The sequence below is a fragment of the Poecilia reticulata genome, chromosome 3, assembly GCF_904066995.2.
Source record: "Poecilia reticulata chromosome 3, P_reticulata-male-v2, whole genome shotgun sequence".
NCBI lineage: Eukaryota > Metazoa > Chordata > Actinopteri > Cyprinodontiformes > Poeciliidae > Poecilia > Poecilia reticulata.
The window spans coordinates 18516021-18653842 of record NC_088832.1 but is presented as its reverse complement, the minus strand read 5'-3'; the positions used below and the strand labels follow the sequence as shown (position 1 = coordinate 18653842).

Here is a 137822-nt window from a genome sequence, read left to right as displayed (position 1 = left end):
ATTCTCTCTATCATTACAGGGCAACCTTCTCCGGAAAGCTGTGGTAAAAAGGTGACTGCTGACACTGTCATCCACAAGGACTATTTCAAAAATGTCAGCCAAACGTAGCTGAGATTTGTCTCATTAAAGTTGGTGGAGTCCATTATATCCGTCCCCTCCTCCACCTGCCACACTCAATCAAGAAAAACTCAAAAGAGAACCGAAGGGGTCGAGGGCGCACTCATAATGCGCTTATTTGCATGAGGGTTACGGCGGACAGATGATCACTGACCAACAAGAAAGGAGCGAAGCGGTGGGATTCAGCCGAGAGAAAAACAGAAGTTAGTTACCGAGCTCTTATTTGTCTTCCCTTCTGGATCCATGCCAGTTGGAAAGGCAGGTTTTAGCAGATGCTTCTTAGCGCAACTGTGATAAAGACGGCCGAGCACCATGCAAGCTTTTGTTCCAACAGTCTTGTGACCTGGAGATTTTACATACAGCTTCGGCAAAACCCAGAAACGAGATGCGTCTTCACAGTGGAGGCGCCGCGAAGCACAAGGGATCACGTTGGTAGACGTGTTGCGTGATCTGAGAGAGGGGAGGACAGATGTGGGTTTCTTTTTTCCTTTCCTCTGATTTTCCTTCACCCCTGCTAAAAACTGTGGAAACAAACGCAGTGGGAATTTTATTACAACCATTAATATTGTGGAGCTGTGTTTTTGTGTTCCCTTCGCTTTGCAAAAACAAGACCTTACTGAGATGAAGGTTGTTGAGAGAACAAGTTCCAGAGCGCAATAAAGTTTTGAAAGTTGGTTCACTGAAAGGTTTTTTGTTTTTTTGTCAAGAATTAGATGAAAGAAGTACCTAGAGGGCTATATAAAATAATTTACCGTTTTTCTAAAGCATAATTTGTTATGGCAAAAACCAATTAATTTTAATCCACATAACTTCCCAATTGATCATTATCCACAATTATTTGTTGAAGCCTTATTTTCTCTCCTGCCTAATTAAAGGTTGTGGCAGAAGAAAATAATTCAGTCGTTGGCATGCTGGCATGTGCACAGCTGAGAACTTGTAAATTAATCACCCACCGTTGTTTGCTCTTGCTTGTGCATCTGTAAATATAAATCACTGAACCTGCAAGTAGGCAATTTATGGGCTAAATTTGCATCGCTTTCACTTACGAAGTTATCATTTGTGCCACCGCAAAGCCAACCTAAATGTGCGCACGTTAATCAAATATCACTAAAAGAAAAAAAAAAAAAGACCTTTGAGAACCTAAAATATTAAATCAGATTGTCTAAGATTACAAAAAAATAGGTCATGTTTATTTTCTTCCATTTACATCAATTGTTAAAAGAAGCATGAGATAGAAGAACAAAGACAATGGTTACAATTTATCCACAGCTGCTTTATATTTCAGCTAGGGACGCGCCAATCAACTGGGCACAGTTCAGAATCAGATGTTCTTTCTTGACCGTCTGCTTTTTCCTCTATTCCTTAAATGCAACAAAATAACTCCCCCCATTTTCAGTCTTTAAACACACCAACAACCGACATGTACTTTTTTTTTTTTAGACAAATAAAAGCCAGATAAAGGTAACACATGCAAGCTAAATGTTTTTTGTTTTTTTTAGCGTTTGCATTTTCTGTTGCTACTTTTATCAAAGAATCTGCACCACGTCTCGTCTTGCAACGCTTTATCAATTAAGAGGAGAAAAAAATTGGCATCATCCAGGAAAATCCTGATCGGTGCATTTTTAATCTCAGCCACCTGAGAGAGCAGGGAAATGAGTCCATCAAAATGATTCTGTTGAAAACTATTTTTCTTCAGCACAAATTACAAAGCAAAAGGTTTGTTTGTGTTTGTGTGTGTTTTTTTTTTAAAACAAGATCCATGAAACTGTAACAGTTAACATGAAGCAGTAGCAATGCTGCGGCGCTCTTCTTTGCTGGAGCGAGTTCAACACCAAGAGGGAAAAAAAGGTCAACCATCAAAGCCTGCATGACAGTTGTGTGCGTTGCGATCCAGCTGTGTGGGACAGTACAGTTCGAATGACGCTTTCAGTCTGTGGAGAAGAACAAACACTGCTCCACCCACCACACAAGAACTACTACATAAACACAAAAGAAGCAACGCTGAATTTGTTTTTTTTTTTAGTCTCTGACAACAGAATTAAAAAAAAGGTTTTAATACAACATCTAGTGTAAAATAACTTTTTGTCAAGCAGGCAAATGTCGATGTTGAGCATATAAAAAGAGAAAGAATATAAAATCAGTGGGTCTTGTGTTCCTTTAGTATCATGTGGCTGCTGAAGGTGGAGGGAGGCTCAGCGTTGTTTAGGACTCATACAAGCCTTATGCAAGTTCTCACTCTTGTGGCCTACACATGAACTGCAGAAGAGACGGGAGGGAGATGGAAAATGAAATGCTTTTTTTTTGTTTTTGTTTTTTTTTTTTGTTGCGCTAGTGTGGTCCAGATTTGAATGGCAGCGTCTTCTAAGAAGTCAAGGTGAGTTTTTACAGTCCAAAGCGGGCCGGGGTGCGTCTGGGAGTCATGGGTGCCTCCTCTTTTCTCCCTGGTGTGCAGATTTTCACTGCCCTAAATCAAGAAAGAGGGAGAAGAAAATAGCGCATGAGACATTTATTTACTGAAATAAAGTCATATTTGTCTGCCTGCTTCGTTCTTCAATCCAAATGTTTCTTGCATTAAAGACCAGACCGGAGATTCAGAAAATAAGTGAGGAGGAAGAGGAGGAGGCTGTTTTTGTGCAGCAGGATGGGAACATTTGAGCAGCAGGACAGGAGAGTGAAAAGGCAAGAGTGGCGTCTCAGTGGAAAGTGTTGGGACATGGACTCTGATGTCTCTGACAAAACAATCCATCATCTTTAATTACGTGACAATGACACTGCCCACACTCTCCCTCGTCTCTCCCTCTTGCCTTCATACATGTAGCAATTACACCATCAGGGCTTAACCTCCTTTCTGCCACTGGGGGCTTTTTCCACCAAAGCTATTCTTGTGATATTCTGGGACCCCCTTAATAACTTGGCAGCCGTTCTCTCTGAGCTTCACCATTAATAACAGGCTGAATTAGCCGAACAGCAGCAAATGTGTCTCATCGTCCAGCGTTTTGTTTTAAAACCTGATTTCTGTGAGTTTAAGTCAAATTTCAGGCGTTTTAAAATCTGTTATGACCTAAATAAAGACCTAATAGATTATAAAACCTACGTCTAACTTAATGCATCAATTCAACTTTCTGTTTTTCTGTACATGTCTAAAGTGACTGCACAGTGCGACAACTGATACCTTTCTACAGTCTATTGCTTCTCTACATCGTGGGGCTTGTAGTGTAAGAGCCAACTTCCGCAGTAGGAACTACAAACGTTCAAAGGTTGGGATAGACAAACATCTCTCTTACACTACAAGCACTACTGGGAGCGATTAATGAACAAATACTAATCAGCAAATGACATTAAAACATCTGCAGAGGTTTCCTGAGGCGTCCTGGGTCAGGAGCTCTACACTCAGAAACCAACTGTTCAATCCAAATCCATTCATAAAAAGTTTAAAAGAAGGAAAAAGTGCACCAGTTTTCATCGTCTGTAAAGCGTAATCATCAAAAGGCGCAGAAATAAAGGTGTTTAAATAATCTATGCAATAAATAAGTTTCACTTTTTGAAAAGATTGAAATTGTTTATGATATTGGATTTCTAATCACATTTTATCGATTTTCCAAGTGCCAAAATATTCCCACCCTTTGTCGCTCCTGGTTACTTTGGGAGATTGTTGTGGATCCCTCAATAGAAAAAAAATACTCCACAACTGAGCACACATCTCCCTCCTTAAGCGTTGCAACACCGGGTAGGAATGTATCCAATACTGTCACAGAAATGCCTAATTTGCCTTTTCAAAATCAATTCACATCCATTTAAGATTTTACTGTACCCCTCTTGACATTGATAAATAAATTAAATTCAATTTCAATGAATTCAACTGAATTAAATGAAAAAAATGTATATTTCTACTTGTGCAAACATTGTTGGTACAATTAGTGATTACAAGTTGAATCACATTTAAAAGAATCTCCCTTTAAATCTGGTCCAAAACTACAAAGGCCTCATTTCCCTTTCGTCACACAGAATGGTTCTGTATTTGAGCCCAGCTCTAGTCACTGGGCTGTTTACCAACTGATAGCAGGAAGAATGATGATGATGATGAGCAGCTGCCGGATCAAGGGAAACCAGATCAAATATTCCATCCTGGTAACATTGAGCTCAAACAGAGAGACCTGCAGGAGGACAAAGGAACCAACACACACCCGAGAGAGCTTTCAACTTTATTACCAACTTCCCCCGCTTAAATCTAATTTTTAATCCTAAGACTCCAGTGTGATTATTTCCAACGTATCCGTCACACTAAACTCGGAGCAGATAAACCAGCTGATTAATTAACAGTAAAAGTTCTTTTTAAATCAGTCTTTATAGCCCCATTTCTCTGTGTGAGGCTCGCAGATGGGTGTGAAATTAATTTTTTGGTTTAATTTGAAAACGAACGTTCCCCTCTCCTTTTCTCTGTTCTGCTGTGGCACAATTTAAATTGCTGCAGTAATGGGGGTCAGCCCGGAGTCAATATTATTTCTTTTTGTCTCGTCTGGAGGGACCAGAGGTGAGACAAGCTCATCACGAAGAGTGAGGAAGGTGGAGTCGAGAGAGTGGGAGAGGAGGAAGGCGACGCCGGGGGTGGAGACGTGGGGAGGCAGAGAGGAAGGTAAATTAAACCGTTCTAATCTCGACAGTGCGTGGCAAATGAGAGGCCGAGAGAGAGGAACGCCGGCTGGCTCACGGCCGTGCGGCGAAGACGCTTCGCTTACCTCACGCTGCAGGTGTTGCTCTTCTTCTCCTGCTCCTCTCGACGCGCCCTCAGCTGCTCCTGAGCCAGGACCATCTCCTGCTCCATGTTGCTCAGCTCCTCCTTGGCCCGCCGACGGTTCTCCTGCAGGAGAACAGGACGGGCGGAGGAGCACAGGAAGTGTTATTGTGTCAGCGGGCGGAGGAGCAAAACGCTCCGCTGTGAAACCAGCGTTTCGGCACTTATGTAAGGGTTACTTTGAGAGAGTCCTCCCAACAAGACATTTGACACTATTCTCAGACCCGTTCTTCACCCTGTAGGGCAACAGCAAGGCTTCACTGCAACTGCGTCTCCTTAACATGGTGGATGTTGACCCTTGAATTACTCTACAGCTGTTATAATATCCTCCAAATTTCCCAGATACAATTTTTTGGGACCACCAGTGCAAAGCAAGACCAACTAAAAAACACTCTATAGAATCAAAACGATGAACTGTTGACCCCGCAGCCCATCCTATGTAATCAGTTCTCTGTTTGGTTACAGATGTTTGATGGTAAAATAGAGACCGACTCGGTATGAAAGTAATGTTTGGGAGTTTAGACTAAATGTAAAGCAGGACTGCCCAGTAACAGGAAAACATGGGATACGGGATAATGCTTGATGAACTGTTGTTAGAGAAGTGGCAAGAAAAACACGTCAGATTTCGATCAACTGGTTTATTTATTGAATTTCAAGCTTCAATGAAATTCAATAATGTGATATATTGTGAAGCCCTACTGTAGAGGATATTAAGAGAAGTGAAAGATGCACATATTAAATCTTTATGCAACTATTTGAACGTCCTTTTCCAAATCCATAGTTTCCAACGACCACTGTGATTCCACGACATCCTGATTGCAGGAATTCATAAAATATTTCATGTAAGAGGAAAGAGCTCCCATTCCTCTACATCCAACTTCACCATGTCTGTATAGATTTACTTTCTTGGGCAATGATCTTCTCATGTTGAGAGAAGATAGGATAGTAAGCCTCTCCTAACCCTAAACCCTAATATACCTTTGTAATTAAGAGGATTTATATTTTTGTCAAAACTGATCACAACCCTTACACATATGTAGGAATTTGCTCCACAAGGGACGTGTGAAAGTTTCCTGTTTATAAATGATATACCGATGAAGTCACAAATAAACAGTCCTGCCATCATTTGGGAGACAGAATATCCTTACACACCTTCACCGATAGAAAAATATCTACAAACACTTTTACTTCTGTATTGCACCTTATGCCAAATTTGGAAGCACATGAGCATCGACCTTTCCCAAACGTACCTGTCTGCTCTTTCCTGCGTGTTTGATGCTGTAAAACATGGGTCCCAGCTCCGCCAGCCACTCTCCGTCCACAGCAGTAACACACTGCATGTACTCCTGCGAAACACAGCGCACGATTCAACGTCAACGACGTCTACAACTGATGTCTGTAACTTTACTGCTCTTTTGCTTTTCGCATGTGTTTTTACCTTTGTGGTCATCACGAGCTCATGGTAGATGATGTAGTCGGGGGTGTAGCCCATACCGAACAGGGAGCTGGTGGGGTGGAGGTGGCATGGCATGCCTGTCCTCACGTTCACATATTCACCGATGCCCTGTGAACAAATATATGCATGAATAACAAACTGCAATACAAGAGTCTGTGCTGGAGTTTAAATGTGCCTGCATCATCTGAGGGTGCAACCGTGAGGTCAAAGCAGAGCAGGTCATGCGGGCTAATTTGCTGCTCAACTCGGCTTCGACAGCAGAAGAAGAAGAAAAGAAAAAGAAAAAAATCTAAAGTATATCCAAGTTTAATATGATTGCTTGGTTTGGCTGGCTACTCGTAAGTCAAACTGAAAACCGTGATTATATAGTCATGACTTTAAATCCCCTTTCAGATTTTAGCGTTGTATTAATGTGAGGCCAGGGGGGATATTTCACCACTCTGTAATTATGCTGCTATAAATCTGCCACAACTGGCCGCCGCTGGGCAGAACATATTAACTGAGGAGAACCCGGAGCGCAGAGAGTACCTTGAGCTTGGCTGCCTGGTGGAAGTAAGCAGCACAGATACACTTTCTGATGATGTCCCAGTCCGAGCCACAGGACATGAGGTTCATCTTCTGCTGAACCATGATGTCCTTTAACTGGGAACGCACCTCGCGCACCTGAACAAAAAATAAATAAAAATACAATAAATAAAGGAAACGCATTGTGAGTGGAAGTAAAAGAAATTCAAATGGCTAACAACAGATAAAAATCTACACTGGCTATATGGTGTTATAAAAGCACTACATGTGAAAGTCACATGAAATGGGCTGGAAATGGAAGTATTCACAAATTAATCTGTACAATTCACACATAAAAATATTGTTCAGTGGGAATTTAACAAGTCTGGATGAATAACACGCAAATCTGACCTTGCGCATGGCCTTGGTGTGGATGAAGTGATCATTGCACCAGATGCTGGAATAATTGTTGTTCTTCCACTGCATGTAGACGTTCAGGTATGTGAGGTGGTCGCTCTCGGGGACTGAGAACTTCTCCCTCACCTGGTCGCTTTCCTCCTCGCGACCCTGGAGAGGCAAAAACGTTTTTAGTGGTAGAACTAGGACGGGGCGATGATGCCTCAGACGTACCAGACGTATCATCCGTTGTTCCAGTTGAGCTGGAACTTTTAGCCATCTATATGAAACTCACTCAGATTTAATTTTATTATTATTATTATTGTTTTGTTTTTTTGTTTTTTATTCTAGTCGGCTTACTTACAATAATTTGGAAACAAAATTTGGATAGTCTTAATTTTTTCTCTCAATCATTCTAATCTTCACTAAAGTTAAGTGAAATAAATTGTGTGATTCTAAAGTTGCTCTTTGCCCAGAGTCTCAATTATGTATTTACAGTCTGGTTACCAAAAAAAAAAAAAAAAAGCTACTAAACCATTTTTCTCCTCTTCACAAGATTAAAACCTCTCATACTTTTTACTCCATACACATATCAACCACCGGGCATTTTTTTACTTGAATAAAACTTAGATCAGCATTTCAGATGTCATTTTGTTATTCCTTCGGGGGGGGGGGGGGGGGGGGGGGGGTTGTTCAGCTATACTTGTGTTGTAGTCCTTGGAAAATGAATTGGTCAAAATTAGATGAACAGTAACAGCCTTATCTGTGCATCTCTAAAAACATGTGTTCGTTTTGGACGTGAGTCACAAAAGCACATTTGTGTGAGTAAGAATTGAAACACTTTTCTGTTGCGACATCTTGAAACATATCACAAATATACTTAAAGCTCTGATAAACGCCTAAGAGTGGTCGTAATTTTTGCAGCCCTATATAAAACTATCCAAGGCTTCACTTTTCAAGCTGTCTGAATCTGAATTTTATCAGACAAAAAAAAGGTCAAAATAGATCTGAATCTGAGGAGGGAATAAAAACAGCCACACAAATAAAATTCAAAAGCACACGCAGATTTGTTGCTATTCTGCACTAAAGGTGAACAGATTAACAGATTTAGTGAACAATGTGTGACAATCACTTGTGCATTCATCGCTAAAATTACCTCCCCTAAGTAGTCACACACACACAAAAGACACACTTAATCTGCATTACTGCAAATTCATCCTCAAATGTATGCCTGTTGGGTCATAACACACAATATATGACGAAATGTGTTCCTCTGGTTGTTTTCTTTTGTCTGAGTCTCACTTTTAGTTCAAACAAATAGAAAGCTACTAAACACCAGCTAGCAAAGCACAAACCTTAGGTCTGTAAAAGATGGCTGGCACAGACAACATGGAGACGATGATGAGGATGTCTGCACTGCAGCCCATGTCACAGGACACAATGAGCATCTTTGAGAGGGCGGGGTCGAGTGGAAACTCCACCATCAGACGCCCGGTTGGGGTCAGAGCACCTGAAGAAGAAAATAAAAACAGGTACAACATTACAAGTGTGAAAAGGAATGTGGAAAAATGCTGGAGAGACAAACATTAAGAAGACTGACAAGCTTCTTTTCGATCTAAAATCTGCTGGCATAAAGGAAGCATCACCATTACGTGACATTGAGCTATCGGAACGACAGGAGAGAAGGAACTGCTGACGGCTTAAAATACTTTTGGCAATAAAAAAAACCCCACGAGATTAAAAACTTTACCGTTTCTGATTCAAATGATTAAACGAAAGAGTCTAAGAAGCTTATGATGAGGAAAAGCAAAGTAGCAGAGCAGCCAGTTTAGGGCAGGTAAGCCTTAATCAGAGATAATCTGCTGTTAACACACCATACAGAGAATCATCAAAAGTCTCCTCTTATTCTCAAATCCCTAAATCCCCAGGAATCTGGCTAAGGATGAGATAGAACTGAGACCCAACCAGTCAAATAAAACACGGGATCAGAAAACTAGGCAATTACTCCACTGGCTGAACTTCACGACTAACTCCTGCAGGAACCGTCTGTGGAGTCAGCATCATAGCCGCAGCATCATTACCAGTCTGTGGAAACCCAAAGTGCCACTCAGAGGAGGAAATAAACCCTAAACATCTCAAACTTTATATCATCATCATTAGTAGCATTTCCCCTGCTTACTGTATATTTACAGCCAACTACAAGGATGAATATGTTCATGCTAAAAATGTTTAATTACAATAATCATACTGCTACCAAACTATCATTAGTAAATTTAAATTGAAAGATTACAGAAATGTTAATTAGCAAAGTTAACAGACACTATTAATACAGGAAGAGGCAAATCTATTCCCTCCTGGGCATTTAAGTTTCAGTGTTTTTTTTGTTGAATGTTGTCATACGTTTAGTCTCACAAAAAAGATCAAATGTTTGCGAAAGACGGCCAAATCCTCCTGGTCTGGACATGAAGAGAACAAGATAAGTGCAGTATCACTGACAGCCACTAGAGGTCATCTGCAAGCCATCTTTTCTCAAATAAAATGCCACGTGAATAAATTGCTCCCATGATTCAGCTTATAGTTCAGCTGAATCATCGTGTTAGTGGTCACTTTCCAGTCCACTAAATGAAAATTAGATCATAAGATGATTTATAATTTTTTTTTGTCAAATCACTTCAACTACCACTTTCCAGTTCAAAACTTTTACCCAAACAGGATTTATGTTCTGCAAAAATATTTAAATAGCGAAAAACACAGTTTCAAATAACATGTGTAACATTGTAGTGACAGAATAAGGTATTTATTAGAGGTTTATTGTTGTATTGGTCTGTAATTTCTCTGCAGTCATACTGGAAAAATGAAGTTCCTATTTCTATTTCTTGGTCTGAACCAGTGGAAGACGTGTCTTAAAAACAAAAGCTGAAAGAAGCAACTGATTCGGTTCAGTTTTTCCAAGCGAAGCCAGCGGTGACCCACCTGTGTTGTCCAGAGCTCCCAGGATCCAGAGCTGGTACATGGAGTTGAGCATGTTGTCCTCAGGCGGTGGGTCCATGAAGTGGAACAGGAGCAGGTCCTGGACCCCCAGAGACTTCAGCAGCAGCACCACATTGGCCAGGTTGGTTCTCTGGATCTCTGGGATGGTGGTGGTCAGCATCTCATTCTTATAGGCGCTCTGAGTGTAAAGCCTGTGTGGAGAAGAAACCACCAAATAAACTTTACCACGGCGGAGGACCTCGTACTGTTACGTATAAACCTGCATCGTGATCATTATACCAGAGCAACAGATATCAAATTAGATCTAATGCAACGTCAGATTCATAAAGCTGCAATTTATTAAAAGTCACACAATAACCTGTTTACATCTCTGCTATTCTTTTCACCGATTTGTTTTTACTTTTTGTTTTTAGCAAATAATGTCTTTTTGTACAAATATACAACACAGTTGGTTAGTTTTTCTATTATATAACTTGTACAGTTTGAAAAATCTGCATCTACAGCTGTTTCATAACTGTAAAGTTTTCGTACATTGTATTCTGTATATTCTATTTTTGTTTTGATAATCATTACCAAATTTAAGGCATATCTGTGTACTTTCTCTTTGGTGATTATACACTGGATTTCCCCACCAATGTTCTATTCTAATGATATGTTATAAGGTCTGAATGTTTCATGTGTGAATCCCCACCCACCCAGAATGTGTGTGACGCCTCACAGCGTCACACGCTTTCACAGCAACTCAAACACATCAGATGTGCTTAGGTTGTTAGCTTTCTGGAAGGGCAAGGGGGTGAGATTTATTATAAAATATGAACTTTCAAATGCAAAATACATGATATCAGTGTCACTTAGTCTTTTCTGTAGGCAAAAGAGATAAGACCCCTGTGACATATTTGCGCAGTTTAACTAGATAAAAATCCTCAGGGAATCAATGCCCTCTCTCTTCTCTGCATTTACATCAAACAATCATATAGGGAACCAAATAGTTACATTTGATTCACACGTCTTAGTAAGAAAGAAATCGCAATTAAACCCCATTCCCTACATTATTTACAAGTCATTTCGCTCTACAAGATTAGAACAAATAACATTTACATTTATATGCTTGAAACGCTTCAACAAGTTCTACTAGGAAAAGAAAGTGGCAACTTTAAAAAACAAGAATTAAAAAGCTAAGCAGCAATTTCAGCTCAATGGCTACATGAGTTGCAGGTCCCCTTTAAGAGCTGGCGAAACGTTAGTCACCTGTAACACTGTCCGGGTCCGGTACGTCCGGCTCGGCCGGAGCGCTGGTTGGCATTAGCCTGACTGATGGGGTAAACCTGGAGAGCGTCCATACCGATCCGAGGGTTGAAAACCTGTCAGATTTAAAAAGATTTCATAAAGAGGCGAGTGAGTCATTCATGCTGAATATTGTCTCTATTAACACTGTACACAAAAGGAGCAAAAAAATGGCATCCAGGCTGTATGTACCTTAAGTTTGCAATAGCCTGAATCCACAACGAACATGATCCCATCCACAGTGAGCGACGTCTCTGCGATGTTTGTGGCAACAATGCATTTTCTAACACCATCTGGAGCCTTACGGCGCAAGAGCAAAATAAAGTCAATACAAAGAAAAAGCGGCACACAATAAAACTAATCGGCTGTGGTGACTGATGCGAACCTTCTGGAAGATCTTCGCTTGCAGATCAGAAGGAAGTTGTGAGTAAATGGGCAGCACAGCCAGAGGGGGAGCGTTCTCCAAGTCTTCCAGGCGTTCCACGATCTGATCCGATGTCACCTGCAGGGACGACGAGATCACACGCAAGCTGCAGATACGACTACAACAAAATGTACGTGTAAAACAGCCGCTTTAAAGTCAGAGTTTGAAGAAGTTAAATTGTGTTTCACCAATGGAAGAAATGTGTTTGAAACCTCTTAACTTGTCAGTAACAAAAAGGGTGTAATTAATAAATAATAGCATCTGATGCATCACAGCTGCCAGATAATTTACCTCGATATCTTCCTGTCCAGGCATAAAGATCAAGATGTCTCCCACCATCCCACTGAGGTGGATCTGCAGAGCCTGCTTCACTGCAGCCTCGACATAGTCCTCCTGTGGGGTCTACACAACGCCAAATAAAGTCAAAATAAATCATAAAAACAAATGACGTTAAGAGCCAACTCGAACATTCTTCTAATTCACACCCTAACAAAAGGTAATTTTCTAAATTGAAATATTTTCCACTTTTCACCAAAGAAAAGATGAAGATGAATCAGGCATGCCGACCAATGCGATACATTTCAAATTGAAGAACAATGTATTCTGTGCTAAAGTTAGAAGTTCCAACTTTTTTTCTTTTAAGAAAATTACAAATGAACAGGAATTTCTGCTCTTGATTACAGTCGGTAAAAATGCGTTGTGTGAAAATTTGAGATTTTAACATACCTTGCTGAACAATATGTCAACTGGAAATGTTCTCCCTGGAATATGGAAAATAGGCACATTGCCAAAAAACGCTGCAAATTTGTCTGAGTCCATAGTAGCAGAGGTCACGATGAGCTTCAAGTCGGTTCGTCGAGATACAACCTGGCGTGAAACAGCGAACATGACTGGAATTAGAGCTGAACATTTCAAAAGAAAGTTTTTTTTTAAAAATCTGCACATTATATGTTTTTTTGTGACGTTAACAGTACTGACCTCCCGCAGCAGGCCAAACAGCACATCTGTATTGAGGGAGCGTTCGTGAGCCTCGTCCATAATAACTGCACTGTAGTGGTCCAGGTCCGACTCCCGCAGAGACTCCCTGAGCAGAATCCCGTCAGTCATGTACTTTATCATCGTTTTCTCCGAAGTGCAGTCCTCAAAGCGGATTGCGTATCCGACCTATAAGGAAGGAGTATTCAAGATGTTTTCTTCCTTCACCAAATCAGATGATTCCACAAGGTAAGTAGTGAAAATTGTGTGATGTTTGTATTTAAATAAGAAGAATAACAATCTATTTCCATGTTTCCCATCATTCCATCATTTTTCTTACTATGATCTTCATTCTGTTCACACGCCAAAGCACCACAAAATGTAGTTTCCTTTTCCACCACTAGATGGCAGTATCGCATTACAATAACTACTTAAAAAAGTATATGGCTCAAATTTATGAGACAAATTATAAAATTAACATTTTTTGAGAAGCTTAATTGTTGCTATGCAATGCAAATATCTATGAATGGCTGCCGCTTTCATTTCTAATAGAATATATCACAATTATTGAACACAGATTGAGGACTTTTGAGTTCTGACAAACTTAAAAAAAATTAAACATCAGATTGAGACATGACTAAAAAGAAATAATAAAGCAGTTTCCAGGGACAATGTCTAACTTCATAATACTAGATATTATTCTTTAAATATTTTTACTTATTATAAAAAAAGGTTAATTGAGAAAGCTGTGTAGCCATCTAAAACATAAATGGAAGCAGGCATTAAGTGCAGCTTCCGTAGAAGCGTAAACTCTCCAAATTCTGATGATATCCTGAACCTAGACTCTTTTAGCTGCTTATTTTTTCTTTCTTTCTTCATCAGTAGAAATGCTGGTACTTTCATCTGAAGGCCCGACAGAAACAACCTGCATTCAAGTCTAAACCTGGAAAAAAAAATTGGTTCCTGGATATTTAAACCAGCTTTCTGTTCCCACGACAAGCCCAACCCACTCTGCATCCTGTGAGAAAGCAGCATGAGGGAAACGTCAGTGCGATGACGTAGAGCCAGGTTCTGTCTCACCTCCTCTCCAAGGTTGGTGCCGATCTCCTCGCTGACTCTCTTGGCCACACTCATGGCGGCCACTCGTCGGGGCTGAGTGCAACCCACCATCCCGTAGCGAGTGTAGCCGTCTTCATGCAGGTACTGAGTCAGCTGGGTGGTCTTACCGCTACCCGTTTCCCCGACAACAATGACGATGCTGTTGTCCCTGTAGGTTGCAGTTCATGTAAGGGTGAAACGGTCGCAATAACAGAAAAGATCTGATTTAAGACAACTTTTCATAAATACCGTGGATGAAACATGACTTAAGGAGAGCAACAACAAGATTATATCCTTGAGTATCGATACCTTATGATGTTGAGAAGTTGCTGCCTGACGGCAAAGATAGGCAGGTACTGCCTCTGCTCCAGAATGCTCTTCTTCTTAGCAAAGTCACTGCTGGCTTCACTCTTCTCCTTCATGTGCTCAGCAAATTTCTGATCAGCCCTGTGGAATATGAAACAGATCATTTCTTAACATGAGAATTTTAAGAAGGTCACACAAAAATATGTTTGAAAACTAAAACTGACAGTCCATTCACCTGTAGTCTACTTTACCATCCTCTCCCACCACTTTGCCTCCAGGCTCTTCATCCTCTTTCTTCTTGATGCCCATTATATCGCCTAACTTGGTGCCTGCCAATTCCCAGTGTTTGTGCTGTGCCTGGAAAAAGATGGAAGTTTAATAAAATATCAATGGAGCCTCTAATCAAAGAAAGAATTACATTTTCTTAAAAACTCTTGGGACATTTGAAGAGAGCATCAAATGTTAAGAAAAACGTTTAACAAATATGTAGGTCACAAAAAGTGCAACAAATATTATCCAGTAATATCAATTGGTAAGAAAAGACATGAATTTAGCAAACCTTTATTTTGACATAAAAATCAACATGACAGGCAGTTCACCTACAATTAAAGGTAGCAAAAAACAAACAAATAATTTGGGGTTTGTTTCGTTTCTGAACTGCTGCTATGTATGTTGGTACACTCCTAAAAACAATCATTTACAAAATGACGTGTCTTTTCCTCGCTGTACGCCTAGATTACCTTTTTGCGCTCCTTTTGCTCACGATGTTTACGGACAAGCTGGCTTCCCTTTCGAGAGATGATGGCCATGTCAGAGGTGGGATCTTTCACAGGGACGATGGGCTCTGGCTGCATAACAAAGAAAAGAATACAAATCACACATGCATACAAAGAATGAAAAAAAATAAAAGCAATTCAACAAAAACAAAACGCCATGCAGACAACTTTTCTTTTTTAAATAAAAACACATCAGAATATTTTCTAAATTAGGTACATTCAAAAACTTTGCTGTAAATGAGACAACTTTGTTAAGCTTGTAGAGTTTCCTTTTTCCCACAAAAGCAAGTCTGAAATAGATTTTAGAAATCTCTATATGTTGAAATCTATAGAAACTGATCTAATTGTTGGTTACCTGCTTAGTGAAAACTATTCTTCCATCCAGGAAAGGAGGAACCAGATTGTGAACCAGCAGGTGAACTTTAGCAGCGTTGTCTTCCTCAAAGTCTTCATCCACCTCCAGCCTTTGCACAACACCACTGGTCAACATACGGTTCGTCTCCCAGCGTTCGTTATCCTAAAGGAAAAAATGAAGCGAATCTACAAATGAACTCAGAATTCCTGCAAAGTGTTAATGTCAAAACCTAACATATTGTCCAGACTCAGATTTTCAGATTATTCCAGCTTTTTTAGTTGGACTTTATTATCATTACAACTCATGAAACAATATAAAACTGAAGCTGACTTTATATTCAGTTGCAAAGTAAAAGACTGTTTTACTGCTTTACTGCCTTAAATTATCACAGTATAAATACAATCTGTACTAAGTAGACATACACAATCTGGCATGGGTTATCATACTTTGTATACTGATCCCTTGGCTCAAATCTTTAGATCTATTAATCCTTTTAATTTGGTTGTGAAATTTCTTTAAAAAAAAAACAAAAAACAAACAAAAAAAAACAAAACAATGGCATGTCAGTGTTTTTTTAGCATATAAAAAAAAGTTCAAGAAACACAAATTCTAAGAGTGTCTAGAGGGAGAAAGAAAAGAGAATTTTGGATAAGTGTGCTTTTATCTTTGGTCTATTATACAAACTGAATTAGTATGAAAGCATTTTATTTTTTTAAAAAAGGGAAGGAAGCCAGGTTAAACAGGCCCTCTTCCAAATTTGTACTGAAATCAAAGGAAATTAGATGTTTTTTCATTCTCAACTTTGCCATATCTATTCAAACTTGGAAAATTTTCAAATTCAAATTTAGCCCAAGTTTATCTGAAAATGTGTGGTTTTACCTCGTTGATCTGTCGCTTCTGCGCAGATATTCTTTTCTGAGTCTGTTTCTGGAGGATCTGCTCTCTCTTTTTCACATATTCTTCAGAGGTGGAGGTGAAAGGGTTGTGAAACTCATCATAGCCCTCGTCCATCATGTACCAGTCTCGGTCAGCTTGCTTTAATTCAAAACCACAATAATCGATTAAGCTTTATCATTGGCAAACAAGAAATATGCTCTGCAGTATAACTAATTTAACTAGGAAAAACGGTATAAATGTCACCTTTTGGTCCTCCTCCCACTGTTCTTTCTCGTCCTCGTTATCAAAATCTATTCCTCCCTCACCTTTTTTGCCTAAAAGGAAACAAAAATAATATTGTATAATGTTCTATCACCACATATTGCATTGAAATACAAAACAATTGAACTTGGAGAATAATACCTTTCCCTTGTGACAAACGAGGTGTGGAGCCTAAATGCTTCCTATCATTGGCCCACTCGTTGTACTTGTAGGACGGGGTGGGCAGGGGTGTGTCATCAGTGTAACGGCCTCTGACTGATCTGAAAAATCACAGAAGACAAATGTTCCTGAGCAGCTGCAAGGGGCAGGATCGCAATTAATGATCATTTTAACTTTGAAAACTAAGAAAAACTGTGAATCATGAGGAGGAAAAAAACGACAGGACTAAGATTCTCAGTCAACTGAAAAACAACTGGCCAGCGTGAAGTTAAAATAACAGTAAATGCTCAGGGTCATGCAAAATGAAATGAATGACAGTTACCTGTCCCTCCTCTCACTCTCTCGCCCAGAACGGTGGCTTCTTTCAGAGCGATCGGACTCTCTGTGAGACGGGGCAGGAGATGGAGACTCCCACTGGGAATGCCGTGAGCTGCCATAACCGCTATCGTCCTCATCCCAGTTAGATCGGGAAGGTGTGGAGCCATCTACGTAAAGACAAAATGAGTCGAGTCAAACGACTAAACAGAAACGTTTTACATTTTATTTTTGTACGAAGACAAAGAAAACGAACTAACCTCGGGGGCGATTCTGCGGTGTCGCGGGTTCGTCTCTCTTACTCCCTCTGCTGATGCGTTCGGACCAGCCGTCTCGCTGTGAGCGCTCGCTCCTCTCACCGCGTTCCGACCGGCTGCTGCTGTTGCCCCGACTGTGTCTACCGTCTCGATCATCTGTCAGAGAAAAGGGAAATTCAAGGTAAATGCGAGCAAGAAATTAAACTTTTGGATAATGTTGATCATGCAGCATAATCAACAAGTAAACAGCACAAAATGCACAAAGCACACAGATTAAGTTGGCTTTAACCAACAACTGTTTGAACTTGTTCCTCACGTTCCACACTAGACTATAATCAAATGGCTGTTCTCATTAAAAACATAAGTGGCTTTAGGAATCACCTCTTTCACTCCGTCGCTCCCTTCCTTTATCTTTGCTCCTTTCTCTGGTCTTGTCCTCCTTGGAGGAGGCAAAGACTCCCTGCTCACGCCTGTCTTTCTCCCGCTGCTCATGCCGGCGTCTGAACTCTTCGCTGACGCCTCCAGGATTGGAGGGAGTCTCAGAGCCTGTAACACGGTACTTCCTGCAGCCAAAAAAAACGATACATCAAAAGTTGCAGTTACAGTTGCAGTTACTCTGCAATATATGTAAGACTTAATCAAAACAAAACAGACATTCCTCAAAATGCTATATCTTACCTCTCCTTCTTTGTCGCACTACTTGTGTCATCATCCTCCTCATCAGACCCAGAGTCACTTTTACTTTCCTCCCAGTCTTTGTAGGAGGAAACCTTTGACTTCTTCCTGTTTCTTTCATTGCCATTAGACTCTTCTTGCTCTTTAATCTCCCGCTCCTTCCTTTTCTGCGCAGCCAGCAGGTCCAAGCCCAGCAAAGAGGTGCGTGGTGTAGGTGCCCGAAAAACATGTGGCTCTGAAGCAGCGCTCTTCTTCTTAACTATCAGACCTCCAACTTGTGCACCTGACTGAGTCCCTTCCAGCCTATGCATGGACACATCATCGTCATCCATAATCTATGGGAAAATATCAACATACAGATCAGGTGAAAATCTGCCATTCTATTTGACTTTTGGTCGTTAAAATAAAAGTGTTGCAAATTCATTTTGAAACATAAATGTAGTTAATACGCATTAACATTAGGTGTGGAGCGGCTTGAGACTGGCATGACCCAATAAACTTTAGTAATAATACCACAATCTAATGAAATCTCTACACTTACATGAAAACGGAAAACAAGTTAAGTTTCTCGCCATCCAACAGAAAGTGAGACTCTAAAGGTTGGTTCTCCAAGAAACTATGGCTCTGATTTTGTAAGAGTTAAATGTCACATGTATTTTTTTGAATTTATTCTTTTTTATTTTTATTTTTACACAAATAATTAAATCTAGACACCAAAATAAGAACAAGCGCACACACACAAACAAAACTCTCCTTCCCCCCCCAAATAAAATACTAAAGGCTCACATAGCTATATCAAATCACTAGTTAGCTTAGGGTCAGTTATAAAAAAGTCAGAATGAAGCACTGGTTTAATAACTTAGTTGCCCTTCAGTTTTTCTCAAAAACATGACACTTATCAACTTCTTAAACTCAAATACATTACATTTATTCTGCAAATTCAGTTTTTAATTGAGCTTGTAATCACTAAAATTCATTATAGTATTATTATATCACATTACTTTAATTTACCTATTCCTGCTAACCACATCATTTTAAAGTAAAACCATCTGCCTCAATTCAGCCTATTTCTGAGTAATAATGAATACACCAAGGCCACGTCTTAATAAGATGATGTAAATTCCCAGTGTCATACAAAATATAAGCATTTAGATCTACATATTAATGTTTAAAGTATTTGCTATAGCCCAGGATAAATAGCAGATGAATCGATATATCTTACCTTAGTTTGAGAAGCTAATGTTAGCTTGCCACAATAAAAGCAACAACACAGAAATAGCTACGTATTCCCTTGAGCATAAAAATCCAAAACCTCTTAAATAAAAGTCATTACTTCGTAGTACTCTAATGACAAGAACGTACAGTGGAAATACAGAATTAATGGCGTCCTGGAAAATAACTAAATCGCTTTCGTAAACCCAACGCGTATGTTTACAGTCAGGGAAGCAGCCATATTTCTCACTTTTCTTCTGCCGCTGCAGTAAGCAGAAAAGACGCGCTACTGCCACCTAACGGGCATTAGAATAAGTTGTCCAGTTGTGATACATTTGATCAGTGCTTTAAAATTAGTTTTATGGAACTTGTTTTTATAAATGAATTGAATTAATTAGTTCGTGGATATGCCACATCTTTGATAAAATGGGTTAAGACTGCGAAAAAAAAATATGACTTATGAATTTTCTTGTTGGCCCACTTCTGCTATGTATGTCCATTTCTTGTAAACCGCAGGGATCAAAAAAAGTTGTTTCTCGACATTAATAATCAATTATTCACTTCGAACTGATTAACCCTTAACACCCCGCAGATCCGCCTTTTGGAATGCACTGAAAGATACGGGAGACAAGATTCTGCCTTATCTTGTGGTTGCTTATCTGACCTATCACCAGAAGCCACATGGCTTTAACCACAGCCAGAGACTGGAAGCTTCATTTTTGTGTAATTTCATGTAATTCCTGTTGGGTTCTTTGATCAGTAGTTAAAAAGACAAACATGCCAACAAAACCGTTGCATAAGCCTAGAATAAGCCTAAATGTTGCACTTTGATTATATCAACGCACTCAATGAACCTCAAGGAGTCAGTGTACATAATCCTTAGCAGTTAGCCGGTGGTTAAGCCGGTGTGTTACTTATGCTTGTATGAAGAGGACGAACTGGGGAGATTTTAAACGACACGATAAACAGGGGAAACCGGCCCGAGTTTACTCCTTGTCAATATAAATTGACAACCATAAAGCATACCAGACACACACTACGATATAGTTGCTGATTATGTTCAGCATAAAACTTTTTTTGTCAGATTAGAGCAAAAAAAAAAAAAAAAGTCGGATTTGTTTGTATAAATCATGAACTCACATCTGAGTCACTAATATTCTTTTTAAAATGATGTACGTCACCAACCTAACACCGGCGAGCCAATTGCCTAACCGGCTAAAAAATGATGCGCACCCAGAAAAAGTGACATATCATGATCTGAAAAGGCTCAATTTGATTGGCTACAACTGAAAAAGTCACTCCGCTATTGGCCAGTCTTGATGTGTGGGCGTTGGGGTGAAATAACATAAACGTCATTGGTCTGTTTCACATGTCTGCTGATGTACCCGGTGTAAATGTTCGATAATCTTACTAAATACATCGGTCACCCGCTCTAGGTTCGTTTTCGTATCTGTTTTATATCGCTTTTGTTTGTTTATTTATGTTGTTATATCCTTGGACTCTTCTTTTATACCGTTGAACTCTTACCAAAAGGAAGAAAAGGCTCGTCTTGTTGGCTAGCCTAACACCGTGGTGGTAACAGACGGTAACAAGAGATAGAGTCTAGCTGTTTTTTCTACCCAAACATAAGAATGGGAGAGGAAATAAATGAACATACGAGCAGCGGATCTGTTAACACAAACAGTAATGAGAACAACGGAGAAACTGCTGACGGGGGAGCAAAATATTACACGTTAGAGGAGGTCCGAATGCATAATATGAGCAATGACACATGGCTAATCATCCATAATAAGATATACGACATTACAAGTTTCCTAGAGGAGGTAAGAAACACTCTATTTACATACACTAGTTTTATTTATTTTGACATCAATGTTCTATCAGGATATTTTACGCTACTTGTAGGCATGTGACGTTGTGTAAGCTTACTTCCCGAATCTCTCTTTGATAAAGTCCTGCGCTGATGTGTAAAGTTTGCTTCTTGTTCATTAATGCTGTTAACAGACAGAATGCAAAGTACTAAGTCTAACTTTTAAGTTTCCATCGAGTTTAATGAGATTGCTTTAAGCTATCTCTGTAAAATTGACTAGCACCAAGACATTTTAACGGTTAACGCTCAATATAATAGCTTTAAAGAGACAGTACCATAGTAACACGTTTATGTAACTGTCGCTCACAGGTAACTGTGCATATTCTAGCATTGTAAAACTCAATGTTGTCCGTTCAGAAATGAAGCAGATTTCTTAAAACCGTTTGTTTATGAGCGTACCTCCATTGTGTAGAGGTACGCTCCACACAATGGAGTATGTTCTTAATCACCTACCAGAAAGTATGTTTGTACATAATTACCTAGCAGAGGCGCCTTCCTTTATTGTAGTGTTTGGGCAACATTCAAAATGCAACCACTTCACCCAAACAACTTTCTTGGGATTTTGACATTACTGTTCATAATTTACGTTATGAAAGCATAATCTTATAAGGTAATGTTTTTTTTTAGATTGTTATTATTTCTCACGACATTCCCCTGCATGGTTGGGATAATTGGTCCCATCCTGGCCCTCAGGACCCACTGTCCTGCAAGTTTTTGATATGTCACACCACATTTAAACGGTCCTTGTTTGCTGCTCTCTGAATTAGCATCCAGGAGGTGAGGAGGTTTTGCTGGAGCAGGGAGGATCAGATGCCACAGAGAGCTTTGAAGATGTCGGTCATTCTACAGATGCCAGGGAGATGCTCCAGCAGTTCTACATTGGAGAGCTTCACATGGTAAGAAGACGGGTAGTTTCTTACCTTCTTTTTAGCCGTTTTTTGGTTATACCTGTGGAGTTCTATGAGTTTCCTACACAGTCATGAAACGTATGGATGCAATGGATTCAGATTAAATGCCAAACAAAACATTTAAATTGTATTTGGGGAACGAATGGCATTGCTCATCACACTGTGAGTTAAGATCTGAATTTAATCCAGGATATTTGCAGTACATATATTTGTAGTAACAATAGATTTGGAGTGATCAAAATTGATCCGTGAAGAATTGAGTCAGGAAAACTAGGGATTATTAAAATGCATATTTCACAAAAAAGGAGTCTTTTCTAATAGATTATTTTCACAGTATCAAACTACTAGTCAGTAAAAGCAAACAACTGGTCTTTGCATCACCTTCTTAATAAAATGGTAACAATTTGTCATGCGTATAGATTGTGTCATGCCTTATTTCAGGTTTTATAAGCTTTTTAAGTGTTGATTTGTCACACTCCCTCACAAGTGTATCATGTGAGCAGCAGTTTTTTGATCCTGTGAGGGACAGCAAGTTGTTTAGCACGTTTTTGATTTTTGTCTAAGTAAAATGCTAATAAAAATGTAAAAAGACTTTTCTTTTTTACATGTAATCCTATCATTTTGCTTTTAAGGCTCCACATTACATTTCTGAATCTCAAACAAAAACGTTTGTTTTCTTTAAAAAAAATCTTAGTTGGAAATTTAGAACGGTGCGCAGCTTACTGCTGATGTTTAATGAAAGGCTAAAATTGAGTCATCATTGACGAAAGGTATGATTGCACACAAACTGCTCTACCTTAGCTTCAGTTCATTTGGTGACGGTTAACAGCAAATTTATACTCAAGGCACTACAAGAAAAACATGTCTTATACTAATCAGATCAAACCACCACAATCCAAACATATAGAATAATTCAAATTCAATGACTTATATGCAGTAAAAATGTAGTTTTAAACGCAAACAATGTCAAAAAGAGCTGATTGGAGTCATCCATCCCTTCTCTTAAGCAAGTATGTGGCGACAATAGACAGTTGATTGCATTATACAACTTCTCATCCGTACCTAGCATGTAGTTTGAGTGGAAACCTGCAGAACCCAGATTAGTGTAAATGTCTCTTCTGTGATTGGATGGGGCTTGGGAGCACATTCATATGAAAACTGATTAAGTTTAATAAATGCTTACTTGCTCCAGCTACATTTACTTTTATGCTATAAAAATATTTCTTTTGTAAATACCATAGTTTTGTAAAATCTGCATGATCCTAAAAAAGTTAAGACAACATTTGTCATTGTAAATTTAATGCATCACATATCAGTTTGTAGGGGATGCATGACTGAAACTTCAACTTTCTGAATTTACGTGTATATTGAATTATTAAACAAATTATCTTAACTACTCGTTCTTATGTTAACATTATGCTTGTGTGCTGCAACATTAAAAACATTAATAGTGAATTTATGTGTTTATAGGAGGACCGGAAGAAGGAGAACACAAAGGTAGGCACCAGTCCTCTCTGATCATCCAACTTTTACATAATTAAAATTTTAGTTTTTTCAAAGATTTTGTTTGAATTCAAATAATTTCTTTTGCTGTAGGTAGCAGACGCTAAAGATGCTGGAGAATCCAGGTGAGACCGTGTGTTTTATCAGACTTTTTATTTTGAGAAGTTATAAATACTATGATTAGAAATATTTGTAAATATACGACAGATTTAATACTTAGATGTAATTGTTGTGCCTTTTTTTCAGCAGCAGTTCCTGGGCCATGTGGTTGATACCCACAGTAGCTGCAGCTGCTGTTGGCGTCCTGTATCGTTTCTTTATGTTTGAACACAAGTCTTCTTGAGAGCTTTATCTCAATCTTCTTATCTGGAGGCCTTGATTCTTATTTTTTTTTCATGCTGAACCCCCCAACAATTAACTGTTTGCATCTTCTGCTACAAGAAGAGAGAAGGAGCCATTTCATAAATATTTGTCCTTGTTTTGCTACATAGTGTGCATGAAACACAAAGTTAAAAAGATTTATTAAAAAAATATGCCTTATGCTTTTTATGTAATTATGGCATTTTTCATAAATAAATGAAAATGTGGTCCGCAAGTTAAACTTTGAAATTAATACCAACTCATTTTGTACTCAAGCGAGTTTTTTACATGTCCACAGCAAGAGACAACATGACCAGCACTATAGTGTGAAGATAGACAGCTTGACACAAAAGCAAATTAAAAGCAGACACACCTTCATTTTATTCTGCATAACTACCATATTTACTAGTCCTTTTCCATTCAGTGAGAAAAGTTACAGGATTTGATTTAGAAGGATGTGATTTTTGCTGTCTAAGCCATGTCTCATTGCATCTGTCACTTTTCTTGCAAATACAATCTGTCCAAAATATATATGTGAGGTGTTACATTTTGTTTGTTCCCTTTTTTAAATCATGGTGAAGTGTGCTATGTGATTATTTAAGACAGAACCTGCTTTCCCTCATCTCGTTATATAAAATCATTAAGTAATAATATTGCTTTAGTTCCCTTATATATATATTGAATATTAGTTAATACCTGAGATGAATCTTGAAAAAAAAAAAGTTATTTGAGTTTATCCTCCACTATGCTGATTAACTGATGTGTTTCTTTTTTCTTTATCATTCAATTCATTTTCTAAACTGGGTTACAGATAAAAATTTAGTAAAGACAAAATAGTTCACCATTAAGTTTAGCTTGTTTTATGTATTATTTGGAAACTGGGGAACTTCCTCCTCACATCTGAACCATAAATGCGGGTCTTTCAGCCTACAGCTGTTTACCACAGATCATCATAATCATCTGTTTTCAGGTCATATGTTCTGCATAGCATTTAGTTCAAGACGTCTTGAATTTGTTTTGTTTTTTTATTCACAAAAACTTCTTTAAGGATTGTGGTACTACATTTTAGCCTTTCGTTAAACGACAGTAGTAACATTTATCCTCAATTCATACTTGAAGATATCTAATGAACATTTGCTAAGATAATAGGTACATTTGTGTCATTTTGTGCTCTTTGTCATTACTGAACATCTGTTTGAACTGAGTAGAAACTTAATTACTACATTCAAATTTGTAAACAAACAAATGTTGAAATGGTAAGATGTGATTAAAGACATTTTCAAAAAAGGCTTCATCATTGACTAAACTATTATACATTAGTTCTGCCTGTGGAGTTGAGAAACCTTTGTAAAATTTTTACACTTTTTTGCAAAATCAGTTCTTTTGCAGGTCACCTTTTCAAGAAAATAAAATACTATCATAATAGAAAACTACAAAGCTTAGATTAATCACTTGTGGATTTGAATCAGCGACGCCTCGAATGTCTCGTCATCTTCACATGAATTAAACTCCGCTTTAAATATTTCATTAATCAAATTTCACCCTTTTAATTGCTGTGACAATTGTTGACAACCCTGTGGCTGCTCTCTGTGTGGACAAAAGTATTTCCAAAACGGATCATCACATAAGATACATTTTTGTTACTGAATTTACAGGTAGATCAAAATTATTCATATCCCCGTCTTTAAATTATTTTCAGTCAACCAAAAAGTTTGTTTCAGTTTAGAAATAGGACATAAATCTATCAATTGCTGTTAATGTAAAAAGTAGCATGGTGTTAGAAAATAATTATTTCGGTTTTTATTGTTGACCAACATTTTGCTCGAGTTCCAAGCCTTTGAAGTTGAATGGCCTCCTTACCATCACCCTAACCTTTAGATTCCTCCCAAGATTCTCCATACACATCTTAGTTACAAAAAAATTGTTTTGATCTTAAATCTGCTAGGATTTAACTTTGGACTTAATAATATGAAACTGATGTACCTTACCGCGCTGAACTTAGTTTTGTGTGTGTAAGCAATTTCAGCAAACCTCTCCAAGTGTCATTTAACCACCCGTTGCTTCAGTTTCCACTAAGTGATATTCAATATATTTTAGTGCACAGTTTTAAAATAATACTTCCAACATTGCATGCTTTGCCGTTTTCACTCCTTAGTCCCAGACACAGAGGGAAAGATTCAGGTCAGTTACATTCTGGTAGCTTTAGCTGGAAATCCTCAACAGCAGATGTTCAAACATTGATAAACAGACAGAATTAGTTAATGTGAGGCCTTTGTTCTGTCAAAGCTGGTAAACACAAGCGCGTTTGAAGATAAGAGGTGTTAATTCATGAATATGTACATTTATAACACGGCACATTATAAAACTCCCAACTTTGTATATAAGTAAGATGTTAAATGATTCTACAATGAGAATTGTGATAGTTCTATTCTTAGGAATAATAGACAACTATAAACTGATTTAAAAAATTAAGTTGCAACACAGAATTTGATCAACTGTTATTTTGCGCTACAAGCAGAGTTAATCCACACTTTATTTCAAATGTCATTGCTAAAACGTTCTTGTATCCTGCATTGTGTGAAGATTACATTACAACAATATAACCTTTTTATAGTCCAACCCTTCTAAAAGCAAATAACATTGTGTCCTAGATTATGTCTGTCTGCTCCTGTGAGCTACTTTCCTGGCATGTAAGTGGACTAGAGCAGGAAAAACTCATTATTGAAATAAAAGCCTTTCCATCTGCACCCTCAACAAGAGCCCTCACAGGCTGGAGTTGCTATGGCTGATAATATACACAGTAGATGTTCACGCCCAGTGATTCACCCTTTTTGTGGCTTAAAGTCACAAAAAGGGTGACTGCATGTTTTATCATTGATTCTCTGGGATATTGAACACCCAAATACAACAAACACTCATAATACTTGTAATAAAATTAATTCAGTCTTTCGGAAATTCTCTAACAATTCTGACATGTTGAATTTCGCTTGTCTGATTTGCATTATTTCATGTAACCGCAAGATGGCAGTGTAAACCCAGGATGTGTGAATGTTGCTGTTGCTTCCAGGAAAAACTACTGTATTCTCTACGGACATGGCCAATTCCGCCACTGTGCGTTTATCTGCAGGTTTTCAGTGAAAATAATGAATCCGTCATTGTCACACATGGTCTTTAAAACACTTAGTAAGGATTAAAACAGCAACTCACAAAATCGTGACTGGTATGCAACACAGAAAAAGAGCAAACACGACAGAAAAAGCTGGAGTTTTTTTTTTTTTTTTAAACCAGTTTGGGAGTCTACTGTATGAAAAACAAGTAAAATACATTTTAATTTATAAATGTCCTTTTTTGCTACACTATAATATACAACCCATGCATTAGTTTCTTGCTGCCTATAATTCCAGTCTTTCATAAGGCCATTAGGTATTTGATGGCCTTGATGCAACACTAAGATGACAGGCTCAGCAAAGCAGCATGTTGCATCTGCAGGAACATCAGATAAACATTACTCGCCATGACTGAATCGCCTGTCATCTATTAGCAGCAATCCTCAAGGAGAACAGAGGGTGCTAATGGGCAACACTTCACCGTCCTCTTCAGAGACCTGCTTGGCAACAAACACAGGACAGCTAAAAAAAAATACCACATTTGGATTCAACAAGAGCAAAGACTCTGTCTATATTTGATGAAGAGGAAGGCTTGAAATGTCATGTCAACCTTGTTCTTATCCAGTTGAAATTAAACTTTGATAAATTGCTTTTGTCGTCAAATATAGACAGACTTTTAGCAGAGATCAACAGTGTAATATTGCGGTTGCCAGCCTTGGAGTCTGCAGTTTTGTGAGTCTCCTAAAAGCCTTTCAAAAACACTATTTTGTCTGAAGGAGAAGGATGCAGCTGTTGCTGGATTTTTGAGACTAAGTTTTTAAAGTATTTTGCGTCAATCTATTTAGTTCTTACAATTAGTTTAAAATGCACGCACTGGAAAGGAACTGATAAACAGTGCCACAACATTTTGTAACATTTTAGTCATAAACAGCTTGTTTTTCGGGCTTTTAGTGCCTGTTAATATTCCTTTCAATCCTCATACATTGTAAACACCTTCTGCAGTATCATCACCTGCAAGCCAAAGCAAAATATTACAAATAGAATATCTGCTTCAAATTATTTTAGACATGTTTTTACTTAAAACTTGTGGCTTAACCTGTTATCTAACATGTTTCTGGTGGGTGTAAATTAGCATAATTCAATTCAGCGCTCATCATTGTTCAATATGTTATGACACAAAGCACACTATGAATAAAACAAACTAAAATTGTGTTATTTTTTTTCCACATTTAATAATCACAGAAGTGAGTATGCAGTTCTCATGAAGCAACAGTTCGGTGTTCGCTCTGGTTTAGACATTTCTCAGCTTAAGTGGACGTTTCTCAAGTATGGTGGTAGTAGGTTATCGGGGTGTTTGAATCACTCTTTACAAGCCCTCTGTACTTCAGCACATTTGAAGCACGACTGTTGTAAGTTCACATGGTTCTAATGCTGCAGCATGAGAAAGCAATGGACTGATTTGAGGGGGGAAAAAAAGCAAGGTTTTGGACCATCATTGATCGTTACTACCAGATATTTGGTCCGTTATTCTCAGCATTCTACATCTCCAAATATAAAAACATGCTTCCCGAGCAGCAGTGTAACACGTTTCTATCAGAAAAGAAAACATAAAAGGGGTTACTGAAAAAAAAAAGTATTTAGTTATTATAGGACCAAATTAATAGTTAATCAGTAGACATGCAGCCAGAAAATGGGACCTTAAAAAAACCCAAAACACACTCAAAGGTATCACACTTTATTTTGCATATCTTCCTCAAATCAGTCTTTGTCTTTATAAGAGTACAAATTAATGTAGCAACATACATACAAGAGTCGTTAAGTTATTTTTTCCCCAATTTTTCCTCTTTTATAACAAACAGCAATTTAAAAGTCTATAAAAAATGTCAACTCAAAAATCAACCTTTACCATGACAAAACTTTATTTAAAGACAAAAATGCTTGTTGCGATGTTGAATACAAACACACTAAGCTGTTAATTCCTCCTGATTATTTATAGATTCTGAGCCCAAGTTCCTCCAAATACAAGTCGTCTGTTCCCGCCACGGACGTTGTGACCTTTCTGCGGTCCAGGTGCTTAATTACTTTTCTCCTTGCATGCGCTGAAATGCTGCGACTTAAAGGTTAACCTCTCTTCGTTGGTATATGTCAAATAGCTTAAAATGAACAAAGGTTGATAGCCTCAGTAGTTCAAAGTGTTTGAAATCGGGTTGCAGCCTTCACAAAAATCTCACATGAGAGGGAGCCTAAATATCACTTTCTTCTGATGAGCTAAATGACAGATTGTGAACGACTGAAATGTGTTGAGATAAGTTTCAGGTTGACGCATTAAAAAAAAAGGGTGTATGCAGAATAATGACAGGCCTATCCGTAGCACAGCCAAAAGTGATGGCTAGCTGTAAAAAAAAAAATAACTAAAAAGGTGATTTAGGATGCCACCTTGGATTGAAAATTAAATCCCGACAATGGTGCATCTGTTTTCAGTTGGAAATAATAGTTTTAAAAAATTCATACTGACGCTGACTCACCATTACAGTCTCTCAGAATTTTAAACCATTTGCACTGCAAACAAATTGATCGTTTATTTTTGCTCTAGTTTGTTAAAACACCAATAGCTGGGATTTTAAAAGTGTGCAGGTCACTGACCATCTCCTTTACGCTCTTGTTGTTTCTGGGTTCAGAGGCTTTAAGCCAAGCTCAGCAGGGTGCAGGTGGAGGACACGCTGGAGGTACGCTCGTGAACCATGTTGTTGTCAAAGATTCCTGAGACGAACTGCACTGAAGATGTGCTGCTCCACCCAAAGGTGTCTGCCAGTTTAGGACAGATGGCCAGAGCCAGCCTCTGCAGAATAAGATGGAACTTCCTGCGAAAGTTTTTGTTGATCCAGAAGTAAAAGATGCAGTTGAGGAAACCATTGGAGGTTGGGAGCCACACCACAACAAACTCAATCCACTCTGGCACTGTGCTCCCGGAGACTGCTGTGGGACAGAAAATGTTGAATAAATATGAATCAGCCTAATGACAGAAACAACAAGAGTGCACGGCTCTCAAATAAAAATATTGTCGATGGCGGTTTTTGGATATGTGGGAAAAATGCCTCACTGCCGAAGACGTCATTTCTCCGTGGGCAGCGTGAGGGTCATGCACTACAAAGAAATACGGCTAATGCTGCAGGAATCTGATATAAATATTCAGATTCTGCTCTAAATTAAAATTCTCTCTCAGTTTTTTTCCAGCTTCTGGGCTGCACTTTCTTGCCTCTACTTAAAATAATAGCGATAATAAAAATTAAAAAAAAGCGTATTGTATGCATTTTTGGCACTGATACAACCTATAACTAAAGCATAAAAACTTAGTATGTACACAGGTCAAGCGTGGAGAGAGATATTCTGCACTGATTACAAATGCCGGGGTTAGAAGTATGGAAGTGCGTCCCCGCAACATTGTAAACAGCGTGTCTGGACACGGCGCAAACTAACTGCTTAACTGTCAAAGTGCCCTCTTTTAAGGCCTGAAAGGAAATCAGGAAAATTATTTTAAAGGGCTGTTCTGTTTTTATCAGAACTGCCCTGAAAGAAATGCGGCTGTTTCATCAGGATGCATCAACGATCATCTACCAAGTATCTCTTATCTATCATCTCTTTGAGAATAATTTCCAATACCATTTTAGTACTGTGCATGTACATTTTATACTGCACAACAAGCGTGTTGTTGAGCTTCGCTTTTATCTAGAAATACAGTTTTATGCAATATCTGCTTTTATGCAATATCTGCTTAGACCTCTTCTCTCCAATCAGTGGCAACATTTTTATTCGCAGGAACACAAAACAGCCTCATTGTCGAGAAATTTGTCTCTACTAAGGTGAGGGTTTTCTAAACCAACTTTGCAGTCTTACAGCCACGACATTAACCATGCAGGTAAGAAGAAACAACTTGACAAAACAAAGTATCTTTTGGAAAAACACAAGTCAATCTACAAAATTAAATACCCGTGACATTAGTATTGGATACACAAAGGGCTTATTTAAAAAAAAAACATTTTGGATAGGCCTAAATCTCAACGCTCACTAAATCATCAATCAGAAACTGATGAACAAGTGACAAAGTATTATTTACATTTTCAGACAGATTTAAACACCTAGCATGCCTCACCTGTTTCTAGTAACGACACCGACTATGAATAATTTAGAGTTTTACAGTAAATTAGCTCATGATCAAGTAGCTGAGACTTAGTGGAACCAAGCAAAGTGCTTTACTGTTAGGCTTGTGGTCATTTAGACGAGTGCACACTTGCAGTTTAAATTAAGACTCTCAGCTTCACTTCGCAAGGATTTTCATCTGTATCTGATAGATTAGAGGTCTGCTTGAAAAAGAGGGAGAAAAAAAGATCTACACTTCTAAAAATATTCTGCCACAACTCCACTTTCACACTGATTACTCCAAAACCTGCACATGATCAGGGTAAATTAGAAAAAGTCAAAAAAAAAAAAGAAAAAGAAGTCTGAGTCATCGCCAGCCTTAAAAAAAGTACATCATGCCCATGATTACATGAATAACTCTGACAGCTATTCCTCCCACAATCTTGGCAGAAACTGACAGATTGGATGGGGGAAATGATAAGACGTTTAATTTTGAAAGACAGATGTCTGTCTAACTTTGAAGCAACAAAGAATAAAATATTTTCTCATATGAAGTCGATATAATATGCAAAGAGCATATACACATGATCAATATCTGAAATAACTGTGACAGAAATCTGTTCTGCATCGTTCAGTACATGCAGCCAAAAATGACATTGACACATTTGATTCTACATGCTACGAATGTCTCAAGTCGTCACTGTGACACGCAGCACAGCAACTCTGTTGGAGGAGTTAGTGATGCAAGAGCAATAAGTGACATACAGGTGCAACTCAATTCATTAGAATATCAACAAAATGTTATTTCAGTACTTCAATTCAAAATATGAAACTCATCATGTTGATTCGTTTCCAACAGAGCAATATGTTTCAGTTGTTTATTTTTCTGTAGAGTTTTATAACCATTGATTGCAGCTAATGAAAACCCAAATATAGGTTTCTTTGGAGAATAGGCAGTAACAGAATGGGGGATTTTCAACATTTGTTATGGAAATGTTTTGACCTACGAAACCTTAAAGAAGATCACTGACTAGAAAGTAGCCTAGCAGACAGCGGGTGACTCCAACATGAGAAGGGTAGTAAGGCACAATCATGGAAAGTTCAGTTGAAGGTAAGTGTGGTAGAATAAGGGGCACAGGCATCAGAGATTGCCACAGCTTTGAGAGGAACATAAGGTAAAGTTCATTCAAGCAAGTGGGGAAGATTTTCAAGGTCTGAAATGTGGCTCAAGTTGGAGCTTCAAGTGCCATTACACACAGATGCAGCCTTGATGTGGGCTGTTACTGCTGTATTTCTTGTGTTAAACCACACCTTAAACTGTGGTATTATCTGAAATATTTAGTATGTGACAAAAGACAAAAAGATGCAAGGACAGTGCCTAATTTTGCTTAATCTAAAAAAAAATAAAAAAAATCCCAAAGTCTAAGGAGCAAAGAGGCACACAAAATCTAAGCTGCTTTTCCATCAGTAGTGGTGGAATTTAGTAAATACGCAAGACAAAGCTAAAATAGTGAAATAAAATATACAAAAATATGCTTTCTATCAATTTTAGTGAATGAGAGACGTCTAAATAAGAAGCCACTGTGTGGGTAACATGTTTAGAATTAAAGTCTGTTCATATTTCCACATTAAACGCTGTTTAGATGTGATGCTTTGCTTACCGCTGTAGATTATAACCGCCACGCAGGGAGTCCAACACGTGTAGTACGCCGCCATCACAGGTACGAGCACTCTTGCGGCAACATTGTGCCTGTTGCGCAGTGCACAGCCGTATTTGCGCAGTTTCCGCCTCTGTCTCTTGGCCGCGCACCACACCCTCAAGTTTGCATACGTCATGACAATGGAGCAGGGGAAAAATATTAAACAGGTCAAACTGAAGGTGTAGGCAACGTTTGTGGAGTAGGACGGGTTGCAGACCAGCGACGCGGTGGAGAAGTGGACCTCGATGACGCCATCTGGGAATGTGATCGGCCACAGCAGGAAGAGAGGGAAGCACCAGGTGAAGGCGATGAGAAGCAGGGTCCTTTTTCTGGTCATAAGAGTGGAGTACTGCAGGGGGTAAAACACCGCGATGTACCTCTCAAGGCTGATGGTGGCCAGCGTGTACATGCAAGTGGAGTAGACGGTGGCGTTGCAAAACGCAACCACGTGACAAAGAGTGTCGGGGCCCTCACTGTAGTCCTTCAACAGACTCACCCAGAGGTTCAGGGGCATTACCAGCAACCCGAACGCAGAGTCCGCTGCGGTGAGAGACAGCAGGAAATACCGGGAGTTTCTGGACCAGCCTGCCACGGAGGAAGTGATGACCAGGAGAACGGCTATATTTCCCAAAGTGACCATCACCCCCAGAATAATGATGATGCTTATTTTGACGGAGCGGTGGGTCAGTTCCTGCAGTGTCAGAGAGTCTGCATCCGACAGGTTGGAGTAGTTAGAGGTGGAGAAGTTAAATGTTGGGTACATTGTTCCTTATTTAACTGTGAGTAAGTCATACATTGGAAAAATAAAATAAAAAATAAAAGTGTTGACAGGCGAGAAAAGGGAAACAAAACTCTGAGTATAGATTGAGTTACACTGGAGAGAGAAAGAGAAAAAAACCCGGCAGGTTTTCTTTCAGAGGTGGGGCAAAAGATCAGCTGCACACCTGCTGCAATCAGTGACGGGAAGTTAACAGCCACTGCAGCAGCAGCGCAACCTGCAAAGTGCTTCATCTGCAGTGATTCAGTCTGAGAAACGCTGCATGCAGGAGTTGAGCAAGTAAAAATATTTGCTGAATATTTTACTTATTCAGTAATAAGTAAAATATTTAATTTCTGTTCAGGCAGAACAGGAATTTTCCTCTTCAGCCTGAGAAATTCCTCACCCAATGCAGCACATTTATGCAGAACCATAAATTATCATATATCCATATATAAGACTGTCCTCCTTGGCCAGCCAGTATATAAATATATAATATATCAATTTTTCATGGTATAAATTTAAGAAAGGACACAAAGAGAATAGTTTAGTTGGAACATTTATGAATATGACCTGCTTTTCTCCTTTATACTGTGCTCATTTTGAATGTCCATCACTGGCTGACCCATCATCTCACTCTGCTAACAATGACAGTGATCTGCCACCCCAGTAATGAAAGTGGGTCCAATATGGCCACCCATTCGAAAACTTTCTTGAAGCACTACCATACAAAATCCCGGTAAAAGTGTGCTAAATATCTTTTTTTTTAGCTGACACAAATGTGTTTCATTCAACTACCTTAAATGTTAAATAAAGTTCTGACACCTTTTTGTACATAACTACATAAACCTAATTCATCAATACTTTAAGCAGAATCTTGTCCAAATTGTAGAAGGATTACATTGCAGTGTATCTGTCCTCTGGTAAGTAAGCATGGAGATATTTCTGTAGCAAAATACCAGGAAATGGCTTGACGAGAATCATTTACTAATGGTACCGATGGGCGTCTTCATTAGGAGGCATGGAGAATTGGTGTAATTTCCTTGGTAAAAGATTGCATTTTTTTCCACCCATTATTAAAGATTTGTTCTATAATTTATGCAGCAAATATTGTGTTGGTGAGATGGGAGACAAAATTCACACAAATTTTGTTAATTAAAACTAAATATTTATTTGGAAATTTTACAGGAACTAGTCAGAAAGGAAATTTGCTTCAACAAACGACTTTTGTTTCAAAAACAATGAGACACACACACTCACACACACACACACGCACGCACGCATGCACATAGAAAAAAAGAAAAGTCAAGCTCATTAAATGAACTAAAAATCATTCCACTTTGGATGAAATGAGACAGCAGGAGGTTACTGCTTATGTCTGCTGTTAATGTTTTTGTCAGTGAAATATAAAAGAAAAAAGTTGACTTTTAACACAGTTGTGTCTGGACACAAAAAAGACCAGCTGTTTTGCCTTGAAAGTGTGAAGATTTTATCCACTCAGTATTTGTGTTTTCATTCTTTTGTTTTGTGAAACTGAAAGTGCAGTTGATGGCTGACAGAGAACAGCTTTTAACATTGTCAGTTCGGCTTTAAATGGTGCAATCTGTGGTTTGTTGATGTTTGGAATGGTCCTGTGAGGGATATTTGGCATATGTTGTACCAGATAATACAAGTGTAATTCATCAATATTAACGCCTACAGAGATGTGCAAATGTTATGCTATGCAGCGTAACAGATTTCCATCCTCCCATCATCTTTACCCATTTGTCTATTCACGTTCACAGGGAGTGGCTGGTGCTGACCTCCATCTGTCTTTGGGCGAGAAGTGGGGCACACCATGAACAGGTCTATCACACACAAACAGGACAAACAATTACTCACCCACACATTCAGAGAAATCAATTGGCTTAACAGGCCTGTTTTTGGACTAGAAGAACCCCTGTAAGCACTGGGAGTGCATGCAAACACCACAGAGAAAGAGCTCCAGTTAGAATTTCAAACCAGGACAATAAGTCAGAACTACTGAAAATCATGTTTGTCATAGTGTTATAAGTGCAAACTGAAGCCACTTGGAGGAGTTGCTTAGGACTATATTTACGCACCTTTCTTCAAAAGCTCCCACAGAAATTGCAGTCTGATGTCTCACAACCAATCATGCTTCAATTTCTGCAGTCAAACATCATCAGTGGGTTGTGTATTCAGAGCTGAGAGGCAGCTGCTAGTGTGAATCTGTCTAAAAGATTTTATGGCTCCAGGGAACAACAAAAGGTTATTGCTGACCTTGTTCATATCGTAATCTACAAATCTCCAGATATATGGAGATGTGTATTTGTATGTGTGTGTATGTGTGTGTATTTGTATGAATGACATCAGATCAAAGTGTCCTGTCTACATGAATTGTTTAGATTTTTTGAAATTATGCTGTATGAAGTTATCAGTTAATTACCTTGCTTGAAGTAAACAGAAATGAAATCTCCTTGAGTTTGAAGAAAATTAATAGAGTGGCTGATACCAAGCAGCTAATATGTTTGTCATTGCAGCTATTTAAGACAAATCAAACTTAAATATTGAGATTCAATGGTAAAATAGCGAATGCTAATTCTTTTCATTCTCACAACAGTCCACTGTTGTGTTTTCTCACCCTCACAACTTCCATGTTACTCCACTACTTTACATTGGCAGAAGCTGCCAACTGTATGAGTCCACCTGCTCAGCTGATCCTGAGTCCGTTTGCATAATTTCAAAATGACTATAAAACCTGGACGGGGATAAAATGTGCCATCTTTGATGCCATTTCACAAATGACAGCCTGTAGCAACACCCAAACGTTAACTTCGCACATGGCGGCTCTAGGACAGGCGGACAAGTCACAGCTGATAAGGTTGATAAACACGGCTCACAGCTTTAACTGTAGCCACTTTATCAGAGTAACACCAACGTTTTTCTGTTGAGACAACAGGAGCAAACTTGAGGGCAGTCTGTTGTGAAAGTGTAAATTGTTAAGAAAATCATGTTGAATCCAGTGCAGATGAACATTTTCATTTAGATGGTTTATATCTCTGAAATCAAGCTTTCCAGTGCACAGTGGATTTTCTAGCATTTCTATAAATTCAGAGTCATATATTGGTGAGAAAAATGAATCATAACTTTGAACCTTTCTTTAAAAAGAAAACCTTTATGACTGATGGGTATTTGCTGTGATTTAATCTGATAATTACAGGTTCTGGTTTAGGCTTCATGAAACTTTATGCAAAGTCGTAAATTTACCCGTTTTCTTCCCTTTGCATTTCTGCTGAAAAATACATGTTGGATTTATGGGTGACAGTGGTAAGAGTTCATCCTGTAATCGTAGGTTGCCAGTTTGAGAACCCCCGCTCCATCTGCCTCTGTCATTGTGTCGTTGGGCAAGACAGTTCATCCGCCTTGCCTGCTATTGGTGGTCAGATGGCCCGGTTGTGTGAATGTGTGTGAAAGGGTGAATGACTGAATGAAGCGCTTTGGGGTCCTCGGAACTTCATAAAGCTATTAGCACAGTCCATTTATCATAAGATAATTTCTTTCTTCTTACACACTGTGATATTTAATTTATTTTTTTCACATGTGAACAGAGCAGAGAGAAAATGTATTCTTCCTCTTTTAGCAGGAAGAATTGCTCATTCTGTGTCTATAAAGGATCTATAATGTAGAAAGCAAATACAAAATATAGAATGTTTTCTTATAAATCTAATGAAGAAGTGAAAATGGCCTTATTAAAGTTTAAAGTCGTACAGAACAATTTCAATGCATGTTTTTAGTATAGCTATAAAATCCACATTTCCTTTGCTGTTGTTAACCTCATACAGAAGCCCTGGAGGAGAGGACTGACTCATCTTAAATCCTCTTTAATCACTGGCAGTGATAAGATGTTACATAAAGTCAAGCTAAATATCCCAATTCCAATTATAGTCCCTCAATTTATGGTAGAAGTGCCGGTAATTTCAGTCAGTTTATTAGCTTTTAGGAGCAATAATAGACCTTACTTCATTTGTGACCACTGAGAGATTGTAAATTTCAAGAAATCCTTTAGTTTTACCAATGTATTCTATCTCACTGGAGTTAATTTAACATTTTGGAGTGCAACAAAGTCAATAAAGTAAAAGTAGCAACTTGGTTAACACTAAAGCAGATGGGTGAAAACATGTATTAAATAATCAGACATTCATCTCTCCCCACCCTTGTTTCAGCAACTGAATTTCTGTTGTGCATTCAGATGAACATGCACCCAAAGACCCCAAAATTCATGTATCCTACATAACAACACACTTAAAGGTCACATTTCCACATTCCCTGATTCACACTGTAATATGTTAAAGAGGCTTTGCTCATTTTGCATCATCTTGTAAACAAATGTTGACAAAACTGAAGTTTTTACACCTGAAATGTAGATGAGTGGGAGTGCAAAGTCTCACAGGAGAAAATCACTTTTAGTTGTTATCCCTACTCTGTTCATTGTAAATTTAATAATTGAATACACGTTGTGCTTCATAACAATGTTTCTTTCTTCCCACTCACTTGACATTTAATTGATTTTCAAACTGTTAAACCCAAAAGACAGATTGACAGAGAACGTGTGTTCACTTAAACCTTTCCTTCTACATAGCAGAATCTATAAACAGCAATGTTTGAAATGAACTGATTTTCTAAAAAATAAAATAAAATAAAAAATCTCATGGATAGGGATGGAAAAATGGATCTGCATAAGCTAAACTTGGGAGCATATTTTGGAAAGTGGCTATACAAAATCCAAATAAAAAAATGGACAGGGTAGATTACAACAGATTTAGTTTCTCTCTGTGCCATTCATCACAGAGCTCAATGTTTTAAAATGCTAAAATGCTTTGTGTGTTGAATCTTTTGAGGGAAAGAAGTGCACTGCAAACCATTTTCATAGCACTGTTCATTCATAAAACCAAAGACTTCTTAATAAACGCGAGGCAGCACTAATCCTGAGATATTTCATGCGACAGAGGGAGTGTGTTTTAATCTGTTTTTTGTTTCTATGTTGGGTCTGCATGAGTGGGTGCCAAAGCCAAAGCCCCGCTTGCCCAAAGGTGCATGTTTAAATGTAGTTGATCCCGAGCGAACATGAGAGAGATGAAGAGAGAGGATGAATTCATACATGCTTGCAATTGAATATCCTGTGAGTGGGCAGCCTCCTCCTCTGGCCACCTACTGCGCAGCACTTCCTGATGTGGAGGAAGGTAGCCATCGATTTGATCTGTGCATGTGTGCTTGTGTGTGAGAGGGGCTGTGTGGGCAGTAATGCTATCTAATTCTACCAGCGAAAGATGATGCATGATGTTTGGTTGAGATAATGCAGCAGGGAGGGTTTGATGGGTGGGTGATTGCGTAAAAACTTTTAAGTCGGTGTTGACAGTATGCCTAAAAGACAACAACACTGCTGGTGGAGACAAAACTCAACCTGACAGATTCCAAAGTTATGAAGGTGATGTTTGTTTATACAATGCTTTATTATATGGAATCAATACTGAATTCAATTACTTTGGCCTGGTCACAAATCAACCAGAGAGAATCCGAGTGAAGGGGAAAATCTCACTTCCAGTGTGCTGGAAGTGAGATTTTTTTCAAGCATAATTGTACAGGAAGGAAATGGCAATGCTAGGTTAAAAAACCAGACTCTTTTCCATCCATCCATCCATTTTCTTTACACCCTTGTCCGTCAGTGGGGTCGGGAGGGTTGCTGGTGCCTCTCCAGCTAATGTTCCGGGAGAGAGGCGGGGTCACCCTGGACAGGTCGCCAGTCTGTCGCAGGGCATCACAGAGACACACAGGACAAACAACCATGCACACACACACTCACACTTAGGGGCAATTTGGAGAGGCCAATTAACCTGACAGACATGTTTTTGGACCGTGGGAGGAAACGGGAGTACCTGGAGAAAACCCACGCATGCACAGGGAGAACATGCAAACTCCATGCAGAAAGACCCCAGGCTGGGAATCAAACCCAGAACCTTCTTGCTGCAAGGCAACAGCTCTACCAACTGCGCCACTGTGCAGCCCCACCAGACTATTTTAATTTGTTTTATTTATGAAGGTAAAGCTTGTGTGTTTGGGATCTTTGTCATGTTGACGACATGCCTTTTATAGCCTCACATTTGAGTCTAGAATGAAAGCGAAGCGCCCATATATGTTTCTAAAGATATGTCGTGTTTGTCAAGCATGGTGTCCTGCATTATGGACCAACGTTGACTTTATCTGCCCAAAGGACATTGTTCCAGGGCTTGCAATGATAAAGAGAGAGAAAAAAAATCTTTAATTTACTACTGTCCTTTTCATTATTTTAAATTACATACATTACAAATTGTTTTGTTTTATAAAGTCTCCTTTTGTGCAGTTTACTAACATTAAAATATGTTTTTTACCTGCAGATGCTTAAAACATGGAACAATTACTCTCTCTATCAAAAATCTTCAGTCTGATTATGAGTCATCACTGATGGTAACAATCATTAACCCTAATTGTCCCTAATTATGTCAAAAAGGGCTCCAGTAACCTTCCTTATTTTCTGTTATTTCTCACATCACACATCCTGCATCTAGCTCATTTTGTCAATATGCCAGATTTCAGTCAGAAGGTTGGCAGAAGGAGAATAACATCTTTCTGTAAAGTACTTACACCAACCGGTGAGGTATCCCCTAAACAGGAAATGATGGAGAATATGAACTGAGCATGCTTGTCTTTTTCTCGGCTAGATAATCAGTTCCAGGCTAAGCTCACAGAAAACCTGATATTAGTCCACTTTAATCAAAGTGTCCTTTAAGCCCTGTCTGCAGATACGGCTGTGTCTTTTATCAGCTTGCTCCTGATGGATGTGCAGAGAAATGTTTATTGTGTGACGTCACTCATGTGTGCGTCAAACCTTTTGATGCCGAGTGGCCTGCAGTGAATATCAATGAGTCCACTGAGTGAAAACTGTGCCTGAAAAGCCAGACTGTTGCAATTATATCAATAATTTTCTCCTCTGTCTGCCACTTTCACTACCTTGGAAAATACACCAGTCCCTTAACATGCCTGCAGTTAACACCAATATGCAGCTAAACAGTTTTAGGCAATCAGGCGGTCATCACCAAGCATTCATATTTTCAGAATTGCTCTCTTGGATGCCGCGCACCGGGTTTCTCTGTTTCCTTCTGAACCACAGCCTGGAGATACACAGTGAAACTGTTACTCACTCACACCAATGCAATTGATATTTCTATGTAGCGACAGCTAATATTGCAGTCCCTACCAAAATCAAACCTTCTTGGAAGTCAGCTTGTATATATATTTTAAAATTGGTACATGGGGAAAAAAAATAACTTCAGATACAGAAATAATTGGAAAAAGTCATACTCTGTCAACAAGAAATTTGATCCTCCAGTGCCATCAGCTAAATTCTCATCACAAAATAATTGTTGACTTTGGTTACAAATCAGTGCACTGGATTAAAAAATAAAAGGACTTCATATGGACATTTAAAGAAATGACAACCAAATTCAGTTCCTTTGTAAAACTTCCAGCAAAAGGCCATGATTTTTGGCTCAGCAGGAGTATTTTATTTTAAGATATGGTGTAGAAATGTCAGAAATAAACTCCATAGAAATAAACCCTTTGAAGGACCTTTTCTGGGATTTCTAACTTGTTTTCTTCCATGTGCTCTCTCTCTCTCTCTCTCTGTCTCTGTCTCTCTCTCTCTGTGTCTCTCTCTGTCTCTCTCTCTCTCTCTCTCTCTCTCTCTCTCTCTCTCTCTCTCTCTCTCTCTTTCCCTGGATTCAGTTAAATGGTGTTAAAAGAATGAGACAGGTTATGAACCACTGTTGATGTTTTATTCAGAAAAAATCAATGTCTGCTTTCATGTAACAGGTTATAAAAACATCCTGAAATGGAACATGTTGGCAACAATTATGGTGCAGTGAAAACCAAGGAATACTCTGGAAGCAGTAAAAAAAAAAAAAAAAACGCAGTTAAATGATGTGCTAAAAGGTGGCAACAATGTGGTAGTCAAGAAAATATCCCTTTACATCTTCTATGGTAGAAGAAGAAGGTAGAACAAAATGGAATAAACAATATATAATGAACATACTATCATGTTACAATATACAGCAATCTATTTATCAGATGCTAAAACTCAAACAGTACTCAATCATATTTTGGTAAGATTTCTTATAATCTTATTGCATTTGGGTTCTCAATAGATACCAGCAGATAAGTCCAGGCTAAAATTGAGATGAGGAGTATGATGGAGAAAGTTGTTAATAGAAACTCAGAAAAAAAACAACCACTACACCCCCTTCTCTACTCGATCTCCAGGACGGGTTAATATAAATACAATCAGATGACAAAAACCCTGAAAAAACATTGGACTCATAAATATTAAACAAAAATACTTGGAGTTTGTCGCCTTGGGTAAGTTAAACTAAATCATTTTTATAGTCTATATTGGACTGGTTTTGCTGTGCTTCCTTTGAGATGTCTCCAGCTTGATTGTTACAGAAATTCATTCTTCAGCCTTTATTTATCCAGGACAAAACACAGTGAGATTAAACATATCTTTTACAAGAGTTTCCTGCCAACAATGCAGTGTTTTTTGTTAGAGTGGAATGAATCATGAATTGTATATTAAAGACCAAAACGAAACACAAGAATTAACGTTATGCATCTACTGTCAATCTTTAGTCAAAACACTGCAGTATATCAAAGAAGGAAGAACTCAATAGATTTATCTTCACTCATAAAACAAAGCCAAATCTAATTTTAGGTGCCACAGATGCAATCTTACTAAAGCAAGGTTGATCGCATAAACATGTTCATCTTTCAAATTTCTGACAAGCAGCAGACAGAGATGAGCAACGTCTTCAGCCTTCATCCATGGGCTCAGATGGACCAGCCTTATCTATCACAGGGGAATATGTTGTTTCAGGAACCCGCAACATAGCCTCTCAAAGACCGTTCCACCTGCTACCAACCTACTGACAGCTGCACTACATCATAGAGGCAGCCATATTGTTTGAGGGAGTCGCAAATGTAGAATTTTTACTTAGGACAGAAAAGACAGATTAACTATACACAGATATTCCCTGGAATGCTGGAACTAAAACATGAAGATGAAACTGAAGAGTCAAACAAGCATGAGTAAAAAAAACAACAGATTTTCAGTATTTAAAAATAAAAGAGTAATGATGAGCTGTCAGCAGCTGTCTTTACCAGAAGGCCACTAACAGTCATTAGTGACATTATAAAGCAGCCCCCGCCCCTCCACCAGCCCGCTCCCTAAGTCCTCGCTTCCCTTCAGTCTACACAGCCTCCTGTTCTGGATTCACTGTTGTATTTCTTTAAGTGAGCTGGGGGAGTTGCATGCATTAGGATTTTCTGGGATTTTATCCCCAGATGAAGCTTATTTACTTTTCTGATATTAGTGTTTGGTCTATTCTCACAGTGAAAGTGAAAAATAAAAGGGCACAAGATGGATATCTTTCATCTAAATATTACAAAACACAGTTACCACTCAGACAATATTACATAAAAGACTAAGAAAAAAAAACACTCCATGAACAGCTTGACAGCATAGCATTGTTGTTCCTTTGTTTGATGAAATTGTTCAGTTTATTTATTTTATTTAAAGCACAACAGAACCGATCTCTCTGGTTGCACAAAGACACATGTCTGAGATGTGCATGTCAGATCTGTTGAGAACAGACCATCCTGTATTTGTTAGTTTTCTCCTGAGTCAGAGAATAGAAGAGTCTTTTATTTGTGCTTCAGAGGGGAATATTCACAGTTTATTAGCAACAAAGTGTTGGGCAAAGAGAACACCTCAAGATGCACCTTAAAATAATACAAAAATAAATACAAATAATAGAAATATATTTTCTAAATAATGGAAGCGAGGTAACCTGTTTTATTTTGCGTTGTTTTCCCAATGTTTGTGAAAAAAAGAAGAGAGCGAGGTTGCTGAGTAGTGCTGCTAGAATACAGTATCAGGGAGTCATGGTTAAAAAATATTGTAATACAGTTTTATGAAGTAATGTGCAACAGATTAAATATTTTAAACTATTTTCCAAACTCACACATAAAGACACATGCTAGCCTTCTGTTAGTGTCAAGAAAGCTCTTTGTGTATTCATTATTTATAAATGAATTTAACAACTAATTAGGCATCTTGATGATCAAGCTTTCATATAAACGCTTATTAAAAAATCAATTTATCCAATTGTTTTTTTTAAGAAAATAAATAAGAAAAACGATTCTATAACAAACCCAAAGTTGCTATCACACTGTTCATGTATGCTGCCTTAAAAAACAAAAACAAAGCAAAAAAACACCTGCTGCAAAGGTTTAAACATGAGTAAATGAAAAACATTTTGTTGAACATCAAGACATATCTCTGACATATGTGTGTTGCTTTTCATGCACTCCTACTGTGAAATGCGTTCCTTTGAGAACGCATAACAGTATAATTCATGTTATCAGGAATTATACTGGTGGAGTTCACAGCGTCCTGCTGCATCATGACTGGGTATATAACTTTACTATGATGTCACTATGTGACTATGTTCGACTAATATTTATCTTACTATAAATAGCAAGATTGAAGAAAACTAACTACGAGTGTTCCCAAGAGGACAAATAATTATTAACTGAACTAATGAGACAGCTGAGATGGCTTAAGGAAACTAAAGCCTCTACATACTGTGGTGTATGAATAGATGGTGCTATTACTGGGTCAATGCTGTAACATTTGAGTCATACTGTAGTTGCACCGAGTCTGCAGCAGTGAAATGATCCAATGCAATAATGTGCGGTTTATGTGGCGTGTGAGTGTCTTTCAACCGCATTGAAATGAAAGGTTGATGCTCAATAGTGTGACGACAGCATAAGCTTGACATGATCAATAATAGTGTTTATTATATTTTGAATGCAGCGTTCTGTATTTAAAAGAAAAAAACAAAAACAGATAAACAGATTTTTTTTTCTTAAAAAATGTAGATAAGCTTAATTTAAAGAAACAATTAGGAGGAATTAGAATGTGATATTTAAAGAAAAATTGATTTAAGTCAACCACATATATGCCTCCTTTTTCTTTCAAAAACTAGTCGGAGAGAACACATTTTTGTGTGTTCTCTTTTTTCTTTATCAGTTCTTCCTTTATGAGAAATCACAGGTTCTGGGTGAGTGGAAATGACAGTAAATGGAGCGAATAAAAGAGTGCTGTCAAGTCTGTGACACATGGGACGCCGGAACACCAGCCAGAAAACACATTTGTCTCTTTCTGCCAGCAAGCCCATACCGATGCTTCCATTTGACAGAAGTGCTGCTGCCAACATCTAAACTTATCGCTGCCAAGTTAATGATTCATGGACGGACTCATTGTCACGGTATCCGCTTAATGTTACTGCAAAAACACAAAAAATGGAAAGTAAAGAGCAGAAAGAAATTAGTTCCAGAGTGTTTATCTTTGTTAGTTTGCTTAGAACTGTGTCAAACAAAGTTTTGATAAAAACAGCGAAGCCCACAAATACTTCTTGGTGTATTCTTTTGATTTAGCTTCATTTATTCTCTACATGTCATGAAGTTAAAATAACTTCTGCATGTGCAATTTGATTCTCTCGTGTGGCTTCACAAAAGATGTGCTGACTGACAGATGGGACAGCTCACCTTTCATCAGAAATGTTTCTGCTTGCATCCTGTGTTGTGTGAATCTGCTTTGTCTTTATTATGTTTTCTTGTTGGGTTTAGAAATTCAGTTTTTCCTCCTCTTTACATATTGCAGTAAATAGGTTTAAATGATGCCTCTAGCAAAACATTTGCACATAAAACAGTTTTAATCAATTACCGTGTGACAGCAAATAAGGGGATCATCACACAACCTGTTTTTGCGTCTTGGTGTATTAATTATTTTCCTGAGTGAAAAAAAAAACCAACAAAAAAAACATTTGAATAAATATTAGATTAATGCCTAAGAGAGATGGATGTTATCGGTGCTGCAACTTTTAACATACCTGTGAAGATGAAAATAAACCGTCTCATGAATAGCTCAATGCTGGGAGCACAGCTTACATTTGTTTGAAGCGTTCTCTTTTTGCTCGGGCTTTCACAAACATTCCAGACATTTACATGTCTAAGCAAACTGAGTAGCCCTTTTCAGCTTGGTTAATAAAAATTTCATATGAAATAGTCCATATTCTAACTGTCGGACAATAAAATGACACAGATGTTCTTTAGGAAATAATGACTGACGAAACAAACAGAAGGAAGAAGGAAAACAGCAGCCTAAGATGAAGATGGAAGTAGCTGTGAATGGGAATGAGGCTATAATGAGAGACAGAGTTGTCTTCCACTGACCAATGGGTGTTTATCTCGTTACCCTAAATATGACAGCTCATTTAGCCTGGCAGAGTGATTCACAGCTACGGGGAAAAATATCTGCTGTAACTGCAGTGAAAGTCAATCTCACAAGCTTAACACGTGTCAATAATTGTAACTATAAAAAGTCGACAATAGATTCACATTTCCTTTTATTTGGCTCCATTTTTGATTGCCAATGTCTGCTGAGAACATTTCTAATAAAGAATTGCAAAGATGAATCATATTTGAAACTAGAATTTTGCATTCGGTTTAACTAAAATAACCCAAACGTTGCAATTTGCTTATAGACCATGTCTCAGAGGGGGGATCTGACCTTTTGTGGCATTATTATCATTAAGCAAGTCCCCACTGTTTACCATCTAATGAAAGCGTTTCAGTGCCAAAACTACCAATTTCTGACATTTAAGCCTAAACTGACTTTGCAGTCAACAGAAGGACATTTGTGAGGTTATGCTTGCTTGAGCTCAATATTGTAAACTTTGAAACATGAAAAGTAAAGTACTGTTTGACACAGACTAAAGATCTGTGAAGATAGATGATAAAGATTAAATGTCTTTACCAAACAGACCTTTAGATACTTAAGTCACTTCAAACAAATGTAAAGTGACCTTTAGTCACTTTATTTTAACATAAATAATATTATATAATATGAAATCCAAAAGCAGTGGGACAAGTTTCTCTTCAGGAGAGAAATCCTCACCTCACAGTTAACTTGGGCTCGAACTAACACTAAAACTTAAGCCAAATGTTACATTTTGAGTCATTTTCATTCAACTTCTCTATGTCCTAAGATGCATTTTCCAGACAATAATGCCAAATAACACTGCAGAAAATAGCAGCAGTGCAATTACACTGGCGGCACTTTTCAGCTTTTATATTATATTTTATTAATACTACTCATATTTTTAACTTTGGATTTGATAGACTCAATTGTAAACAATGGACCATTGACTAAGCTTAGCTGACATTGAAACAGGTCAGATTTGCAATGAGAGACTTTAAAGCTGCTGCAGCTTACGTGGCATTCAGCTTACGGATGCAACAAGAATAAATATTTTAGTTCTTAATGTTGTTTTTTATCCGCAATTTAACACAATCTATTTCCTTTCATATGCTTTGTGTATCCTCCAAGTCTAAATATATTGCAGATCTTAGTGTCCTGGTTGAAGATGGGAGATTGGCATAATCTTGATGCCTTCCCTCCAGACAGAATCTGTGGCAGCGATAAAGCATCAGTCAAACCCTGCCAAAATGTCAGGCAAACTGATATGAGGGAAGGCGTAGGTGGAGCTCTGTTTGTACCACAGAGCGAATATAATAGGTGGAAGTTCAGGGATCGATTTTCCTGCTGGAGACGCATTAAAATGCCTCTTAACACAATGCCCTGGCAACGCTGTCTGACATAGTTCAAAAACAAACAAGACCACATTGTGATGTTTTCTTACCTTTTTTCTTCTTCCTGCCTCTCAAGCTGTGATGTTACTAAAATACTTTGTTTTATTAATAAATTGCAAACTGATTATTTTTTACTCTTTTGTCCTCGCTTTGCCTCCCTTCTAGATAAGACAGGGCATTTCTTGTTACTGAAAAAAAGAAAATTTATTTCAGTCATCTGTTTTGCTCTTTGCTTTGGTTCTCAACATCGCAACATTTTAAGACTTCATACCACCCTATCCTTTCTACCATTTCTGGGTTTCCCATCAATATTTTTAAAACTAAAGGACATATTGCCACCATTCCTGCTTATCATGTCCTCCATGTTTAGTTAAGTGACTCAGAAGAGCACTCAGAGAGCATAATACCCACCTAATCCTATGCCTTATTTCACAATTTAAAAATGGAGCAATGAGGACCTACACCATGATTTTATAGATTGTTTTTGTGCCTATCCTTTCATGAGACTCAGTCTTTTGCATAATCTCTGAGCTAAGCAGACATTCATTCATGAAGGAAAACAATCACCCCATTTCAGCTCTCCCTTTCATGCATTACAGTTTTAGTGGCATGCCATGGGCAAAAATTGCATCTAAATTGTGTTTTCTCCTATGTTTACATACAGTTTTATCTCATCTCTCGGTATTTAATATAATCCTTTGTGTTTTACCCTTTTATTGCAGTAAATAGCATCTGTGGAAAACATCAAATATAGCTGCCACACTAGTGTCGCCACAAAGTTGAGCAACATAAGAATTAGATGATAAAGTCGTTGCTGCAAGTTATGAAATCTGCTCAGTACAGAAAATAATGAGCAGCCCCAGGAAGTTTTTAATCACACACCGAACCAATATGACGTCATTGCATTTTTGTTTTATCCTGGGTAAAATTATATTTGTATTCCACTTTGTCTTGCAGTTGAGTCTGACGAATGGTTATCAAAATACAATGTTGTAATCGATCATTCAATCAATCAAATTTTATTTGTATAGCACATTTCAGCAGCAAGGCATTTCAAAGTGCTTTACATAATTAAAATAAAAACAGAAATAAACAGTGAGAAAGAAAAAGAGATAAAAAAAATAAAAAACCAAAAAACATTACATCATTAAAACGTCGAAAAGAAAGAAAAATAAATTAAAAACATTAAAGACATAAAAACATGGAAGACATCAAAACCCGCACTCTAACCCTAATTTAGCCATAAGCAACTCTATGAGAGATCAACAGGCCTCCCTGTATGTCAAATACATATATGTATTCGCTTGTTGGTCCTTCTGCCTCCCGTTGAGCCTATTCTGAGTTCAACAACTTCCTTAAACATTTCACATTATATCAAAGTGATGCTCCCTATTTTAACAACAAAATGCTGTTTGCTCACATCGTAAAAATCTAAATCCTTATTTGACCTTGAGTTAAACTGTCTATTTTCCTTCAAGTCACTTGGAATAACGTTATAATATCCTTTTTGTGTATGTAGATGACTTCTTCACCACAGACGTTCATGGGAGCACGACTAAATACACAGCAACCCCTAGAAAATGTTGGAGGATGCAAAAGATATGAAATCAAGTCAACAATATTCAGCCAGATCTACAATGGAATGGTTTAGATCTGGAAATATTAATTTGTTAGGATGGTCAAATAAAAGCCTAGACCTTAAACTAGTGGAGAATCCATGGCAAAACTTTAAAATTACAGATAGCCAAAATTTTAAGAAATTATGTTCTACAGTAGTATGTAAGTATGTGGGGAAAATGACCTTTAAAATGGGTTTAAAAACCATGTTTATTTTTTGTCCCTTTACAATTATGCACTACTTAGTGGTGTTATTATGCGACACCCCAATAAACAACAGTACATTGTACTTTTTGCTGTGATGTGACAATGTGTAAAAATGTTCAAGCAATAAGAATACTTTTGCAAAGCACTGTACATGCCTCAAAAGCCCAAACAAAGTAATTTTTCATAAACAAAATATATAGGTCTGTTTCAAATTGGTAAGATACTCAAAGCCTTTCATGACAGTTTACATCAGAATTAAAAATATGCCTACAAACAGCAACTACTTTGGTGGAAATAAAGCCGGAGAGTAAAGTGTTAGTATTCACAGCAGGTTGCTAAGTGTGTGAGCTGGTGATCTTTAAGACTGAGGGGTCACCCTTCTCCCAGATGGCTGCTGTTTTGTCATTGTGACTCCCTTGACCTTACAAAACCTGCCTGTCAAAATGTGAATATTAAGTACTTGCTAACCCAAATGGTTATATAAGCTTTCTTGTTGGCACTAGCTAACATAAGTCCCAGCTGGAAAAAGAAAGAAATTGTTGTCCAAAACTTTGTAATTATTGAAGTGAAAGAAATAGTATCTGGCACAATCCTTATTCTTGGGGAAAGACATTATTGACTGCACAAATCCCTGAAGATGGTTTCTCTGCATGAGCCTTGACTTCATGAAGCTGTTTGAACAGCCCACAGAAATTCACTAAAGAGCCTTTACTTTGCTAAAACATGTCTGTTTAGTTGATGGACTTTGTTCAAATGTAGTGCTGATATTTTTACACTAGATTTTGCTGCTTTATTCGAAATAAGTTTGCTTGCTCACTGGCAAACACTTCAAAGCAAACAGAAACAAAAATCAGACAGTCTGTACAACAGATCGTAAAAGTATTGTTGCACACTAATTATTAAACATTCTATCTTCCATGTTTTCTATTGAATATATATGTATAGTACATGACTGGTCTCAGATAAATGTCTACTAACCACAGAAACAAATGCTAAGATCTTGTATGGCTGATGAAGTACAGCTACATTCAGATGATTATAATGTAAAACACGCAAGCTTTTGTAACAATGATCAGTAATGAAGCTTATGCTTTAAAGAGATTTCCAGCTGGAAGAAAAGTCCCAGTTTAATAAAAGAAATACAGTATTAAAAAAAACAAATGTTTCCCTTGCGTTTCTAAAACTTTTAGTTTTATGAACAAATCTAGTTTAATATAAATCTCAAAGCCTAAAGATCCACGTGCTAATCTGGATTTATTTTTACTTCTACTTCTAGATATATTGATTGAGGTTGCAGCTGGTTTGCTTTTAGAGTTTGAAATCACAGCATATTTTTGTATTATTATTTTTTTCTGTGCTTTGTTGCTAAGATTATTATAGAAAGGATAAAAAAAAATCTATATTTTATGCAACCCAGCTGGTCTCCTTCAAAAACAATCGAAAGGACACAACACACACTATGCATGTGCAGAAGCTGGAAGACATTGCCTCTAAAGTTTCAGTCGATAATATCACCTCTTACGATCTGTCGCTGATGTCTCAGGTCTCCCTACAACTGAAACACAACCCAGTTCACACAAACTAACATTATGTCTTTATGCATCACAACCTTTTTTTTTTTTTTTTTTTTTACTATTTATCACTTCTTTAAAGTTTTTATGTTGGCATTTATTGATGATAACACCATTAAAACCTTGATATTAAAACTGACATTTATGCTATCAGTGCCATTTTACTTACTGCAGCACCTGCTGTGCTATATGTGGGACAAGTAAGGTAAAAATAAATATTGTTCATTTCTCTTTTTGGTCTTTTTCTTTCATTTATTCAATTGTGTTGTATGTGCATAGCTTAAATCTAAATAAACACACAATAAAACATTATCAATTAATTGCACATAAAACTTCAAACAATTAGGAAGCTTGACATATTGTCAGTGAGAGGAACAAACTCTTTTAACATGTTTGAATAAAGACATAAAGCACAAAAATGTACATATACTTTCAATTTAACTTAGTTAAGCTTGACACAACACATACAATTTTTTTTAACTTTGTTGACCTTATAACTTCTCAGTTCAATGCTCCTAAGAATGATTGGAAATGGTATGGATCCACAGAAAACTTTTATGATGGCGTGGTGAAGAAGTGCCAGAAAAATTTAGAGTTTCTTAATGAGATCCAAGGCTACAAATTGCAAAGTCAATTTTTTGGTATTTATTAGGTATATTAGGTTGATATATACAGCATTTTTACAATAACTGAAGCTAAAATTGTTACTTGGCTTTGCTATAAAATGTCTGTATGTGTCTGGAGAATACATAATGCCTTTTAACAACTGACTTGAACCAGTGATTTCTGACACATGACTAAATGGCAAGTCACGTTCAAAAGAAATTTGAAAAGGTGCTATAATTTGAAAAGGTGCTATAATTCATTTTATAGCACCGCTGTCACTGATATCATTGACAGCGGCTGCCAGAAATTGATGCTGTTTATTCTGGGATAAATACACTAATTAATTGACTACTTTATTAAATACGCCACGCCTTTTGCTTTCAGAATTGCATTAATTCATTATTACATTCACTGAACCATTCCTCAGAAAATTTGATCCATTTTGCCATGAAAGCATCACACAGTTCCTACAGATTTGTCAGCTGCATGTCAAATATGTGTATCTCTCCTCACATCACATCACAAAGGTGCTCTGTTCGATTAAGATCTAGTTGTTGTGGAGACCACTGGACAAAAGCCATTATTTGTTGTTTGTCACTTGGGGACTATTCTGCTGGAAGCAGTTATCAACAGATGTGATAAGACAGGAACGCACATGGCCAGCCAATGCTAAAATGGGACCACTGTGGAACAAGAAAATATTTCCCACAACACCCTTCGGTGTATATTATTTTGTGAAGTTTTTAGTTACACCTCATTTCCAAAGATTTTTGTTTTCATCCTGATTTAGGTCAGCTGACTCTTTTCTGAGTTTCTGGAGCCCTGTCAAAATCAAAATAAGTTTGAACGACAAACCTTTTATGAGTTCTATGAGGCCGATTCTAGCTAAATGGAATCATCAGCCCTCAAAGGGAGTACATGCATAAGTAGAAGCATGGTATGGACTTGAAAGTCCTGTGGCAAACAATTCCTTTTTTAACCAAAAAAAAAAAACTTGGTTCAAAAGTGCAAAATGGCAGAAAGCCAAGATAACCAGCTCTAACCAACTTCCATACACATTTAAGTTTGGATTAATTATAAGCCCACAACAAGTAGGACTACATATAGACTACATATAGATTGAACCTTTCTCCTTGATTGGTTTCTAAACTCTAATAAAAAATAAATAAATAAATAAATAAATAAAAGCCAAAATAGTATTTGATCACCATGTAATTCTAATTATGCATGTTCCTTATAATTACTTTAATTACAGAGAACCCCCGGTATTCACAGGGGTTAGGGAGCACATCCGCCCTCCAACAGCTGAAATTAGCTGGAAATGCTGCCAGCCAGTAGCATGTCAAGTAGCATTGTGCTTTGGTATTTCTGCTTCCCAAGTTGCATTTTCTTTCAGAGATTTCAGATATGCTCTACAAAAATATCCATGAATAGATGAATCCTCAGATAGGACAATATCAAACTGTGAACCACAAAGCCATTTAACAGGTTCATTTTAAAATGATTTGTAAATAAAAAAAGAGAAGCCTGATACACAGAGACACATACATTTTTTTTGCCGGATGTGCTACCAGTTCCCGTATGGCTCCTTTACTACAGACTTATTGTTATCATTTGCAGTCATTCAGACATAAGACATCATACTTTGAATTTCCTCTCACACATTGATCAAGGACATTGGCTGAAAAGTGTTAAATGCATTTCTCCCACAATGAATGTGCTCGGGGTTTGCAGACCACTCCATCTTACAGACAGCACTGAATAAATACTACCAGACTTCTGTTCGGGATCATTTATCTCCCAAATGTTTTGCTTGTGTCCTTTTGATAACTGGATCTAAAAAAAAACTGCCCGCTATCTCAACAGATAAACAAAAAGGGTTTAATCATGAAAGTTATGACATTCAGTGTGTGTACCTTGCTATGTCTTCTCGATCACCTGTCCCTTCCTCCTCTCAGTAATGAGTAGTGAGGTTAAAAGTTTTGCTGATGCCTCATTGCACTGAGCAAACTCACTGCTTTTCAGCAAATAGTAAACAATTAGCTAAGAGCGCAGGGTTTCACAGAGGTGGCTTGAATGCACAGCAGTCTTTAAATTCACAAATTTGTGCTAACGGGTATTTTGGGAAAAGCAAAGGAAAACAGCCTATGTTGGCTTTATAGTATTAAAAGCATCTGCATATACTGTGCTGGTTGTATAAAAGGCTTCTTATTTTATTAAAAATCTGTCATGTTTTAATTGTTAGTATTTAATACTTCAAAGAAGAAGTTCTTATATCAGGTCTTCTGGTGGTCTGTGAAGTATTTTCCCCCGTCTCATTTAATTCCACATGCTTGACTTCTTTATGCAAGTGACATTTCTCTCTTTTTTTACTACTCCTCATCCTGGACATCTGACACCAAGACAAGTAGTAAAAGAGAACTACAGGGTAATTTATTTTTTACACAAAAAAAAGGTCAGAGGAACAATAAGAAACCTCTGCCTGAGATCTCATAATAAAGTTTAATTACTTTTCGTATACTTCTGTGGAAACCCTGGTGAAATCTCTCTCTTTTTTCCATGTAATTATCAGAGCTTCTTCCTCAGTCACTCTAGCATCTAACTGCCTCAGTTTTATGTTTGATCAAATCAGAGATGCAATTAGGAAATATCAATTAGTTTTATAGCATTTTGGTCTAATCTAATCAACATCAATATAATTCTCTATCTTCCATCTTGTTGGCAAGACTGAAATGCATCATCTCCAACAAAAGGAGAACTTCCAGTTCAACCAGAAGGTTCATGTGAAGATGGTTTATTTCTCCATCATCGTTTGCTCACAAGTCGAAACCCTAACAAACATCTCAAATGTTTTCTTTCACTTCAAACCTGGGGGCACTTAGGGCTGATGGAGAAAAATAAATTTCCTGTTTCATATGATTTTATCATCTGTTCTTGATCTATGACACCGCAGCAGATAATAATATGGGAAATAAATCCATTTATAGCTTTGCATTATTCATGATGCTTTTCGATCGCGCCTGCGAGAGGATAGAGAAATCCTGTTACCCCTGTGTAACAGAACTGCTTAGTCATTCTTATAAATGCAGTTATTAGTGTTTGTTTGTACGTTTAGCTCTGGTTCTCTGTTGGTTGGGAGTTAGAGCCATGCAGGCTTTGCACTGTGCAAAATTAAGCCCATCTATCCCCCACAGAGACAGTGATCCAAACAGAGCTTCATAATTTTCTCCTTAAAGTACACAGAGAACTTGCTACATAGTTATGCAGTTTTTTGTGTATTGCATTAGTTCAGTGGCTGTGTTACATGTTACATACATATGTCACCTCATACCTTTATAGTAAATTAAGTGCCAGGACATGTTTTGCATCACCCATTTTTTTTCCTCCTCAGAAGGAGCTTCACTAAACTATTGTGATCAATTACAGCTCAGATTTTTACTTACTGCTTTTTAGTTGGTCCCTAATTAGAAGCTCAATGGAGAAAAATATATATATTTACACAGAGATGAGCAAATTTTCATCAGGTACTCAACATTGATAGAAAAGATAACATTGTTTTCTTTTCTTAATTGCAGACAAATACTTTCATAAACGAGCTGATTTTAATGTAGCTTAAAGAAAAAAACGATCAAACACTGAGAGACACCGGAGGCGTCTGCCAATAAAATGGTTGAACAGAAATCGGTGAAATGGACTGTGTTTTTAGAGCACGAAAACTACTTATCAGTTCAGAGAGCCACTACGAGCCACCAACTTTAAATTACAAGCGATCACAATTAAGATTGCAAAAAGAAACCCCTGGATAAAGACAGAAGAAGGGAAGGGATGGAAGATTTTTAAGACATCACATATCATATATTAGAAAGGCACATTTAATGACTTGCCCCCAAATGAGCCATTGTTAAACAATAATAAAGAACTTCATTAATGTCATTACAAATCAGTAATAAGTTCCTCCTGGGTAAGGTTTGATAGCCAATTTTTCAGAGTGGGTGGCAGTTTTTTTTGTTTTTTTTTCTTGACTAGCTAAATGAAGTCACCAATCACCACAGAATCCTCATCAAGCTAATTACACACACCATTGTATTTTTTCCCCCATTCTTTTTTAAGACTAATTTTAACTCCTGTAAATTTAACCTCAAATCAATGAAAGTGGAAGATTTTAATTGGAAATGCTGGCTTATGGTCATTACAGGCCCTCAAGAGGAGAAAGGACAGAAATCATTGAGGAAGCAGAAGGGGGTTCAGTTTATTTTTTTACTTTTAATTTCACAGAGGCTGCATATATACTCAACCTCCTGCTTTTGGCAGGGGGGCACAAAAAGCAGCTTTTTGATTCCATCGCCAGTGTTTAAAAAATATGTGTACATTTCATGTACGAATAGCGTTCTTGTGTCAGTTCTCTGTAGTTACGAGAAAAAAAAATGGTGAACAGAAAGTTAGAGCTGCCTCTTTGATGAGAAGGACTAAAGTGAGCTGAACCTACTAGATGAACCAGAATCTCAAAGTCAGAAAAGGCTACATTTTAATAGTAAAATGTGTTAAAAGAGAAACATCACTATAATATTTAGTGCTTCATTGCTCATTTGTGCAGTGACATATGTTTAGCAAAAAGCCTCCTCATAATATTTGAGTCCCCAGCTGGTTTTCCATTGATAAGTCACACTATAATGACCCTCATTGTTTTCATTGCAAGCAGACACAGTCACATTTTCAGTCAAAATGCATACATCACCACTTGCCTACAAATTACACACAATTGGCTGGACTTAAATGAAAGCACTACTGTAAAGATATTTGACATTATTTAACCCAACCTTTGAATTTTTAGTGCCAGATTGCACCAGTTAATGATGTCTATGCCTTTGCAGAGACATTCCTTTGAGTTTGAAGTCATTATTATTTAATATCACTTGGTATCATCCGTTTCATTAGCCTGCAGAGATTAGCTGTGTTATCACCAGTATTTTCCCTTCTGCAGGATTTGTCCCTGAATGAACGTTAAATGCCACACAGCCAAAATAGTGAACATGGGATAAAACAGTTCATGTTTATTCAAACAAAACTCACAGTGGTTATAAAAAGATAACTAATCTCCAGAGTGACAGGAAATGTTAGACATTTTGGAAATATCTGCAGTAAAAGTCAGAAGATTACATTAATTTCCTTTATCAGAATATTCAGACCTTCAACATTAGAATATGAGGTGATAGCAATATTGAGCATTGAGCGAAAGCTGCACATACACTTTAACCGTAAAAAGATAAATACCGAACTGCACCGCAATTAATGTAAAACGTTTACAAATGTGCACACTCCCATAACCGATTAGCACAAGAGTGTTGAGACGAGCCCATTCAACCTGGCTAGCTCATAACTGCCAATTATCACCATGCAGCAGAAAATCAGTCGTGACTCCAAAGGCTCATTGTTGCCCCTGTTTTGTATTAGCTCAGTCTTTCAGTGTTCCTATGACAGTTGTTGCGTAATATTATTGCTTGATATCATATCATTGCAGTATGTATTTCTTTTTTTTTTTTTTGTTCTTCAATAAATCTATTTTGTTAGAAAGAAATTCATGAATAGTTGATAATCTGCAAGGCAGAACGGACATTTGGCTACAGAATATTAGTCTTTATATTAGTAATTCATAATAACTTCTCAGGAATAATTTGGCATCAGTAATGCAGTAATGTCTACAATGGAAAACAGCAAGCTGCACAAATATATATTGGGGACAAAAAACATCACAGAGACACAAGGATGCTGTAAAAGGAAATACTTCTATAGATTCTTCTTCTAGAATTAGTGAAAATCTTTGTGGAATCAAAGTGTCTAAAAAACAATTTATAAATGTTCACTATTTTCACTGATGCAGGGTTTTTTTGTAGGATTAACCAAAATGGCAAATTGTTGAGTTGAGCAGTCGATGACTCAACAGCCTGAAACAAACTAAGAATTACTTCAGAGTTTCAAAGAAAAAATACCATGTATTGACTATTGAATGACAGGAAGATGTTGATTAGTTTGTTTTAGATTTTATTGAGACCACACCAAACCACTTATGGTGGAATATTGTGACCAAGAATTAGAAAAAATATTTACATTTTAGTTTAGATTTTCCAGCCTTTTCCAACCGTCTTCTAAGTAGTAAAATAGTTGTTAAAAAAAAAAACTTCAAAGAATTTTGCAGCAACACTCAGTAAAGCACATAATAAAAAGTTACAGTTTTCCCTCAAACGTTTTTCCACCTTGTTAAGTTGCATCTTGATTGTTGTTGTTGCTTTGTTCCGCTGGATGCGATCTCATCTCAATCTATGCACTGATTACTCCAAAGCTCCAGCCAAATCTAGTCCAGCTGGTTCAGCAGGCCCTCTGGAGCTTAATCAAATTACAGTTTGTCTGTGGGTGTCAGAGGCATAAACAGGAGAGAATTAGGGTGGGAGGGATGCAGAGTCTGTGATTACTGAGCCATCTAAATGTAGACAGAAGAAGGAAAACATTTCCCGGTTGTCTGGAGCTGATTGTAACTCTACTAGTTCATACTTTTTCTTTTTTTTTATCTGGTGCACTCATCTGATCAAGAGTTCAACATAACATCATTCCTGTTGTCTGACATCAAGGTTCAAAGATTCATAAAAACATAAGTTTTGGGATCATGCATAATAACTTGTTTTTTCATCCGATTTGAATAATGAATTTCAAAACCTTCATTAGGCAAATTTACCAGAGAAAAATATAGTGCAACAAGAAAGTCTTTGAATTAATTGACACATGGAGTTATTTTTTTTTAAAGATCTACAAGAAGAACTGCATAAGGATACAATATTATTTTTAAAATATGTGCAGTTTTTGTTATGTAACTGTCAGATTGATGTTTGGGTTTATCGGAGACACACAGGTTCAGAGTAATGAGGGAGTTTTCTTACAAGAACTTCTCTTCGTTCTTGTTTTCTATTCTGCACCTACAACAATAGGCGATGAGTCACTTTATAAGTACTTAAACTTTAATGAAAAGAAAAACCTAGCAAGAATTTATATGAGGGACCAGGAAATTAAGATGCCAAATGAATCACAGTTCAAGTCATTCGCTGTGCATCATTTTTATTAGGGTTAAACCAACTAAAAATCACCAGTGTGCCAAACGTGTCCCTCTGCCTTCGTTTTGCTCTTATCAAAGGTGTGTGAGACTTTACTCTAGATGACTCATTTATTTACACCCAGTTCAATCAAGCTGCCTGCATGCATGACAGACCAAGGGTGCAAAGAAAGGGTCTGCTGACAGGAAACACATTTCCTGAAAACAACACAATGTACTGGTTGATACAAGACTGTGGCTCTTTTTTAGCAGCAAAAAAAAGAGCCACGGATGAAAGCAGCATCTGTTCAAAATCTGCAGATACAGACAAAATCTCATAAATTATGTACATTATTATTATCAAGAAGTTGGTTTTTCATTAATTCAGTTCAAAAAGAGAAACGTATATAGCATAAACATTAATTACACAGATTAATGTAGACTCCAGATCAAAACCTTAAGATTGGGGAAGAAATGATAACAATTTGCATTTTGTGCTTACAGATACTTACAGATACTTACAGATACGGTCTGCAGTCCAATAACCATAAGATGGAAACATCATCTAAGGTCACATTTGCCCCCACACCAAAACGTTCAAGAAAAAGCCAAATATTGGAGAGAAGAGGATAAAAAAAAAGCTTTATTTTCTCAGAAAAAATAATCTGGACCATCCTGATGACTTCCCATTGTGTTGCAGTCAAGACTCCCTAAATTAAGGCCAAACTCAGACAATGTGAATACCAAACTGATGAGAGGCCATTGTCAAGAGCATTGTTGTAATTGAACTGTAATGTTCCTGGAGGAGCTTATTTGGAAGCTAACTAGTTGCAGTGGTGTGTCAGTTTTTTTGTTTTTGGTTTTGTTTGTTTTTTTCGGGCGTATGCATATCCTCAGCCATAAATCTGACTAGTTGGTAACGAGTCAAATAGACAAACCAGACAGCTGTTAAATGTGCATATGTCCTGCTAAACTAGTTAAACTAACTAGCTTAGTCTTTGTTGCAGGATTTATTTAAGCGCACTTATTCACAGCATGTCTCATCTTCTTATCCTCTACATACTGGCGCACCAGTGAAACAAAACAAAAAAAACAACAAAAAGAAAACAGGCGAGAGACAATTAAGGCCAAAACCTTAAAATCATGGAAGTTCAGGCATATACAGGTCACACTTTTAATATTTATTTCTCCAACATCCTCTTTTTTATTTGTTCTTATGCAATATATCAGTGTTCCAAGAAAAAGAATTGAAATACGTCACTCAATGTGTAATAAATTTATCTGATATATAAATGTCACTTTTTTAATTAAATTACTGTTTCAATGATATTCTGATTTACACACATACATTTGAGTGCAGCAGCTTGTGCACAGTCTAGCAAACGAGGTAGCTGGAATCAATTCAAATATGTGAGCTCATTTCACTGAGGCACTGGAGTGGAGATGGCTAATTACAACTGAGATATGCTGCGCTTCATCTCTCACAAGGAATTTACTTATTAGAGTCAGTCGTGGAGAATAAACTCAACAAGTCTTCCTTCTGGTTTTACATGACCCCAGCCATACTAGTACCAGGAAAGCGAAGCTGAGTTTAAACACTTTTAAATTGATCTGGTAATATAAAGGCAATTATGTGATTTTGCTAACCCGCAGGCTCTTGTCCCAGGGTAAAACCCAACTGCGGATATTATTGCTCGTGAGTTTTAAGTGGTGGTGCATGTTCTTCAATTGCATCTTTAAATCTGAAAGCTGGGCATGGAACATTTTTTACAGAAAGAGAGCTAAACGGTGTATTTAACACAGAGCTCCGCTTAAACTCTTAGCCCCTCTGGACATTTAGTAGCCCTGCTAAAGGCAGAAAGAAGTCAACAGAATCAAAACCTCCTCTCTTTGTAATCATGTGCAAATGACCTCTTCTCTCAGCTCCCAGTGCATCCTGCAGATTCGTCCCTGAATCAAACAAAAAACGAAGGTCTCTGTCTTCCCGCAAGTAGGTGTCACCATGGAAACAACCATTTTTCGGCGCGCTCAACAATAGCCGTTAAATGAAAGGAACTGTCTGATGGAATTTGTGTGTTTCGTCTCTCTTTTTCATGCAAAGTATGCACACCGTCAGAAAATTGCACAATGCAAATGTGTATATGATAACATAACCTACATTTGAAGATGGTTTCTGTTTTCTTATCCTGTGAAGTGTGAGTAACAAGAAGTTGGTGAGAGCTGACCGCTAAAAAAAAACCTAACAAACTTAAAAACAGATGGATCTGTTCATATGAAAGGAAATATTTGAAATTTTAAATCAGGTAGCAAATGACACAAATGAGCAGACTTACAATAAAATATGAATTTCAACAGGAATGACTGTACAGTACGACTTTAGAATAATAGAAAGCATGCAATTAAATCAGATTTATTTATTTTTTTATTTTTTTTAGCTTGACAAAACTTGAAACCTGTATGGCCTTCTTCCTGACTACACAGTCTGCAGTTCTGCCAAGTGCATAAAGTGGGTATGGACAGAAAACCTTGTGGTTACCGATGAAGATGTGAAAGTCAGAATGAAAGTGACAGGGAGAAACATTATCTGAATGGAAAACCTCAATTAAACTCATGTAGCATAAACTTCTCACTTTCTAAATTTTGCCTGACATCAATGCGCAAGTATCCATCACTGTCTACAGTTTTTTGTTTTTATCTGTGGTGCAAGATGATTTAGCAAACTGTGATCTTATTGTCTCCAGTGTTTTATTGCACTGTATTTATTCTTTTAGCAAAAATAGCCTTTTGCATGACTTTGCAATCTAGATATTTCTGTATAAATAGCCTAGACTAGATATTTTCCCGCAGAGATGTTGTTTTTAGATGTGAGTGCACCATCTTGCACCATAAACAGGGTCACTCCATGGTGCTCCCCCATCGCCACCATGGTCCATCATCCCTCAGGACTCTGATGTGTGTTGTTTCATTCAAATTCTAATTTAATTCAAAAACACTTTATTGATCTCTAAGGGAAATTAAATGTTCTCGTAACACATTTAATTGAAGATATGTTAGGGACTAAGATTTTTGTGATTTTCATCTACACTTTAGACATTTGTTGTCTCAGCTGTTTTTAAAGCAAATCCTTATATCCAATATAGTTTGTAATTCAAGGTTGGTAGCGACTAGAGAAATATAAAGAAAACCAATTGCTCCTTTTGTAATATAAATGTCTCAATGCAAAGGTCAAGAATTCATCCTTCAGACTGATTGATGATCGATTGTGAGATTAATTGGTTTGTAATCTTAAAATAATTGAACATGACATGTTCTTGCTATGTCAGGCACTTTTCTTTTTTTTTTCTTTTTCTTTTTAAACAAGCCTGTGATTCGTTGCATGCTCCTGCAGAGTATCGTCTAATTTTGGCATCATTCCTACACTGCATTAAGCTAACCACATGGGGCTCAGCTTCAGTTGTAAGTCCAACCTCCCTCCAGGGATTTTCACATGTGAGTAACTGGAAATGGCTCCAACCGGGTCTGCTGAATCAATGGGCCTCCTGCTGCGCTCCACAGCGACGGAGAAATCCTCATTATTTGATCTTTAAAAGAAGTTCAGACAGCAGAAGCAGCTGTGTTTCAGTGAATTCAGAAAGAGTCAATAGCACATGTGTCTGGGAAGTGCTGGCGTGGCCTTAGAGGACAAATCAAAGACAAATAATTGTTTTGTTCTTGGGAAGGATATTTGTAGGATAGCACAGCTGAAAACATGTTTTGCAAGTTGTTCTGTGCAGCTATTGGCAGTGACAGCTTTAATTGTTAACTTGTACCTATTTCTGGATTCAGTCTAAAGAATGTAACACTTTATTCAAACTTTAACAATGTGTAGTGTCATTATACGTTTTTTAAATCACTCTTTTTCTGAAGAACTTTTTTTTTTTTTTTTTTTTAATAAGCCACATTATGTCAAACTATCTCAGATTAATTTAAGTTTGGGCTTTGACTAGACCAGTCCAAAATTTTAATTACATTTTTTTATTTCCTGAGGTGAACCTTGTATGATTTTAAGACTCTGAAATATGAAACAGTAATCTTGAAAAGATAACCTCACAAAACGGCGCAAAAAAAAAAAAAGAACAAGTGACAAAGTAAAGCAAATAAAACCCAAGCTCTGTCCCTTTGATAGTTTACTGTATTTCAATAACAAAGGTAGCTGCGGTTTTCAGAGGCCAGCATCCTGTCTGTTTCAGGTGAGTCCCCACTCAAACACACCTGAACAAAAAGGGTGAAATCAGGACTGAGGTTTTAACACCTTTTCAGTTGCCTCTTTTCTGACCCACAGGTGACACTGATGGGTACACTGTGGTCTGGTTGGTGTCACTAATGCACCTAAGGTTCATTTACCAGAAGATGGATAGGATGTATCAACTACCATAGGTTGCTTCTGCACTAAAGTAGGGGCCGAAGCCTTTTCCTCAGAGAAGCGGCGGAAAACTTTCTCATTCCTCGTTGACCGATCTAGTTCGTTCTGCACGTTCATCAGGGAGTAAGCAGAGGGGGAAAAAATTACCTCATCTTGGGACCAGGTAACAGCAGAATATGGAGGGGAATTCATCGCAAATTAAAAATAATAATAATAATAATAAAAATATTATTAAAAAGAGCACTCTTTACAAAATACAGTAAGAACAGTTTAGTGAGAGCCAGCTAGACCCGATCAACGGCTGACTCTAAACCAATCAACGGCTGACTCTAAACCAATCAGCTGCTGATTCTAAACCAATCAGCTGCTGATTCTAAGCAGCCCCGCTTGGCCGGCCCGATTGGAACCACAGCTCAAGGGGCCGGGTGGAACCGGGTCGGAAGTGATAATGCAAACACGGTCGGCCCTACTATGAACCCGTTCCGTGCCGTTCCGTTCCTTGCAGTGCGAAAACGGCTTAAGAGTTCTTTTTTTTCATAGACTCTGTGTATTAGCTGTAGCTTTAATGTCTTTTGAAAGTCACAATTTCTCTTGTGACCCTGAACATTATATTATGTCACTCAGCCCTTACTGAATAAGTACAGCTGAAGGTTAAATCTTTTTTTTTTTTTTCAAATGATGAGCTCAACAGAATAAAACAATCAAGGTTGTCTATTTCTCGCTTCGGGTCAGAGTTAATTGGAAATTGAATTAATGGATTAAGAGAGCAAATTGCTCTTGGGAAGCACTCGTTTTATGGCAAGAAACACTAAAAGGAAATTGGTAACATTAATTTTCAGGAATTTATTATTCTGATGTAAATGAACTCAATATTAACATGTTACAGCATTAGCTGAGGATTGGCTTTTGTGCTTTGCTTTTGATTCAAACTTCTCACAACTTGAATGTTTTATTAAACATCTTGTAGAATTACGTTGCATATAAAAGCAGCGAAAAAGGTAAATCGAGTGTCTCTGCAAAACAAAACACACAGCTGATACATAAAGGGTTACTACCTGTACGGTGGCTCGCTAAGGGATGACGACAATACAATGGTTCAGAGATAACCTGCCATGGAGCGTGATTTTAACTGCTTACTGTAGCCACTTCACAACAAACCAAAAACTGATTCACTATTGCAAAAAAGCACACAAAAAAAATCAATCTTGGTTGTATTTTTTTATGTTTATCTTTCAGCTCACAATCTTAAAGGGAAAAACTCACATAAAGAGCCAAAGCTATAGTACATGCTGCAGATTTGTAAAGTTATATAGTTTCATAAGATGACACTTATAATCTACAAACATAAAAAGTAGCTGGTTGTTGGTTCCATATTATTTACAAATAGCCTGATTCAAAAAGTTCTATGAACTTTATGCAACTGAACAGGAATTTATCTTGTTTGCTTTTCTGTCTGGTGTTCAGAGATTACCTCTGTCAGGATTTGGTGCAATATAAATAGACACTGAATTAATCAGCAATGTTCGTCTTTTCAGTTGTGTCAGACGCATGTGTCGTAAAGCAGGTTCTGATTTGTTGTCAGTGGCTGGTGCACATTCAAACAGAGCTTTTATCGATATATTACATCAAGAAGTACACTTAAATAGAAAAATGAGACATTTACAGTGCATATTGACGTTCGTTCCAGTGGTGGAAATTGAAATTATGATCTATGAGCAGTTAGAAATGTTGGAATTAAAAAATAAGGCCAATTTTGCTGCCAGACCCACCCTTAAACATACAGACACATTATGAGTCCCGCAATAAACTGGAGCACTTCTTACAATTCTTTTTTATCTTGATTAAATATTGTCTGATTGCATTAGAACTAATTCAAACAAGTGTGGAAAGGGAGAGAAACCTGGTGAGAAATTGGTGCGAGGACAAAAAGGAAAAAAAAAAAAGTCTGTCTGATCACTAATCATCGTCACGGTCTTGGCCTGCATGCATAAACATTATGATGAGAAAACTTTACCCCTCAGGTTTTGTGTTGCTAAAAAAAGCTGGATGGTCAGTTCGCACAGCCAGGGAGACTGTCCAACCCACACAGAGCACGGAAATATAACTCACAATCTCTTGTATTTCAGTCTTTGTGTAAACATTTTGTTTAAAATAAATAAGTAACAACACATTAAGAAGGATTTCCTCTTCAGTTCTCAGCTAGAGACATGCATCTTCTTCCCCTCTTCGTGTGCCAGACTGGTGCTGCTCTCCAAGTTGGGTTGCAGGTACGGAGCAGCCAGTTATTCTGTCGGGGTGGTGGCCACTGGGCTGAGGATAGGAGTCAGTAACTCCCTCATTGGGCTCATGGGTGAAATGGCCTTATGGCTGAAATACTCAACCACTTGACCAGGTACTTCTGCAAGAACGCACTTGGCCAAAGCTGCAGGAGAAGCCTGTAACAGAGAGTAGAGAACAGGTGGAGGTGTCAAAAGCTGTGAAGAATTGCTTAATCTATTTTTAAAGTATTTCAAGTAAAGCTCTGGGGTATGTGGGCAGCGGCTGGAAGCAGAGCTATTTCTCTGCTTCCAGCTAATTACAAAAGATAAGTCAGGGTTTGACATCGTCGAAACTGCTGTGGGCAGTACTCCAGAATAAGCTTCTCATGCATTGATCCCAAAAGCTAAAATCACATTAAGTGTTTGCAGTCCATTATTTTGTTGGAGTTAAATATCTATATTTCCTTTATTACATCAATATCATTCTGTAATAATTGGGTTAAGGTCTCTTGATTTTGTGTGCAAAGTAGGTTTCATTTTGCATGCATTTTTCAACATTGTGGAAGGTTGTTCATGTAAACAGCAAACTTAACCGTGAAACACAACAGCATTTGTCTTGAAATAAACTGGGCCGGCGCTAGCTTCATACTTACAAAACTTAATTTTGTAGGCATGAAAATAATACTTCATGCTTACATAGTGTCAATATGGATATGACACTATCCATATTCAAGTTTTGTAGCTGTGCTCTTCTAAATTTGGCAGACAGCTTCGTTGTATTTTGTGGTAATTAGGGTTTGTGGAATTATGGCTTAAAAAAAACTTTAGTTAAAAAAAAAAAATTATTCCCAAGTAGGAGAGTGCTAAAAAGTTACTGCCAGAGTATATAACAGCAACTGTTTCATCAACAGGACAGAAAATGGTACAATGGAGGTAGAAATATGGAGAGTGGTTGAGTGGCTTCACAGCAGCTGATAGTAATATGCATGCGTGAAGTAAAAAGATTTTAATTGAGAGAGCATGTCAGCAGATCAGATGCTGTTAGAGCATGCACGGTGTCACAGTCACGGCTTTTCTTTCTGCAGTTTAACTGTGAAGTATATTTTTCATGCATTAGGTAAGAGTGAGAAAAAAGTTCACTGTGAAAAGGTACAGCTAAAACATTTTAGTAATTATATTCATGTCCTGAGAACGAAAATACTCTCAATTACAGCTAAGCCTAAAAGTATTTCTACCTTGTAGATTTAAACATGTTTAATTTTTTAATATTGGCAACAGGTTAAACAAGTAATATTAACATTTTGGAGGGGCCAGTTAGATGCCCAGCTTGAATCCAATAAAGACTACACAGGGAGGTAATTAAGAGGCTAATGACTAGGAAGTTTTCCAAAGTGAAATGCTTGGCACTCATTACCAAAGATGATCAAAATACCAGTGGAAGCATGCAAAGTTCACATCAATATATACATGCCAAAAAAATAAAAAAATCACACTGATTTTTGAGAAGGCTGTAAATAATTTTATATATGGCATTTTCTAAAAAAAAAATCAAAATAATAATTTTCGGTAACACTTTATTTGAAGGGGGTGAATAAGACTGTTGTCATAAAGCGTCATTCGGTAAATTATGACACTTTTAATACAAAGTTGACATTATTCAAAATGTCTAGAAATCATTACTGATATAAATTTGTTATAAAAGTAATACTGATTGCACTTTAAAAATTAGGTAACTTTATGGTATTAAAGGTAAAGTTTAAACAGTAATGATTTCTTGGTTAATGTCAATTTGTCATAACAAAGACATTTTGAATAATGTCAACTTTGTATTAAAAGTGTCATAATTTACCGAATGACGCTTTATGACAACAGTCATAAATATTCATGAAGGTTTATTCATGTTCATGACAGGTGTTATGTCATGTTTATGAAAGTGTCATGACAGTCTTATTCACCCCTCTTCAAATAAAGTGTTACCGAATTTTCTTTTTCAAAATTCATACTCATCTTACACTATTTTGTCAGTTTTTTGAGAGGTAAAAGTTGTGTTAAATTGTCACAAACATACTTCTTAGTTTAAGAAAAACTTTTTAAAACTTTTTTTTAAAAATGTAAATAAATCCGCTAGGAGTATGATTAATGTTGAGCTTAACTGTACAATATAGTAACTTCAATTTCTTTGGTAACAGAAAGATTTGTGAGTAGGACTATGCTAATTTAAAAAGCAGATGTTCAAATAGGTACATGTGAATTCAACTATCCTACTGATAAGATTTATTTTAGCTTTGATTGCCTGTGTCGCCATTCTTTAATTAAGACCGGGAAGTCTGACAAGATAAAACCGGAGAATGCCTTACAAACAGATAATGTAAAGAATAAGAACAGTAGCTCAGTAGTTTAGTAAATATTGAGGGAGAAAAGGTATATTGGCAGGATTAAAATGTCTAGACAGTCACATGTAATTGCTCAATATCCAGGCTCCATTTCACCCATATTTTCCCTTGGCAACAGCCTGGGTCAATCATTAGCAATCCTGCTGCACCTCAGTCGGGTGTGTTTCAGGTTACAGCAGCGAGCTCTTTCAGGCCTCTCTGTGTCTGTCTGGGCAGCTTTCCTTCTCCAACATGGCACAAACAGCATGGATCTTCATCCCTTTTCCACATACATGTGCATCAATCAATTCATTACTATAATGATGCTGCTTTTTTAGCACACCTTAGACTTCTTAATGATTTTAGATGGTAAATAAATTTAGTTTGCAAACTAAATTATCTTTTTTGTGTCCTATCTCTGCTATCCAACTGAACGACATGGTGACACAAAGTAAAGAAATTAGCTTTAGAGCATTTTCTATGCACTCTTCCTGGAGAGATACCTTCATGGCCGTAAACATAAAGGTGTAATATTCTAATGAGCACTAAGAACCAGCAATGGAGAAAAATCTTAAAAGCTAAAGTGGCTCCATGGCAGCTTATTTTAAAAAGATGAAGCAAACATCAAAATGTAGCAGAAAAACAAGGTAATATAAGGAAAAGCTGCAACATTATGTAAATTAGAAGACTTCATAATATAAAAGCAAAAGGCTCACAAACAAATTTTCCACTTGCATTCTCTACCATGAGAATGCATAAACAATAATCTCCCATAAAAAATCCTATAATCAATAATCTCAACAGTGCAAGTCATTTAAATTCAGGGCCAAAATTTCCAGGTTCCTGTTGTCACATTATATCAGTCATACACAGAGGACTCTTAAGCCTTTGTCAGGGGACATTATCACAATATTGCATGAGCAACAAGGCAAATAGTAAGAAGCACTTCCAGAGAGGGAAGCAAACATGAGCATAGATGGATTTACACATACTTAGGTAAGTATCTACAGTTGACCTGGAGAATATATCCAATAAATTTCTACCAGAACCCCAATTCAAAAAAAGTTAAATATTCCTTTAAGATTGCTTTTAATATATTATTTATAAAGACACAAAGCTTTGTTTTCCCGCAGTAGTTTGAGTAATATCTTTTTGTAATTAATTGAAGGCACACACGCACGCACGCACGCACGCACGCACGCACGCACGCACGCACGCACGCAGCTACTGTGTCATTTCCTCACTGTGGAAATGAATCAGCTAAGAGTGAAGGAAGGAACTGATAGTCCTTCAGAGATCTGGAGGTCCTTGAGTTCAATTCCCAGATGTCTCAAGGCACCACACTTATCTGTCCAAACAATTAAATGCGAACAAAATGCACAAGACATTGCAGGACTTCTAGATCCATAGGTGATGGCTAACCAACCAGATATTGGAGTTGCAGAAAAAAGATTAGCAGTGATAGGCAAAGTGATCCCAAAGAATAGCAAAATTAAGAAGAAGAATTAACATGAGATAATTGAGAAATAGAGAGGGGTAAAAGTGTAAAGAGAGAAGGTTTGGAGAGCCGAAGCTTCAGTGGAACCATTGGTGCTCTGTGGCCCCCAAACGGAAGAAGTGGCTGCAGCAGATCCCCAAAACAATCTCGATCAAGACCACTGAAGTCCTAAGAACAGCTAAGATACTGCACACAACCATCAAGTTCATGTGGCAAAACTCCTTTGCTCAAAAGTTGTAATCCACAAAGCAGATTGCGTTTGTTGTGTTGTGAAGCTTGGCTTCCTGTTTACTCTTTTAAAGTTACAAAGTTTTTATGACATCACACGGGAAAAGAAAAAGAAGTTCAGATGTGCAAAATCCTTTGTGGCTCAACAGTCAGATGTCGAACAGTTTGAAAGCAAACAAATAAAGACAAAAACAAACGACAGATGGAGAGACACACTGACCGTTTTGAAGTCTCGGAAAGGGACGAATTGCACAATGTCCCTGAGGACAGGCTCGCCCTTTGGTGACCGCAGGACGCCATCGTCTCCATCCAGGATCTGCATATCTGTGAAATCTGCATTGCCCACTCCAACAATGATGATGGAGAGAGGCTGGTAGGACGCTCGGACAATGGCTTCACGTGTGTCCGCCATGTCTGTGACCACGCCATCTGTGAGGATGAGCAGGATGTGGTATCTCTGCAAGAAATTGGGAGAACATTACTTCATGTCAAAAGAGCCCCATTGATAATACCACCATTTGTTCTTGTACAAGGACACCTCCCGGCATGTGAGGGAGGACTTTCAAGTTTTCTTGAGGGATTATACGGACTTGACACAGCCACAGCCAAACGTGGCCCTGAACTACAAAGCACTCTACTATTAAACAGTACATAAAAACATATTAACTAAAACAAATGGTTATAAGCTCTTTTCCTGAATAGTTCAAATTGACATTTTCTGTCTCTCTGCTTTTGGTTCTTCAGAAAAATATACCCCAGATGAGTAAGATATCTAGATAATGGAAAATTTGTGATTTATTTTTCCCCATCACAACAACACGGTTATATTTAAAAAGTTGTATCCGACTCTGCTGCTTTAGCAAATAATCAATTTAACTGCAATAACATAGATTAAACTCCAAGCAGTTATGTATTTTTCTTTGGATATTAACCTTAAAGACATAGCCCTATATAAAGTGATACTTAATCCTACCTTGTTATGTCAGGATTAAAATTTTTGGGTTTATATTTTGGGACTTACTTTTGATCCACTTTGCTGCCTTACTTGAAAAAGAAACTTTGCTGACGCACTTATCGCAGATCAAGTTTGTGTGAAATCAATTTCAAGCTGCAAATATTTTTGCGTAGCATTACAAATTAAAAAGTAGAGTAAGACTTTGCTCTTTGGCATCCCAAATGAGTTTATCTGTTTTGAATAAAAATTACAGAAGATGTAAAGTATCTCTAAATAAATACTCAAACAACTCTCTTAGTAGCATCAGTGAGGTGCACTTCATAAACTACTAATCTAACACAGAAAAATCTGAATTATAATAGCACATTCACACATTCATAATAAAATCTTTCGTTTATTGCCATTTAGAAGTGCGACAGCAACACTGAGAACCAGAAGCTGCTGATCTTTGAATCTCGGTGAGAGGAATAAAAACAAAACCCGCTAAATCCATGTATATCACAGAGCTACTCACTGAAGCATCTTTAATGTTGCCATCGCCTGCTGCCACCTTGGCTATCCTGTTGATAATTGGAGCAACGTTGGTTGGCCCATATAATTGGATCTTAGGAAGGCAGTTCTGGTATGCCTCGACGACTCCCTGGATCTCTAAACAAACAGAGGAGAGACCAAAAGAAAAGAAAAAGTAACATATCAACTTGCACTTATACAGCATATGTTGCTCAGTTCATATAATTTCAGTGCCCTTTAATAGTATTTAAATACCTTAAATTTTGTCTTGTTTTGCCATGTTTTTATAATTGACTTTAATGCAATTCAGTAGGATTTTATGTTTTAGACCAAGATAAGTAGTGGATAAAAACTGGTGGTTGGGGAGAAGGTTAACCACTGAGTGAAGCCCCTTTCAATGGATTACAGCATTAAATATTTTGGGGCATGTATTTACCAGCTTCATTGATTTAAAGCCTAATAAATTTGTTTATAATAATAATAATAATAATAATAATAATAATAATAATAATAAAGATCAACCTCAGTGAAATTAAATGCAAGTCTTCTGTGAAAAATGAGGTTGTCACAGAAGAACTGAGATTAAAATATAATCAGGTGTAGTCTCCATACCAATTAAATGTTTTTAAGGGCTATTTGTTGCACTGAGTTTTATCCAGTATAAAAGGGAAATATGACTGTATATACCACACTCCTCTGATTGCTGCTTAAAAAAACAATAGATGTATTATTTACCCCCCACTTCGCAATTATGTGCTAATTTACATTAATATATCACATAAAATCCCAGTGAAATACTCAAAGGTTTAGGACTGCAATGTGACAAAACGTGAAAAAGTTCGATGAACATGAATATTGCTGAGCCTAATGATTTTTGATTATAAAATGTTTGCTAAATCATACAAATCTGGAAAGAGGACTACTCATTTACCTAATAAATCAGATGGGAGATCTCTCAACTAACTACTTTGTAATTACGGATGTTTGCTTGCACCTGAAAAAGCATCCTGTTCTCTGGGATCGGCATGTGGAGAACTCCTTACCTTCACATTCATCATCCTCTGGGTTGAAATTTATGGCAAAATCATGGGATACCTGCGAACAGAGAAAGAAATGATCAATCCTAAACTGTACAAAAATTAAGCAAGTAAATTGAATGTACCGTATTTCCTATTTTAAAAGCTTTCTTATTGCAATAACATCATCATTCATTTATATAGGAATGGCTTGCTGGGGGAAAAAGAGTAAAAGTCAGTCTTTTACTGCATGTGCTTTGTTCAGATATCTTTCAACTTATATTAATTTAGTTGACAATGAATTAAAAGGGCAAATTTCATCCGTACAAATCAAAGCATAAGAAAAAGTCTCTTCTCTTATTTCAGTATTATTGATTTGGTATGTGTGTTCAATCGGTTAAGAGAAACACAAAGGATTTGAAACATGTTTGTGGTTGGTGTCTTAAAAAGTTTAGGATGTGTAAACTCCTAGTTTGTCAGATTTGAGCTTCGTTTATTGGATATGATTAAAGCGAAGGAATCTTAGCGGGTTTTTCTTTCAATTTGGTCTATTCTTGTCATCCAAATTTCATTTGGATTCTGTTTATCACTTAGTGTTTTAACTGGCAACCCCCCACTGTGTCGCTTTCCACTGACTAGAAACAGTCTTTTCTGGAAGCCCTGACTGTCTGCCAGACCACTGACAATTGGTTCCTGTCCAGCTGGCTCCTATTTAAAGGCTTTTAAAAAGGACATTAGACAAGAAATAACTGTGAAGAAATTTAACATGAACGACAACTTGGCTTATGTGAAGGAAGCAGGTTTAGTTTTTATCTGTCTTAACAGCATATTTTGCATCTGACCTTCTTAGATGAAAGCAGGAAACACAGCGACTAGCAGTGCAATCACTCTTGTCCTTGCTTTATATAGATATATTGTCCTCTTAATCAAATAAAGATGATTAAGACTACACAAAACTCTCTCATTTTGTGTAGTTCTTTTCTGGTCCCTTAAATACACCATACGCAAAAAAAAAGAAGAAAAACACTCAAAGAAAAGTACAGTCACATCACAGCACCGTTTTAACTGCTTGTATTCCTACTTCAACCAGGGCACATAAAACACCTGCCGTGTTCGTGTTGCCATAGTCACTGAATGATTTACATAAGTACATACACAACAGTTTGCAATCAGCAGATGGATCTAACAGCAGTCATAAAAATTTTAAAATCACTAATGTGCATTCAGTACTACCTGCTGGTAATCAGCGTGACACATAAAGCAGTGAAATGCACCAGACAATATATATGTTATTTTTTTAATAAAACGCAGTCATAAGTGTTGGGTTGAGGTCTGCTAGGATCCCTAAAGGAAAAAAAAAAACAGCCTTACTTGACAGTAACTTTACACAAAGGCTGCAGAGGTCACTTTTCCAGAGTAGAAGATTCTGACAAAAACACTGTGAACTGTAGGACTCTTTAGAGGAGCACGGAAATACATAAAAGTATCTGCATCACAGTCAGAACATTGGTATTGCTCAGGGTGATGTTTTAAGACTACAATCAGTGACGACCATTAGAAAGGTTTCTCCAACAGTGAGAGATAAACTCTGGTTTACAGGTTTGAAAAAAGGAACGCAACTCCTCTTCTGCCTCTGGTATATCCGTAAGAAACATAATCTGCTGGTCCTAATGTTGTGGAACAGACTCTCCCCTCAGAGCTGTCTTCCAGCACATGTGGCTGCGGCACACGTGAACCATAATTACGAACGTCAGAGCCGCTTGAGCCCATATCCATCAAACTTGCACACCTAATGCAAGAGAGCTCCTAGCTTCCAAGTTCAGAGAGCAGTTCATGATTAGTATAATGACTTAATTAACATTCAACGGTAACAGCAACCTCAATGTGTTAACAGCACACACGGTCTGACAAATTTGACGCCGAAAAGGCGAAGACTGTCATGGTAAATTCAGAAACTCGGTATGCATTTGCTCTCCCGCAAATTCTGCACGATTGAAATGATAATTATTAGTGCAACACACCAGATTACAATATTACATTAAACATAGGCCGGTCTTGTTTGATATGTTATCTGAGGAGTGTTTAATCTGTAAGTGAATGTGTGTGTGTGTGTACACTCATGCACAGTTATTCCTCACAGTTTAGCTTTCTCCCTCGGGGTGCTAACTGGAGTAGCAAACAGCTTTCAGTTCTTAAAGGGCAATTTTCTTAAACATACGCTCTCACACTTGTGAATTCTCATGTAAATTTTGCGTCAACAAGCTACGACTTCAGTTCTTGACGAACAGGATATTTTCTCAGGACGGCTTGATATTTTAAGACAAGGGTCTCATGAATAAAACCACACTCGATAATTAGTTTTAAATGTGAAAGTTTGACGGAATGACAAGGTGTTTCGCAAAGTAGGTCATGGAAATCACCTAGGTGAACATTCAGTCTCAGGGTGAAGGAAATTACCAAAACCTCAAAGTGAGAACCAAACAGTCATACATTATGCACCATTCATGTTGAGGGAGGTACGGCTAGAATAGATGGTTAAAAAACCCCCACCTAATTTACGACCAGGCTTACTCACCTCGTAATTTGGAGGAATTCTGGCACCAAAACCCAAAGCTGAAAACCGCTTGTCACTAAACACAAAAAGCAAAAATCTTTAATTAATTAGAGCTCAAGTTAGAATTACTTTGCAGTTTTGACAAAAATCAGTGAAAAAATATTGTGTCCATCTGTTCACATTTCCAAGGACACACCCCACGCTTGTTTGCATTTCATAACACGATAAAAGCCTGAATAACAGCTTGGAATCAGTCCCGCGGTCCCGGCAGCCAGCGTTTGCACCTGTTCAAAGAGCTTCTCTCGCTCTTTCATCTCTTCATATTTCCATTGTACCATTTGCATGAGTTGATATAACTGCGAGAGACTGCTGTGCTGGAGGGAGCACCCCAGTCAAAGGCCAGGCAACACAATTGTGAATAAATAACAATACAAATTCAGTGTCTGGGCTGACTCCCTCGTTGCAAGATAGCAAATATATTTCCAGTTTACTGAATTACGTGGCTTAAATTTGAAGATTAAAATATGTCCATTGTCTGTTTACTGCTTTCTGATAAAGTACCAGAATAAAAGAACCACTTCCACATACACTGCACGTAGAGGGAGAATAACAAGCAACTATTGACACAGTTCTCTCCAATCTGTTGACAACATGTATTTAAACTCTCTCAAAAGTCACCCACATGACGGTTTGATAACACAGAGCAACATTCAAATATTACTCATCCTTGTTATTATGACACCATTTAAATTATAGAATTTAGCACAAAAAACTTACTTCCCTTCTAAACAATTAAAGCAAATAGTTTTATATGTTTTTAAAAATAATTTTCTGGCTTTCTTCTGAACACTTGTTTTTGTCATGAGGCGGTGGTTTACGGTGAGTGAGATGACGCTTAGGCCCAGGTTGTGATGGAAAATGATGAATTTAATGACAAGGATCAACAACAAGGAACAACGGGGAAACAGCACGAGGAAAACTGGCAGCACGGAGACAGGTGACATCAATGAGCATTCAATTGACAAACTATGACAAGCGATAGACAAGGACCCGACGAAGAATACAGACAACAGGGGAGACTAAATACACACGGGGCAATCACGGGAACGAGACACACCTGGGAGACAATCAACGGGGAAAGACGCAGAGACAGGACCAACAGGGAACAGAATCACACAGAAACTAGAAAATAAACACATAGAACCACGGATCATGACAGTACCCCCTCCTCAAGGGGCGACTACCAGGCGCCCAACAAAAAGAGTCCAAAAAACAAAAAACAACCCAACAGGGTGGGCGGAGGGGCGACGGCAGGAGGGCCAGAGTCCAGAAACAAAAACCAGATCCCAACAGGGTGGGCGGAGGGGCGACGGTAGGAGGGCCAGAGTCCAGAAAAACAAAAAACAAATCCAAAACGAAATAAGCACCGCAAAACCCTCCGGGGGCCGACCACGGCACAGGAGGCAGACCTCTCGTGGGAGGTCCGGCGGGCGGCGACGCAGGAGGCGGAGCTTGAGCCGCGGTGGGCGGCGACGCAGGAGGCGGAGCTTGAGCCGCGGTGGGCGGCGACGCAGGAGGCGGAGCTTGAGCCGCGGTGGGCGGCGACGCAGGAGGCGGAGCTTGAGCCGCGGTGGGCGGCGACGCAGGAGGCGGAGCTTGAGCCGCGGTGGGCGGCGACGCTGGAGGCGGAGCTTGAGCCGCGGTGGGCGGCGACGCTGGAGGCGGAGCTTGAGCCGCGGTGGGCCGGTCGGAGCGCCGGCTGCTGCAGGCGCTGGAGACTGGGGTCCGGGCGGAGCAGAGACCGTGGGCTCGGGCGGAGCAGAGGCCGTGGGCTCGGGCGGAGCAGAGGCCGGGGAACCGGCAGGACGGCCGGGCGGAGCAGAGGCCGGGAAACCGGCAGGACGGCCGGGCGGAGCAGAGGCCGGGAAACCGGCAGGACGGCCGGGCGGAGCAGAGGCCGGGAAACCGGCAGGACGGCCGGGCGGAGCAGAGGCCGGGAAACCGGCAGGACGGCCGGGCGGAGCAGAGGCCGGGAAACCGGCAGGACGGCCGGGCGGAGTCTCGGGCGGAGCCGAGGCTGTGGAACCGGCAGGACGGCCGGCTGGATTCTCGGGAGGTTCACCGGGGAGCTGCTCACCGGCAGCGGACTCGGAGAGCTCAGGCGGAGCGCCGGCTGCTCCGGGCGCTGGGAGCTCTGGCGGAGCGCCATCTGCTGCGGGCGCTGGGAGCTCTGGCGGAGCGCCGGCTGCTGCGGGCGCTGGGAGCTCTGGAGCTGGGAGCTCTGGCGGAGCGCCGGCTGCTGCGGGCGCTGGGAGCTCGGGAAGGACACTAGGGGACTCGGGAAGGGCGCTAGGAAGCTCTGGGAGGACGCTAGGGGACTCGGGAAGGGCGCTAGGAAGCTCTGGGAGGACGCTAGGGGACTCTGGAGGGACACTAGGGGACTCTGGAGGGACACTAGGGGACTCTGGAGGGACACTAGGGGACTCTGGAGGGACACTAGGGGACTCTGGAGGGACACTAGGGGACTCTGGAGGGACACTAGGGGACTCTGGAGGGACACTAGGGGACTCTGGAGGGACACTAGGGACTCTGGAGGGACACTAGGGGACTCTGGAGGGACACTAGGGGACTCTGGAGGGACACTAGGGGACTCTGGAGGGACACTAGGGAGGGGACACTAGGGACTCTGGAGGGACACTAGGGGACTCTGGAGGGACACTAGGGGACTCTGGAGGGACACTAGGGGACTCTGGAGGGACACTAGGGGACTCTGGAGGGACACTAGGGGACTCTGGAAGGACACTAGGGGACTCTGGAAGGACACTAGGGGACTCTGGAAGGACACTAGGGGACTCTGGAAGGACACTAGGGGACTCTGGAAGGACACTAGGGGACTCAGGAAGGACACTAGGGACTCTGGAAGGACACTAGGGGACTCTGGAAGGACACTAGGGGACTCTGGAAGGACACTAGGGGACTCTGGAAGGACACTAGGGGACTCTGGAAGGACACTAGGGGACTCTGGAAGGACACTAGGGGACTCTGGAAGGACACTAGGGGACTCTGGAAGGACACTAGGGGACTCTGGAAGGACACTAGGGGACTCTGGAAGGACACTAGGGGACTCTGGAAGGACACTAGGGGACTCTGGAAGGACACTAGGGGACTCTGGAAGCCGCACGCCGGCAGCGGGCGCAGGAAGCTCGGGGAGCCGCACGCCGGCAGCGGGCGCAGGAAGCTCGGGGAGCCGCACGCCGGCAGCGGGCGCAGGAAGCTCGGGGAGCCGCACGCCGGCAGCGGGCGCAGGAAGCTCGGGGAGCCGCACGCCGGCAGCGGGCGCAGGAAGCTCGGGGAGCCGCACGCCGGCAGCGGGCGCAGGAAGCTCGGGGAGCCGCACGCCGGCAGCGGGCGCAGGAAGCTCGGGGAGCCGGGCTGTGGCGGCCGGAGACGGGCAGGCTGCGGTAATAGGTGGAGCTGGCTTAGGTCTCGCAGCCAGCACAGCCTTTACCGTCTTCAGCTCCAATTCTACCTCCTGGTAAAATTCCACCAAGCCCAACCGAGGAAGGAGCTGGATCCACCTGTCCAGCTGGATCGCCATACGTGTGGCGGCGTTGAGGCGGCTGAACGGTGAATATGGTTTACTTATTTCCTCGTCGTATCTCCTGATCTCCCTCCACAGGGAACGACGGTCTGCTGGGTCCATGATGCGATGCGTTTCTCACCGGTCGTGGTCGGGTCCTTCTGTCATGAGGCGGTGGTTTACGGTGAGTGAGATGACGCTTAGGCCCAGGTTGTGATGGAAAATGATGAATTTAATGACAAGGATCAACAACAAGGAACAACGGGGAAACAGCACGAGGAAAACTGGCAGCACGGAGACAGGTGACATCAATGAGCATTCAATTGACAAACTATGACAAGCGATAGACAAGGACCCGACGAAGAATACAGACAACAGGGGAGACTAAATACACACGGGGCAATCACGGGAACGAGACACACCTGGGAGACAATCAACGGGGAAAGACGCAGAGACAGGACCAACAGGGAACAGAATCACACAGAAACTAGAAAATAAACACATAGAACCACGGATCATGACAGTTTTACAATTTTGATTCCTCGTCTGTTCCATTGTTTTGACGAGTGTTCATGAGTCAGGATAAAATTAGAGCACAGCATCACCCTAAAATGATGCTTTTACCACATCCTTATATAATGTGTGTAGTAAAAATTAAAAATGTGTCCTACAATTTTAATTGTACTTGCACATAACATGTCATTTCTAAAGTAGCTTTTCAGCACAAAGACTCTAAAAATATTAGTGTTGCCATGAAACAAATATAAAAACATATTCTGAAGACACAACAACAAATAACATGTTTTTTTTGTTTTTTTTTTATGACTTTTACTTCAGAGTCATCATGTAAAAAAAAAGATGCAAGATGTGATTGATGAAATAAATCAAACATAGAACACTTCTAGGAGAATTATGTCAGGATGGCAGCTAATTCTTTTAATGTAAAATCTGTATGTGTGATTTTGCTTTTGATATTCTCCCTTTAAAAGTGTGAGTTATCTATGGAGCATGAATGCATTGAATGACCAAACTGAATGATGAGATATCCTTGAGTTTACATCAGAGTGCATATTATCTGTTCTAGATCTTGATTTTATTGGTTTTCTTTGCATGAAAGACTTTAAAAATGTGATGAAAAAGCAAATAATGTTTTGAAGACCTTTTCTTTCATTTCCTGAATATTGAATTTTGCTGCTTTGTTTTTAACACAGCTTTAAACCCAGTGAATATGATAAGTCAGTACTGGGTTTCTTTTCAGTCATGCTGTCAAAATTTGCTCTTTATATCCCATTTTCTCAGTCTCAAACACTAAAACTCTCTTTATAGAGCATCATTTGTTAATTAAATAACCCTGTATGTCAGAAAACACACGACTTAGTCAATTTAGAGCCTCCAAATGTGAAGTCAACTTAGCAAAATAAATTAATGATGTGTGAAATGGATACTGGTAGGAACAAAGGAGGACTATAAAATGATCTCAATTAAATTTTTTTGCATGTCTTATTGCTGTTAAGATGTTTGACCTGATGAAGATCCGGGTAGCATCTAAATGCAGCGAAGGTCGAGTGTGCAGGTTTCTCTCTATCCATATCACAAGCTTTTGTCATCCTTTATATTTGTGCGACAAAAAAAATTCTTCATTCAGGAACAAAAGAGGAAAAAGAACTGAATTTATTTGTGATCCAGTCAAATTAGAATGTAAGATGGACAGACTGAACTTAACAAAACAGAGCTGCATTTTCTTCAAAAACCCTCATATAAACTGAAATTCAGAAACAGCTGATTCAGAGAGAAGAAGGGGTTGTAAGGAGGGGTGAGGAAGTTGTTCTGTACATAAAGTACTGGAAACTGCTAAATTAGTGCATGCAATGTTAACATCGCATCTATTGGCTATTCATGTCTTGTAAGCTAATAATATATTCAGCCTGCTGGATGGAGTTTCACAAACCCGTTACACTTGGTAGCACTCCAAATGCAAAAGGTCACAGAAAGCTATGGAGGTGTTTTAATGACAGAGAAAATTGAGGAAAAGGTGGGTTCATTGCAAATGACATCATTGCAAAATGCAACAATAATGAAGAAAACCTGTTTACTTCTTAATAAGGTGCTGCCTTAATGGTCAGGGAAAGAAGGTGTGTATGACTGAGGTAAAGATGATTAGATGAGAGAAGTACCTTGCAACTGAAACTTAGTGTGAAACTCCAGACTCTATTTAAATGATTTAAAAGTTTTTACTTTGAAAATGTCAGCACATCCAGGTGCTGAGGATGAAGGTGAGGAATACGAATAGCATAAACACTGGAAATATTCAGATGTCTGTACAACACAGGACAGAAGGACAGAGAAACAAAAAGTCAGGCACGGCCGTGCATCTAGATGATCTGGATTTCTGATATGGTTTAGCTTGCCATGTGCAGCAGCAACTGTATTAGTGTGATTACGGCAATGTCTTTGCAAATGCTCTCTGGTTGGTTTGGTCTTGAACTTAGTCTCCTGGTCTTGTCTAGGTTTCAGATGGTTTTGACTGCAACTCTAGATGGGAGGGAAGGACTGGGAAAAGCTGGGCAGCATGGGTGACCGAGCTACTTGCCTGTCATTGCCATTCCATCCAAGTTTTGTTTTCCTCTCCTTCCCCCCAAGAAATGCCTATTTAAAATGTTTTACATGTTTTTAAAACTGTCCACTCTATGAAATCTTTAGAAATGAGTGTGTTTGTGAATGCTTGTCTCTCTCGAGGAGAGGTGGCCAAGTACCGTCCTCGAGAACTACTATCCTGCAACTTTTGCTTTTCTGCTCCAACACGCCTGAATCAAGTCGCTGAATTCTCTTCATCAGCATGCCATTCAGCTCTGCAGTGCCTGGTAACATTCATTTGATTCAGGTATGTTGGAGCATGCATGCATCTAAAAGTTGTAGGATAGTAGCTCTCCAGGACTGGAGTTGGAGCTTGTCCATGGTGACACCCCACCTCTCACCTGAAGACCATCAGGATCAATTCCCACAGCCCATGCATTGCTGCACAGACATAAGCAGCAATGGATAGATGTTTTAATGGTTTTGATTTACAATAAACCCAGAAAACTGTTGAAATTCTTCAAATGACAGAAATATAACTAAATCTGACACTTTCAGATAAAGAACAGAGCTGTCGCATCTTGTTTTCCGTCGCATCTGTGACAGTTTGCCCACAGACAGCTTTTCTAATGGCCGCCTCTTTTATCTAGGCATTGACTTCATTTCATGCCCCTTTTGACAAAATAACTCTCCACATTAGAGAGATAACAAATGCCATCACACACTCTGAAGAATCATAGTTTGGGGCACAAACACTGGAGAAGATATCTTTAACTCAGTTAGAGCGGATGAAGTACCTGAATAAAATTTACCGTGTAAGCAGGTGATTATTTTTATTTTTATTTTTTTTTTTCTTGGTTGTGGTGGAGTAGCAAATATTGCTTTGAGGCAACTTTTCAGATATCACAAGCATTTGATTAGCTGCGATGGATGCTGACTTGCATAAACATTGGCAGAGAGATGACTTTCAGAGTGAGCAGTCTGATAACGTTCAAGTAAATTAACTCAAACTGATCTATTATTTTTTTTGTTTGTTTCAAACCGTTGTATCTACTTTATTTGCTGGTAGTTTTTTGTGTTGTATTAGCAACAAAACTAAGAGACCAAATTTATTTTTATTACTGCAATTTGTCTTCTGGTAGTTTTGATTGTACATTATTTACAATGGCTGCAGAATGTAAGAGCACATCTCTGTGGTTTCTGGATAATTGGATCTCTTTTTTTCGATCACTGCTTGGAACATGATGTGCTTTGACCTTGTGTTTGTTACCGTTTTTCTCTGAAAGAAACATCTAGATGAGTATAAAGGTTCTTCTCTTTCATTCAACCTTTCCACTGGCTCTGGCTAATGCAGTGTATTGTATCGAGACATAAATGCATTTCTGTAACAATGCTTCCCAGAAACCCCCACAGACGTCTATCCATTTACATTTTCTTAACTGAAATTTGATCCATTTTCATCAAAATAAAACAGTTCCACTAAATAGAGACTGAACTCTCACTGTTACTGGCATTTCAAACAGACTGAAGGAGGAAAAAAAATTTTTTTTGGTTTGGGTCAAATGTCTTCAAGTGGAACTGTAGCTTTTTTTATTCAATAATGGGAAGTGGAAGATAAATTTTTCATGCATAGGATTTCTCTGACCCATACTGTACGTTTGATGTTGCTAATAAAGCAAATCTAGATGATTCATTAACTTGAGTATTTGACTTAAATGGACAAAATTACTAAATTACTTGAAAAATAATGTTTGTAATATCAGGACTTCATAAAACTAAAAAGACCCAAACTGAGTTGCATCTTTTCTAAAACCAAAAACAACAACAACAACAACAACAACAACAAAAATGTGCATGACTGCTAAGCAAATACCACATTAGCAAAGTCAGGAGATGTAAAGTACAAGCTCATAACAAATTAGTATTTTAAATTAGTAAAAAATGTGTGTTTTGCCTGCAAAGGTCTATTTGTATACCTGCAACCTTAACAGAAATAATTGGTCAGATGGATGGATAGAAAAGGTGAAAAACGTTATTGTGGACACAAAATTTCATAAATTCAAATCGTTATCATTCACCCAGTTTCTAGATTTGTTCTACTATTTGCACTATTGAAATAAGTGCACTGACAGAATCACTGGGGGCAAAACAAAATGAGCTCAGAGAAAAGAAAGACGCTTATATTCTGGGGAGATGAGTGGGCTCTGCTTTTTACTCAGAGCCCACTTATTGATGTAAGTAAACAGTTTAGACTTGAGGGATACGGCAGCAGTGTTAGTCAACAAGTCACAAATGGATGAATGGATGGAAGGATGAATGGACGGATGGACGCAAAAAGCTTTCATTACTTCCTCTTAGTGCTCCGTTATATGGGAATGAGGGATATTCTGGGGTTTGCAGGGGGATGCTACATCCTCAGCACAAGGCAACAATGAAGACTATTCCCAAGTCATGTTCATTGTAAGTTTTACTGTCAAGTACATAGTGATCCTTCTCATCTCATTTTGTCGGCACCAGAGAGGAACCACATGGAGATGCAGCTGGTGTAACAACCCTCTCAGAGAGGTAACCGAGTCTCTACCCACACAGACAAAAATCTAGTCACTCCAGCTCCATCATGCACTCCTCTGCAAGGACTCGAAAATCCCACATCACCTATGTTCACTAAAGGCTAAAAGGTTTCCACGCCTACTCTTTACACCACGGTAACAATACCACCTTTAAAGGGAAGGGCCTCCTACACTTGCAGTCCCTATTAGCCCACAGGCATGTTTCCATGTATGATGAGTTCGTGTGAACATCTGAAGGATAGCGCTAGCAGGATCGGCTGCACGTTACCAGGCAGGTTCTCTATCTCTCGGATGCTATAATTAGCGAGACAGTGCTCCCCTGATATTCAATAGGAGGAGCTGCATAAATCAGTAGTCGGAGAATTAAGCCTCATCCGGCTCAGTTCTGACAGATGGATCGGACCGCTCTCCAAATCAGATCATTCTAGGTGTAATTGTTGTTAATTAACTACCTGCAGGTCTGTAAGTAGTCTTTTTTCAAACGTTGTTTAATGAAAAGCAGATATTAACCAATCAGCTGTCTCACCTTATTTTGAACACACAAATGCAGACAGATCTGGCTTCATGCTGCACCTCTATGGTTTTTACATCAGATTTGACACCCTGCTGATGTTCCCCTGCCTCCCACTTCTGTCTGAAGTGCCTGCTGTGCTGGTGTCGGCCCCTATCTTATCTGGAGAACGATGTAATGAGCCTATGCAGACTAAGAAGGAGAACCAGTCGCTGCAACTGCTGCCAAAAGCTACGACTGTGAGAGAAGGCGTGCGCACAGTCAGGTTGTCAGCTCGCACATCATCTAAATCTTTCTAAAACAAGAAGAATAATGGACATGAATAAATAAAAATATACTTTACCATCAAACATAGCCCCTGGAAGTTGTCACTTATTGTAAAGTTCAACAAGTTTGTTTGCTTCTACCACATGAAATTCCTTGATTATTCATTTTTATCCAAGGTTTTTTTAGTTGGTATGTTTAACAAAACTGTTACACAATTCATATTAGATAATTTACACCAGATATGTTTTTTTCACTAATTTCCCTTTCCACCTCTTGTCAAAGCTTATTCAAACAATCTATCAATCTCACAAACACAGAAACACCAACCGGTTTTTAATCTGCATCTGAATTGTGGCTTGCACCATAACACATCATGTAAAATTATGTATTTAGTCGGTATGTAAGGAATAATGGAAGTCATATCAGAACATTATTTGGCCGCACTGTAAAAGGAAAATGACAGCAGCTGCGTATCCGCCTGTTGATTTTCTGGTTGCAGACAAAAAGAAAACCTGTAACCACATGCATATTCATTTGCTCCAGTGTTTTTGCGAGCACCTTCAGAAAAAATATCTTAACCTTTACTTTATCTTGTTTTGTGAAAATAAAATGTAATGATGGAGAAATATGCACAAATTATGCTCTGGGAGCTGATAAGTAAAAAAAGGTATTTTTTCTTTCTCTGGACAGATGGAAAGTTGATAAATTAATGGAAATTTTAGAAGAGGATAAAAAGGATAAAGTACCACAAAGAACATCATCTCGAAAACCAAGTCAAAGTTTTTGTTGACCTCAATTGCAGTCAAGAACCTTTGTAAAAATAATATTATGCATATCTTATGCAATGAAGGCCAAAGATTATTTTCTATAGTCTTCCACAATGCAGCTTTTTTTTAATCCATTAACAGGAAGTTTAACTCTATGACATATTTGAGCTGCTGAGGCAACTCAAATATTTCTGAGAACTATTGAAAGTATGTCAGCACATTCAAAAAATGAAATAAATAAGCTGCTGAGTAACACTTAGCTCTGGAAGCTGAATCACAAACTAGTAAGTGGGGAAAGCTGACAATTTCCATTACTGTCCGTTTTACTGAGATTTACATGGAATTGCACATTTTACTGTGACTCCCACTAAAATAGCTTTCAATCCAAAAACTTGTTCCAGAGAGCCTTTTCCAAGAAGTTGAAGATTGACAAACCTGTCATAGTCTTGACAGATCTCGCCCACGGCTATCAGGGCCTTTAAGTACTCATTGGGTTGGTACGGGTTAATGTAGTGCAATGAGCAGCTGTTCCTGGGGTCTCCATTGGACGCCGTGAAGTCAATTGCGACCTGACAGGAGGAAATGACAAAGTAGGTGTGTCACAAATGTGACAGAATAAGGCGTTCCTCTAAAGTGCCCACATAAAACCACAGGTCTAGTCAAAATATCGTATTCACACATATTTGGACTTCCCAAATATGAGAAGCATTCTAAGTTATTCTACCAATTTCACTGTTAATTCCGGTCAATGTCAAAATACTTCTTATACGAATAAACTGATTTTGCAAATTTGAAAAGTCAAAAAAAAAAAAAAAACTCATGAGGCAATCAGTCGGCGTCAAATCCACCGACTGATTGTTGATATTTGGGGAAAAATGTGAATGAATTATTTTATTTGACCTTTTGATGTAGTGTATGGCTTGTGTTCCTCTAAGTACTCCTTTGATTGGTTAATTGGAACCTCATGACCTGAAAACACAGGCGTTACCTGAACCACCTGTTAACCTTTTAACCCTTGTGCATGCGAGGACTGAGGCAAATGTGGAGGACTGTAGCAAATGATACAAGTTTTATGTGTGTGGGGTCAGTTAGACCCCATTTCTACATTCAAGGGTTATCCAGAAAACACAAGAGAACTAAGGTAGAACAGCTGTGTTGGACCAAAATGAGGCATCTTTTTTGGTTCTGGAGGTTCTGGTGCGTAAGCAGACAGATTAATGTCGGTTCCACACTTTGGTTCCATCTACTTTTTTCAAGATAATCTCATTAGATTCTGGTAATTCATAGAATCTAGTAATTAGATTATTGACCATTCACCCCCACTCATAAAACCATTCATTGTTGCTTGTTAGCGTTTATCTTTTTGAATGTGTATTTGTTTCGCTCTGCTTAACAATAGAAAATTGTTTGATTGTAAATGTAATTATTGATTAATATTTAGTTGAACTGTAATTAATTATGATTATGAATAAACTGAGAAATTTACAGGAGTCTACTTGTGCTTTTTTTTGCAGGTAGATTGCTCAATGGAAAAGGTGACAAATTAATCATTGATAAAGATTAGAGAGCTACACTGATTGATTTACAAACATTGATATGGGTGTTGTTTGACAGAACCTATTATCGATATACTTGGCAGACCTTTATGTTGTTTGCGAAAAAATATTTTAGCAGTAAGGAAAGCCAGAATAAGCTTATTGTTATTAATTATTTATTGAAACAAACTATGATCAAAGGTAAATACTTCAATATTTTACACCTACATCGACTGAAGAAAAGCTATAGCTCCCATACATAGTACATGCAAATAGCTGCTTTCACCACATCCAGCAACAACAGAAGGAGAAGAAGCTTTACAGAGGGCAAAGGTCACAAAATTGAAAACAGTTTCTGTATCGCCTTGAGGCTGGTAACAATGAAAGTAGCTCTGCACATAAAGAAAATGCTGTCAGGAGTCAGTACAAAACATGCTGTGTTTTCCTAATGCAGAAAATGTGTAGATATTAAATCTAGATAACTTTGCAGAATTATGCCACCCTGTAGCCATGTGAAAATGGCATCTTGTAAATACAGATTGCACAGCTCACCGTAAAATGAATCTGGCATCCTCCCATGATGTAATCCAAGAAGGAGTAGACTCTGTGAAGCTGAAAGGAAAATAAAAAAAAAACAAATGAACATTTCCATCATGTCAATCCTCAGGACAGTTTTCATCGTAGGTTTATGATCTGCAACAGAATGATCACCTACGCTAACAGGATGTACGCTTCAATAAAGCAAAATTAAACTTAGAATTGGATTGACTGTAATGTGGGAAAGCAGACAACACTGCTTGTAAAAACAATGAATTAAAATGTATGAAGAAATCTGCTTTTAAATTACTTTTTTGTTTGTAAAACATGTTTTATAGTGCAGATTACAGTTAGATGGCAACAGGCTGAGACGGTGGCTGAAACATCTTTGCTTCTTCCAAACTGTTTTGATAGATATTATATGTTTCTGCAGCTGATTCCTACCTTCAAGTCACTGAGAATGACAACTCCTGAATTTTTATAGTTTCTCTTCTTCTGTTTGTACTTAGGATTCACACAATCCCACGAAACCTTCAACAAACCAAGTGAAAGACAAAAAAAATATGAAAAACATAAAAACAATCAGAGTAATGCACTCTAATGACATAAAGGCACCGTAACATTTGGTTCATGTCAGATAGATTTCAGCAGCGTGAAGAGAGAGGCTTGTTGGAAATGTTACACAGCCGACTCTCCTCTCTTCTACTTCCCTCTGCTCCGTTCTGCCTCTAAATTCACTGACCTTATTTCCACTGGAAATTTTCTGCATTTCCCTGAATGTGGCATAGAACTCGCCGATGAAATCATGCTTTCCTCTGGAGTCATAATCCCACACTAGGCACTATGACACACAAAAAAACACTGCTTACTCCCTCAGCTTGGCTCTGGAAAATACAGTAATTACACAGCCTGACCAAAGAAAGAAAGCCAGAACTGAGGCAGTGAATAGCTTTGCATTCGTTAAACAGCATGCACCTAGCACATAGAGTTATGTGGAAAACATTTTAATTAAAAATTTTTAAATTGATTTTGCTTAGCGATGCCTTAAAAACCTGCCGTGTCCTTATTTGACTGTATATTCCTAAATAACATCACTTTCTTATATGCTGGGACATACGTTTCGATGACTTGATTGGGCATAATGTTTCTGAGTCTCACACTGGATTCAGGCAGCATTTTATTTCAACTTTAAAGATAAAAGCGTTTTGAGTTCACGTGTGTTTTTGTTGAAAGAACATCTGAGTCAGACAAAGTTCGGATCAGTAGATGGAGGCCTGAAGGAAAACTAGAAACTGGCCAATGAAAATCTGACTTTAATTAAACAAAAAAAACAAAAGAGGACAACTATAAAAAAAAAAGGTTACAAGCTGTCCACTGCATATAAACAATAGTACTAAATTGTGATCTTTAGATTTAAAAAAATGATTGCAAGAGAATCTAGGGTGATCAGGTCAGAAATGACACAAAAAACTGTAATAACGTCATGCGCTTTACGAGTCCCAACAAGAGCAGCGGGCTGAGTGATGCAGCCATTATGCTGGGTGTTTACTGCTCCAAGCTGTGTGGGCAGTGCTTTAATGTGGGGCTGCTTCACTTGCAGGTTCAGTCACATTATGTTCCCAATAAATGAGCTCTTCAGAGGGCATTAATACACAGATTGACCATGATTTCAAACAGCAGTTTATTTTTTCATTAAAATGAATTTGTGACATTGCATTAACGGACCAAATACACTGCGTCTTATTAAGCTGTGCTTTTTTTCTTTTTGTCGTTCTTGTTTATTTGGCCAGGCAGTGTAAAAAAAACAACAACAAAAAAACGTGTCTGTCAAATATAAATCAAAAACAGACTTTCAGCTCTACAGTTGTGGACGTTCAGAGTTCCCTCACTGAGGATTACCTTGAGTTTCCGCTCTTCGTCGCAGCTGCACAGAGATATGAGTGACACTTTAAAGGGCTCCCACACTGGATTCAGGTTGTTTTTTATCACCTGTTAGGATGATGACAACAGCACGTCAGAACCGTAATGACAAAACAGCTTTACACGTTTCCCTCTGGGATGTAGCCCAACCGCTTTGGTACCACTGGAAATTCTATCCAACAAACATAAAATGTGAAAATTAGCTTTGTGTTTCTGATCTTAATAGTAGTTATTGTCACATCAACATTAAAAAAGATACTTGCTGTAATTTCTGCCATTATTTTTGACATTTAATCCCTGTCCACTTCCATCCGGTATCATCAAAGATACTTTAAATCATCTGTTGCATAGTGGATCAAAACACATTTGAAGTCAGCAGATATGACTTGATTCAATACAAAGCACCTTGTAGTGAATAACAGTTTACTGGCATATAGTGATCAATAAATGATCAGCTTTATATGTAAGATACAAGCAACAACAGACGACACACCAGCTTTTTAAAGGGCTGCACCATTTCACAGCAAAACATTTCACTTGCTACTCTTTGTGATTCTTAATTAAACAAAGGACAGTACGTATCATAGCTGTGGGGTAAACTCCAAAGTGAGATTAATCCAAAATGCACTGACTACCTCAGTTCTGTGGACAAGCTGTTCTGTCCCATCGTCGTTCATTCGAAATATTTCCAGAAATGGGTCTGACTTGCTGAAGAGATCCTGTGACAGAAGACACAAGAAAACTGGTAGTACAGTGGTTTATGTGAGAGACTTGATGTGAAATTTCTCAGAAATCAATTTCTAAAACACCTTCAGGAATTTGTTTCCTAGCTTTTGCCTTTTAAATCGGAGGTAAAGTTCTGTTTAGCATAAGAACAAATGACCACGTCCAAACTCTGATCTACAGCATATTTCACACAGTTAATGAGATAGTTTGGCAGACGGCAGCGTTGAAGGTTAATGATTATTTCTCCTCCCCGGCTAAAACGTTCAGTCCTTCTGATTTCAGACATCTTGACACAAAACCTGCAGCATAAATCATAAAACTAGGTGGAGGAGTGAAGCAACAGCAAAATGATGAACTCGTTAAATTTTGGCGAGGATGTGGATAATTCTTTTTAAAGTTGCAAGACACAGAAATGGTAGTTGACAGATTAATTTCTGTCAACTACCATTGACAACCTCTGAATACTTTATTTAGAGGTTGTCGGAAAGTTTGCCTGAAATGAAAGAGAAATTTACAGATGAACTGCATGAAGGCGAAGACACACATATAAAGTTTATTGCACACAACGTATGCCATGTTGAGATCTGAGAACTTCTTATTTTTAACTGAGGTTAAATTTGAGTTTGATTTTTATATTTAGCTTCTGCTCTTTTTCTAACGAAATCTGAGCAGCCCTGTAATCTACTTAACTATTACACATCTACTTAATATTCAAGATTCACTTGTTTAGATTTTTATTTTTTTTTTTACCTTTCATCATGTTCCAGGTAATCAAATTAGCTCAGCTGTGGCTTACATCATAGGTAAATAAACCCAAATAAACCTGCTCAAATATAAACGCATGACATATTTGGCATGCTTTAGCAGTACTTGCGGTGGCCTCTTATTATCTCGTCTGCAAGGCGTCTGAGAGCCGCAGCTATGCAGATTATTTAGGTCAATTGATTCTTCAGGGAGGAAAACAAATAATTACAGTTGTGTACGTCTGCTAGTGTGTATGTTTGTGTGGCTGTGGCACATGGATGTACACGCCAGGAGACAGTTAAGGACGCATTTCCCGCCACATTAGTCAGATAGGTCTCCTGAGGGGTAGTGGGGAAAATAAATGTGAAAAATAAAAATGCTGAGCTGTAGTATCACTTCTGCGTTGCCATCGCAACCAGTGGCCAGTGGGCTACAGCTCCATGGGCTGATGGGAAACGCATGTCATTTAATCTCTGGCTAACATGACATTAATGTTAATCATTAGCCGCTACCACAATCCATAATTAAACTCTCTGTTCAACAGCCCATATCCTTCCGACTTGCTTGAAAATGCTTTAGGATGAAGTAATGCAACTGGAAAAAAGGTGAAAGCTAACTGTTTTAGTGATTTAACTATTAAACGCAGGTGTTTGTGGAGAAATGTCTAACGTGTCACCGTTAGTTAGATGATGCAATGAGACATTTGTGGTTTGAGCTGGAGATGATTATTTACCTTCATTATTAGAACAGGCTTACCAGTGTGATTAGATTCAGGATTATGTTTAGGTCAGAGGTCAGATACAGCATTAACTCACAAACCAAAATGTTCAAACCAGTCTGAATGTGAAGATGTGTCTCAGGTTCCTCTGGCCTTTAAGTTCACTCATCTTTAAGATTCATACGCTCTCCATCTCAAAACCTCATATTTTTATAGAATCAGGATTTGAAATTTTAATTTTCAATGGATTTAGATGTGGGGAATTTTTTTTTTTTTGCATTTGAACACACATTTATTCTAAATATATGAAAGACTGCCTTTAAAAGATATATGTCTTTAATATCTCTGCTTGCCGTTCATTTGTGAACAAGGTTTCTACACATTTTTTATTCAGAATCGATTTTTCCCAAGACTCGTATATTCTGATTTACAGAATGATGTTGGCCATTTGATCAACTGTTTACAATGAATTTACTATACGTGTTACAAATATGCTCCACATCATAGACAAACCGCAAAGCAGTACAATCGATCCAAATGTTTGAATGTTTTGCAGAGACTGCATGATTTATTTCTGAACCTGATTTATCATGCAGATTGCACTAAATATACTCAGATGCAACTGTGTCAATTTAAACCAGCAGATACAGGTAATCTCTTCCTACTTCTGTGTCAGATTGCAGTTGTACTTACTTCACCTACAAGCATAGAAATGGTCACCAGGTAGCAGGTACCAGTCTGCCAGGAAAAACTCCAACATCATCAGTTCTGCTTATTTACAGATGGATATGAAACCTTTTGTTGAAAGTGACAGTAACAGGGTTTTACATTCCTTATTTTAAAAGGCAGCAGTAGAATATTTGAATAGTTCAGCAATATTTGTGGACTGCATTAGTGCAGGGTGGCATGTCTGGTCCCTAATTTAAACCTTTACAAGCAGCAGAACGACTGAACTTCATTTATATGCAGACAGTCAATTAAGACCCATAAATTATGGTTTCCATACATCTAACCTGAACAGTTAGCATTGTGAATTTTCCCCAAGGAATGTAGAAAAGATGTGCCACTAGCAGAAATGTTTATAAGTCCAAGTTAAGTCAAAGTCAAGTCTCCATTGACTGAAATAAATAATTTCTCATGAAATTCATGAATCTATATTATGTATGCCGCTTATGTTGGTGTAGGTCAGGAGAGCAAATCCTTTACTACTTCTCCTTAATTCCAACTTTCCAACTTTAGCAGTTTTAATGTTTTAACATTTAATTAAACATGCAAACAGCTGTCATTTGCTGCTTTAAATAATTTTGAAAATTACGTTAAGAAAAACATTTATCTATGTGAGTAAATAAATTAATGCATTTCTTGTCTAAGAAAGACAAGTAACCGAGATTAATAATGTGTTTTATTTTTTAAGATTCTTATCTGCTAATCTTTGTTCATTCTTAGCACGGTAGAGCATGTAAGCATGCTATTAAATGCAATGCAAATAAGGAGTAGTCCAGGAAGAAATGACAGAGAATGTCCAATGTCTGGATGAAGAACACAAAGTCATTTTATTTAGCGTTCAGCTGAGGAGACATCTGTGCGGTGGTCATTATTATGGAGCCACAGCTAACACGAACAGATTATTATGGAGCTTTAATAGCCTTCCTCCACAGCAAAATATGCAAAACAGTGCAGCAGCTGCCAGAGCTGTTGGTTATGGTTTACAGACTCGCTTGGGGTCATTCCTGGTTATTAAAAATCTAAACTGAGTCTTTATTTTAGCAACCTCAGTATAACTCAAGCCTGAGCGTAAGGCTCAAGTCACCGTCTCAGGCAACAGGACAAACATCAGCCGGGAAAAGAACAATTTATTTAAAATTAATGGAAAACTCACTTTTTGAGCTAACTTTCTACAAGGATGTCAAACTCAGTCAGAGAGGAGACTAAAACTTTAAACATGGACTAGATCTCAAGCCAAACAGTATTAATGTCCATTCATAAAAGTAAAAAAAGCAGTCCTTTAAATGTAATAAGCCAAGTATCAAATAAAAAACAATATGGAACCTAAAAATAATTTGGAAGTTTACGTCACATTCAGCTGCCCTTGCCTTCTCTAACGTTTCAGCATCCATGTTGGGTTTCATCGCCTCTGGTTTCATCTGCCGTTTGCCCCTCCACGCACTGCTACTGCTGTATTATTAGTGGAGTAAGTGGCAAGAGTAAGCATGCGCTTGTTCACAGGTAAGCGGTAAAATTTGCAACATCAACATTCATTGTAATTCACAAGGTCATCTTTAGTGACACAGTAGTTTTTGTTTAAATAAAAAAAAAGATAACTGGAAAAAGTGGATCATTTCTAGAGATGATGAGTCACATCTGCCATTTTGAATCCTACTTCCTTCCTCGTTCTCCAACTCTCTTATCCAACAAAAATCCTCAGATTTCTTGAACGGCAACAGCAGAACAAGCAAACACTGCTTGACATTCAGGTTTGCTGCTGACTGGTTTGCACAGATAAATGGTGATGATTGCTCCAAAGTATACCTGCTCTTTATTCTGACTCAACACAAAACAGCACATTATAATGAGCAAACAGCAAGAAACTGCATGAACAAGACAGACTGAGAAGGTGAACCTCAGTGCCTTCGAGATATATTTTGAAAATTTCATAAGTAATTTAGTAGTAAGTGACATCTTCAAAATTTAAATGAACATTTTTCCTGAAAAGAAATGCAAGTATGCTTTTTTGTTTTTTCCCCCCCCCCCCCCCCCCCCCATCGCTGCTGCCCGCATGTAAGAGTTCAAATAAATTTCCCTGTCAGAGCTGCTGCAAATTTCTTGCCGCAACTCCAAAGCAAAATCCACCTGCCGTCTCGCTGTCTGCACCTTTAGGAATCAAGGTCACTCCATGAAGCTGCTCTCCCAGGGCCCTTTTCCGGAGAACTCAGTGTGACTTGAAATCATCAGAATTGTAAGTAGATGTGAGCTCCCGCTGCCTTTTTGATTGAAATGTGCCCAGGGCAGAGTTTGAACATGTGTGGGCCGGAGCAGCTGAGGTCAGTAACATCCCGCCTTAAAATGGCAGCATATAAAAACACATTTCCCTTTCTGGCAATATGCGATGGGTTGCAATTTGATTTATAGATTGTTGTACTGACATTGATACTGTCATAATCACTTTATTATATTACTGAACTTACTGGCCAATATCATAACAGTATAGTGCAGTATTATCTGAGCTCTTGTGATCTCTAGTGCTTTCCCTTATATTTAGTTAAACAAGTGTGAGTCTTCTCACCTTATCATCCAGCTTCTTAGCACAGAAGGAGAGCTCCACGTAGCCATTGTTGCCAGAAATTTCTTCAGCATGTACCTGAATGACAAATAATAGTTCAAGATTTATCCATTAATGACTCATTTAATATTGTGCTGTTTGTTTTTTTTCCCCAGATAAAACATTTACTCTTTCGGCATTTAATGGACGGTAAAGATGAATGCCAACATTTTAAAGACAAAGGAGAAAATAAGTGATCACTTTTTCATTCAGATATATGAGTTGAAAGAGCATAAAAGCTAATTTGTGATAAAAAAAAAGCATCTCAGCCACATTTTTTTTTTTTAAAAAAAGCAGAAATTACAGTTATAAGGGGAAAAATATTTATGTGATGCTTCTTTAATAACATTTATGAAAGAACATAGCAGCTAAGTGCTGCTGGTCTGATGCACTCAAATAAATGATAGTCAGTGCTACAGTGGAAAGACATCTGCAACTGTCTAAGGAATGCAAAATGCTTAGAAAGATAGGAAAACAAGAAGAAACCAAGAGGTGCATGTGAGGCTCCACTGGCTTCAGCCACTATGTCAAATGTTTACAACCTTAGATTCAGAGAAAGACAAGTATGTCGTTGTTGTTTTTTGGTTTTCTAGGAAGAATGACAGAAGAAAGCCTACTTTATATAAAGGGATATGGGAGCACGACTAAGCATTGGTGTATATACAATTTTTTTCTTGAATGGCTAAGCAGGGACACAGATAATAGAAGGGTGGCACTCTAAAATTACAATTTTATCTGCATTCTTCGACTGCAATAAACAGCAGGCCAACATTTGAAATTAAAAAAAGGGAGAAACAAGATTTTGTATCCTTCAATATAAATTGGTTTTCAGTAAGGAGTTTCCATTTTGAAATGCTAATCAATGTGCGCTACAAACAAAATGATTGACAGCTCTAAGGGTGGTCAGCCACGGTGGCCAGTCAGATTTCAAGGTTTAGTTGGTGTCTCCTTTCCCCGTCCACCTCTGTGACCAAGGTTTGCCGTCTAAACAAACTGCAATACTTCTTGAAAAATAAAAAAAATTGATCTGTAGTATAAAAATGTCACATAAAAAATGTCAAGCAACATGGTAGAGTAGTGATGATTCGATCATAAATTTAAAGAAATTACAGTAAAATAACTGATAAGTTATTGCTTTTTAACACTTTTATATACATTGCTGAATAGTGTGGGTGTATTTAGCTTACCCATGGCTGTGTTTGCTGTCATGATGCTTTAAAAATTTGTTTTAGAGAAGTTTCAATGGACGTTAAAGGCATCTTTTCACAGCTCCACACCTTTGAACCCCAATTTAATTCCTGCACTTTTCATCACATTGACAAGTTAATTCAGGTGAAATTTTGAAATGCTTTTACTTAGCTTGACTGCATGTCCTACAGAAACGGGAAGCCATTAGCGGAAAACTGCGAGACCCCCACTCCCACAGGTAACAGTCTCAACCTGCATCTATAAATCATGAAGAAGTCGAAGTGGACTGTCCAGAGCCGAAGAGTAAAGCTGTTGGAAACTTGCCTTCTAAAAGCTTCCTGTTTTCTTTCTTTAAACTTGCTCAAAAGAAAAAGTTTGGGCCTGTGGTTTTCGAGAATCAGCGAGCATCCTCTGCTGCTCCCACTGTGCTGCTTTTCTCCCACGCTCAGAACCTCAGTTTGTTCTCTGCTCGACTGTGAGAGACTGACAGAAACCTGACATCAAGCTTCAGGAAGTGGAGATGTGCAGCAAGCATGACCGAACCCAGACAAAACCTGACAGTGATGACTTGCATAGTGGAAAACTTGTTTTTTTTATCAGAAAGCATAACAAGACATTGCAATGAGCAACAAGGGAAGGTGAACAGTTTTGTAAAACATGAAGGTACAGGAGGTAGAATATTGTGTATTCTGAAATTTCTGTCTTTGCTGGGACTGAGTCTTTGTAGTTAAAATGAGGTTTTGCTTGTTCGTGATGAAGGCTGGGATTGTGCCTGGCTCAGGGTTTGATTTTCTGAGTAAGGCAGAGACACCGAGGTAGTTAAAAAAAGAAAGAGAAAAAAGTTTTGCTGCTTCCATGCAAACATTTCTTTTTAAGTAAGCAGCAGAGCTGATGTGTGCCTCATATGTTGTTTTTTTTCAAATGCATGTGTATGTGTGTGTATGCGTGTGTATGTGTGTGGGGTGTGTGTGTGTGTGTGTGTGTGTGTGTGTGTGTGTGTGTGTGTGTGTGTGTGTTTTATTTGAGTATTTTATCTCCAGAAAATCTCCTTGATCACATACTTAGAAACTATACATTTGGTTAGATTTAGTCCTTTAAAGAACAGACACATATTTATGCTCATCTCCTATGTGGTGAATTTTCATTTCTGATGGTGCAGTTCATACTTCCCTAAGTTGCCAAACGATTACTGTAACTTTTAGTCTTTGGCTCTGGGGTGAAATAAAAAAAAATCTCCTAACATGTGTGGGTATTGACAGATCACTTTCCCACTAATCAAAGAGTACTGGGGCACCTGGCAGCAAAATCTGGACAGAAATATTTTTTTTCCTGACCTTATAATTTAAATATTCCTGCTTTAAAAATGCTAAGAGGAATTGGACACCCTGAACACCTGATTGCACTCAAAAACTGGAAGTATCATAAAACAAATAGCAGGAAATTAAGGAGGAAAAAACAGAAATGCAGTCAAATTCAGTTTTTTAAGCTGACATGTTGGTGAAGAAAGCCAAATAAAATAAAATTGCTTGTGGAAGAAAGCCAGTCAAGAACAGAAAACACAATATATAGAATCAAATTCACATTGCTGAATATATCAATGCAATGAACTGCAACAATTTATTTGGTGGTATGTTTGTTTTTTTTCTTATGTTTGTACCAAAATAATGAAAAACTTTTGCTGAATTTATTTCTGCAGTCCACTGCACTGCACCTCTGTCCAATTTTAGGCATGTTAATTGTTTATTGTTAGTTTTGCTTCCCAGTTGAGCACTTTATGACTAACAATATTGTGTGATGTTAGCAATGATATCAGCATCATTGCAACAAAACGGAAAATAATAATCCAAACTGAAATGAATTAATAAACACAAGAAACAAATGATACAAGAACTAACAGAACAGTTCATCAGTTCAACACAGAGGAAGCCCTTCCGAAAACGCACTGCTCATACAAAACTAACAATTTCAAAAACATAAACTTTGCAAAACTACTTTTAAGATAAAATGGGCTTAAGGAAACCTGGAAACATAGAAAAATTTCTACAAGCTAATTTAACATGTCGCATAGTTGAGCATGTCAACAGACATAACTGAGACTTTTCCATGAATTTTGTCAAATTGTGACATAGTTTTCAGAAGGTTGTCTTCACAGTGCCGTTGTTATGTCTACGTCAATTTGATTCAATTTACTTATATATTTATATAATGATGACACATAATAGCCACTGTGAATACTATAAACAAAACAACACAAAGCTTTTAACAGGAAGGCAACAATGTTGCTAACCAAAAACCATTTTTTGCCGACAATGTTATCATATGAAACTACCCATAATAACCACTGCTTGGTGATTTGATCTGTTTTGGTTTGTGTGAGAAAGTTCCCGCTGCGTCTGGTTCCCTATTAACCTATAAAAAGATATTAATTCACGTGTTGAAGGAGATTATCTCCATTGTTTTTCGCACAGGTTCATTAACTTATGAATGATTACTTTTCACACATTCCTCCACTGAGTTGTTACAGGCTTTTTCTAACAGGGAAATGGCTATTTTGACTCTCATTTAATGAGCTCACATTGTATCTCACAGCACAGCTAATGATCTACAAAAATATCCTTCCTGTTTATATCTAAATTGCCTCTGCTGCATCTGAGGAGACATCCATTCGCTAAGATATACCTGATATAATTATCTTCTGCCTATTGCCTGGTGCACTGTGTAATAAATGCTTCATGTCACTGGGGGCGCAAAAGGATCAACGTTATGAAGTTGCTCTTCCTATTCTTCCTTTCCCCAAAAGGATCAGGAAACTCCCCTCCTTAATATTTCAGCGTTAATCTGAAGACCTACAAGAGGTGAAATGAAATTCTTGCTCTGGTGTTAGCTCATTAAATTAAGATTTTGATTTTCCTCTAATAATGTCTCATGCCAGCTTGAGCCTAGCAGCCTGATTTAAAAATTTGAGATATCAAGCCACGCATGATATTCACAAAATATCATGCGTGGCTGAAAAACTGAATTGTTTGAAACAATCCAGCCTCAGGAATAACAGCCCCATCAGACGTGAATGGACCTTTCACCATCTCCTTTGCACTAGATTTATTGTAACAGTGGGCCTTATGATGCAAAGTGCCATGAAGCACCATTAAAACGGTGCTTAATGAACCAGCAGCATCTCTCTTCCTTATAACAGCACCTTGTTCAAAGTATTTATAACTCAAAAACCTTTATAAAATGCTGTAATGTTTTAATGACAAACTTCAATGTATTTGAATAGGATTTTGTAAGACAGACCAATGGAAAGCAGCCCATAGTTGATGAGTGCTTCCAGCTTTCCTCAAGCCATAAAGGAAACGTGTACATGTGGAACATGTGCCGAGATCTGGCTACATGTATATGATTGCTATTGAGTAGCATCATGGTGAGAGGATGCTTGTTTCCATAAGAGATAAATAAAACTGTGTGGCAATGGATGAAGCTAAGTAAAGGGTAAATCTGGAGGAAAACGTGTCAGATGCCTTCAAAAAGCTTTGGAATAAGTTCAATCTAGAGTTAAATCTTGTTCAAAATCTGTGGCAAGACTTAAGAATTTCTGATCACTAGTCAATCACTAGTCAATGCTTGCCATCCTGTGTGATGCACTTTCAGCTCTTTCGAAAAGAAAGAAACATAGTTACAAATGTGTGTCGCTACATGTGGAAAGCATTTAAAAACACATTCGAAGCACCTTTCCACTGTAATTGCAGTGCAAGGCAATTCTACAAAGCACTGACCCAAGGAAACTGATCACATCCACAACATATTTTTCAGAATTCCTTTGGGGAGAAAAATTGAAAACAGTGTTTCCTTTTACTTGTGTTGATTCATCATATAAAATCCTAATGAAATGTCACATTTGTGCAGCATGATAAAATGTGCAAAAGTTCAAGGTGCATAAATATTACTGCACCTTGAAGTGTCCGTAATTTCTCATGGGCGCTACTGACGTCCATGAGCTGTGTGGTGGAGTGCTTGATAGGAATGAATCTGCATGGTGCAAAAACACTGAAAGGATCATTTAGAAAGATAATGATCTTCAGGAACTCTTCATAAAAACAGTTTGGAGGTCCATTAAAAAAAAAAGGAGAAAAATCTTGCGAAAGAAAGAAACACAGAGTGTGAGCCCCTCTTGGTGTGAGTGTAAACTGGTGACGGCTTGAGAAAATAAAAATCTGAATAACATCATTTTTGCCATACAGTAATTCAGTACGCAGGAAGGGTCACAAACACACGGGAAAAAGCTTACTGTGATGGTCGACTTGCCGGCATATTTCCCATACTTAAGCAGCAATGGTTTTATCATCTTCTTCTGGGCCACGATCTGCAACAAGCAACACAAGCAAAGCACCTTTAAGCCCGCCGCAGTTAGCAGGAGTGTAAAGGGGTCTGAGTCATCACCAGCAGAAACTGTTATCAATCACAAACACTAGACCTGCAAGCAGCCAAACACATTATCAGGTGTCTAACATCACAAATAAGGAATACGAGTCTGAAAGAACTGAATCAGCCATTCTTAGTCATGTTATCTTTCTGTAGACCATCAACAAACCGAATGCGCGAAACAGAGGCGTCTGCCCACCTGACCAAGCGTGCACTCCATGCCTCCCAGGAAGTCATCGTCGCGCGTCCCTATGCTGTGAGTCCCGTGGATGTCGTAGACCTCGAATCGCAGCTTCTGCACCTCCTCAAAGTAGTAATCCAGACCAAAAACCTTCGCGAAGACCGGGTGTAAGTTGCTCTTGATTACTTCTGTCCTGTCCAGCTGAGAGGAAGCACATTCAAAATTAGGCGTCCAACAAAGATACTTAAGAACTGGAATATTCTCCACTGTAATCACAGTTTAATCATCAAAGCAGCAGCTCACTGCGAGGAAATGAAACCAATTTGAAACCAATTTCACAGACTGTTTGTGACATCAGCCTTTAATGTAAATAAAAAAATATATATATACAACTTGCAGCACATTCATCTTCCTACTTATTTTGAAGAACTGCACAATATATGGCCATATGTTATTAAGCTTCCATCTGGGGAATGACACGAGAGACGTCTGGAGAGCTCTGACATTTAATCGCAGCTTGGAAAAAAATATATATCTTGTCTGTCTTTGACTGACAGACAAGAAGAAGATGAACTTACTTAGACCCCATGTGCTCAAGATGTTGGTTTAGCACTCACACTTGAACATTTTTATGCGGCATAAATCTTCATAAGGGCAAAACTAATTTAAAAATTCTAGTCTGCAGAACATAATATGAAAAAAGGTTTTTCTTTCTGATCTGTAAAAATTCTTACAATCTTTGATAAGAATGTTGTACGTAAACATATAAATCTCCCAAAATGGAGGGAAAACGGTCTATTATGAGGCCAAGAAGAGCTCAGCCACCAGTAAATTAGAGACATCGAGGGTTTCAGCGGTCATCTAAAATGTCACTTCAATATCTGTCAGTTATTTCTGAGTCATTTCTTCAGTGTCAGTGAAGCAGGTCCAGACTTTGTCATATGATGACTTTAGAATGGGGTGACAGAGCTCTCTTGTCTCTCATTTCTCGCTCTGGTGGAGATAAGATGAGAAAGAAATACAGATTTGCGTCTTGCCATGATTACACCAGCAGTCAAGGGTTTCTTGTAAGACTTTTTTACCCTATTAGAGGGATGATGATCTGTCTTCTAAAATTGCCTGCGTTCCATAAAGATAGAAGAGGAAAGCACTGTCTAACATGTCACTTTAAAATCCCCAGACATCTCTGGGGGATCAAGCGCGTTTTTAAAGCCTCAAACGAGATTTTACTTTAGAAGTCAATCAAATTCATTTTAAAACTACTGTGTCTGCTTCAGAACAAAGTCAAGGTCCCTTCTATTTGTTGTGCTATTTCATTCAATTTCTTTTTAATTCATCAAGATCAACCCCGCTGCTTCAACATGCACATGTTTCTATTGCCATCACATAAAGCAACTGATCAATCTATATATATATATATATATATATATATATATATATATATATATATATATAGAGAGAGAGAGAGAGAGAGAGAGAGAGAGAGAGAGAGAGAGAGAGAGATTTTTTTCTCCTCTATATTCACATTTTTCTGCTTTAAAATTGTTGTTGTTCTGCAGCAATAAAAGCAGTATGGGGAGAGGAACATCACTGACTTCAATAGCAAATTGTATTATTAACAATCTTTATAGCCATTTTGCCAAGTTCATACAAAAACTACTTATAATCTAGTAGATGCATCCTAATGTTGTTTTCCTCCTGAATCAACCTCTCCTTTTGTTGAAAATGATAGCCAGGCAGAGCGACTCATAATGAGCTCGATCCAGCATGTCTACCTCTGCAATGCAGTTCATACCATCATCACCCTTCCAATTAAGACCGGAGGCAGGAAGTAGGAAAAAACTTAAATTGTTCAGCAGTCAGAAAGAAAGAAGTTGCTCAAGAAGCTGTTCAGGTAAGCTAAGGAAAAATGCCATGTTCGTGTAAAAGCAAATCACCTAATTATTTAAAGCTGCAGTATGCAACTTTCATTAAAACAATATCTTTCTTGGTTTTATAGAGAAAATGATCAACTCAATGGAAACTTTAGTTGGAAGACTTGTTTGTTGCTTTTTATTGTTTCATGTATATTTTAGAGTAAAGGTGCAACATTTGACATAAAAATAGGTTCTTCATCAGTAGTATATATCACCAGTCGTGGTGATATATATATATATATATATATATATATATATATATATATATATATCTTGCTTAGAAATATAAACAAATAAGTAGTAACATATTTATTAGTTTATATTTCCTGAAACACTCTTTTGACAAGAGCTTTATTTTTGTATGCTTCAAAGGTTGTTATATGTATGTTACAAGTTATGTAACCTGCTAAGTTGACAACACAGATTTTCCCTTTTTCTGGGAATACCAAAAGAAAATCCCCAATTTGGATTAGGTACAAGTCTATGTCACTATGACATGTTATGGTACTGCCATTGATTTTATTGATGAAAAATCTAAAGCAATTATCCTTTTGGTTTGTACAGAAAATGACAAACAAGCAAAAGATATTTTGTAAGAAATATGTGAAGTATTTGGAGTACTTCTTTGGATTTTTAAAAAGGTCTCTTTCCAAAAAAAAAAATAAGAAAAAAAAAACAGAAAAGATTTGGAATGAGAATGTTAGATGAATACCGTGCCAGGAGATGAATTACTTCACTGAGACAGTGATAGATCGGCTTAAATTAACATATTTTAGCCCCTATTCATCAATAAAATGATCTGCATAGAGCTGCCTTTCACCAAAATGGAGTGCTTTCAGAAAGAAAACTGAATAAAGATGGATGGATGGATGGATGGATGGATGGATGGATGGATGGATGGATGGATGGATGGATGGATGGATGGATGGATGGATGGATGGATGGATGGATGGATGGATGGATGGATGGATGGATGGATGGATGGATGGATGGATGGATGGATGGATGGATGGATGGATGGATGGACAGTCACTCTTACAACCAACTCTCCTTGGCATCAGTCGTGGTGATCATATAAATAATGCTTCTTTCTTGTAATATGCTAATGAGTCAGAGTGAATGGCTCTATACTGGTACTGATCCAACCCTCCAAGAGGAACAAAACAACAAAAGGCCTCCTACTTGCATGAATGCATCCATACATCTCTCTCTGTAACGGCACTCAGCATCTAGAAATATCTCACTCCGCTGTCTTTGTTCAATGCAATACACTTGACGGAAAGCTTTATGATTTTGATTCAAATTTGTACCACTTGATTGAAAATTTGCAACATGCTGAGAACGAGCATTTGCTCCAAACACTTGAGTAGCAAGTGATTTGATTGAAGTGCAGACCTTCTATTTTTTTTTTTTTTTTGTAGTTTTGAGCCTTTGGCTTTTGCCTGCAATCTTCTTTTTCCATACATGTTAGCGAGTTTCGAGGGAAACTGAAAATGCAAACTCTACACTGAAAGGCTTACCAACTTTCTACTACTCAGATTGTGTTAAAGCAACACTGCACATTAATTGGACTTGCTTGAATAATGGAAAGAAAAAAACAAATACAGGTGTGTTTGTTTTAAGAATACTGAGACTTGGTGTTAATAGGAACTCAGGATGAACACACATCCGTGCGAACAAACATTGCATAGAAACAAATTAAAAATCAGCTTCATTTGTGCCATTAGCACTTAATGTTTTTTTTTTGTTTTTTTTCCAGCTATCTCTCTCACTGCGCCATCTGCATGCACAGATTTGGAGCGAGTCTGTTTGCTGATGAAGAATAATCAGAATCATATAAGACGGGTTGTGATGAAGCCTGTGTTGCTGGTGTGAGGCCGGAGCCATCTATAAAGAGACAACCCTCACATGAGAAATGTGTTTCTGTAATGAGCTCCAGCAGGAGGGCCCAACATTATGAAACATCAACAAACAGATCGGATTTGGGTGAACTCCCGGGAGCACACACACGCAAGGAGCAAAAAGGGGGTGGGGGGGGGAGGGAATGGTTGGTGGCTGCACAAAATTTCATAAAGTCACATCATCATCATCATCTGCCCTGTCTTATAGGTCCTAATGAGATAAGTGCTCTTTTTCAAATCGCCGTGGCCAATACAAGCATAAGCGCAGAGGGGGAAAAAGAGGCTTATATGCTGGGGATGTGAGTGGGCTCTCCTTCTTACTCAGTTATTGACGTAAGTAAACAGTTTACACAAGCAGAGGTACCTCCCAGATGTGAGGGATTTGACAGCAGAGTGGCAGACAACAAGTGCTTACCGTCACAAATTAGTCAAATGGGGATGGATGGAGGAATGGATGGATTTATGGATGGATGGACGGACACACAAACTTATCATGTGTGAATTAATATGAATCTGCGTCACAAAGCGAGGCTAAAAATATCCACTCATAAACGTATGCTACAATGAACCCACGATGCAACCGTACAGCTAATTGTTTTTATCTGTTGTGTCTAAAAATAGCATCTTGTGATTCCCTGTTCATACATCCCCAAGCATTTCCTACAAATACCTCCCAGGTGAAGAAGAACATCTGGCAGAGGTTTACGTCTACAATTTACCTAAAACATGTTATATATAGATATACATATATATCTATATATAATTAGATTAGGTATTCTCTGCAACACTTTAACACATCATTCACTTAGCAGAGCCCTGGATTTCAGCCTCCCCTCATGAACATAAATTGCCTAATTAACAGATAAATACGAAACCTGCTTATCAAATTTCACATCCGCTTAGGTTCAAATAAAGACCAACAAATGTTAAATATGCAGTGACACTAAAAGGGCTCATAACATCATGTGTTTTTAAACAGTGAAATTGCCGGTGCAGACAGTGTTACTTAACATGGAGACCTCATTTGCCAGCTGTATGCAATTATGTTTTTCACAATAACAGAGGGACAGCTGGAAATTCACTGGATTACAAAAAGATTTCATTCTCTGAGAGAGCTTTTTTTTTTTACATCTTATTTGATTTTGAAATGACTGAACGTGTTCTATCTGCAGACATAATATCTCATAATATATAACTTAAACCAGATGTACAAAATAACTTTATTTTATACAACTGGAAATTGTATTCAAGTCAAATAGGGTTAACCAGTTTTTGCTGTTTGTTAAATGCCCAACACAGTCATTTTTAGGATAATTACAATTACTTTCTTTGAAATAAAACGTTTAATTACATGTTTATTACCAGGCATTTAAACAATTACGGAAAGCCCAGGTGACTGAAATATTTTTCAGTCCCAGAATTGAGTTAAATGAAGGCACAACTGTGAACGCAATGTAAGGCAAAACCTAAACAGACTGCTTTCTGGTGAGTCATCATGTGAAACAAAAGAAATTAGTCAAGATATCAGAAGGAGAATTGTGGACTTACACAAATTCGCTTTATCTTTGGATGCAATCTGCAGACACCTGAAGTGGCAATGTTCACCTCAAAGCAAGTATAAGCCACAAGGAAATGTCCATTCCTCATATAATTTAAGAAAGAGACAGGTTCACAGTGGATTTTACTACAAAATGTGTGTTATTCACAGTGGAACACATTCTGCACCAACATGCGTTGGAAGGTCACTCAGAGAGTAAGAAGCCATTACTTCATAAGCAACTTAAATGCAAGATTACAGTTCCAAAAAAGCTCAAGGACAACGACCTTAAAGTCTAAAGTAACTGTTTGATACTAATGCCTGTTGGAGGAAAAACAGGGAAGCCTGACAACACCATCCAAACTGTCTGGGAGTGGCAGCATCATGTTGTGAAGATGCTTTGTTGCAGGATGGACTGTTGCACTTGGCAACATCTCACACATTAGCCAAAAAGTTGCACACAAATTGCTTTTCCACGTGGACAGTGTGCCAAAGTATACCACAGTATTACTTACAAAAGTCCAATAAGGGCAACAAAATTAGTGTTTTAGAGTAGCGAATGAAAAGGTGTGCGCAAGCAAAACAGTATACAAATCAGATTTAGTTGCACTAGGTTTGTCTGGAGGAATGAGCCAAAATTCCAGCAAACTATTATGAAAAGCCCCTTTAAAGGAATAACACAAATATTCTATCCAAGTCGTGGCTCAAGACGAGAGGAGCTGCCAGCAAGCAGCACAGTTTAAAAGGTAATTCTAGCAAATAATGAAATATATGCAAACTTATGAACCTGGAGGGAAAAAAATAATCTAGAATTATATCTTATTGATTAATCTGGCATTTATTAAATACAATTAATATTTCAGAAGTCCTAAATGACCTGAAACATGAAACATATTGAGAATCAAATTATGTGCGACTTTTTAAACAGTGCAAATGTGTAAAAATGTAAATATCTGGTTTCAACTTGATGTCATTGCGAAATTCAAAAGTGCCCTGTTTTTAAATTAGAAGGATGCTGGTCAGAGCAGATGTCCTTCTGACTTTCCAATGGAAAAATGTTGTTTTCAGATTGACCCGCTATGTTTATCTCTGCTTCTTCATAAGTCTGGGAGTCATTCTTTTACATATAATTTAAAAGACAGTCAACGCTTTTTAAAACGTCTGTCCTTTGATCTGAAAAGACAAAAAGATGTCACCGATACTTTGATCCAGAAGTCTTTGCGGCATAATTGTCAGAATGAGAGAACAGGGGGGAACAAGAAGAGAGCCTCACCTCAATCCACTGCCCATTGTTCTGCACCATGAGCACGACACAGGGGTCTGACTTATTCAGCGTGTCTCGGTCCAGCAGAGCTTTGCAAGACACACGCAGCTCAACTTTGGAGACACAGGTAGCCGGACCGCTCAGGCTGGTCGCGGGGGAGGTCGCCTCCTGAACTTCATTCATCGCGGCTCAAGACGAGAGGAGCTGCCAGCAAGCAGCAAAGCAGTGTGATGTGAAACTGTTGGTAATAGGTCCAGGAGGGAGAAGAGAAGATCAAGCGATTGGCAGCAGGAGCTCAGCACAGACTTGGCACACTCACAGGAGACAGGACCCTTTGGGCTCGGTGCAGATGTCACACAAAAACAAAAAGAAAAAAAAGAAACAGGGATTCTTGCAGAGTCCCAGGAGAGTAAACCAAAGCAGAGTTGTTATGACTGTCTGTCAGAGTTATTGTCTTGTGAGGAATCTCACCTCACCTCTCTTGCGATGTGAAGTTGGCAGGGTTGGATATTAGACATCTGGGTCAGATTCCTGCAAAGATTGAGTTATTTAAAAAAAGAAAAAGAAAAGAAAGAAAAAGAAAAGCCAACCTGACTGCATTTAATATCAGCATTAAAAAGGGAAGAGTCGATCTGAATCACAGTCCTTTCTATTGAGATGCATGAACGAAATAAGACATCGTACAAATTGGTGCGCTGCAAATGTTACAGAATGAGAAAGCAAACTCCAACATACATCTATAAAGAGGGTCAGTGGTTTTCCGTTCTCTATAACAGATAGATAAAAGCAGATTAAAAATGCAGATTATCTGGGGGTTTTTTTTGTTTTGTTTTTTTCATTTCCCAAACAAAAATATATACCACCCCCGAGTTTTTTTGTTTTTTTTTTTACAAATGTCAATAGCAGATGCCTAGTGTATGTTTCCGTAAGCAAAGGGATTGAATATGTGAGAACGGGCTGAAATGTATCCTCCACAAAGTGACACAAATGAGCTGCAGGTTTGCCTTTCAGCACCACGGACAGTGGCAGCGGCGATGTTCGAAACACTCGAGCATTTCCAACAACACTCGGCCCAAACTTTAAACTCGACAAGGCAGCAGGTATCATGAGATTTAAAATGCGACCTCCTCTGTTTCATAGAGCGAAACTTTGACTATGTTAACGAACAAAGAAATGCAAGTCCAGTGAACAAAAGCTCTTGAGCGCTTAGTTAATAATTCATCACCGATCGATTAACTCTAAAAACCTACATTCTTGTGAAAACAGGTCCAGTCAAGGTTAATGCAAAACGATTGATCCCACATTTTCTCCTTCAAACACAGACAGCCTATTTCTACTAATAAAAATCATCACTGACTGAGTGATCATTCATTTTAAAACAACCTCCAGTTTTACGGGAAAACACGTCAATAACAACAAACTCAGCGGGAAATCTCCCCCCCTACCTGCTGTTGTTCTTTTACTCCCGAAAGAAAAATAACACTTGTTTAATCCGCTCTAACAAAAAAAAAAAAAAAAAAAAAAAATTGGTTTCCGTTTTTTTTTTTCTTCTTCTGCTCTCTCCTCCGAAACTCATTGGCTCAAGCGTGGAGGAGGGAGTGGGCTCGGCTCTGAGAGGAAGAGAGAGGAAGATGGGGAAATGGAGAGAGTCCAGCAGCCGCTGTGATGTTTACGGGTTGGCTTTTAGCTGGGACGCGATTATTTCAGTTCAAAACCCGAGTCCATAAAAGGAGGAGGAGGAGCGGAAGAGGTGGGGAAGGGGGCGAGGGGGAGGGGGGGGGGGACAAGTCTGTGGAAGTGCAACACAGAATGACATCTGATAGCTCACACAAAGCTCTAAACCAGAGGAAGATCTGTGCAAAGCGTTTGAACGCATTAAAGCTGTGACCCATGAAGAAATCCATAAAATATCATCCCCGCTCCCTCTCTCCCCTCAAGTTGATCTCTGTTGCAAATGGGACTTTAATTATAGATTCAGACTAATATGCCTGCCAGATATTTCTCCAACATCAGCATGTTATATATATATATATATATATATATATATATATATATATATATATATATATATATATATATATATATATATATAAAACGACTCAATTTGCTGCGGTAGCCCACCTGCCTACCAACAAGTTCTGCTAAAACCACAAACAGGAAAGCCAGCGCATATAACAGACAGCTGCATCTGTGAAATGATGGCATGAATTTCAATATAAATTGCGTCGATTTGGCTCCATAATCGCACACATATGCATCGAAGTGTACAACATTGTCAATCTTAACAATTAAAGGAAACTGATGTGTCAGAAAGTTGAGCTGGAGTTCAACATGTCATCAGTGAATCCAAAACGTGTCTACTGTAATCGTCCAACGAGGGAGAACACACGCAGAAATCTATTAGTTTGTCCACAGACTCTTGAGTCCAGGAAAAGAATCTTGAAGGCCGTCAGTCTCATAAAGGTATCCATCCATTGGCTGTTTCTACTTGCCTTCCTGGGTCACATGGGGCTGTGGAGTTACTCCGCGTGTCATTGAGCGAGAGGCAGGAAACACCCTTCAAATAATTTGAAGTCCATCATTCTGCAGTTTGAGAGACTTGCATGTGAATGACAGATGCCAATTTTAATACGAGTGGAGATTCCTGCAAAATCTCCCTGATATAAGACTGTGCAATATGATTCATCTTTGGAACAAGTACTGTACATCTTGTGTGAATGTGTTGCCACAAGCAAGATGTCTTCTCTCTAAAAAACATGACAGCAATTCTGCATCTGAAAGAAAAGGAAGACATCTGGAACAATGTCCTTTAAACAGATCATTCAAAGGACATTGTAATTATTGGATATTGTAGAATATCTCTACTTAAGTAGAGATATTGTACTGTAATACACAGTTTAGTGAAAGCCAAATACTGCATACCAATACAAAACAACTTCTTCCAAGTCCTAACCATGGTGATAAAAGGATGATGATTCAGGGACATTTTGCTCCCACAGACTTCTTACGTCTGTCCATTATCTACTCTGTACACCGAATAAATAAATAAATAATTAACTTAAATGTGAAGCCATCTTCCTAGCAGCTGAGACTGGGTCATCAACAGGTCAACGATCTCCAAACTCAACGACAGAATTGCAAGGAAAACAAAAGAATAAAGTCCAGTTAAAAACCATTCTGAAATCTGAGTAAAGTGTTGCAAATCAAACCTTAATAGAGTTTGGTACAAGTGAAAGTGCATAAACTCATTGAACTGAAGCGATGTTGAATTTCTCCAGTGATGTGAGAGTGATGAAGTCATACAGAAAACAACCAGTCGAAGTTGTCCAGATAAAAGTAGGTCTGCAAAATTTGTCGCACAATTTTTTATTTTTTATTTATATTTATTTTTATTTATTTATTTTTTGTTTTGGCTTTAATTTGATAAATAACAACAACGAGGAATTGGCTGCGTGATTTTGAATGCTTGACATTAGATATAGATAACTGCAGAAAATGGAAAGGATCATTTGGGTTGCTTAGCGCATTAAACACCCCAGTGAATGAAAGAGTGTATTTTCTTTTTTACCATGACAAGATAAAGTCCTTGAGAATCTGATTCATACTGTAGATTCTTTTCACCTCTACCGTATGTTACATAATGTACTGTTCATACACAATGTTTGAGCTTCAACCTTTTCTTAGTCCACCCACAAAACGTGTTACATTGATGAATGCATTTCCAGATATTGCATAACATTGGTGAGCTGACAAAACAGAACCCACTGAGTTTGAGAAGCAGCAGGACAAAGGAGCTCTAATAAATTTAAGTTAATTATTTGCATTTCTTAATGAAAGTATTTACACATTCAAAGTCATTTGTGTGGTGGTTTGATTTTAAATGCTAAAAACTCAACTTATCCTTCCAGCAAACACTTTTTTTTTTTTTTAATTGTGGCAGAAGCTTTAAGGGGCACTCAGAGAAAACATCAAGGTTATTTGAGTCATTCCAGCAACATGAAAGAGAAAAACTCTTAGCTTTCTTTATCTGATATATTGAGTTGATCATTGTGTGAAAACAAAACAGATCTCTGTCAGAATTCCCTCACGCCTAAGATTTCTTTAAAAACATATATATATATATATATATATAGAGACTACATATAAAAACTGATCAGTTGCTTTATGTGATGGCACTAGAAACATGTGCATGTTGAAGCAGCGGGGTTGATCTTGATGATGTCTGGATTTAAAATGTCTGTTGCTTAAACATAATCAAGTCTCAGCTCTCTTGGGCAGTTTTCACCCTCACTGCCTCTTCTTTTTCCGTGGGCTCTCAGACTTGGTAAGAAGCGTCTGCTCTCGGGCGCACACCTGAGCCCTGTTACGCCACAGCTCCAAACAACAACCATCTGCTGCTGCTGCTGTCAGTCCAGCACCTCACAGGACGTTCCCTGGCGTTTACACATGGATTACCTATTCATGCCGCCTCTCCCCAGTCGCATCGACAGCACAGCTTGGTGCTGCTGACCAAACCGCATGCGAAATAAACCCTAATAGGAGGACTTGAGACTACAGCCTAAGGCACAGGCGTCAAGTTTTCTCTCTGCCTATGCGTCTGTGCGCCATTATCGACAGTTCTCTACCTGCAGCTCCCCTGAGTGAAGGTATTTTTGGACACCGGAATGATTTTGCTACCAAGGACTATTGTGTCTAAAGTTTCTCTCACTAATAAAGTTGGATCAACAACGAATGATGGACATGTATGTGAAAAATAACCTTTTGCAAGCTGACATTGATCAACTGAATCTGACTGGCGTGTGTACCAAGACTCAGTGTTTGGTCAATTATTTCTTTGCTGTAAAAATGTTTCCCATCAATAAATCTTGTACTGTTGAAAAGCCTGTTTATTTCCCCTGAAATGGTGTGTTATGGCCATAAGGTACTTAACAAATCTATGGTATTGCCAAGCTTACTCTTATTGAAACTTGTTAGTTTCGATTTAATAAAATGTGAAGAAACTGGAAATACTGGCAATTGAATATTTCTTTCACAAACAGGGGCTACAATATGGGAGAACCACATACTGTGACTCCTCCTCCTTCTCATACTGGTCACCAGATTAGCAACACGCTGCTGTCGGATTGCATTCCAGTCCTCAGGCATCATTGGTTTGTCACACTGCAACCAACACCACACTCAATTTAATCCCACTAGTGTCTGAAGGCTTTGACTGAAGTTAGTCCTGACCTCTCCACTGGCAAATTCCGGAGGCAGTGCCTGATGAACCCCAAAACATTTGTATCTTGAACAACAACTTCAGTTTCAAACACTGAAAAGATTAGAGAATCTCACCTTGGAGTCTCTACACTGACATTGCCTTCAATAATAAAAATCATCATCTTTCCAATGAGCGAGATGACAGCTAACACTGTTGCACTGCGTCCAGCAGAAGCCATTAGGAGTTGGCAAAAAGGACATGACATGGTTATCATGGTCTTCCACTCGGTTCTGTTGCTCGACCCATAAACAGATCTTAAAAACATGGAGACATTTAGGGGAAAATAAGCAGCTCTGTATGTAAAGCATTCAAACAAACAGTCCAATAAATATTATGCTAATATATTTTTTAAATTCAGTCATTGGAGCAACACTTTTCAGGAAGTTTAGTTGAAAACGAACATGGGTGTCAGTCTTTCAGCTGATTTCAAAGCTGCTACCAATGAAATGAGTGAAATGGGCAAATCTTTACCCATTTATAGTAAACACACTGCATTGAGGAAATATAGAAACATTTGTTAAACAGTTTTTCTGAGTAAATGTTGATCTTCATATGTCAATTTGAGCGTTCAGACTTTACAATAAGCAAACACATAAAATCCTCTGAACATGATTTGGAGAAAAATGCCATATTTGTCCAGGCAGGTCTAAATTCAGGCAACCTCTGTCCTATACCGAGGACTGTACTTGCACCTCAGTCACTATAATTTATCCAAGCATATTAAAAACAAAATTACTTCAGACATTTAGAAACACACATCACCCCTGTAGTAGCAGTAGATGTTAATAGTTTGGCAATATTTGCCAACACATTTGTTTGTGCCAAATTAAAATTTTGTTTCGCCTCAAAGCATAGCAACAAAGTCGCACCAAGATATTTTCTTGCAGCTGCTCACCCGATTTCAACTCTACATTGTCTATTAGTATATGGTAAATTACACAAATCCTTAACAATTACAGTATGCAGAGTTTGGCAGAGGTTCTCTGGCATTTAAATTAAGATTTATTTTCTTTCACCAGTTCAAATAAAAATGAGTCCAAACAGTCAGCCTCCACATACTAATTGTGTTCTGGCAATGCATCATTAAATAAAGAAAATACATGAAAATTGCTTTAAACTTGGCAAAATAAGCATCTTTAAGAATTACAGTTCAATTTAAGATTACGCTTACATTTGTGACAAATCTTAAGGTGTTATTGTGCCCCCTACTGTTGGACACAGCAAACAACACTGAATCAAATTTCTGCCACTTCACTAGACTGACCCATTAGATGTCATCTTTTTCACACCTCACCTCTGGTAGTCTGGATACTCAAATTTTAAAGTACTGACATTTCAATCACCATGCTTACATAATTCAAATGAAAATGTATTAATAGGAGACTTCCCAAGTGTCCGAGATATTTTCAATGAAACCTTCTCGTGTATATACATTTGTTTCCACAGAAGCAATTCTGATTTCTTTCAGATCTGTTAAGTTGTATCAAAAGTTTTCTACGTCTCCGTCAAATGCTACAGATAAAACCTAACCTGATGATTACTACAGACCTCTCTGTAGTAATCATATCAGAGCTCACTTTAAAAAAAAAATCTCAATCTCACATTGCTCTTTTTAAAGACTTTATTTTGCAAAGTTCCATAGTGACTATTTTCACTTTTTCTTCTCCACGTCCTGCTCAGCTGCCTCTTTGGCCCTCTTGGCGCGAATGCCGAAGAGACGAGCGTTGGCTCTGGCCATACGCAGGCTGGCAAAGGCCTTGAAGTTCTTCTCATCCTCAGAGATAACGTGGGCCTTCTCCTTCTTGTAGACCTGAGGAAATACAAGCGAGGATGTGAGATATTTCACACAACGTACAAGACTGGCATCCCAGAATGTTTAAAAAAATAAAAATAAAAACAGAGCAGTCATCAGGAATAGGGTTCAAATGTTTCATCAAAATAGTACAGAGATTCCAGAGATTTGTCATCAAATGACTCCTGCCATGGAAAGTTGGAATAAGATCACCAGCCAGATATTACGGAGCACCACAGGTCACGTAAAATATATTTTAAACATATGACAACTGGTTTAACTTAGGAGCATCTATGCAGGAATTGTGACTTACAGTTTTGATGGGCATAACTGGGCCAGAGAGCTGAGTGGCCATCTTCAGTTCCTCCTCCTGGAAAAAATTTTAAAAATCAATACATATATATTCAACCTTAATTGATCAAAACCATACCGATGTAAGTAATTTTTAAGAAATCAAATTACAAGGTTTCCTATTCAGTAGATAGGAAGCCAGTTATGGGGGGAAACTGAACAACACTGTGTGTTAACTTTAACCATCTTTATTTTTCAGGTTTGCTTACTCAGCAGGAACAGACACTTACAGAGCTGTCTCCCTTCTTAGGTGCAGATGCCTTTCTGGGGAACAGGATGAGTTTGGAGCGGTACTCCTTCAGGCGCTGCACGTTGGCCTGGAGAGATTCTGTGGATCTGTTGCGGCGCCGGGGGTCAACAGCGATGCCGATGGTGCGGGCTGTCTTTTTGTGGATTCCAGCAGCCTACAGAAAAAAAAAAAAAACACATTGACAATTTGAACATCTAAAGCAAGTTGTCCTAATAGTGCTCAGATAAAGCTGTTTCATTTTAGCAGCCATCAGAATAGGGTTCAACGTTTTCATCAAGAAAATACAGAGATTCCGGAGATGTGTCATCATCTGACTGCAGGAACGTGTAAACACGAATAATCTTGATGAATTTGATCACAAATGACAGTCATAAACGTCCTTTATTTTGCCTCAAGATTTAAAAAAAAGAAGCAGAGAGCAAACATTGATCTTTTAATCATGGTTAAAGAACTATGGGAGTAAAAATATGACAAATTGTCAACAGCATCATGCCTGAGCTGCACTTTTCTTATTCCAGCATCAATTAATAATGATTCACACTGAGAGGTTGGGTCTGTTCTTTCTCCATCTACGGGAACAATAGCAGTTTGGATATGAAGATGAGACAAACCTGTTTCAGGACATCCTGCCTGAATGTGAACACATTTCATACTGACCACCATAACTACTGATGATTTGGGTTGTTTATATCTACGATAAATGGAGTGTTCCATTACATAAAACACTTAAAACCTATTACTATAAAGGGTATGACGTGCTGACTTAAACTTGAACATTTTTGATATATTTTCACGTTTGTAAACAATTTAATGAAACAAGCGACTGAAGTGCAGTGTATTGCTGTTTTGTTTAAAACATTTTTGTTCTTCAAACAGTCAAAGATTTGTTTTCTCAAAGGTTTACTTCAGATGCAAGCTGCATTTTGACTCAGTCATGAAAAACTCACTGCTTCAGGAACATTACAGTCCAAGCTCCAAAAAGAACAACTAAATACTTAGTGGATTTCTAAAAAAAAAAACAAAAAAAACAATATCTGGACAAATTACAAAAAGAGTATAAAAACTGCAATGACGTTGGACTACAGGCATGCAAAATGAAAAGAAATTAGTGACTTAATACTCTTGAACAGTACATCAACAGTATTAAGATGGCAACCACGAGGACATTTAATGTATTACCTTCAGTTCCTCCAGGGTGAACCCACGTCCGGCACGAATCTTGGTGTGGTACCTAATAGTTGGGCATCTAACCTGTGGTCTCAGTGGTCCAGCAACAGGACGAGGAGCGATGCGGCGGGCTTTGGCCTGGCGAGCCTTTCGCCTGGGGAGAAAAACATTTTTCTTATCTTCAGCAAATAAAGCGATCTAAGAGTAGGACAAAGCTCCTACCCACAATGCAATCATAAAATATTGCTTTTGTACAAGCTTTAATTGCTAAAACTAATGTTCACAATATTTAACAGTTCATTATTGTCAGAACTCAGTTACGTTCTAAGATGCTCATGTTCATGGGAATAAAATAGATTTTTTTTTCTAGTCTTTCCACCTGTACATTATGTGAATAAGACAGAACACAACCACCTTAATCTGTTTTAGTAAAATTTCAAAGCATACGTTTTGATTTTTACTACCGAACAAGCTGATAAAATATCTTCATTTTGGCAAATGTCAGGGAATAGCTGCAGTTACCTCAACAAAACATGTTGCAAGCAAGCAAGAATCCGATCTCAAAGAAGGTAATTTTACATGAGCATTGTATTTTAGGCAACATTCTACTGATTGTGTTTTTGCTACACGTCCATAAATCAGTGGATGCTCCATTAGCATGTGTTCGTATCGCTGCTCTCACCTGCGGACCTTCCTGGCAGGTTGGTTGAACCAGGTACGCACTCTTTTCTGCCAGTCTTTGTGGAAATGGGGGTTCAAGATCATTCCATTCCGGCTGGGGGCCATGGTTGGCTAGTTCCCTTCAACACAACGTGGAAAACAAGAGATGAGCACACAGTAACACCGGCACGCCGATATACGAGGCTAAGTGCTACAGGCTAGCATGTAAACTGAACTACTGAAGCAGTGCTATTCCTCTACAATTCTCCGTGACCATACAGTAACTTGTCCTAATCACTTTTTAACGCATTAGGTCTATATAAAGTTTATTCCGAGGGTTACAGTCCGACACATACGAATTAAAGGTTGAATTATAAGGGCAATGCTAACAGCTACCGCTTGACCGCAGTAGCTTTGCTAAACATGTTGTTTTCAGCAATTCAGCGGGAAAAAATTATGATAATAATTATATTATTATAAAGGTGAAAATCCGTACTATTTTATTCTGTAACAGAATATTAACGATCCCCTTTGAATATGCAGGATTATAGCAGATTGTTAGAAAATATGAACAGGATAATTTCTCATACCTATGAGGGAGGAAAATGGCCGAAAGGAAAAAGGAAGTTGAAAGGCGGCGCATTGTGGGATATGGATAGACCAGCCAATGGCAGAGCAGATGATTGATCAAAGAGTAAATGCATTCAAGAGAGTTCACCCCATGTACAATTAAACAACTTTTCTAACAACGTAAGGTGTAAAATAATAACGTTTTCCATATCCTAAAATAAAGGATAGTATTCCTATTTATGTGAACAGATGATTTAAGTTATGAAACAAGATAAATCGAAAAACAGAAGTTTTTTTGTTTCTTCCTTTCTTACCTGTACAGAGCCCTCTAAGGGACTCCGTAATATAGAGTTTCTTCCTATCGACTTTATTGTTAAGAAAGCATTATTCTTCATCATTCTTCAAAAATAAAGCATTATTCTTCGGAATAATGCTTTATTCTGAAGAAATAAAGCATTATTTCTTCAGAATAATGCTTTCTGAAGAAAGCATTATTTTTTCTTCTGAAAGAATAATGCTTTCTGAAGAATAAGAAAGCATTATTCTTCATTATTCTTCAAAAATAAAGCATTCTTCTGAAGAATAATGCTTTATTCTTCATTATTCTGAAGAATAATGCTTTATTCTGAAGAAATAAAGCATTATTTCTTCAGAATAATGCTTTCTGAAGAAACCATTATTCTTTCTGAAGAAAGAATAATCTGAATTTCTGAAGAATAAGAAAGCATTATTCTTCAAAAAGTATTATTCGTCCTTTCTTACCTGTACAGAGCCCTCTAAGGGACTCCGTAATATAGAGTTCCTTCCTATCGACTTTATAGTTAAGAAAGCATTATTCTTCAAAAAGACCATGGGAAAATAATAAATAATACTGAAATTATGTAATCATGACTGTGTGGGGATAATGTTTTAACCTATCTCCAGTAAACTGTTTCAAAACATTTTACCTTATGTACTAAATAACTGCAAATAACGTGAAAGTATAAATATTTCTAATGAGCCAGTTAATGAGCTGTTGTTATTTATTTTGAAATATTGTATGCTTCCTGTGATGCTTTTGGCAAACCAAATTGGTGATCTGTCTCTATATTCACATATTTATTTTCTTATTTTTTGTAAACATCTATATGAAACTTTGGAGAAATTTACTAAATCATGTCTTACACTATGAAGTGAAGTTTTATTTTATATACTAGATGTAGAACTACTTCTGCATAGACTTTGGTAAACTTCTGTATTCAAATTTCTTTTGAGAACAGAAACAATATTCCAATCCTAAATTGACTTTTGGTTAGCAAACAACCTGTCAGTAAAATTCTCTTAGATGGTGGCCCTGACTTTATCAAGATCCCTATAATAACAGCCAGTTATCTTCCAAAACTTGACTTTCAATATGAAAAGAAAATATCTGTTGTACGGTATATTGTCCAGTAATTAAAAAAAGCAACCTTTTCAAACTTCAAGCTTAGAAAATCAATTTGACAGATTTTGGCATTACATTGCCCATTATCTTGCGAAAGCTTAGAATGTTGGCCTAAACTGATCATGTAGCTTTAAGTCTGTTTCATTGCTATCCAGGCCGCACTGTGGCTATGCAAAACAATATTCTCTTTATTAGAATGGAACAAATGTATGAATACTGGAATCCTCAGGAAAGAAAAATCCTCCTCACAGTGCAGGAGAAACAACAAAAAATCAACATTTTTGTTTCACTGAAAACTAACTTTGACTAACAGCAGGTGTCACAATAAGACAATTTCTGAACCCCATCTTCTGGTTATTTAACCCTGAAATTTCTCAGGAACAAAATTTATACACTCTGGGAGTGACAATATGTCCTTTAAATATTTTATTTTCCTTTTGCCCAATGTTGCATATCGTCACCTTTCTAAAATAATGACCTAACACATTTTTTTACCTAAAGTATTTTTTGTTTTCATCAATCATCTGTTGGCAATAAAAAGGGGGTGATTTTATTAATATTATTTATTTTATTTTTTTTTATAACTTTTTTTATTTTATGTCAAAATCACTTTTGGCTAAAAAACTATGTAGGCTATTATTTCAGGAAGGTAATATATTTATATCACTGTAAAACATGGCGGTTATGGAAAGGTACTGTATCTATCAGACTTGTTAACATCTTGATAAAAATGTGCTGCAAACCTTCAAATAAACAATTGAGGAATTTACAGTCTTTAAAAAAATCCAAGATTAGAAAATTTTAATTATATAATTCTTTTTTTTTTTTTTACATAAAATAATGTGTACCACAGTAACTGGCACTTGTTTCTTATTATTGCATGAGTTAGTCTTCCTCTACATTTACCTGAGTTACCCAGGAGTTCTCTTCAGAACACTTTGGGGTCCTTTCTTTTGCACCAAACCCACAACTTTTCTTGTAGGATTTAACTAGGAATGAATTCACAATGGAAGAAAACTGGTTTTGCCATGAATCATTTCAGTTTATTCGGATCATTCCATCTGCCAAAAGACTCATCGTGAAGCCATTTTCAGTCTTATGGTAGGGCCCACCAAATTTGAATGTTAAATGTTCAGACTTTAAGGACCTTATAATCCTGTGAACTCTCACAAGATTCCCAACTCCTTTTAAGGACAAACAGGCTCTCACAGCATTATAGATCCTCCAGCATACTTAATAGCAGCTGTGGCATGCCTTTTCATGCTCAAAGTGTTTGTACTGAGATTGAGAATGTTGGTCTTCATCTCATTAGACCAAAGCATTTAGTTCCAGTTAAATTCTCAGCACCATTTAGCAAACATTTCCAGGTTGTAGGTTGTTTTTTATCTAATTCTTTATTTTTGCTCTGGCTATAGATATGGGGAAGCTTAGAAGATAAATTAATATTACAGTTTCCTGCTTTAAAAGATTCAGTAAATATCTGGCTTTCTTGAATATTTTCTTGTCTTTCCCGTTTTCAAGAAGAGATATAACCATCTTTCTCTTAGTGTACACGTTGATCAGTTAAACAGTTTGTGTTGAAAATACCCAATCAGTGTTTTATAGTATAAATTGTCAGGGGTCCCAATGATTATGACAAGTCTTTTTGTTAAAAATCAACTCCTACTGAATAAAACTACTCAACAATAAGGGTTTCACTTTATTAAAAAGTTTCAGTATTAGGTTAGTTCATAAAGAAGTAAAGTATACATGTAAAGATTTTTTTTTCCATAGTAACCAGTGATGTCAATAACTGGTGGGTCTGTTCTGCATTTATAATAGAATTTTACATAGACACTTTGTTTTAACAAATACAGAGCAATCCAGTTTACAGAATATGAATAAGCTAAAACTATGGAAGTATTAAGGTTGTTTTTAGCACAACATTTGTAATTTGAAATGTTTGAACTGTTTTTTGAACACAGTAATTAAAATCACTAACTGCAGCTTTTGCCAATGGGTTTAAAATCCCAGTTGGATTAATTATTGATCAACTAGCTTCAGCAATCTCAGCTTATCTTCAACCAAGTGGAAAGGTCAAAGTGTGTGGAACTAAAATTAGGACAAGCAGACGGTATGACCTGTCACCATCTGTACAGCTGCGACAGTATGTGAGCATATCTCTGTGCGACACATCATAAATCTATACTGTGCCTTCTTGAAACATAAAATGCATCAGATTTCAGGCAGATTAAATCAAACTTAAAGACTTCTCAGTGTTTTAATAAATTAAAAACTGAATTTCCCAGCGTTTTAATACATCTATGCACTATTTAAAAACAGAGCAAAGTACTAGGAAGAAGATCCAATAATACTGACAAACCTTAGCATAAAAGCCTTTTAGATTCACTGGTGAATTATCCCCACATTCTACATGAAAACTGTTCCTGGGTATTTAAAATTTTGCAGCACACTAGAAAGTGTCCATAACATAAATAAATACCGCAAAGGATGGTGGAGGTCACTGCCAATGTTAGTAACCCAGTCTGCTATTAGTTGACTGCAGCTACATAACAAATAATCATAATAAATTTGTTGATTTATTCCTCCAGCGACTTAATAAATTTATCATAGGCAGGTTGGTCCATGAGCTTATCGAGTTCTTCAGGCTTTTCGATGGTCATCTTGATTAGCCATCCTGAAAGATTAAAAGGAAAACTTAAAAGTGGGAAAACGTGGACATGGCTCTGTTTTGGCAGCTTTTCAACTGCACTGATAACAAAAGCAGTGGGACAAGCTTACAGGAATAACAGCAAAATTCTATGATGAGCAACATTGAGACTTACCGTCTGCGTAGCAGGATTTATTCACGAGTCCTGGATTTTCGGCCAGCTCCGTGTTGATTGCTGTCACTTCCCCTGTCAGTGGTGAGTACAGCTCACTGGCAGCCTTTACACTTTCCAAGGCACCAAACTCCTCTGCAGCAGAAATACACACAACACAAAAAGATTACATTTATTGCACAGCTATCAACACTTACTACAGGTGTAGTATATTCCCGGATCTTACCCAGCTGTTCAAGTTTTTGGCCAACCTCGGGCAGTCCACAGTAAACCACGTCACCTAAAGCTTCCTGAAATCATCAAATAGTAATGATTATATATTTACCACAAAAACACAGTGCATGTGAAGTATTAAAGTATTAACGTGAACAAAGTGATTTACAACAACATCTCTTGTGTAGAGGATTTGTTCTGACAACAAATAACGTCACGTTTGGGTGTTGCTCCCAAACTGCACAATTGGAGTACAAGCAACGCCAAGCAGTTGGAGTTAGAACATGTTGAAACAAGCTGTTTGCACCCAAGTTTCAGATGTTGTCTGTTTGGCAGCACAAACTATCTTTGGACTGCTTTTAAGTCAATAACTACAAGGTCTCTGAACAATGAACATTATAAAAGGATTTCTACTTTTCTGTAAACTAGTTCAAAAGGATTTTTTTCTGCCCAATTTTAAAAGTTGCATTTCATTCTTAATTCTAAAAACCTTGCATAATATTTATTGAGCGTATCTTATATCTACCCGGCTGATCGTCTTATGCTTTATCTCAAAAGCTGTGGCTTATTAGAGCTCACCATGGAAAACAATCACGCCTCAATTGCTTCATTCAGGTTTAGGATAATAAAATTCTGCTTTTATTTACCGCTTGGACAGCTACGGTCTGAACTTAAAATGATCTGCCTCCCTCTCCCGCTTGGTGGATATCAAAGAATAATCATAAAGCAATGAATTACCCTGATACAGTGGACATGATGAGAGCAAAGTGCAGCTCTGGAGAGCTTTTAGACCGACCGCCATCAAGAAAAATCAGAGCAGAGAGTGCCATAAATCAAAGATTAGAAGAATGACTAATTAAAAAGCAGACCTGAGCATAGTTACTGATTCCCACAGTGCCGATTCCACTCTCCACCAGCACCCACTCATGCTTCTCGGTGAACTTGAGGGCTACAGGGAGAAAAATAATTGCATATTTAAAAAAAAAAAAGGTTATATGAACTGTGATTCACAAAGCCAGTTAATCATGCAAGAAAAAAAAAGACCCACTGTGTTGACAAAGAATAAAAATGTGTGTACTATGGACCACAGCCGGACATCGGGCTCTCAGTTATGCAAGACCATGTGCAGAAAAATAAAATATCAGCTTACTGTGCATTTCAGCAGGTGCATGGTGTTATGCTTCCAGGAAAAGGGCTCACAAAAGCAAGAATAACTTGTGTTCACAGTCATGCCCAGTGTTGAGTTGGAGCATTGTGCTTCCAGGCTCATGCTGTCACCCCGAGGGGAAAACTGCAGGCTAAAGCCTGAGCAATACTCAGAGCCGGCGTCAGAAAAATACAGTTTTGAAACCAGATTTGTGACGATGCAAGATGCCGATGCATGACTAGAGTCATACAAATAACTAAATGCTCCAAACGCTTTTTCTGATCTTAAAACTGGTACAACATGGCAGCTGCTGGGTGGATAATCACTCTGTCGATATTTATATTGCACAACTGCAGCAAAATGGGTGACATTTGCTTGAACAGGCTGCTTACTGGTGCACACAGGTTTCCTTTAACACCCCAATCAGGAGCTCGTGGTTAATAAGATAAAGCACGCAACATGTGGTCAAATTTACAGAAATAATAATTTTAAAAAAAACATTGAAGTTAAACAGCACATGTCTAGCTGCCCTTCTTGTCTTTTATTCCTCCATTTCATAATCTACAGTTATTTATTTTTGGAAGCTGATTATAATGAGGAGTCTGTCCACATGGGGAGTGGAGTTCATCCCCCTGTTCCGTGGTTCTCCTGTATGGTTTGTATTTCTTCCTTTTTGTTGTTGTTGGTTTTTACCTGTGCACTGGCCCGATGTTGTGCTCAGAGTCCGCGGGGCGCCGCTCCGGCACAGCAGCCGAGTCGCTGAAACTTGCGCTGCGGACGAGAGTTGCGGCAGCCTGGGAGAAAAGTTTACAGAAAGGCACCGCAGCGCTGCTCTCATCGCCATCTTCACTCACTCTGCAACAGGCAGGCACCGTGTAAACCAGAACACACACACACACACGCGCGCGCGCGCGCACACACACGCACAGATGCACAAACACACTGAGCCACAAGAGCGCGCACCATCCCACTGTGGCGAGCTCCTGCGTGGACAATGATGGTGGAGAAGTAGAGGAGGGGGGGGACAAGGGTGAATTGACCCAAAGGTCAATTAATATTAATTTTAAAAAAAATGTCTTCCAGTTACAGTATTATCACTATTATTTCATTTAGTTCATTAATTTAAAAAAAAAATAATACATTTGATGCTGTAATAACATTTATGTTGTAGATAATAAGTAAGATTTCTGGTATTTGTAGAGAGTCATCGTACATGTTGGAAAAGTGTCCTTCCATAAACTCACTGAAGACCAAGAAACCTTTCCAAGCAACGTCTGCTGACACCCACAACACATTTTTCCATATTATAAAATATTTGGATTGTTTACACCACCACAATCAATTTAGGCAGCAAGTTTTACATCTTACAGCAGAACTTTGAAACAAAATGTTTTGTTTGGTTAAGAAAAACAACTGATGGATGGAAGTCGGTTGTAATTTCCAGTGGATAATGTAGATAAATTGTATAATTCAATAATACTTATGCTTTATGACGTATTGTGCTTTTAACAACTCAAGCATTTAAAAAATTCTCCATTCTGAAATAGGCCAAAGACACTCGGACTCCAAAGTTATGACCAAGTCCCTGCAAAGAAACCTCTGGATTACATCAGCCCCAAAGCCATATTTAGAGGATGAGTATTTTTGAAAGGTTTCTTGAAGTTCTTCCTCCTTAGCAACATGTGGAACTTCTCATCCTTTATTTCGAACATGTTCCTGTGACCAGTCCTCAAATAATTTGAATACAATCAATGGATGGAGAAAGGCTTAAATATAGACCAAACATCAGGGTTGTGAAAACGTTTTTTTTTTTTTGGTCACAGTTGCATGTCCTTCTCTGACATCTTTTTCAAAGTAAATTTTACACTTAATATTTCTGTTAGATTAGTCAATCAAAAACTAGGTAATTTCCATTGATATGAACACATCCACAAAAATTCAAGTCATTTATACATCTGTCAAAAATAAATGTCCTAGAAGTCGTAGGAAAAGAACAACAAAGTTGATTCAATTGTACTTTATTCAAACCCAGAATTTCACTTTCTTAGCAGATAGGTATTAAATTTAAGGAAACCAACATGAAAAATCTTAGACAAGGAATACAAGCAAATCAGTTAAAAATGACATGAACATACACAGAGGACACTTCAAACATCAGGGTCTGAGTTGTTGTTTAGACGCGAATCCATATTATGTATATTGGTATTCAGAATTAAGGATTCCCTCAGTAACTCAGAATATGCATAAAAGTAACACCAGATTTTGATATGGCAACAGATCAAATGACTTCCTGATCATTTCCTGATTGAATTTCAATTATTTACGGTTTGGATAGCAAAGAGTTAAAACCTTCTTTCAAGGACTGAGGATTCAACCGGTGTGATGAGCAGATGAAATAAAATTAAAAAAATAAACAAATCCATATGAATCCCGGACCAATAAGCTCCAATGTTTAACAAACCAACACAACTAAAACTACATTTGCAGACTCTGCTGGTGTCCAGTGTGAGGTAAAGACCAATACTTCATATGGACTCCTGCAGAGAGGAAGCAGCTGGAGGGATCAGAGGTCATGACCTTAGGAAGAAGTTTCCTCAGAGGGAGCAGACTTCTTATTGTCGTCAGGCTTCATGGCTGGGAACAGCAACACCTCCTGTAAAAGGTTAAATATTATATTTAGATTGAACTAGAACACATTTTGCCTGATGATGCTTGGGAGTCATTTCTGAGTGAAACCACAGCCTGGAAAGTTACTTATGCTAACATATTAGCAACAAACTGTTTTAAAACCACCTGAAACTGAATAATAATAATAATAATTAAAAAAAAAACTTTCCAATACCTCCATGATTTTCTCTATTAGAATAATTTCAACCCAAAATGTCTACAGTACAATCCTTACAAAACAGAAAGAAAAACTCATGTTCTTGGTTTTAAATTTATTAGAATAAATCAATTAATGATGTATGACCACTGGGAAAAAAAAGATCAGATAAAAAGTAGAGATGTGCCGATCAGGTTTTTTTCTGCCGATACCGATCACCCATGAGGGCCGATCACCGATACCGATCACATAATTATTATTTTTTTAAATCATAAGCACTACCAGTTACATTATGTGGAAAAAGGAACCATGAATTCACCTTAATTTAGACAAAAACTTTTTAATAACTTTTTCCAAGAAAAAAACAAAAGAGGCATTGTGCAAATTGTACTGCTATCAGTAATACTATCTTTAACAGACTGAAAAAATATGAAGGCTCTGAAGAGGCTAAATAATGCAAAAAGTCAAAATAAAACCTCCCAACATTGCCAAAAAATTCAAGTATAAAACTTAAAATTCAAAAGCAAATACAGGTTCCATTACAATAAACAATCCAGAGTTACTGCATGAAAACGTCCTGATAGCATGGCGGCTAGCTGATTACTGCTATTTCTGAGTGGCTGTTTCTGACTGAGCGGAGTAATTATGCAGAACAGGGAGGAGGCAGAGGAGATCGATTATTTTTTTCAGAGATTATTTGTCTCATGTTAGGACAGCAAAAGTTTTAATACGTGTGTAAAATGTACACTGCTCAAAAAAATAAAGGGAACACTTAAATATATATTAAGTGTTCCCTTAAGTTGTAAATTTGATTTACAACTCCAAGTAAATCAAATTTTGACCTGCTTCACCCCATATGCTTCAATTTTCCGCCGCAACATGCAAACTTCCCAATTCACTCAGAGCGTTATAGTTCCACATCACTTAGGTTTTGTTGCTGAGCGTTTGCGCAGAGTGAAGGAAAGAGGAGACCAGCTGCACAGACAAGCTGCGAAATGACATGCAGGTGATCGGTTTGTGTGATCGGCAACAAGAGACCGTGATCGGCGATCACCGATCATACACTTTTTCACGGAAATCGGCCGATTATGATCGGTGGCCGATCGATCGGCACACCTCTAATAAAAAGTCATTTAGTTGTAGATCTCCAGTATCATGCAGCTGGTTTACGTTTTTCCTAGGTATGTCACACACTGGCAATCATTGATTAAAATAATGCATAATTTTTTAATAAATTGTCCTAAAAAAAAACCCAAAACAAAACACAATGCCTGCCTCTTCTTACCCGTCTCAAGTTAAATAAAGTTTAAAGAAGAGAAACTGATAATGCTAAAGTTTGTTCCTCTTTTGAGATGAAGATCAGATCTTTGTGTTGATGGATCACACCTGACTTAACTATGAGGACATCCAACTCACCAAATCAGCTCGTACTGTGCTGACATATTGTTTTCACATCAGTTCACATGCTTCTTTCCTCAAATGTACTTTCAAAAGCCAAAGAGCAACCCACAAGTAAAATTGAGTTCAGACATTTGCAATGTTGAATGCTCCCTTAACCAGCTCCACCCATTTTACATGAAATGCTTACATATCCAGAGCAAAAGGACCAGGACTGACTTACACAGCTAAATAACATGTTTTGCAGTTCAACCAACGACAAACTGCATCGTCCCAGACACCAACCTTACAGCATTTACTATAATGTTTTTATTAATTGATTTCATCAGAATGATGAAAAGCCTCAAAAATGAGGATTAAAAAAAACTCCAATTATAACTATTATAAAATTCACACAAACTTACACACTTTCAACAATATGGCGATTTTATGAATAGAGAAACGGTCACCATCAGCAGTACTCTACTTGGGTTGTTAGCAGTACACTATATTTTTTGTATCTGTCTCAATACATCAAATCTGGTTTCAAATTTTGGTGAGAATTTCCAGTTGATTAAATCTGCATTATTCAAAACACAAAACAAGTTATGACTGTATTAGTGCTTTTGAGCAACATTACCTTGATGTTGTTTGAGTCGGTGAGGAACATGGTGAGACGGTCGATGCCCATCCCCCAGCCAGCGGTCGGAGGCAGACCGTATTCCAGTGCTGTGCAGAAGGTCTCATCGATGAACATGGCTTCATCGTCACCCTCAGCTTTTGCCTAAAAAGAGCCACGTTACAGTCAGTATGGAGCAAGAGTACAGAATGGAAATCGTATAATTTAAAACACACAGACCTTGGCTTGCTGCTCAAACAGCTCCCTCTGTCTGATTGGATCGTTCAACTCCGTGTAGGCGTTGCAAATTTCCTTTTTCATGACAAAAAGCTCAAAACGCTCAGTTAGACCTTTTTCTGATCTGTGCCTGAAACGGAGTAGAGTGTCACAGTGAGAGCCTCAGCACTGCAATTCAACAGTAGAATGAACAGCTTGATGCTTCTTACCATTTTGCCAAGGGGCTCATGATTTGAGGGTGATCACAGATGAAAGTTGGACTGATGCACGTGACCTCGAGAAAATCTCCAACCAACTGCAGAACAAGGAACAAAACCCGTTAGTGACATAATGAGGAACACCCAGAAGGGTTCAATAAAGTTTAATCACAGCGCACCTTGTCAAGGAGGCGGGCAGTGGTCCTGGGTGGAGGACACTCAACACCTTTCTGGGCACACAGATCGTCGAAGAATTTGCGGGTCTCTGAAAAACAAATGATGACTCTTTATCAGAAACTGAGTCAACCAAATGATAGAACAGCTTTGGATAATATTCTCCTGAGGCAGCCGTCTGTACATCTCCATACCGTCGGAGTCGTAGCTGTCCGTTGGAGGGAATTTAACTCCCATGATCTTCTCCAGATCGTGTGTCATGCTCACTCTTTTAAATGGAGGAGTGAAGTCAATCTCATAGGCCTGGCCCTCTGGACCATCAGGATGGTAAGTCACCTTGTATCCTCCGGTGATGTGCTTCACCATTCCTGAAATAAATATAGAATCATTGGGACGGGGACAGATGTTTTACAGCATGTCTGTGTCTGAGACGATATACGAGATCTATGAGACAACAATAAGCGAGTATTAAAAGGCCCAGCAAGACCTGGTAGCGAACCAGTCATCCGATTTAGTTGTGAGGAACCAGGGAAATATTGAAAATGTTGCATTTTCACATTTTATAAAACAAAAAATCCTCTCTAAGCAATGGAAAAAAACATCTATCCGAGTTTGCATCATTTCTGATAGCAAGAACAGACTTTATATTCTAACTGTTCTTACTGCCAAAGTAAGAACAGTTTTTGTTGAAATCCGTTAGTTTATTTAGTCACGTCTAGAATCCTAACCCGTTCTGCAATGCAAGGTTCAACTGTTGGTGAAAAAGTGGGGAAAAACCTAGTGTTTCTAAATAAAAGCTCTGAAGAAACAATTTCGTCAAAAAGGCTTTGCAAGTTACCTGAAAGCAGACTCTCTGTGATTTCCATCAAGTCATGGTAATCAGCATATGCCATGTAGAATTCACAGGTGGTGAACTCTGGATTATGAGTGAGGTCGATTCCTTCGTTCCTGAACTGACGACCGACCTCATACACCCTGTCCAGGCCACCAACCACCAGCATCTGTGAAGAAAACATGAAGTTCTGAGTACAGAATGCACAAAAAGCTCCACTGCTCAAAAACAAGAATGGAAGCTTTTGATTTTTCGTTTTCCCCAAACCTCCTGAAAGTGGTTGTTGTGAAAGTCACTACTTAAAAGAGAATTCTGAGTTTTCCCAGCATTTTACCTTGTGGTACAGCTCAGGGGCAATCCTCATGAAGAGGTTCATGTCCAGCTCATTGTGGTAGGTAACGAAAGGACGGGCCACTGCTCCTCCAGGAATAATGTTCATCATTGGTGTCTCAATCTAAGATATTAGGATAAGGACAGCAGATTAACACTGCTGCCTGAAATGTAGGAAGTGACAAAAAAAAGTACGGACAATTGTTTTTTTTGTTTGTTTTTTTAATCCAGCTAAGCTTTAGACTGTGATATGTGGTTTAGCAAGTTAGCTGTGTGGCACGATCAATTTCTAAAACCCAAAACACAACTAACCTCCAGGAAGCCCATCTGGTCAAGGAAGTTTCGCAGATACGTGATGATTTTGGCTCGAGTTAAGAACTTCTGTCGCACATAGTCGTTGAGAATTAGATCCAAGTAGCGCTGGCGGAATCGAGTTTCCTATAAGAGAAATAAAAATCACACACCACACAAACTTGATTAGTCTCTGGTGGTAGAGGAAAGTCAAGTACCATCATGTTTTCTGAGACACTAAACAATGATGAGCTTCAGTGCTTTTTTTGTTCACAACTATTTTTGATAAGAAGAAATGTCAGATCTTATGGCATTTTATTGATACTGCTGCAACGTGAAGAGACTGTGGAGAGTGTTGGGAGTTACATAGAAAACCAGAAACTTTTATACTAGTTTCTAGTATAAAAGAGGATGATAGCAATGTTCCCATCACTCATGTCTTGCCAAGATGGAGACACAAGCTTCATACTCAGAAATTTTCAGGACCAGTATGTTGTGAATCACCTTGTCTTTGAGGCCAAAGTGGAGGTGGGGCAACATGTGCAAACATGGTGACAGCAGGGTAATCTCGATGGGAATGATGCTCAGCTCCCCCTTCTTGGTCTTTCCAGGATTTCCACGGACACCAATGATGTCGCCACGGCGCAGCTTGTTGTTGATGGCCACAAACGCTTCTTCAGACTTGTAGTTCCTGCCAGAATAACCCAAAGAGGCAAAGAAGTAAGCTTAATGTTGTCAAACAAATCCACAACCTTCACTCAATGAAAGCTCCAGATGGCATACCTTGAGTTTGCCATGACCTGCAGCTTGACTCCTTCACTACGCAGGTCGTAGAAGATCAGCTTGGCGCCAGAAGCCCTCTTGGCGTGAACTCGGCCTGCCAAATATTTAAGTTTAACAAAACTGCGGCTAGTTTACTTTGGAAAGGGTAAGGTCATAAAGTCTTCCTGGTACCTGACACAGCAAGGACAACATCGCTCAGTTGGTCCCCAGACTGCAGGTGGTTGTATTTCTGAATGAAGTCTGTAAGCGACAAGTCTACATGGTACTTGTGTGGGTACGGGTCCTCAGCTGTGCCCTTCAACTCCTGGATGGCCTGGGTGCGGATCTTGAAGTATTGCTGTTACACAAGTATGTTATTAGCCAGCCTGAAGCATGATCTGTAGGAAAGTTGTGACCTACTTCCTGTACATTGCTTGCAAATCTCTGCTGCAGGTTTTAAACATCATTTTGTTGAGCTAATGACAAGATGAATAGCATTTAGTTGCATATTTGAATTGTCTGGTTTGTCTGCAGGATGTTCTATTTTTTCCATTTCTTCCTATTTGGAAGATTTTCAAAATTTAGTATAAAAATTGTTGATTAAATAAAAGCCTTAAATATCCACCCTGCATTTCAAATGTTTCATATTTAGAAAAAAAAGTAATTAAAATAGTTAACAAGACGATTTATGCCTGTAAAGAAAATGCTCTCAATGCAAGGTGTGCATCAAAGGCTCTTTGTTCTTTTTTTTAAACATGTAAAAATGTTAAAAAAGAACGGGCGAGTATATTTGAATATATTTTCAATAACATAAGTTATCTTAGATTCTTTCAGTTTCTCTTTGAGTTGGGCTTGCTTAAACACACCCATGTTATCACTTCTGGCACACAGGAGAGAAATATGTTCTCACAATGAAAGTCATAAAAACAACCACCCCAAGCTTAAGTGTTGGGCAGGGACTTAATAAAAAAATGTGATTTACAAATATATTGATAGGGACTGGTTGTCCAAAAACTGTCTTAGCAAACTTGTTTAAAAAAAATAAATAAAATGAAGTTATTTTCATCTTTAAACAAAGTGCCTGAAGGACAGATTAGTGCATATATTTGTCTAAACTCGCATCGTTTCACCTAGTTTCTTTCAGTTTCAATTTCAGAAGTGCACATCCAGTTTAAGAATTTTTTTGACTAATATTGAAATGGATAAACATGCTTGCAAAAGGAAACATACTAAGTGTATGATGATTTGAAATGATGATTTGTGATCATCTTACATTGGGATCGAGTGTCTCATCATCCAGGGCATTGGCATTTTGTGCATCTGCATTATTGGAGTCAGCTTGTTCCCCCAAATCCTTTGCTTTTGATTCTTTCTCAGCTGCTTTCTTCTCAGCTTTCATTCGTCTCTTCAGTTCACTGAAAGAACAAGAACACAATAAATGAACTAGATTTTCTAAAAAGATTTTCAGCCCTTTAAAAAAAACAAAAAAACACGTTCACTAACATAACATCAACAATACGATGTCCTCTTGCTTTTTACTGTAGTGTGGTGTCGACTATTAAAGGAGAGCAAGAAGAATAGTTACAAGGGAGAACATATCTAGTTTGATGATAAAAGGTTGGTTGTTTCTCACACAGGAAAGGAAAAACCACCAACCTTTTGTCACCTCTCCATCGTATTCCGTGAAACTGAGCCGGGGCTGCAGCTGAACATGGGGATGCATATTTTAACCACTGTCCTCTGACAGCAAAGGCTTGACACAGCTGCTGCCTGGCAGCCCTGACCAGACACAGCATGCTGAGCTACCACAGTCAGCAGACAGACCTGAGAAAACATATACACGCAAAGACAGAGGGGAGCATCAACGGCGGCACTTGCTCACCAGAAAGGGAGAAACTTATTCCAAAACTAAATTCTACAACTCAAGGTCTCAGTGCAACAACAACAATAATAATAATAACGGTAATAGCAACAACAATAAATAATAATAACAATAATAATAATATGAAATAATTTAACATTTTATTATAAATACAAGATCCTTAAAACGGATTTGGCGTAGTTTATAGGTTGTCTCCACGTTTTAAACAAACAAGTTAACGACATATACTATTATAATTCTAATTTTTACGGAAGAAAGTAGAATCCGGCAACATGTTGAAGTCCGGAAATAAATGTTGTAGTTTTTTCTGTTCGCTAAACTACCGACCGAGACTTGATTGCGTCACCGTAGAGGACTACAGCTACCAGAAGGAGCAGCGAACTTAAACATGGGATGTGTAGGTCTTGTATAGCGTGCCTCCATATGGGACCTTCATTTAGATGTCACAAGATTTTGTATAGCAAGATTAAAGCGCGTCTTGTTAACAAAGGAGCAAGAACCTTGCAGAAAAAACTGCAGATTAGGAAGCACCTAAAGCTTAAAAAGCTTGGTAGTAAGGAGACATGCTCACTTTTTGCTGAGTTTCTCGTCCCCCACCGCTGTCACGTCAGCCATGTTCTTGATGCTTGCGCGCAGAAAGAGCGAGCTGGTCTGAGAGTGCGCCCTACGCGTGCGCAGTAGATAAAGAAAAGCTTGATGGTGCGTTTAGGGGAAAATCGGAAACTAGCATATTGAAAGTATACGAGCGATATGAACCCATAGTAAACCAGTAAAAATGATAAACAATATAAAAATTATTTTATATTGTTTCATATAAAATCATTTTTAAACCGAACCTTATCTTGAAATATGTTTTAATAAAAAAATCTACTATATGATGCCCTGCCAACATAACTGACAGTTTAAGCAAGATGTTTCAACATTTAAGTATTTCATTGCATCACACTGAACACATAAACACATCTTCAAACATAAACCATAAACATAGCACAAATCTTAAAAAAAAACTTTAAAAGATCCCCGTTTTCTCAAATTTGAGTACTTTTGTCTAATTAGTATACAAAATAACTCTAAAAAGTAGCAAAACAATATGTTTATTAGTATTGCAGATGTTTTTACACAATATTATCACAATTAAACCATGTGACACATGTAAGTGAAAGTGAAGGTCAGTGGTGGGAAGTAACGAAGTACAAGTACGTCGTTACTGTACTTAAGTACAATTTTCGTGTATCTGTACTTTACTTAAGTAGATTTAATAATGGATACTTTCTACTTTTACTCCACTACATTTTACAGTAAGTGTCTGTACTTTCTACTTCACTACATTTCTACAAAACTGTCGCGTTACTCGTTACATCCAAGTCGCATTGTGTTTTTTTTTTTTTCGTTAAAATGTGAAGTTCAGGGACTTAAGGTGGCGCCGTAAAATCCGAGCAATACCGTGACTTACGTGTCTGTTGTGACCCATCGGCTCCACCTTTACTCGCACGCGGAGCTCCAAGACATGCGCAGTGGTTTCCTCTAAGCGTCAGTAATATAATAGTACGGAAGCGCTGCATAAATAATAAGATATGGCGACATGTAAAATCAGCAGCGCTTCGCTTTCACAGACGGTGGAACTTCGTCCAATTTTTAACGTCACTTGGAAGGAAAGCTTAAAGAAAGGTAAGCTATGTGGACGTGATTCTAGCAAAGCTAGCTGTATTGACTGAGACACATGTTGCATCTGCGATGACTGACATGTCGCAGATATGGGACAATGCTGTGACCAAAGTGCAATATTGTAATATGACATTCATGGACAATCCGATTCTTCTGGACGGATCTTGACTAAGTCCTATAGTGCTGAATCCTCAGTGAGAGCCGTTCTTTGTTCTTGTAATGCTCTGCGTACACTGCAGTAGCTATTTTATTTCATTAAAATATTTTTATATTTAATTGGTGAATAAATAAAACAAGAACATAAGAACGCAGAGCATGCTCATTGCTCTTTGTTTTCATCTCCTGTCATGGTGGCAGACGTTGCAGCAGGAGGGAGGATGAGAACAGTCACGGTGCTCCTCCTGCTTGGTTACTTCTTGCTTATTGGGCCTTGGACAGTGTTCATAGTTGAGCGTTGTTAATTGCTATGTTTAATGGTGCAGACAATTATTATTTCTGACATTGGCAATATGGGCAACCGCACAGGGCGTTATTTTTTTAGGGATGGCAGGAGACCTCTGTGGATTGTGGCACAGAGATGAAAGCAAAACAGAATGTAGAAGAGTTTGAATTGATACTTGTTAAATTTATTTCAGGTCTAAGTATTTAATATCTAGGTGGGAAAGTGAATCTTTCAGATCAATTTGAGAAGCAGTTTTGATAGGTGCACTTAATTTTATTGTCATGTAGCACGGGGTGCTGGTTTTGATTTGGTCTTGGGTTCAGTGGTCCAGACTACAACTCTGCTACAAGGCTCCTTGGTTCCATGTCCTCCTCTGCCAGTTGGATTTCTTTCAAAATAAATGTGTGGCAAAAAAGTGAAGTTCATGTTATGTTAGGACAGGAGACGAGATGTTTCCATCTCTGATATTATGATGCATAGAATCACATATCTAAGTCTAACCTATGTTACAGAGTAAACTCAATAAAAACATGCTTTATCTGTGGCATATGATCATATGATCGGTACACTTAATGATATTAGTGATTAGGCAATGCATTAGCAAGTACTTTTACTTTTACTACTTAAGTATTTTTAAAAAACAGTACTTTTTTACTTTTTTCTTAAGTAAAATGTTAATGTGGTACTTTGACTTTTACTTGAGTACATTTTTGTCTGTGTATTTGTACTTTTACTTAAGTACATTTTTTGAGTACTTTCTCCACCACTGGTGAAGGTACATTTGAGAAAATATGTGATGAGAATTGATGAGTAAAAACCTAATAACCAGAATTAACATTCAGTTTAAATTTAACTTTCACTTTTTCTTAAAGTAAAAAAATAAAAAATAAAGTGGGGATCGCCACAAAAAACAAGAAACCATCTCTAAATAGGTGGGTCAAGTAAAGTCTGCCAAAGACTTCAAAGAACAGTTAGTTATTTTACAACCCTTCCAAAATTATGGACACCACTTATTTTTAAAAAATCCTCAAAAGAAGTTAATCTCACACTACAAAAATTTTTTATTAAAAAAATACTTTTTTTTAATTAAAGAAATTAAAAAGCTCAGCAGCAAGTGCAGCTCAGCTGACTTTTCCTCAAAACAATTTCCTCAAAAATAAATGTAGCTAACTTATACTTTTCTTTTTTCCAAAAGTGATTCTGAGCTTTCATTTTGGAATGTAATGCTATGTAAAAGCATACAATAGAATGAAAGAGAAAACTCTCTTCTCTGTTTTTAAAACGAGATACATTTCATGAGCACATTTATGTCCATCTCAAACATCAAAAATGTTCAAATGTCCTGTTGAAAGGCACACTCACACAATAAAAAACGCTGCTAAAATGAGATTGCTTTGCTGTTGCATCAGGCAGCGCCTCCACAACTTTTTGTTTCTCTTTCCAAATCCCCTGAGGTCTTTAGCATGGTATGAATAATACATTGAAATACTTCAAATGTTTAAATACAAATTTAGTTTCATCTTAAAGAAATCTGAAAATAAGTAATGAGTGGGTTTTTATTATTATAGAAACCCAGATCAACACTTTTCCTCAGACCACAAAATCATGATCAAGTTTAAAGTTGCACTATCTTGATCTTGTTGGAGGATTTTGTTCTTTTTGGCACAAAAAGAACAAAATGAATCCTAAAATTGTCCCATGTCAGAATATGCCCATGTCATCAGGAAGAAAAACCCCATTAGTAGAATAACTTGACCACACAGTATCTTTGGGTAGTCTGCTTATGTCAGTCTTGTACAGCAAGTAATTTGATTTATAAATGACCAATATTGAGTAATCATCTTTGCTATAAATACAATTACAACATAAAAATACGGTAACACTGTATTTAAAGGGGCGTGCATAAAGACTGACATGACACTGTCATAAACATGACATAACACCTGTCATGAACATAAAGAAGTCTGTATGAATGTTTATGACAGTTGTCATGAAGTGTCATTCGGTAAATAATGACACTTTTAATGCAAAGTTGCTCTAAAAGTTGCACTAAAAGTCCATTAAGCAAATACACCTCCTGATTTCAAAGTTTGACAGAGTGCAAGGTCAAATATAAAATGATAGAGAAATGAAGCAGTGAGTCAGTAACAAACTGTGTGACATCCAACTCCACTGGACTCCACTTGTAATCTGGTTATTTGGTATTCCTTAATCCTAATGCGACAACAACGCCAGCATTTTCCTTTTCACACAAATGGTGTGTTTGTTAGAGTGTGGTATAGACACTTCGTAGGACTTTAACGTGTCATTAGTGGTGGGAAGTAACGAAGTTGTACTTCGTTACTGTACTTAAGTAGAGTTTTCGTGTATCTGTACTTTACTTAAGTAGATTTAATAATGGGGACTTTCTACTTTTACTCCACTACATTTTACAGTAAGTATCTGTACTTTCTACTTCACTACATTTCTACAAAATTGTCGCGTTGCTCTTTTTTTCCGTTAAAATGTGAAGTTCAGGGTCTTAAGGTGGCGCCGTAAAATCCAAGCAATAACGTGACTTAGTGTCTGTTGTCACCCATCGGCTCCACCTTTACTCGCACGCGGAGCTCCAGACATGCGCAGTGGTTTTCTCTGAGCGGGAGATGTTTGTCTATAATATAATAGCGCTGCATAAATTGATATGACGAAATGTAAAATCAGCAGCACATCAAACTGTCCACTTAGGAAGCAACACTGATTGACATCGGGGACCCTCGTCGGGTCAATCAGTGTTGCTTCCTAAGTGGACAGTTTGATTTCACAGAAGTTTGATTTACTTGGAGTTATATTGTGTTGTTTAAGTGTTCCCTTTATTTTTTTGAGCAGTATAGTTGCAGTTAAACAAATATTGGAAACATCAGTCAATCAAGGTCTAATTTAGCCACTAACCTTTGAAAATATTAATATGATACTGTGTTGCTGGAGTACAGAATATTGAATTATTATTAAACTGTATCTTAGATTTTATATGCAAAACTAGTTTAGACTTGAAGTCGCGCCTGTGTTTTCCTTCGGCTGGTGTTTTCTTCTGTTGTTTATATGCAAATAAAATAAGGCCAAATTGACCCAGTGCTAAATATTGAAATTATTCTTATTCTTATTAAGGGCATTTTCGCAGAACAACTTCCACGAAATGTCATTCAGTATTACTGACAAAATAAAACACCACTAATGATTAAAGTATATTAGTTTAATTAAAGATTGCAGTAAGTTTACAAAATCGCAAGAAAATAAAAGTAACAAAAACAAACTCCAAATATAAACAGATTTTCCCCTAATGAATGATGATTGATAGTTGCTCTGATGGTTAAAAACTAAATTTTCCAAGCTGTTTACTAGAAGAATGGTTTGATCTGGCTTACAGAATTTGCAAAGAAGTACCAAAATAAAATTTCAGAACTACATAATAATTTTTTTTTGGTCTGCGTTTCCTTTATAACAACTTTGATGAGCCCGGATCTGGATTTTTACCTACAGGAAAACGTGAGACACTATTCAGATGGTCTCAAAGAAACCAATGTTCCAGTAAACAGCAAGACCGACTAACAAACACATATTCATATAAACCCCATAAGCAAGATGGTAATCCACAAAGCAAACTACTTTTCACTTTTTCCCTACTGAAAACAAGCATAACCCCCCCTCCCCCCCTCAAAACTTTGATCACTGTTGAGAGAAGAAATAACATTGTGCTTCAATCATACCATAAGGACATAAAAAAAAAAACATAAATAATAGAATATCTACTTTAGCTTGTCATCTGTGGTTTAAACACAGAGGGCTATACTTGGAAAAAGACACGTTTTAAACAGATCTAAAATTAATGTACATCAGCTGCATAGCAGTTCTGGAGAAAATGTGTTTGCATTTATGTTAGCTACCATAAGTGCAACGTATTTTTGTTTTACTTTAGTACAAACGGGACAGATGCACACGAGAAGCGCCAGTAGAGTTAGCGACAAATTTACGACAGCTACAAAAACTGTCAAACATTCTAAGCACACTTTAGGTGTTATGGCTTAAAATTACAGTTGAGTATGTAATCAGACTCTAAA

General features: G+C 38.1%; 7 protein-coding genes and 2 non-coding genes across 13 annotated transcripts; 1 reads left to right on the top strand and 8 right to left on the bottom strand.

Moving 5' to 3' along the window:
- Positions 1 to 1285: 1285 nt before the first annotated feature.
- dhx38 (DEAH (Asp-Glu-Ala-His) box polypeptide 38) lies at positions 1286 to 21363 on the bottom strand. 2 transcript variants are annotated; one of them, XM_008405331.3, is made up of 27 exons: positions 21180 to 21363; positions 18042 to 18373; positions 17745 to 17926; positions 17367 to 17519; positions 17114 to 17276; positions 16774 to 16892; positions 16615 to 16685; positions 16354 to 16509; positions 15475 to 15636; positions 15084 to 15191; positions 14579 to 14700; positions 14347 to 14484; positions 14020 to 14206; positions 12943 to 13128; positions 12691 to 12831; positions 12256 to 12366; positions 11926 to 12042; positions 11733 to 11840; positions 11505 to 11617; positions 10239 to 10447; positions 8621 to 8775; positions 7281 to 7436; positions 6894 to 7028; positions 6348 to 6473; positions 6160 to 6255; positions 4854 to 4975; positions 1286 to 2581 (listed from the first exon to the last, which is right to left on the bottom strand). In XM_008405331.3, the coding sequence occupies exons 1-27, from the start codon at positions 21237 to 21239 to the stop codon at positions 2500 to 2502; spliced, it is 3810 nt and encodes a 1269-aa protein (XP_008403553.1). In that variant the 5' UTR covers positions 21240 to 21363; the 3' UTR covers positions 1286 to 2499. The 2 variants fall into 2 exon arrangements, with proteins under 2 accessions (XP_008403553.1, XP_008403554.1); XM_008405332.3 differs by lacking the exon at positions 21180 to 21363 and adding an exon at positions 19261 to 19522.
- Positions 20580 to 25180, top strand: cyb5b (cytochrome b5 type B). 2 transcript variants are annotated; one of them, XM_008405333.3, is made up of 5 exons: positions 20580 to 21073; positions 21888 to 22016; positions 23499 to 23525; positions 23625 to 23656; positions 23778 to 25180. In XM_008405333.3, exons 1-5 carry the CDS (start codon positions 20882 to 20884, stop codon positions 23872 to 23874), a joined length of 477 nt encoding a protein of 158 aa, XP_008403555.2. In that variant the 5' UTR covers positions 20580 to 20881; the 3' UTR covers positions 23875 to 25180. The 2 variants fall into 2 exon arrangements, with proteins under 2 accessions (XP_008403555.2, XP_008403556.2); XM_008405334.3 differs by having other exon boundaries at positions 20581 to 21073; positions 23781 to 25180.
- Positions 25181 to 28717: 3537 nt separating this feature from the next.
- On the bottom strand, positions 28718 to 34287 carry LOC103462492 (histamine H2 receptor). Of its 2 annotated transcripts, none has more exons than XM_008405330.3 (2): positions 32797 to 34287; positions 28718 to 29971 (listed from the first exon to the last, which is right to left on the bottom strand). In XM_008405330.3, the coding sequence occupies exons 1-2, from the start codon at positions 33596 to 33598 to the stop codon at positions 29682 to 29684; spliced, it is 1092 nt and encodes a 363-aa protein (XP_008403552.1). In that variant the 5' UTR covers positions 33599 to 34287; the 3' UTR covers positions 28718 to 29681. The 2 variants fall into 2 exon arrangements, with proteins under 2 accessions (XP_008403552.1, XP_008403551.1); XM_008405329.3 differs by having other exon boundaries at positions 28718 to 29974; positions 32797 to 34001.
- A 29412-nt stretch (positions 34288 to 63699) lies between these two features.
- cpne7 (copine VII) lies at positions 63700 to 108132 on the bottom strand. The gene is made up of 17 exons (XM_081605177.1): positions 107887 to 108132; positions 106918 to 106972; positions 106451 to 106831; positions 99842 to 100024; positions 99509 to 99583; positions 94000 to 94074; positions 89164 to 89247; positions 88508 to 88597; positions 87351 to 87449; positions 87053 to 87139; positions 86624 to 86683; positions 84972 to 85105; positions 74289 to 74343; positions 71741 to 71792; positions 70702 to 70835; positions 69453 to 69689; positions 63700 to 65311 (listed from the first exon to the last, which is right to left on the bottom strand). The coding sequence occupies exons 3-17, from the start codon at positions 106622 to 106624 to the stop codon at positions 65159 to 65161; spliced, it is 1692 nt and encodes a 563-aa protein (XP_081461303.1). The 5' UTR covers positions 106625 to 106831; positions 106918 to 106972; positions 107887 to 108132; the 3' UTR covers positions 63700 to 65158.
- Positions 108133 to 113308: 5176 nt separating this feature from the next.
- On the bottom strand, positions 113309 to 116580 carry rpl13 (ribosomal protein L13). Its single transcript, XM_008405327.2, has 6 exons — positions 116512 to 116580; positions 115944 to 116061; positions 115274 to 115415; positions 114075 to 114248; positions 113807 to 113863; positions 113309 to 113511 (listed from the first exon to the last, which is right to left on the bottom strand). The coding sequence occupies exons 2-6, from the start codon at positions 116045 to 116047 to the stop codon at positions 113353 to 113355; spliced, it is 636 nt and encodes a 211-aa protein (XP_008403549.1). The 5' UTR covers positions 116048 to 116061; positions 116512 to 116580; the 3' UTR covers positions 113309 to 113352.
- Positions 113591 to 113670, bottom strand: LOC145551236 (small nucleolar RNA MBII-202). Its single transcript, XR_014087074.1, has one exon. It is a non-coding gene; the product is annotated as a small nucleolar RNA MBII-202 (small nucleolar RNA).
- On the bottom strand, positions 114323 to 114403 carry LOC145551237 (small nucleolar RNA MBII-202). Its single transcript, XR_014087075.1, has one exon. It is a non-coding gene; the product is annotated as a small nucleolar RNA MBII-202 (small nucleolar RNA).
- A 3020-nt stretch (positions 116581 to 119600) lies between the features above and the next one.
- On the bottom strand, positions 119601 to 123051 carry gcshb (glycine cleavage system protein H (aminomethyl carrier), b). Its single transcript, XM_008405326.3, has 5 exons — positions 122790 to 123051; positions 121819 to 121898; positions 120963 to 121026; positions 120740 to 120871; positions 119601 to 120591 (listed from the first exon to the last, which is right to left on the bottom strand). Exons 1-5 carry the CDS (start codon positions 122938 to 122940, stop codon positions 120494 to 120496), a joined length of 525 nt encoding a protein of 174 aa, XP_008403548.2. The 5' UTR covers positions 122941 to 123051; the 3' UTR covers positions 119601 to 120493.
- Positions 123052 to 124098: 1047 nt separating this feature from the next.
- Positions 124099 to 132302, bottom strand: kars1 (lysyl-tRNA synthetase 1). 2 transcript variants are annotated; one of them, XM_008405323.2, is made up of 15 exons: positions 132193 to 132293; positions 131396 to 131563; positions 131013 to 131154; positions 129932 to 130097; positions 129761 to 129854; positions 129482 to 129668; positions 128999 to 129124; positions 128691 to 128810; positions 128363 to 128525; positions 127719 to 127892; positions 127530 to 127615; positions 127363 to 127448; positions 127157 to 127283; positions 126938 to 127081; positions 124099 to 124749 (listed from the first exon to the last, which is right to left on the bottom strand). In XM_008405323.2, the coding sequence occupies exons 2-15, from the start codon at positions 131533 to 131535 to the stop codon at positions 124675 to 124677; spliced, it is 1830 nt and encodes a 609-aa protein (XP_008403545.2). In that variant the 5' UTR covers positions 131536 to 131563; positions 132193 to 132293; the 3' UTR covers positions 124099 to 124674. The 2 variants fall into 2 exon arrangements, with proteins under 2 accessions (XP_008403545.2, XP_008403547.1); XM_008405325.2 differs by lacking the exon at positions 131396 to 131563 and having other exon boundaries at positions 132193 to 132302.
- Positions 132303 to 137822: the final 5520 nt, after the last annotated feature.

Coding starts and splice junctions, on each gene's coding strand:
- rpl13 (XM_008405327.2), bottom strand. CDS start 116,047: ATGGCCCCCAGCCGGAATGGAATGATCTTGAACCCCCATTTCCACAAA. Junction 114,249..115,273: donor TCACCCTGGAGGAACTGAAG/GTAATACATTAA, acceptor TTTTTTCTGTAG/GCTGCTGGAATCCACAAAAA. Junction 113,512..113,806: donor CAGTTATGCCCATCAAAACT/GTAAGTCACAAT, acceptor GTATTTCCTCAG/GTCTACAAGAAGGAGAAGGC.
- cpne7 (XM_081605177.1), bottom strand. CDS start 106,624: ATGAATGAAGTTCAGGAGGCGACCTCCCCCGCGACCAGCCTGAGCGGT. Junction 94,075..99,508: donor CCGGCAAGTCGACCATCACA/GTAAGCTTTTTC, acceptor TTTGTCATTCAG/GTACATGCTGAAGAAATTTC. Junction 71,793..74,288: donor GAATTCCTCCAAATTACGAG/GTGAGTAAGCCT, acceptor CTCTGTTCGCAG/GTATCCCATGATTTTGCCAT.
- cyb5b (XM_008405333.3), top strand. CDS start 20,882: ATGGGAGAGGAAATAAATGAACATACGAGCAGCGGATCTGTTAACACA. Junction 23,526..23,624: donor GGAAGAAGGAGAACACAAAG/GTAGGCACCAGT, acceptor CTTTTGCTGTAG/GTAGCAGACGCTAAAGATGC. Junction 23,657..23,777: donor AAAGATGCTGGAGAATCCAG/GTGAGACCGTGT, acceptor CCTTTTTTTCAG/CAGCAGTTCCTGGGCCATGT.
- dhx38 (XM_008405331.3), bottom strand. CDS start 21,239: ATGAACAAGAAGCAAACTTTACACATCAGCGCAGGACTTTATCAAAGA. Junction 14,701..15,083: donor AGCAAAAGGAGCGCAAAAAG/GTAATCTAGGCG, acceptor ATCTTTTTCCAG/GCACAGCACAAACACTGGGA. Junction 4,976..6,159: donor ACGCAGGAAAGAGCAGACAG/GTACGTTTGGGA, acceptor GTTCTCCTGCAG/GAGAACCGTCGGCGGGCCAA.
- kars1 (XM_008405323.2), bottom strand. CDS start 131,535: ATGCTGTGTCTGGTCAGGGCTGCCAGGCAGCAGCTGTGTCAAGCCTTT. Junction 128,811..128,998: donor ACCAGATGGGCTTCCTGGAG/GTTAGTTGTGTT, acceptor CTAATATCTTAG/ATTGAGACACCAATGATGAA. Junction 124,750..126,937: donor CCGACTCAAACAACATCAAG/GTAATGTTGCTC, acceptor AACCTTTTACAG/GAGGTGTTGCTGTTCCCAGC.
- LOC103462492 (XM_008405329.3), bottom strand. CDS start 33,598: ATGTACCCAACATTTAACTTCTCCACCTCTAACTACTCCAACCTGTCG. Junction 29,975..32,796: donor GGCGGTTATAATCTACAGCG/GTAAGCAAAGCA, acceptor TCTGTCCCACAG/CAGTCTCCGGGAGCACAGTG.
- gcshb (XM_008405326.3), bottom strand. CDS start 122,940: ATGGCGATGAGAGCAGCGCTGCGGTGCCTTTCTGTAAACTTTTCTCCC. Junction 121,899..122,789: donor AACATCGGGCCAGTGCACAG/GTAAAAACCAAC, acceptor TTCTCCCTGTAG/CCCTCAAGTTCACCGAGAAG. Junction 120,592..120,739: donor TAAATCCTGCTACGCAGACG/GTAAGTCTCAAT, acceptor TTAATCTTTCAG/GATGGCTAATCAAGATGACC.